Source organism: Melanotaenia boesemani, chromosome 17, assembly GCF_017639745.1.
Source record: "Melanotaenia boesemani isolate fMelBoe1 chromosome 17, fMelBoe1.pri, whole genome shotgun sequence".
Taxonomy (NCBI): domain Eukaryota; kingdom Metazoa; phylum Chordata; class Actinopteri; order Atheriniformes; family Melanotaeniidae; genus Melanotaenia; species Melanotaenia boesemani.
Window position 1 is genome coordinate 1042420 of NC_055698.1, and position 141367 is coordinate 1183786.

At 43.2% G+C, this 141367-nt stretch overlaps 8 protein-coding genes and 1 long non-coding RNA gene across 17 annotated transcripts; 5 read left to right on the forward strand and 4 right to left on the reverse strand.

Annotated features, from left to right (window-relative positions):
• Positions 1-649: 649 nt before the first annotated feature.
• On the reverse strand, positions 650-20919 carry si:ch211-152p11.4 (regulator of G-protein signaling 1). 4 transcript variants are annotated; one of them, XM_042012329.1, is made up of 7 exons: positions 20498-20919; positions 20233-20275; positions 8044-8599; positions 5372-5421; positions 5038-5171; positions 2500-2666; positions 650-1013 (listed from the first exon to the last, which is right to left on the reverse strand). In XM_042012329.1, the coding sequence occupies exons 3-7, from the start codon at positions 8542-8544 to the stop codon at positions 843-845; spliced, it is 1023 nt and encodes a 340-aa protein (XP_041868263.1). In that variant the 5' UTR covers positions 8545-8599; positions 20233-20275; positions 20498-20919; the 3' UTR covers positions 650-842. The 4 variants fall into 4 exon arrangements, with proteins under 4 accessions (XP_041868263.1, XP_041868265.1, XP_041868264.1 ...); XM_042012331.1 differs by having other exon boundaries at positions 20364-20919; XM_042012330.1 differs by lacking the exon at positions 20233-20275.
• A 762-nt stretch (positions 20920-21681) lies between these two features.
• Positions 21682-30167, reverse strand: c17h6orf136 (chromosome 17 C6orf136 homolog). 3 transcript variants are annotated; one of them, XM_042012279.1, is made up of 7 exons: positions 30086-30167; positions 28376-28579; positions 27627-28289; positions 26177-26265; positions 25902-26102; positions 24689-24758; positions 21682-22816 (listed from the first exon to the last, which is right to left on the reverse strand). In XM_042012279.1, the coding sequence occupies exons 2-7, from the start codon at positions 28472-28474 to the stop codon at positions 22673-22675; spliced, it is 1266 nt and encodes a 421-aa protein (XP_041868213.1). In that variant the 5' UTR covers positions 28475-28579; positions 30086-30167; the 3' UTR covers positions 21682-22672. The 3 variants fall into 3 exon arrangements, with proteins under 3 accessions (XP_041868213.1, XP_041868212.1, XP_041868214.1); XM_042012278.1 differs by having other exon boundaries at positions 29966-30132; XM_042012280.1 differs by lacking the exon at positions 30086-30167 and adding an exon at positions 29274-29292.
• Positions 30168-34354: 4187 nt separating this feature from the next.
• On the forward strand, positions 34355-63750 carry abcf1 (ATP-binding cassette, sub-family F (GCN20), member 1). 2 transcript variants are annotated; one of them, XM_042012259.1, is made up of 26 exons: positions 34355-34561; positions 36918-36964; positions 37041-37118; positions 42114-42237; positions 42319-42350; positions 42423-42512; positions 42736-42786; positions 42939-43031; positions 43341-43412; positions 43490-43582; positions 45867-45989; positions 46115-46215; positions 46358-46443; positions 46524-46663; positions 48774-48922; positions 49000-49083; positions 50609-50733; positions 50951-51063; positions 56859-57033; positions 58925-58999; positions 59113-59183; positions 59261-59293; positions 59411-59579; positions 61563-61627; positions 61702-61774; positions 63435-63750. In XM_042012259.1, the coding sequence occupies exons 1-26, from the start codon at positions 34501-34503 to the stop codon at positions 63599-63601; spliced, it is 2490 nt and encodes an 829-aa protein (XP_041868193.1). In that variant the 5' UTR covers positions 34355-34500; the 3' UTR covers positions 63602-63750. The 2 variants fall into 2 exon arrangements, with proteins under 2 accessions (XP_041868193.1, XP_041868194.1); XM_042012260.1 differs by lacking the exon at positions 42736-42786.
• On the reverse strand, positions 63738-68583 carry mrps18b (mitochondrial ribosomal protein S18B). The gene is made up of 7 exons (XM_042012340.1): positions 68070-68583; positions 67687-67849; positions 67513-67610; positions 67365-67433; positions 65999-66065; positions 65867-65926; positions 63738-63997 (listed from the first exon to the last, which is right to left on the reverse strand). The coding sequence occupies exons 1-7, from the start codon at positions 68145-68147 to the stop codon at positions 63801-63803; spliced, it is 732 nt and encodes a 243-aa protein (XP_041868274.1). The 5' UTR covers positions 68148-68583; the 3' UTR covers positions 63738-63800.
• Positions 68584-68919: 336 nt separating this feature from the next.
• Positions 68920-78073, forward strand: ppp1r10 (protein phosphatase 1, regulatory subunit 10). Of its 3 annotated transcripts, none has more exons than XM_042012262.1 (18): positions 68920-69206; positions 71427-71547; positions 71632-71718; positions 71800-71935; positions 72012-72063; positions 72144-72233; positions 72310-72438; positions 72517-72622; positions 72705-72811; positions 72889-73016; positions 73876-74035; positions 74261-74404; positions 74535-74784; positions 74870-74945; positions 75049-75261; positions 75363-75480; positions 75562-75930; positions 77218-78073. In XM_042012262.1, coding segments are annotated over exons 1-18 (2445 nt in total). In that variant the 5' UTR covers positions 68920-69205; the 3' UTR covers positions 77376-78073. The 3 variants fall into 3 exon arrangements, with proteins under 3 accessions (XP_041868196.1, XP_041868197.1, XP_041868198.1); XM_042012263.1 differs by having other exon boundaries at positions 72708-72811; XM_042012264.1 differs by having other exon boundaries at positions 71439-71547.
• A 442-nt stretch (positions 78074-78515) lies between these two features.
• Positions 78516-99434, forward strand: LOC121657003. The gene is made up of 3 exons (XR_006013504.1): positions 78516-78527; positions 83631-83634; positions 99361-99434. It is a non-coding gene; the product is annotated as an uncharacterized LOC121657003 (long non-coding RNA).
• Positions 83420-87312, forward strand: agr2 (anterior gradient 2). The gene is made up of 8 exons (XM_042012344.1): positions 83420-83511; positions 83805-83922; positions 83998-84061; positions 84139-84191; positions 84271-84347; positions 84849-84912; positions 86946-87029; positions 87106-87312. The coding sequence occupies exons 2-8, from the start codon at positions 83814-83816 to the stop codon at positions 87153-87155; spliced, it is 501 nt and encodes a 166-aa protein (XP_041868278.1). The 5' UTR covers positions 83420-83511; positions 83805-83813; the 3' UTR covers positions 87156-87312.
• On the reverse strand, positions 94163-104442 carry tspan13b (tetraspanin 13b). Its single transcript, XM_042012343.1, has 6 exons — positions 104250-104442; positions 102716-102883; positions 101090-101170; positions 96354-96467; positions 96139-96249; positions 94163-94805 (listed from the first exon to the last, which is right to left on the reverse strand). Exons 1-6 carry the CDS (start codon positions 104310-104312, stop codon positions 94731-94733), a joined length of 612 nt encoding a protein of 203 aa, XP_041868277.1. The 5' UTR covers positions 104313-104442; the 3' UTR covers positions 94163-94730.
• A 16533-nt stretch (positions 104443-120975) lies between these two features.
• scin (scinderin) lies at positions 120976-136965 on the forward strand. Its single transcript, XM_041967418.1, has 16 exons — positions 120976-121298; positions 125460-125614; positions 126841-127002; positions 127081-127230; positions 127636-127728; positions 130751-130883; positions 130962-131050; positions 131148-131363; positions 132635-132756; positions 133055-133145; positions 135059-135229; positions 135341-135518; positions 135761-135882; positions 136204-136281; positions 136354-136414; positions 136688-136965. The coding sequence occupies exons 1-16, from the start codon at positions 121106-121108 to the stop codon at positions 136849-136851; spliced, it is 2178 nt and encodes a 725-aa protein (XP_041823352.1). The 5' UTR covers positions 120976-121105; the 3' UTR covers positions 136852-136965.
• The last annotated feature ends 4402 nt before the right edge of the window (positions 136966-141367 follow it).

Below are 141367 nucleotides of genomic sequence, written 5' to 3' on the forward strand. Positions count from 1 at the left end.
TCTAGATCTGCTAGAGAGCAGTCGACCACCGTGTTTTGGGGCCCAGGGAGCAGTTAGGGGAGCTCAGGGGTCCACATTGGTTCACCTTCAGGGACTCAAACCTTTTGTAGAACAAAGAACGTGTTTGAAAAAAACTTCTGATGTTTTGAAACAGGAGCAGAGTTCACATGGAAAAGTTCTGTGTGATCACATCATGGTGGCTGTTGTCATGGTGATGAACTACATGGTGCAGAACTACCACAGCAAGAAGATCTCATCAGATGTTTCCAAATGACGGCGTCGCCACATTCCTGAAGTCGGAGCCGATGTGTGGGAGTCTGAACTTGGCGTCTTCGGGTTAGTCATGTGAGCAGCTCTGACCTTTACCAGGGATCGCGTGTTCCTGTTGAGCCTGTTTTTGCTCTCCGGGAGCAGAGGAGGAAACTCAGTGAACCGTGAAGACATCACAGGTTTAATGATTACAAAGAGCTGCAAAGTTTCACAGCTCATGAAGAATGAGAGGAGAAAACTGTGCAGAAAGTGATTTTTCCAAAAGAAAAACAAGAAGCCAACTTTAAGAAGAAAAAACTCACAACGGGAAGAGCAAGGAAAAAAAAAGAATTGTCATATTTTATAATAAAAAGGATTTTATATATATATATATATATATATATATATATATATATATATGTTTATATAGATCTCAAGTTTTCATAAAATTTATTAGCAGCAGTTTCTTCAGAAAACATTTTATTTTTAAACAAGACAGGTTAAAATGTTCACCACTTGATCAGGTGTCTAACAGAGTCCAACCGCCATCAGCACAGCAGCTGTTAAACTGTCTGCAGTCGCAAGGCGCTTGTCTAGTCGTCCTCCTGCAGTAAGGAGAGGTAGATGCTGGACTGCAGGAAGCGTGGGTAACAGTCAGTGTCCAACAGCGAGTAGATGCGTTTCTGAGCGTGGAGCAGAGAGTTGCGCGAGGGCGCCTGCAGCATCTGGATGGTCAAATCTCTGATCTTACTGTCCAGGTTCACCTACAACAACAGATCCCATTTTATTTATAAAGCACTTTTCATGCACAAGAGCAGCACAAAGTGCTTTACATGATGAGAACAACTGTTTAATAAAAATACAAGCACGTCTAAAGTTTATCACAAAACAAATAAAAGCACACACATTTTGTCACATCGAGTCCCACCCAACACCCCTTATCCTTTGAACTGTCTCTAACTAAAAAATAACAGTATAAAACGAACATATGTCTTGGCATTAGGTGAGGAAACGATATCCTGGGGTTCTATCCACACCAAGAGCCAACCCAACCCATGATCACAAAAGCTGTCACCATGGGAATGACCCAGATCAGGAAGACCGGGCCCACACCACAGCCATAAGGTTGCAGTGCAGGGTACCCTGACAAGTACAATCCCCACGGCAACGACCATGCAGCCAGAGCAGGCATAGCTCCCAATGCAGAGAGGAAAACACTGGAGTAGAAAAAAAAATAAAAGCTCAAGTCAAGCAAATACTACCAATAAAAGAATTAAAATAAACAAGTAAATAAATAAAATACAAATAAAATACAAAATACAAACCATGTAAAAGGTAAATAGAGTCATTTAAAAGTGAATAAATCAATTAAAACTTTGTTATAAGCTAAGCTAAAAAGATCTTTTTAACAAAAAAAAAAAAAAAAAAAACATCAATAGTCTCTGCAGAGTCCCTCAGGCTGGCTGTTCCATAGACGAGGACTGTAGTGATGGAACCAGGCTTCATCCTAAGTTTTAGTTCTTACTTTAAGAAAAACTAACAGGCCAGTACCAAAGGACCTCAGGGTCGGCAAGGGTTTATTTCCACAGTGAAGCACGGTGGTGGAAGCATCATGCCATCCTGAGCAGGGACTGAAGGGATGAAGGATGGTGAAAATACTGGAAAATTGTTTAGGAAAACCTTATTTCAGACTTTCAGAAGCCTGAGCGGAGGTGACTATATTAACTGGTAGAAACCATGCCGCACTAATATATTGATTATGATTTAAATACAGACTTTATATCCGTCCTTGATCCCCAGTCAGCTCGCTCTCTGATTGGCCACATTCCTTACCACGTGACAATCCAGTCACAACTCAGGATTCATCTTTCCCATCACACATAAAGATTTTTGGTCAAGTTTAATACTTGTGATGATCAGCCCCAACCCATTTCTGAGCCGATTGTCAGAAAAAAGTCTTAACACACCTCTGACCACAGGACAATCCTGTAGGATCATCTTATAAGACTTAACAATATCTGCCATTTCCCATCCTTGGTAGGGGGAGAATGGGGACAAAAACAGTCCGATAATCTTTTTGTGTGTACAACACTATCAATTCCTAGGATTACTTTACTAAGTCCTAGAAATGCCATATACTTAATTTATTATGAGTATGTCTTTTTCAGACAGGAGGCTGAAAAATAGGCATTTTTGTTAAAAGGTTAATAAAAAGGTTGGAAAGGAATATGCATGTGACAAGTGTGATACCTCCCGGGGGGCTCCAGGCAGGATGTAAGTAGTACAGATGTTTTTAGCCCTCCTCTGCAGGCTGAAGTTGTTAGAGGATTGTTTATACTGCTCACAGGCCAGGTAGAACTCCAGATTCTCCTCGCTGAACTCAGAACGCAGGAATGCTCCAAACACCGACACACCAGCTGGAAACAACACGACAGACATGAGACCAGGGCAGCATAAACAGCCAGATTCCTGGAAAACCTGGAAAATATTGAGCCAGTTTTCAGTCTGACACAAGACAACAAGGTGACACCGTTCTGACATGTCATCTGCAGAGGACTGGAGTTAGCATGGAGCTGAGAAGGAGGTCGAGTCACCCGGATAGATGAAGTCCTGAGGCTGGTGGCATCACCAGAACACCACCAACTCTGCCTCCTGAGTCTGGACAGAACATAAAATCCCTCAGGGCTGAAGACAAAGACTTTCAGGTGTGTTCAGGTGTGACAGGAAGAAGAAACAAAACATTAACAAACCTCATCGGGTGTTTGGTGATCAGTGATAGTTTATTTTGTTTGTCCAACAGCTGGTTCTGTCTTGTATCTGTGCCCTGTGGTGGTATCTTCAAGCATCAACCCTTTTTTAAATCTAAACTGATCTCAGCTCTTACAGTATGTCCATCACAGTTCAGGATGATGCTCAGGGTTCAGGTCGATACTGTGGTTCACTTTCCTTGACAGAGTGAATCCCCCTCCAGAGATGGAACTTCTCCATGCTTGGTCAGGATAGAGGTGATCCAGTATTTACGTCTACAAAGCATGCACAGACCTGAATATTTCAGCATGACATTCCCCTGTGGTCAGCAGATTCATTTTTTCTGATGAACGATGTGAACGCAGCTCCTCTGGAGGAAAACGACTCCTCTGCGATAGCGTTCCTGTCGCTGAAGGAGCTCTGCAGTGCTGTCAGATTGTTCTGGAAAGGGTGGAAGATGTTCTCCAACATGGACGACAGCTTAGGTATCCGCTTTTCTCCCACCACCCAGCTGAGTTCCCTCTTCTGGAAGGGAACAATTCCTCTGAAAGGATTTGACTCCTCCAAAGGAAAACAACTTCTGATAATCCAACTATTGGATGGACGAAGGACATGTAGACATCTAACCATAGCTTTTTGAATGCAACTGTAAATACTGGCACAGATCTACCTGCCACATCATTACAACCTCCCCCAACACTGCAGGACAAATTCATGGGACAGTCCAGGTGCCTGCACCTCATATTCCATCCATTAGCTGTGTCGTGTAGACTAAAGAGGACCGGGAGCGTCCAGCTTGTTGGACATGTTCAAAAGCCTGCAGTAACTTAGCATTCATACTATTGGGTCAACTAAGGACAATAGGATAAGCCAAAGGTGACTGGTACTGGTTTCATGAGTTGGCAGATAAGGTGGTCGCTAACCTGCTTGGTGGGTCTCCGGCAGCTGGAGTCCCACAGTGCTTGGCAGTCCGGTTCCGGGCCTCTTTGGCGGCGAGCCCTGTCAGCTTTGTTGCAGTTCAGGTTTTATTTAAAGGTGGGTTTCTCGAAAGCAAAATTGGTGCTGGTTTGCATAGAGTGTACTACTTTAATCCAAAACCTCTTGCGGAATTCCATCCGGCTTGTCCTCAGAAGCTGGCCTCCACATCCACCCACCAGCCATCTCACCGATGAGGTGTTCATGTCCCCAGGACACCACAATGCTGCTTCTTTTACAGAAACCCCACACATTTTCTCCTCATGAAACCAGTCCAAACCACTAGAAAAGAACTGCTACACAAAAAATACTAATACCTAACAACTGGCCTGCCTGCAGTCCAGACCTTTCACAAATAGAAAACCTTTGGAGCATCATGAAACAAAAGATCCAGCAACAAAGCTCCAGGACTGTAGAGCAGCTAGAATCCTGCATCAGACCAGAATGGGACAACATTCCTCTCCTAAAACTCCAGCAACTGGTCTCCTCACTTCCCAGACGTTTCCAGACATGTTAGAAGAAGAGGGGATGCTACTCAGCTGTAAACAGATGGTGTGTATAGACAGATAAAAGCAGGAAGAACCAGATTTGGACTTTTTTGTTGTGCAAACATTTGTCCAAGGCAGGAGTGGTCATCAGTCATATGTAGAGTTTAAACGTCACACCAGAACCTCAATGAAAGTGGCATGTGGAGCATCCATGACATGTAAATCAGATCTACTGTGGACAATCTGACTTCAGTTCTTTTTTTCTCCAAGAAAAGGGAAGCATTACTGTTTGTCTTAAATCATCTACACTGCAGAAGACTGGAACCTGTGTTTACTGAAGATCCATCTCAGCCGTCTAATAACTTATCCCACCAACCTACACAGATTCCAGCTCGGTAAATGTTTTTCTTTACTTTAACGATTCCAATCAGAATGGCTAAAACAAACATGGAAATGCTCCCAGGAATAACCCTGACGTGGAAAGGACAGCTCCCTAATGTCTGCACTGCTGTTGATTTAGAAGGAAAATAAATGTCTCAACACATTTTTCATCAGTAAAGATAAAGGCTGAACTTACTGTTGCTGGCCAGCAGAGAATTTAAGGACTCAGCCCACTTTTCCAGCTCATCCCGACCAATCTTCCTCTTCTTACTGTGGCCCACTTGACTCCACTGACGCATGAAGAGCATACGAGACCTTCTCTCTCTAGCACTGAGGTCCAGATTCAGAGGAGGACATGGAGGGAGAATATATCAGGACAAAGAGATCATGTCTACACATCACATACCAAGACACAGTGCAGGAGGCCGATAACAGGAAGATTTCAGGTCCTGGTGCTCCTTCAGAATCAAATCAATTCAAACATCTCTAGCATCTAAGAGTTAGCGACAGAAACCCAGCAAGGCTCTCACCTGTCCTTCTGATCTGCATGAAGCAGGTTGGAGTGTGAGGAGTGAGGACTCTGTAATAGAAAGCAGAGTTTACGAGGAGATCCTCCACCAGCTCCTAGAGAAATATAGTCCATCCAGCTAGGGGACTGCAAAGTTTACATCATTAGATTTAAAGTAAAGTGTGTCCAAACTTTTGACTCATAGTGCTATCATAAGTATTTATTTATTTAATAAACATGAGACTTTATTGAACCCTCAGTGGGGAAATTTGCATGCCACAGCAGCAAGAGTATGAATGACAGTTCCAGGGAAAAAGAGGACACACACACACACACACACACACACACACAAAGGGCCAATAACAATATAAATTATCTACAGCAAGTTTTATTGAAAACTATTTAAAAAAAATAATTTACTTATATTAACTCACTTTCTGTGCCATTTTGTCTAATTCAGCGTGGTGGCAGCTGGAGCCTATCCCAGCACTTAACAGGCGAGGGCAGAGTACGCCCCGGACAGGTCGGCAGTCCAATGCCGGGCCAACACAGAGACAAACAACCACTCACACTCAGTCCTCAGGAGAATTTAGAGAGGCCAGTGAACCTAACATGTCTTTGGACGATGGGAGGAAGCTGGAATACCCGGAGAGAGCCCACGCATATACGGGGAGAACATGCTCCACACAGAAAGACCACTGTTCCAACCTCTGCCCCAGCCGAGGATCGAACCAGCGACCATGCTCGAACCACCGTGAGGCCACACCACCATGCAGCTCATATTTATAATGCAATTATAGTTACATATAATTGCAGAAAAAAGTGGTGGGAAAAAGGGGTTAGATGAGGTGGCAGAAAGGGTGATGGGATTGACAGGAAGTGACACGGCAGCACATATGGGGTTATATGGAGCTGTTATACGGTCTGACGGCTGTGGGCAGGAAGACCTGCGTTATTACTCCTTCCTGCACTGCGGTGTAGCAACCTTGCACTGACGCTGCTGCTCAAAGCCACTGCAGCAGCTGGTGGAGCTGCTCATGATGGATGTTAGCTTGGCCAGCATCCGTCTGTCTGCCACCTCCTTAATGGAGTCCATCTTGTAGGAATTGTAAGCTATACCATGCTGGTGAATGTATGATTGTCTAAAACACCGTCCTCCCTTACCTGACAACAGTGATGCAATCTACCGGCATGCAAGCAAAGCAACTAAACCCTACCTACCACTCCTACACACAACTTGTCACAAATGCTTCAATCACAGCTTTTCTTACTTTATTCTCAGGTTCCTTGTGCATAGTCTTCATTGGTTCACCCTCATCTATAAAAACACTCCAAGGTCATTCCCCTCTGTATCTAAAACATCTTCTGCAGCCAGTATCTGGAGCCCGGTCCATCACATGGTCTTCACATCTTATCACGCCACACATCCCGAAACCAAGTCTAGCTTTGGACAGTTGTTAGAACAAAATGTTAAACTGGATTTTTTAAAAGGCAACCTAAACGCAATTTAGTGGCATTTGTAAATGTTTTTCCACAATCTAACACTGCTTTTATATTTCTAATGATGTACTGAAACTTAAATGTGTGTTATTGTTCTGCTTTCATTTTTTCTCCTTCCTTTACTCACAAGAGGTTTCTGCCACTTGTACTCAGTGTTTTGCCTGGTAAAATAAAAGTTCCATAAATAAAATAAACATTTTTACAATCTTTATTAACTAGGTTGGTCAGCTGTCAGTTTTCTCACAGCTGGGACTTTAGTTCAGCTGCATGAACCGGTTGAAATGAATTTCTACCATTTAAGTGGTGAAGAAGCCACCCGAGACCTCAGCTGACCAGCGTCCCACCAGAACCAGAACCAGAACCACACTGCTGCCATTGTTACATGAGTGTCAGAGGGTTTCATCGCTACCATTACTGTGAGGGGTGAAAGTCTTCAGACCCCTCCCAGCCTGGCTTCAGGAAGCAGACCCTTCAGTTATCAGGACCCTCTCAGTGGAGCCGGTTTCTAACTTGGCTTCAGGGGGCAGAGGCCTTCACTACCTTTCAGATCAGGCTTCAAACTTTTCTTTTTAATAAACCTTGTAGTAAGTCTGGCTTGGAGACCCTCATCCATCCCTTTAGTTCTGCTGCTATAGGCTGAGGGGATGTCCCATGATGCACTGGGCTCCTCCATGCTCTGACTCTCCTGGTGTGGTTGCTTTGCTGTAGCTGGTGTTTCTCCTCTCTCTGTGGGTGTAGCTCTCTGCATGTTTCTGCTCTGAGGTGACTGACCGCACCAACCCAGACTCTGTTTACTGCCTGGTGTTTCTCATTTTCCTCTCAACTTAGACAACCACCTCGACTCTGGTTCTGCTGGAAGTTTCCTCCTGTGACAGGTTTTCTTCTGTCTCCCTCGGGGTCAGTGTGGACATTTCTAACACTGTCAGGTCTTCACTACACTGGACTGCTCTCAGAACATGTTCCAATGGTTTATATAAGTTAAGTTAAAGCTCCTCTTTGTAGAAAAATATGCCTAAAACATCTACAAAAAGATAATGTACGTTTATATATGTAAATAATGTACATGTATAAAGTACTTGTACTTCATGTAAAACAAAGAAAAATGTGGAGTTTTCATTATTTATTTGTCACTATGCTCTTATTTTACTGGTAAGCTCTTAAAATGGCATAAACTCAAACTTTAAAGTTTCCCACCTGTCCAAACAGGCTCTTGAGGTGCAGCTTGGCGGTGGACAGGCGGGGTCTATCCTGGTGGCCATGCTGGAAGTTAAAGCAGGAGGAGTTGCAGGAGGATGATGGAGATGGAGGAAGAGGAAGGTCTTTTTTCGCCACACACGCAGTGCTGTTCTGGGCGGCCGGCGACAGCTGGCTGTCACTGTATGCCCTGCAGCCTTCACTGATAGCACACACTCTGAGGCGGTTCTGTTCCAGTCTCTCCAGCTTTTCCAGGTTCTCTGCACTGAAGCTCTGCTCCTTGTTCAGCTCTTTACTGCTCACCTCACTGCAACTCATGTTTGGCTCCTGAATGGTGGGGGTCAAGCCCACTGACTCTCTGTTAGAGCCATCAAACCCCAGTTGAGGTATGTAGATGGCAGACTCCGGGTTCTTCTGGTGATCTGGGTTCTTAAGTCCCATCTTTTTCCATGGAAGGAAATCCAGATCCAGGAGGGATCCCTCAGAGCTGAATCTACGCATGGTTGTTGGGTATGTGATGTATGAAAAGTGATGGAAATGGTGATAAAAGAAAACTCTGCAAAAAAGTGAAAAAGACAAGTAAAAAGTAAGAAAGGGAGCAAAGCTTCAGAAGTCCTGGTTTCTGTGTGCAGTCCTGTAGGAAGTCTAGTTTCTAGCTAAATGTTGCTGCTCAAGTCCCCACTAAAGAAAGTGGAACATAAAGTCCAGTCATCAGAACTTTACATTGGCTTGACTTAAAAACCCTGCTGATGGTGAATGGTTTAGGGCTAAAATCCATTCAGGATGCCTCAGGTCATCAGGGTCAGGTCTACTTTCTGTTCTGAGTCAGAACTAAACATGGAGCGTTCAGCTTTTATGCTCCTCACATGTGGAACAAACTCCCAGAAACCTGCAGGTCTGCTGCACCTCTCAGCTTCTTAAAATCAAGCTTAAAAACTTTTCTATTTGCTGCTTTTTTATCAGAACAACTGTTAATGTCTCACACTGTAATTTTTATTTCTTGCATTTTATTTTAGCTTTTTCTATTTCCTTTTTTAAGTTTGTTTTTTAATGCACCTTTTAATGTTTCCCACACCCCACTGTAAAGCTTTTAATGTTTTTTACAAAGTACTTTGAATTGTCTTGTACATTAAATGTACCATACAAACTAAATTGCCTTGCCTCTGATGCTTTATGTTTCTTATTAGCTGTCTATGAAGTTGTCAGCCCCTTACAAAGGCTTTGGTAGAAGTCAGGAAAATATTAATATAGTGTAAAATATTAATAAAGACATAATTCAACAACTTCCACATCTCATCAACCCACATTTTTATTCCCAGTAGAACATAAACAACATATCATACTGAAAATGTGAGCTGATACTGAATCTGATGCAGCAACACGTCTGGAAAAGTAGTTCCAGGGTGATGTTCGGCACGGTGTAAAAAGTAGTTCCAGGGTGATGTTCAGCATGGTAGAAAAAGTAGTTCCAGGGTGATGTTCAGCATGGTGTAAAAAGTAGTTCCAGGGTGGTGTTCGGCACGGTGTAAAAAGTAGTCCCAGGGTGATGTTCGGCACGGTGTAAAAAGTAGTTCCAGGGTGATGTTCAGCATGGTGGAAAAAGTAGTTCCAGGGTGATGTTCAGCACGGTCTAAAAAGTAGTTCCAGGGTGATGTTCAGCATGGTGTAAAAAGTAGTTCCAGGGTGGTGTTCAGCATGGTGGAAAAAGTAGTTCCAGGGTGATGTTCAGCACGGTCTAAAAAGTAGTTCCAGGGTGGTGTTCAGCATGGTGTAAAAAGTAGTTCCAGGGTGGTGTTCAGCATGGTGGAAAAAGTAGTTCCAGGGTGATGTTCAGCATGGTGTAAAAAGTAGTTCCAGGGTGGTGTTCAGCATGGTGTAAAAAGTAGTTCCAGGGTGGTGTTCGGCACGGTGTAAAAAGTAGTCCCAGGGTGATGTTCGGCACGGTGTAAAAAGTAGTTCCAGGGTGATGTTCAGCATGGTGGAAAAAGTAGTTCCAGGGTGATGTTCAGCACGGTGTAAAAAGTAGTTCCAGGGTGATGTTCAGCATGGTGTAAAAAGTAGTTCCAGGGTGGTGTTCAGCATGGTGGAAAAAGTAGTTCCAGGGTGGTGTTCAGCACGGTGTAAAAAGTAGTTCCAGGGTGATGTTCAGCATGGTGTAAAAAGTAGTTCCAGGGTGGTGTTCAGCACGGTGGAAAAAGTAGTTCCAGGGTGGTGTTCGGCACGGTGGAAAAAGTAGTTCCAGGGTGGTGTTCGGCACGGTGTAAAAAGTAGTCCCAGGGTGATGTTCGGCACGGTGTAAAAAGTAGTTCCAGGGTGATGTTCAGCATGGTGGAAAAAGTAGTTCCAGGGTGATGTTCAGCACGGTGTAAAAAGTAGTTCCAGGGTGATGTTCAGCATGGTGGAAAAAGTAGTTCCAGGGTGGTGTTCAGCATGGTGGAAAAAGTAGTTCCAGGGTGATGTTCAGCACGGTGTAAAAAGTAGTTCCAGGGTGATGTTCAGCACGGTGGAAAAAGTAGTTCCAGGGTGGTGTTCAGCACGGTGGAAAAAGTAGTTCCAGGGTGATGTTCGGCACGGTGTAAAAAGTAGTCCCAGGGTGATGTTCGGCACGGTGGAAAAAGTAGTTCCAGGGTGATGTTCAGCATGGTGGAAAAAGTAGTTCCAGGGTGATGTTCAGCACGGTGTAAAAAGTAGTTCCAGGGTGATGTTCAGCATGGTGTAAAAAGTAGTTCCAGGGTGGTGTTCAGCATGGTGGAAAAAGTAGTTCCAGGGTGATGTTCAGCACGGTGTAAAAAGTAGTTCCAGGGTGGTGTTCAGCATGGTGTAAAAAGTAGTTCCAGGGTGGTGTTCAGCATGGTGTAAAAAGTAGTTCCAGGGTGGTGTTCAGCATGGTGTAAAAAGTAGTTCCAGGGTGGTGTTCAGCATGGTGTAAAAAGTAGTTCCAGGGTGATGTTCAGCATGGTGGAAAAAGTAGTTCCAGGGTGATGTTCAGCACGGTGTAAAAAGTAGTTCCAGGGTGGTGTTCAGCATGGTGTAAAAAGTAGTTCCAGGGTGATGTTCAGCATGGTGTAAAAAGTAGTTCCAGGGTGGTGTTCAGCATGGTGGAAAAAGTAGTTCCAGGGTGATGTTCAGCACGGTGTAAAAAGTAGTTCGAGGGTGGTGTTCAGCATGGTGTAAAAAGTAGTTCCAGGGTGGTGTTCAGCATGGTGTAAAAAGTAGTTCCAGGGTGGTGTTCAGCATGGTGGAAAAAGTAGTTCCAGGGTGATGTTCAGCACGGTGTAAAAAGTAGTTCCAGGGTGATGTTCAGCATGGTGGAAAAAGTAGTTCCAGGGTGATGTTCAGCACGGTGTAAAAAGTAGTTCCAGGGTGATGTTCAGCATGGTGTAAAAAGTAGTTCCAGGGTGGTGTTCAGCATGGTGGAAAAAGTAGTTCCAGGGTGCTGTTCAGCATGGTGGAAAAAGTAGTTCCAGGGTGATGTTCAGCACGGTGTAAAAAGTAGTTCCAGGGTGATGTTCAGCATGGTGTAAAAAGTAGTTCCAGGGTGGTGTTCAGCACGGTGGAAAAAGTAGTTCCAGGGTGGTGTTCGGCACGGTGTAAAAAGTAGTCCCAGGGTGATGTTCGGCACGGTCTAAAAAGTAGTTCCAGGGTGATGTTCAGCATGGTGTAAAAAGTAGTTCCAGGGTGATGTTCAGCATGGTGTAAAAAGTAGTTCCAGGGTGATGTTCAGCATGGTGGAAAAAGTAGTTCCAGGGTGATGTTCAGCACGGTGTAAAAAGTAGTTCCAGGGTGGTGTTCAGCATGGTGTAAAAAGTAGTTCCAGGGTGGTGTTCAGCATGGTGTAAAAAGTAGTTCCAGGGTGGTGTTCAGCATGGTGTAAAAAGTAGGTCCAGGGTGGTGTTCAGCATGGTGTAGCATCTTCTTCTTCTAACATGTCTGGAAACGTCTGGGAAGTGAGGAGACCAGTTGCTGGAGTTTTAGGAGAGGAATGTTGTCCCATTCTGGTCTGATGCAGGATTCTAGCTGCTGAGCTTTGGTCCAGAGAAGACGGGAGAAGCTGGTTCTGGATCCTGTTCACAAGTTTTCTGAGTCCATGTACTGGTTTCCAGTAGAGAATCATTTCTGTTTTTAATGCAGTGCTGTCTGAGAACCAGCCTCCAGTTTCACCTTCAGCTTTGTCACATACACACAGAGATTCCTCCTGATTCTCTGATTCTCGTGTTAATATTTTACACTGTAGGAGGTGGGATCTTCAAAATCTTCACAATTCTATGTTGAAAAACATTTTCTTGAAATTGTTCCACAATTTTGAGACCCAGTTTGTCTCAGATTGGTGAACCTCTGTCCATCTTTCCATCTAAGAGACTCTGCCTCTCTGAAATGCTCTTTATACCGTCATGTTACTGACCTGCTGCCAATGAACCTAATTAATTCAAAATCAGCTTTTTTTCCATGAAAAGGTTGATCGATCGATCTATGCTTGGTGTGCTGTGGCTGAAACAGGTGCTCAGCAAAGGCGGCGGATCTGGGTGGTCGAATTATGTGGGTTTGGGGGCTCTGTCCATTGTGATGTTCAATCCCCGCCAGGCCTCGGGTTGAACATCATGTCTCAGTTTCAACATCTGATATGTTGTTTATGTGCGGTTGGGACAAAAATATGGGTTGATGAGGAATTTTCTTTTACAGTGTGCTGGTATGTAAGAGTAGCAGCACAGCTGACATCTAAATCCATCAGTGATCAGATCACTTAGAGAAGCCATTTTCATAGGAGTGTCATCAGTGATGCAGAACGTCTCTGGGTCACTGTGGATAGGAGAGACTCTAATGAAATCCACCACAAACATTAACTCTGTCGGATATGATCTGAAGCACGTCCATCATATCACCATCACTGGGAGGAGAGTTCTCTTCTAGAATATTTTCTACTCCCCAGACTAAAAACAGCTCCTCGTCTCAACAGTTCTAACACGACAAGACTGTGTGTGTTTTCTTTGCACGCTTTATCTTTAACTTCAAGAGAAATTTTTGCTAAAGTATCACTATTTTCATAATTTCCTCAGAGATGTGTTCCCTAGAAGTGTTATATATAAATCTTCAGCACTGCAGAAGACAGCCCGGGGAATAAGTCAGAGAGATTGGGGTTAATATGAGATGAAATTAGACAATTAAAAAAATGGGTCAACGTATGAAAGACTGTTATTATCAGCTGTATGAGTGGGAGCAGCTGCCATTAAGGAATGCATGGATGCTTTTAAATTTCTCTTCATTAACATAAATAAATCAATACACGCATTTAGTTTTTCATTGAAAAGGTTCAGGGATTTATGGGTGTAAAAAAATCATTTAAGGACTCAAAAGAAAAGTTTGTCTGATCCAAAATGCTGCAGCGAGGGCTCTGATGAGATCATATTTCTCGTTTTATCTTCTCTTCAGTTCCCTGTTAAATCGAGAATATAAAGCTACTAGTGACCAAGCTCCACCAGATCTTAAAGATCAGAGTTCCTGATTTTCCCATCAGAGCTTCACTCTCAAACGGCAGGTTTACTTGTGGTTCCTAGAGGTTCTAAAAGTAGTTTTAGAGCCCTCTCTGTGGAACCAGCTCACAGTTTGGTTTCAGGAAGCAGACTATCTATCTTTCAGACTAGACTTAAAACTTTTATAAATCTTATAGCAGGTCTGGCTTGGTGATCCTGATTCATCTCTTTAGTCCTGCTGCTAGAGGCTGAGACTCCCGGGGGACATCCCATGATGTAAATGTTTTTTATATAGGACTTTACAACAACCCACTGGTAAACCAAAGTACTTTACAACCGATTAAAACTGAAAACACACCAGAAAATAAGTACATAAGTAAAAGAAAGATGAGTAATAAAAGCACAAAAAATAAAAAGAGAAAAATTCAAATAGAAGTGTCGTCACTCAACTGGGCGTTAAACACCATCCTAACTTAATAAGTTTTAGGTTTGTTCTTCCTCTCAAATGTAAGTCGCTTTGGATAAAAGCGTCTGCTAAATGACTGTAGAATAGAATAGAATAGAATAGGTTTAGATTTAAAAAGGCCGTGATGCAGAGCTTATTCCAGAGCCTGGGTGCAGCAATTGAAAAGGCTCCGTCACCCCGGAGTTTAAATCTGGACCTGGGTAACTCCAGCAGTAGCTGGTTAGAAGACCTCAGATCATGCTTCACTCACGGTAACATCTCACATAAACAAGGCGGTGCGAGGCACCGAGCTCCTCTGCTCTTTACTCGCCATGTAGAAATATCTGACTTTCTGATGGACGTTTTCCTTTCCGGGTTCTGGTCCTGATGGAGGTTTTCCTTCCTTGTTCTGGTCATGATGGAGTGTTTTCCTTCCTTGTTCTGGTCCTGATGGAGGTTTTCCTTCCTGGTTCTGGTCCTGATGGAGGTTTTCTTTACTTGTTCTGGTCCTGATGGAGGTTTTCTTTCCTTGTTCTGGTCCTGATGGAGGTTTTCCTTCCTGGTTCTGGTCCTGTTGGAGCTTTTCCTTCTTTGTTCTGGTCCTGGTGGAGGTTTTCCTTCCTTGTTCTGGTCCTGATGGAGCTTTTCCTTCCTTGTTCTGGTCCTGATGGAGGTTTTCTTTCCTTGTTCTGGTCCTGATGGAGGTTTTCCTTCCTGGTTCTGTTGGAGCTTTTCCTTCCTTGTTCTGGTCCTGATGGAGGTTGTCTTTCCTTGTTCTGGTCCTGATGGAGGTTTTCTTTCCTTGTTCTGGTCCTGATGGAGGTTTTCCTTCCTGGTTCTGGTCCTGTTGGAGCTTTTCCTTCCTTGTTCTGGTCCTGATGGACGTTTTCCTTCCTTGTTCTGGTCCTGATGGAGCTTTTCCTTCCTTGTTCTGGTTCTGATGGAGGTTTTCTTTCCTTGTTCTGGTCCTGATGGAGGTTTTCCTTCCTGGTTCTGTTGGAGCTTTCCTTCCTTGTTCTGGTCCTGATGGAGGTTGTCTTTCCTTGTTCTGGTCCTGATGGAGGTTTTCTTTCCTTGTTCTGGTCCTGATGGAGGTTTTCCTTCCTGGTTCTGGTCCTGTTGGAGCTTTTCCTTCCTTGTTCTGGTCCTGATGGACGTTTTCCTTCCTTGTTCTGGTCCTGATGGAGCTTTTCCTTCCTGGTTCTGGTCCTGATGGAGGTTTTCCTTCCTGGTTCTGGTTCTGTTGGAGGTGTTCCTTCCTTGTTCTGGTCCTGATGGAGCTTTTCCTTCCTGGTTCTGGTCCTGGTGGACGTTTTCCTTCCAGATTCTGGTCCTGATGGACATTTTCCTTCCTGTTTCCGGTCCTGATGGAGGTTTTCCTTCCAGGTACTGGTTCTGTTGGAGGTGTTCCTTCCTGGTTCTGGTCCTGATGGAGGTTTTCCTTCCAGGTACTGGTTCTGTTGGAGGTGTTCCTTCCTGGTTCTGGTCCTGTTGGAGGTGTTCCTTCCTGGTTCTGGTCCTGATGGAGGTTTTCCTTCCTGGTTCCGGTGCTGATGGAGGTTTTATTTCCTGGTTCTGTTGGAGCTTTTCCTTCCTGGTTCTGGTCCTGATGGAGGTTTTCCTTCGAGGTTCTGATTCTGTTGGAGGTGTTCCTTCCTGGTTTTGGTCCTGATGGAGGTTTTCCTTCCTGGTTCTGGTCCTGATGGACATTTTCCTTCCTGTTTCCGGTCCTGATGGAGGTTTTCCTTCCAGGTTCCGGTCCTGATGGAGGTTTTCTTTCCTGGTTCTGATGGAGGTTTTCTTTCCTTGTTCTGGTCCTGATGGAGCTTTTCCTTCCTGGTTCTGGTCCTGGTGGAGGTTTTCCTTCCTGGTTCTGGTTCTGTTGGAGGTGTTCCGTCCTTGTTCTGGTCCTGATGGAGCTTTTCCTTCCTGGTTCTGGTCCTGATGGAGGTTTCCTTCCAGGTTCTGGTTCTGTTGGAGGTTTTCCTTCCTGGTTCTGGTCCTGATGGAGTGTTTTCCTTCCTTGTCCTGGTCCTGATGGAGTGTTTTCCTTCCTTGTTCTGGTCCTGATGGAGGTTTTCCTTCCTGGTTCTGGTCCTGGTGGAGGTTTTCTTTCCTTGTTCTGGTCCTGTTGGAGCTTTTCCTTCCTTGTTCTTGTCCTGATGGAGGTTTTCCTTCCTTGTTCTGGTCCTGTTGGAGCTTTTCCTTCCTGGTTCTGGTCCTGATGGAGGTTTTCTTTCCTGGTTCTGTTGGAGCTTTTCCTTCCACATTCTGGTCCTGATGGAGGTTTTCCTTCCTGGTTCTGGTCCTGATGGACATTTTCCTTCCTGTTTCCGGTCCTGATGGAGGTTTTCCTTCCAGGTTCCGGTCCTGATGGAGGTTTTCTTTCCTGGTTCTGATGGAGGTTTTCTTTCCTTGTTCTGGTCCTGATGGAGCTTTTCCTTCCTGGTTCTGGTCCTGGTGGAGGTTTTCCTTCCTGGTTCTGGTTCTGTTGGAGGTGTTCCGTCCTTGTTCTGGTCCTGATGGAGCTTTTCCTTCCTGGTTCTGGTCCTGATGGAGGTTTCCTTCCAGGTTCTGGTTCTGTTGGAGGTTTTCCTTCCTGGTTCTGGTCCTGATGGAGTGTTTTCCTTCCTTGTCCTGGTCCTGATGGAGTGTTTTCCTTCCTTGTTCTGGTCCTGATGGAGGTTTTCCTTCCTGGTTCTGGTCCTGGTGGAGGTTTTCTTTCCTTGTTCTGGTCCTGTTGGAGCTTTTCCTTCCTTGTTCTTGTCCTGATGGAGGTTTTCCTTCCTTGTTCTGGTCCTGTTGGAGCTTTTCCTTCCTGGTTCTGGTCCTGATGGAGGTTTTCTTTCCTGGTTCTGTTGGAGCTTTTCCTTCCACATTCTGGTCCTGATGGAGGTTTTCCTTCCTGGTTCTGGTCCTGATGGAGGTTTTTACTTCCAGGTTCCGGTCCTGATGGAGGTTTTCTTTCCTGGTTCTGATGGAGGTTTTCCTTCCTGGTTCTGGTCATGATGGAGGTTTTCCTTCCAGGTTCTGGTTCTGTTGAAGGTTTTCCTTTCTGGTTCTGGTCCTGGTGGACGTTTTCCTTCCAGATTCTGGTCCTGATGGACATTTTCCTTCCCGTTTCCGGTCCTGATGGAGGTCTTCCTTCCTGGTTCCGGTCCTGATGGAGGTTTTCTTTTCTGGTTCTGTTGGAGCTTTTCCTTACTTGTTCTGGTCCTGATGGAGGTTTTCTTTCCTTGTTCTGGTCCTGATGGAGGTTTTCCTTCCTGGTTCTGGTCATGATGGAGGTTTTCCTTCCTGGTTCTGGTTCTGTTGGAGGTTTTCCTTCCTGTTTCCGGTCCTGATGGAGGTTTTCCTTCCAGGTTCTGGTTCTGTTGGACATTTTCCTTCCTGGTTCCAGTCCTGATGGAGGTTTTCTTTCCTGGTTCTGTTGGAGCTTTTCTTTCCTGGTTCTGTCCCTGATGGAGGTTTTCCTTCCTGGATCTGGTCCTGATGGAGGTTTTTACTTCCAGGTTCCGGTCCTGATGGAGGTTTTCTTTCCTGGTTCTGTTGGAGGTTTTCCTTCCTGGTTCTGGTCCTGATGGACATTTTCCTTCCTGTTTCCGGTCCTGGTGGAGGTTTTCCTTCCTGGTTCTGGTTCTGTTGGAGGTGTTCCTTCCTGGTTCTGGTCCTGATGGAGCTTTTCCTTCCTTGTTATGGTCCAGATGGAGGTTTTCCTTCCTGGTTCTGGTCCTGATGGAGGTTTTCTTTCCTGGTTCCGGTCCTGATGGAGGTTTTCTATTCTGGTTTTGTTGGAGCTTTTCCTTCCTGGTTCTGGTCCTGATGGAGGTTTTCCTTTCTGGTTCTGGTCCTGGTGGAGGTTTTCCTTCCTGGTTATGGTCCTGTTGGAGGTTTTCCTTTCTGGTTCTAGTCCTGGTGGAGGTTTTCTTTCCTGGTTCTATTGGAGCTTTTCCTTCCTGGTTATGGTCCTGATGGAGTTTTTCCTTCCTGGTTCCGGTCCTGATGGAGGTTTTCTTTCCTGGTTCTATTGGAGCTTTTCCTTCCTGGTTCCAGTCCTGATGAAGGTTTTCCTTTCTGGTTCTGGTCCTGGTGGAGGTTTTCCTTCCTGGTTCTGGTCCTGATGAAGCTTTTCCTTCCAGGTTCTCGTCCTAGGGGAGGTTTTCCTTCCTGGTTCTGGTCCTGATGGAGGTTTTCCTTCCTGGTTCTGGTCCTGATGGAGGTTTTCCTTCCTGGTTCTGGTCCTGATGGAGGTTTTCCTTCCAGATTCTGGTTCTGTTGGAGGTGTTCCTTCCTGGTTTTGGTCCTGATGGAGGTGTTCCTTCCTGGTTCTGGTCTTGATGGACATTTTCCTTCCTGTTTCCGGTCCTGATGGAGGTTTTCCTTCCTGGTTCCGGTCCTGATGGAGGTTTTCCTTCCTGGTTCCGGTCCTGATGGAGGTTTTCTTTCCTGGTTCTATTGGAGCTTTTCCTTCCTGGTTATGGTCCTGATGGAGGTTTTCCTTCCTGGTTCCGGTCCTGATGTAGGTTTTCTTTCCTGGTTCTATTGGAGCTTTTCCTTCCTGGTTCCGGTCCTGATGGAGGTTTTCCTTTCTGGTTCTGGTGGAGGTTTTCCTTCCTGGTTATGGTCCTGTTGGAGGTTTTCCTTTCTGGTTCTGGTCCTGGTGGAGGTTTTCTTTCCTGGTTCTGGTCCTGGTGGAGCTTTTCCTTCCTGGTTCTGGTCCTGGTGGAGCTTTTCCTTCCTGGTTCTGGTCCTGGTGGAGGTTTTTCTCTCCACTGTCTCCTCATACAGCTCAGGATGGAGGATTCAATCAAGGAGAAGATTTGATCCGGTCCATCTGTTGAACCATGAACTGGTTTATATGAGTTATTATGAACTGGACCCACATGGTGGGTTTGTTCTATGTGGAATATAACTGGGCTACAGTGAACTGGATTGAGCTGAATTGTGTCTGTAAAAGTGAGTTGAGATGACCTTGTTGTAAATATGTTGGATCAGTTAATGACCAATTTATTGATCGTATTGATTAATCTGAGTTTTCTATAGAAGTCTTTCAGTTGTTAACATGATTCCAAGGAGGAAAGACATCAGCAAGAAGCAGCTGCTGCTGCCCATCAGTCTTAGAAGGGCTATAACCTGGATATTCTACAGATTAATGTTCACAGGTAGAAAACATTCAAGACAGGAGCTGATCTTCCAGGAGTGTACGCCCCAGCACAATCAGCCCAAGATCAGACCATGAACAGCCCAAGATCTACGCCTCAGATCCCTCTACGGAGGATGAAAAGTGCCACATTAAAATATATAAACAAAGAATTGGATAATTGATTAAATATGTTATTAATTTATTAACATGAATTAATTTTTAAATATATCAACAATTTAATTTCAGGTTAAAACATATTTTATAGCATTTAATAAATCATTTAATGATCTCCATGCTGCAGGGAATCAATCATTTTCCTGGTGGGCGGGGCTAAAATTGACACGTTAACCATGGATTTGATTGCTTTTCTCTGGAGGCTACAAATAAAACCACATTGTTCTTCTTCATTTTTATCACAGTGACTAGCAGGTTAGAGGATTTATAGACAACCTTTATTAGGAGATGTGACTATCTGCTGATGAGCCACAGAGACCATTTAAATCAGGAAACGTGAAAGAATTTGCCAAATAATTATGTGTTTATACATCAGTTTAATTAATTTAAAATAACTTAAAAACATTCAGCTAATTATTAATTTATAAATCAATTTCAAATATGCATTCACTAGCCAACTGACACTGAAGATAATAATTGATAGGCCCATATGTTTTTATTTACATTATTATTAATGGCACATTTAAATTTATTTCACATTTAATAAATAAATGGCATATTTAAATCATTATTCAATGCTGTATTTATGTATTTCATTATGGTACTTTTCTCCCCCTTAAACCAAACGTTAAAGTAAAGACAGTCCAAGAAAAGTTAAAGTTAAAAAAGACTGAACAGGTAGGCTTGTTTGGAAGGGCTGAAAAAAAACTTTTCATTCTTTTTAGTTTCAATCGTGACTGAATTTTAACATGTTTTTAAATCCTGATCCACAAAAACTTACAAAGTTTAGATCTGATTTCAAGTAAAAATAATATTAACAACAAATATTAACAACAACAACAACAACAACAATAATAATAATAATAATAATAATAACAATTGAACCTGATTTTAAGGAACAGGAAGGGTGTACCGTGAACCATTAAAAGTTTACGTTCCTGGAAAGAAAAATACTTTACCTGTTACTGTTTTTCCCAGAGACGTTGATCCAGGACTACACACCTGAAACCAGAACCGGATCACCTGAGAACTTGTGTCATCTGTTTTTACTTCTCAGCTGAAAAGACTCGTTAAAAAGATTGAATAGTACCGGTTTTATTGGCTTTTAAAGCCACAGAGGGTCAGATTTTAGCAGCTGCTGAGTTTATCGGACTGAATGGAAGCTGATTTTCAGTCTGAAGGCTTCACGCTGCCTGAGGTCGCAGGTCAGCTGCGCCTGTTTACCTCTTCTCCGTCCGCAGTTACTCCGCTTCCTCCGTAGCAGCCCCGCACATTCCTCCACAATCCTCCAACTGACGGCTGTGATCCACAAACACCTCAGCTCATCGACCAGGAAGCAAGTCCAGCTTTGTCTTCAGCTCTGCTCTTCCTCATTCGCCTCCTCCTCCTCCTCCTCCTGACATACAGGAGCTCCAGCCGTGACGAGGAGCTGGAAGTTTCCTCCTCAGCCTACAGCCACACCTTCAGCTCTGCCCCAACTTGTCTGACTTTCAACCAAAGACGGTCAGAATTAGACGCTTTTTATTGTCTCCATCCCCAGATGAACCAACCTCAGCCGTGACAGAAGAACACTTCATTTTCTCTCCATAATTAAATAAATGATCAACACCAACATAATCTGATCTGTTAAAAATGACCTTTATCTTAGAGCAAGTGACAGAAAACTCACGTGGAGACTCCTCCTCCTCCTCCTGACGTCTTCAAGGTGAAGCTTTCCTCATTCTGACTGCAGGCGGCAGTAACGTACCTGTTAGTGATGGAGGCTCCTACAACCTGTGTGTAGGCTGCTGTTTCACACTGATTCAACACTGTTTACGTGTTTTTAAAAATTTTTCTAAAATCTTATTTAAAAAACTGATTTATTATTTAACATTTGAATCCATACAGCAAACATCAAGCTTTGGGTGATGTTTGGATGTTATCCAGATTTCAGATATCAGGACTGGATCAGAAACCCAAAAAGTGGATAGGTGCATCTCTATTTACTAATTCCCAGGACTACTTTAATAATTCCAAGGACCACCTTACATGTTCCTTAGGACTACTTGACTACTTCCTGGATGAACTGGGCTGCTATCCGCTGGTTTTCACTGAAAGTAACGTGGTTTTCTTTTAGGAGGAGCTAATCATTTACATTTTCTAGTGTGTTCAATGTGAATTTACTCACAGTAAGAGAAAACAGGACATTTAAAGCATTTTTCCACCTTCTGATGGAAACCAGAGGCTGCTAGCTGTGGTTTCCTGCTAGCTAACAAAATGACCGGGTTTGAAACGCTTCGGACACAGAAGGAATACAGGGGGGTGGATCTAAGATCTGGCGACTAAAATTTACATGTTCTATTGTTCTGTGTCCTGGATCTACCTGCTGCGGAACCACAGATGTGTTAAGAAATCAGACCGGAAGGTTAATTTGTTAATCACATGTTTATTATGCTGGCAGGAGCAGCTGCAGCAGGACATGCAGAAGCTGACAGAGGAGTTCTGCAGAACCACAGAGGAGTTCTGGAAAACCACAGAGGAGTTCTGGAGAACCACAGAGGAGTTCTGCAGAACCACAGAGGAGTTCTGGAAAACCACAGAGGAGTTCTGGAGAACCACAGAGGAGTTCTGGAGAACCACAGAGGAGTTCTGGAAAACCACAGAGGAGTTCTGCAGAACCACAGAGGAGTTCTGGAAAACCACAGAGGAGTTCTGGAGAACCACAGAGGAGTTCTGGAGAACCACAGAGGAGTTCTGGAGAACCACAGCTACTGTTAGTTTGATGAAGCTCTACAAGCTGCTTCAGACACACTTGGAGGATGCAGCTTTAAACATGAAATAAATAAAGTCTGAGTCCACATGAACGATAACTGTGTGGGTTTCTCTCATGGTTCTGTATTCAGTCTCAGTTTCTTTCTGCTTCTCAGAACCGAGCCGGAGTCTCCATGTGGACCTTCTCCTGAATTAAACACCAAACCTTTAAATATCTGAAGATGGTTCTGAATAATCAAACTAACTGGGTCGTACCACTGAGAAAACCCCATCAGAACCAGTCAGAGCTGGTCAGCACTGTGTGGGAGGCCAGTGCGAGCCACCTTCAAGAAGTACGTCCTCCCTCAAACAGCCGCGGTGAAGCTGGGAGGCTGATCCGTCGCCCAGACGCTCTCGCATTTTTTCTTTTCTGGCTGGGAAAGACGCACATTTAAAATTGGTCAGCTTTAAAAACTAAAACGTGTCGGCTGATGACCATGTGGGACCTGGTTCTGAGTTCAGAGGAACTTATGAGCAGAGGAAACAGTTCAGGGACAACGATGACGCGTCAGAACAGAGAAGTTCAGCTTAAACTTGAGTCTGTGCTGATGGTGAGAATGATCCGTCTTTCAGGAAGTCTCCTTTATTCCACTCCCAGCTCATCTGGGGTCAGTTTCTGCTCTGCCGGAGTGAGGACAGGAAGAGGGGCAGCAGGTTCAGGGCTGGTCTGGGCTCCTGGACCCCCAGAGCCACCAGAACTCCCGTGAGGAGGGAAGTCACTCCGGGAAGGACGGGAGGCCGAGCCGGTATCACCTGAAACGGACAGCAGCAGAAACACACCACTGAGTTTAGGATGTTTAACAAGTAAAACAAAAAAAGTGAAATGAAAACTTTATTTTATAAACATTGTAAAAATCAGTCTTAGTCTCTCTGAGGAAGTTTCAATGATCTGGGTGCATTCTCTAAACTGAAACACCTCAGGTTCTGGTTCTGTTGGTGTTCATCAGTCTTTAAGTTCTGCAACAGGTTCTCGGGTGGATCGAGGTCTAGACTTAGCCTCAAGTCATTCCATTTAACCGTTTCTCCTTAAACCCCTCAGTGGTTTTTATTCCCTCATGCAGCAAAGTGCAATTACGTTTGAGGACTTAAACATTTATATCTCAGTTTTTGTCTGACAGAAAGAATTTATTTGTCATCCATATATCAAACACGTTGGTCCAAAACCAAGCTATCCAGATTTAGAACTGAACCTACCTGTGATAATGCTGCTGCTGCTCCACGATACAACACCCGTAGACCTGTTCCCTCTTACAGCCTTATTCAGTGTTCCACCACAGGACCAACGTCTGAGTGATCCTAAATTCCCATAGAAATATGCTACACCTTAGAGAAGATAAAACACACCCTCCCGGGGTCTTCCCTGAAATTCCATGCTTTTATTTCTTTTTAACAGTAGCTGTGCTCTATAATGTGAGCTGCTGGAGAACCTTGATTAATAACCTTTAGGAATTAATAAAGTATCTCTATTTTAATATATTCCCTCATTTTCGACCTGTTTCCCTGCTGGTGGAAACATCCCCACATCATGATGTGGCCACCACCATGCTTCACTATTGGTTTGTTCAGTTTTATTCTCTTTTAGAGGACCTTTTCCACATGTTTTAAGAGTCCACTTCATGTCTTCTGGCAAACTTTTCTATCAGCAGTAGCTTTTTTTTTCTATCCACGCTTCCATGAAGTCTTCTTCTACACCTCCATATCTTTTACCCTGAGCTGTTTGGAGGGCTCCTTGGTCTTCATGCTGTTTCAGACTCTGGGTCCTTCCAGAGAAGGTGGATATGGACATTTGGACCTTACTGAACTGATTATGGGACTTTTGAAGGTAAGTGCATCAAATTCACATAAAGTTTGTTTGATCTGTTTGTTTAAAGACAAAAAGGGGGTGAATACTCCTGTAAACCACAGACAGATGTTGACAGGAAGTGCTGTTAAAAGTCATCAGCAGCTGCATCAATCAGTGTTTGGACCATAGATGATGCTGAGGGGTTTCTGCTCTGGAGCTTCCACTGGGTTTATTCACACCAAGATAGTCGTAGGGGCTCAGTTCATTTGGGTGGAGAACGCAGAGAAATGTCACACATTCCTTTAATTTGCTTTGCTTTCACACTGCACTTTACTGAAGTGGACTGGAGTGTCTGGCCAACATCACGCAGTTACAACAGCTGCTCACTAGGGGGTGATATTCTCCAAAACAACCACTGACCAAGAAGATAGAAGAAGCAAATCTGGCTCATTGATTGGCCAGGACTGCACCACAAGCAAACAACAGAGCAACAATAAATTTCTGCAGTCTGGTTTCTGGTTGTGCTCTGGTTTCAAACGTGATCTGGTTTTTACCAGATTCTGTCCGGTATGAGCAGCAGGGGAGGCAGCCAGATATCCACCATGTTGATCTACGTCAACCTGTCTCTGGTCCACTGGATGGTTTCGTTTGCTTTCACACCTCCGGTTTTCAATCAGACCAGAGTCCACTTCATTGGTCCGCACCAGAATGAGTGTCCACACTGCTCTAAACGAACCGTACTATCCGGGGAAGTGGACCAAGCAGCACCAGCGTAAATGTGCCCTTAGTCTATTAAAGCAGCTCCACTGCTTCAATGTGGAAACCGAAAGTTGTCTGCTCACCTTTTCAACTTTGTGACAATGGATGAGTCCGTCCTGCCCAACGTAAAACGTGGAGAAAGCATCATACGACCTGGAAGAGATGACATCTGGATTAGAAAGATTAGACTGAGACAGTAGACTAGTTTACTTATCAAACCAGACAGTTCTGACGCAGTCATTACAACTGAGGAACAACCCTTGGGAAGGATGTGGGTAAGTTAGGGTTAGTCAGAGAGCAGGTCTGGGAAGGATGCATGGCTAATGTGGCTAATGCTATCACTGACTGATACTGTGGGAACTCTGATTTGGAACCAGTAGCCTGAACTGGTTGTCATGACTGGTTTTATTGGTGCAGTATTTTCTTAAATGATCTGTCAGTGAGCGAGTAAAGATAAGAGGTCCCTCTGCAGACAGCTGCAGATTGCACCACCTCTGAAATGTTTTATGGAGGACTTTCTCTGGTTCAAAGTACAGATGAACACCTGAGCACCACTTTAACCTCCTTTTGACAAGCATGAGGTCCTACAGCTCAGAAGATGCTTGTACACACTACGTAGCTAACATGTAGAATATCAACATGAGGGAGATAAACTCAGCAAAAAGACTTCACCAGGAGAGGGTGTGTCCTGGATCTAATCACAGAACCACAGATGTGTTAAGAAATCAGACAGGAAGGTTAATTTGTTAATCACATGTTTATCGTGCAGGCAGCAGCTGCAGCAGGACATGCAGAAGCTGACAGAGGAGTTCTGGAGAACCACAGAGGAGTTCTGCAGAACCACAGAGGAGTTCTGGAGAACCACAGAGGAGTTCTGGAGAACCACAGAGGAGTTCTGGAAAACCACAGAGGAGTTCTGGAGAACCACAGAGGAGTTCTGGAGAACCACAGAGGAGTTCTGGAAAACCACAGAGGAGTTCTGGAGAACCACAGAGGAGTTCTGCCTCTACAAGCTGCTTTAGAATGAACACTTTGAGGATGCAGCTTCATTTTAAACATGAAATAAATAAAGTTTGAGAACATGAAAAGAAGGTTAACCATGTTTTTGTATGAGCTGTAAACTAATTCTGTGAGCTAAAGGTCCTTTAGAAACAATGAACAAAAGATCCATGCACCAGAACAAACCAGCTCCACCAGAACAAACCAGCTCCACCAGAACAAACCAGCTCCACCAGAACAAACCAGCTCCACCAGAACAAACCAGCTCCAGCTGTGTGATAGAACAAACTGTGTTACCTGTACAGGTGAGACTTGTCTTTGCGGTAGAAGCGCAGCAGAACGGTGTGAAGAGGGAGTCCTCTAACCCTCCAGCGAGCCTTGATGGTCCCATCCTCCATGTGCTTGGTGAGCTTCAGAACATCCAGCCGAGCCTCGGCGTAGTAGCAGAGACAGAGGAGGCGCCACATGGACAGGGTGAGGCGGTACGCCACACGCCCTCTGCAGAGACAGAACACACTGGTTTGACTGGTAGTTCAGAGCAGAACAGCAGCCTCAGCCTGGACCTGACTCACCTGGTCTTCATGTTGACGAGGCCGTTGATGAACTCCACATCATTAGAGTACATGGTGTAGTCATGGTTGGTCAGGAAAAAACCTGGAAGCTGAAAAACACAGAAGTTATTCATCAGAAATAAACCATGATGGAGGCACAGCTGTTGATAAGTCTGCTGTGTTACTATGACGACAACTTCTCCATCATCTTTTCTCTCCATCACACACCTCTGTGATGATTCCAGTGTCATGTATTACAAGATACTGGAGAGCGATCAGGTCAGCCAGTTAACTAATCAGGAGATACCTGGACCACTGTGATCTTAAGCCTTGTTTCCACCAGCAGGTGCAGGTCAGGTCTAATGACAGGGACCAGTCAGACCAGTCATACCAGAGCTCCACACTATCTGACAGATGTAATATACTCCACCCAGTGGCTGCTGGATCCCAGTTTTGATCTGATTCACCAGTTAAATGCTCACATTGAGTTTTACAGTAAAGTCCTTGTTTTTTTAAATAAAGTTCAACTGAATTGAAACAATGATGTGGATGAACGTCAGGTCTCAGATAACTGAGATAGTTCAGCTCATTGATGAATCAAATCAAGCTTTACTGTCATTTACCTCCATAGGACAGTAGTTCAGGCAAAAAGAAACAGCGTTTCTGCAGCGACCACCTAAAACAAATACAGCTGCAGTCATTCGCCCAACACATACACACATCCTTTAAAAGTCAGGTCTACCCGTCGGCCCCAAGAGCGCGGAGCGGCAACACCGAGCGCGGAGCGGCAACGCGCCGCTTTCCGCCTGCCACCTTGTCACACCAGGAGCGTTTCAGAGCAGAGCACCTCTGCTGGATGCTGCAGTTCACACGCTCACATGAGAACTGCAACATCGCGTAACAGTTGGTGCACTTATGGGGATTTAAAGAGACCAATGAACCAGCAAAAGGTTCTTTTGCCAGTCCGACCGAGTCTCATGTGCTCGCTCTTTATTTCATTATAGTATGGACGTTGTACGAAATGGTGTAATTTTCCACTTCCAAGATAAACGTCCACGTGTCAAGTATCACTTGACGGCTTGGTGCTCGTGCCAGCGGTTATGGTGTAATGTTGACATTTCAAAATAAAACACAATCCAAAGTCTGCACATAGTGTTTTATTTTTTTAAATCGACCAGATCCACTTTGCTTTCCATCGACTGAAATCCTGCCTGAACGATCTGCTCCAGACGGACCTGGTGGAACATAAGACCCAACACACCCCAAAAAAAGACACAAACGTATCCTCCTTTTGCTCCTCTCTCCTCCATTAGCTCACCATCCTCATTAAGCTCCCCTCTCCTCCTTCTAGCTCCTCACTCCTCCATATTCCTACATCTCCTCTCTTCTCCATCCTTCTTAAGCTCCTCCACCCTCTCTCAGAGTCCAGCAGTGAACACTGTGGTGTTTTCTCCTCTCCTCTGTGTCTTACCTCTATCCTCAGCCTTTCATACATCATGGACAGTTTCTCCTCTCTCTCCCAGTCTCCATCATAGTTCTCCACCTCTGCTCCTCCTGCAGAGCTGCATAGATCCACTGATGGCAGCAGGTCTCCAGGCCACCTGTTGAGTCCACAGTCCTGGTTGGACTTTCCGTCACTGCAGGACACCAGGTGTGTTTCCGGGCAGTGGAAACAATAAAACGTAGAGCCGTACATGAAGGGAGCTGGACATCCTTCTGCTTCAAACAGGCTTCTGAAGCAGCCATGTTCCTTCTCCACAGCATCACCTCTGCTCCTCTGGGGGCTCTCCACACTGATGTCATCCTCCCGGCTGCCATCCACCGTGGTGAGAGGAAAGCAGAACTCCAAAGACCGCTGAACCAGCAGCTCTCTTGGTTTAACGTGACTCAGTGACGGCAGCTCCAGCAGGCTGTGGAGGTCATGTGACTCGCTGTGCGGCACCAGCAGGCACACGCTAAGAGACTCCTCCCAGTCTTCGTCACATCCATGTCTCTGAGGTTGGCTGGCGTGGTGCAGCGGGTGGGACAGCAGCGGCTGCCTAATGTTCTGATACCTCAGGCTGTTAGGGGGGGCCAGGGCCCAGGCAGCACCACCCAGCGAGCGGGTCGGATTCATCCACTGCCATTCAGACACCTAGAAGGAGAACCGGAACATCCACTTTCACTTACAGTAATATTAATACTCTGATTGGCGAGACGTTGGGATCATCGGCAGTTTACCTGACTGAGACTCAGGTTCAGTTTCTGGATGGGCTGCCTCCTGCTGTGGCTGCAGACACAACCCACCCAGAGGGCCATGCCTCCTCTGCACACCGCCATTCACCACAGGGGGCACCAGCAGACCATCACCCACAGCAACGCAGACAGCAAAGAGTCTCCGAGGGAACCTCAGACTACTGCAGGATTTCCTGAAGCTCGTCAGACCTGAGAGCACACAGAGAAGACAAAGATGTCCAACATGAAAAATGTCTCCTTCCATCGCTGATAATCCGGCTGCAGATATTCTGATCAAAACATTCACCTATAACTTGCTAAGCATACATACTGATCAGATTTGAAGTTGTAAATGAACAAACATGACGGTCTGCTGTTTCTTTGTCTTCAAGGCTTCAGGTGTAGGACGTCTGTATCTCTGAACATCAGTGATACAAAAGCACATCCTTATGTGTGTTGGAGCAGGGACACATTGAAAACCTGCAGGACTGCCGCCCTTGTAGGAACGAACTGAGTAGTCCTGATCTTGATGTTCACTAACCCCCTGAAGCTCCACAGAAACTCTACCAGGAAGCCATGACCCGCAGCACTCCGCAACTAGCGCTGCATTTAATGAGCCTCGGAAACTAGAACTGTCTCTTTTTCTACCATCATACCATGTAACGAGAACACAAGAAATAGCTGTCGATTTAGCTTATACAAAGAACAAATTCTCCACAGCAGTTATACAGTTCTCTGAGAAAGCTTGAAAAGGATTAGTCCGTGGTTTTATTGGAATGTAAATAATAAGAAAAAGGATAAGAATATTTACTTGGCGTGCTGCCTTTTAATGAATGTCTTAAAAGGAATAGATGGAGGTGGATCGAAGATGACGAAGTTTTAACCAAAATTTTGTCCGACTCACCGTTGAGGATCAGACCACAATCGGGGGGCTTTCCTCCCTTTCTACAGTGAAAACAGAAATTCCGAGTTCTTAGTTCTTCTCGAACGCAGCACATGACCAGGACTAGTCTGCGGTGGCAGCTGATACCAACAACTCACCTGGTGCTGTCCCTGCATGTCCAAATGTCCAGAGTCATTTTGTTTTAAATCATCTCCAGTGTCCTCATTCTGTCAGCAGGTTTTAGAAGTAAAAACTTAGAAGTCTTTCACGTTTACACTGAATTCTTATGTTATAACCCTCTCAGTGTACAGTAACAAACTCCAGCTCTGTGACAGCAGCTATCCGTATTAAACGTGCTAAAAGGCCAACACTACATATACGAAACATTTCTTGTGCATTTTGTTCAAGAAAATGCGGAGACATTAACTCTTAACTAGCCTTAAACATATTGCAAACAGCAGATTCACAACACTTAATAGCATGATGGAGCTTGTATTCAAGTTATTCAAGCTGAAATATAACACAGTTGCTTTTCATTCATATATATATATATGCCATGTTAGCCATTCCTGAGACCAAGATTATTTGGATAAATGAGCATAACATATATGCTGTTAGCTAGCGCTGCCAACGGTGACAGAATGATAGCTGCTAGCATGCTAGGCGTACTAGCAGCAGCTTAGCCGGGAAAACCTGCCCGTCACGTTTGTTACCTTTCTCTGTGGAAAATCATCTCACATTTATGTAGATATCCTCGCCCCTTAGCTTAAAGTGGGTATGACCGGGTCTGGTTACCGGAGACAATTAGCAAGTTAGTAACTCAGGTAACTTACACAAATGTCATTTAGATCTGTGTGTCCTTGCCCGGCAGAACACGCCTTACGCAGCCCGCCGTAAAGGTGCCTTCATTGTCGTCGTAAATACGGGCACCGCGGCCACACAGCGACACCCGTGAAACATGTTTTTAAAACAAATCCACAAAAAACAGTCTGTTCTTATTTGAGTAATTTATGACTTTTTCAGACTTCAGCAGAAAAAAGAAAAAAAAAAAAAAAAAAAACGCAGCAGAAAGTAGTATGATAAAATGCTGATTCACCTTTCATTCATTCTTCATTCATGTATAATCTGAAATATTAAATGCTCTGAGAATAATAAAGTATTATTTATTTGACTTGATTTGATTAATTATTATGATGATGATTATTAGTTATTATTAATCATATTTATTATGATAATTATTTCGTTTAAAAAACTATATCAACATCGTATTTTCCCTCTGGGATTAATATATATATATATATATATATATATATATATATATATATATATATATATATATATATATATATATATATATATATAATTTCCCTTTAAAACAAACTACTACAACGTTGCAATTTCCCTCTGACATTTTTAAAGTATTTTGATTTAATTTGATTCTTTATTATTTAAAAATGCTGCTACTGCATCACATTACCCCCTGGAGTGTAGTTTTCATTGAATTTGATTTAATTTGATTAACTTTAGTTAGTAGAATCACATATTAACGTTCAGCACTGTGATAGGAAGTCAAGTAAAATCCGTTTGATTAATGAACTGTATTATTCATGTTTGAGGTAATCAATTGCTTCCTCGTACAGCACTTTTCTTGTGCTTTTGCACATTTGCTCTGTTTATTTATTTTATTATAATGTGGACTTTTTATTTTTAAACCTGTCTTGTTGCTGCTGTTTTGTTCAGACATTGTTCGTTCATTTATTCGTGAATGGGTGAGCTGTGCGAGTACTCTTATGCCCCTGTTACCTACATGTGTTCTCGAGCAAATGGCAGCCTAGCTATATAAAGTCTTGAGTCTTGTTAGTAAATCAGACCCATGCAATGACGGAGGAAACAATCTGATATCAGAAAACTCACATGAGATGGTCTACTGAACCCTGCAGCAGATCTGTTTGGTTATTCAGCCACGATGCTACGGAGTCAAATGATTAACAGCATCTCAGGAACGTTGACCTCAGAGATAATAAATCTGCTGTGACCTTAGCAGGTCACTTGTTCAGATTACTCATTTTTCACAGCAGAAATCAGCTTAACATGAGCAGAAATAAACATAATGATGCCTCCAATCTATTAGCATCTGCTCAGTCTGGTCCAGGTACATCTGTGGAAAACACCTCAACAGTCCATGAGACTTCAGACCTCTGTACATTTTTAAACCAGTTTCACCAGCAGAAGACTCATGCCAGAGCCCCAAAACAACACAAATACAGACACACAACCATGATAAAATGTTTGGTGGTCGGTTGGTCAAATCTGAACTTTTGATTCAGACACAAAATGTGAAGCAGAAACCTAAATATTTCTGTTGGCAGATAAAGTGCTTACAGGGATTAAATTATTGCTTCACAACTCTTTAAACAACATGCAGGAACCCACGAGCACATTCTGCAGCAGAGATCCTCAATCCTGGTCCCTGAGGGCCGGTGTCCTGCAAGTTTTAGAAGTTTCCCTACTGCAACACACCTGATTCAGACTCAGTTTATGATTGATGTCAAGCTCTGCACAAGTCTCCTAATTACCCATTAAATTGAGTCTAGTGTGTTCCAACCAGAAACTTCTAAAGCCTGCAGGACACACTCAAAAACTTCTAAAGCCTGCAGGACACACTCAAAAACTTCTAAAGCCTGCAGGACACACTCAAAAACTTCTAAAGCCTGCAGGACACACTCAAAAACTTCTAAAACCTGCAGGACACACTCAAAAACTTCTAAAACCTGCAGGACACACTCAAAAACTTCTAAAACCTGCAGAACACACTCAAAAACTTCTAAAGCCTGCAGGACACACTCAAAAACTTCTAAAGCCTGCAGGACACACTCAAAAACTTCTAAAGCCTGCAGGACACACTCAGAACCAGGATTCAGGATCCCTGTTCTGCAGCATCCAGGAAAAACAGATCTACACCTAACTAAAATCTAGATTCCTGACATTTGACTCCTATGTTCTGTGTTTGCATCCTGACAAAGCTTTGATTTGACTACAGCAATGTGACTTTTTAGTGGAAGGAAACCCTCAACATATGCTGTGCACGATTACTGGGAGGCAGATAAAAAGACTGAAACGGGTCAATGATGAGGATTTCCTCATGTGGTCTGACATTCTTAAAATATGGAGATCTCTGGAGTTACATAAATCCATCAGGTGACAGTAATTTAAAAACAAGAAGAAGCTTAAATTCATGCCTATTGCTGATTTTATTTTAACACGCTTCCTGCAGCATTATCTGACTTCCATTAACAAAATTCATTACATTGGAAATTTCATATGGACATAATTTCTTCTACTCTGTTACTTTTAACCTTTTTTACATTTCGAGTGCAGTCAGCACCATCAGGCCAACCCTCCTGGTGAGAAGCTGACAGCGATGCAGGTGGAGGATACTCTGGTGTCCCGGACCGTGGACTACCTGACTGGAAGACCACAGTATGTGCGCCTGCAGCGCTGTGTGTCGGACACAGTGGTCAGCAACACTGGAGCACCACAAGGGAGCGTCCTCTCCCCCTTTCTGTTCCCCCTCCACACATCTGGCTGCAGCTCCTGCAGAGACCTGCCACCTTCAGAAGATTCTGATGACTCTGCTGTAGCTGAATCATTCAGGGAGGAGATGAGGTGGGACATCCAGCTGCTGTGGACTCCTTTGTCAAATGGTGTGAGCAGAATCATCTGTAGCTGAATGCGACAAAGACTCAGGAACTGATGGTGGATTTAGGAGATTGAGGGGCGGTAGTGGATCAGGCGGTAGAGCAGGTTGTCCAATGACCAGAAGGTTGGCGGTTCGATTCCCACTCCCACCGTCATCTGTCATTAACCCTCCCTGCCTGTAGTGTTGACATCACTGGTGAATAAATGTGGATGAATGTTCAGTGATGGTCGGAGAGGCCGTAGGTGCGGACTGGCAGCCACGTTTCCGTCAGCCTGCCCCAGGGCAGCTGTGGCTACACACGTAGCTTAGCATCACCAGGTATGAGAGAGGAGTGGATGAATAATGGATACACAATGTAACGCGCTTTGGGTGCCTTGAAAAGCGCTATATAAATCTAATCCATTATTGTTATTATCCAGAACACCAGCGACACATGTTTCATTACAGATACCTTGGAGTGCATATTGACAATAAACTGGACTGGGTTAAGAACACTGCTGCACTTTACAAGAAGGGCCAGAGCGTCTCTATTTGTTGAGGTGGCTAAGGTGGTTTAACATCTGCCAAACGCTGCTCAGCATGTTTTATGAGTCTGTGGTGGCCAGTGCTATCCTCTGTGCTGCTGCATGCTGCAGCAGACTGAGGGTTGCAGACACAAACAAACTGATCCACAAAGCCAGTAACGTGGTGGGATGGAGCTGGACTCTCTGACAGTGGTGTCGGAGAGGAGAATGTTGTCCATAATTAAGACAATACTGAAAAATGCCTCCCACCCGCTTCACAACCTGCTGATGAGCCACAGGAGGACTTTTAGAGACGGACTGATACCACCTCAATGCTCCACTGAACCACACAGGAAATCATTCCTACCTGTGGCCATCACACTGTACAACTCCTCCATATAGCAGCAACATCCACTGTCATACATTTACACTCTGCACTACATTCTACTGTCTATCATACTGATGTACATAGTACTCTCTGGCAGGATTGATCCTGGATCTGTTTATATAGATATTGTTACTAATCTGTCATTTTTCTTATTGTGATTTTTATCTTTATCTTATCTTTTCTTATTTGGCATGAAGCGACTGTGTGCACACAATTTCCTACATCATTAATAAAGTATTCTGATTTTGATTACAATTTGAAACAATAAATAAATATGAAATACTTTTTTACAGTGGTTTGAGAGAAATGTATTGTTTTACTAAATAAATTATTTATTTATTTATTTGATACTGTTCATTAATATTTATTTGATATGATCTGATTTATTTTTCCTGTTTATTTGTTACAATATGGACAAAAAGAAGCCGGAACCTGCCAATCCTCCAGCCAAATGGGGGCAGTAGAGGGCAGCAGAGCGCCTTCTGCGCCTGTCGGCCGAAGAAGAAGAAGACAGTTTGGCGAGTCGACCGGCATCTGCATCATCACGTTATTGGGCCGCATGACAGACGTGCGCCTATCACAGCATACAGGAAAATAAAAACAGCCTGGATTATATAGAAGTTATTTATTTAAGAAAGTCACAGTGGACGTAAAAACATGCCGAAGAAACAGAAAGAGGAAGCGGAGTGGGTGGACGATGGTGACACTCCGGCAGCAGGTGAGATAACGTTACTGTCAGAAGCTAGGAAGCTAAGCTAAAGCTACAGTAACCAACGAGACAACAGTTAAACCAAACTCGGGATTTTTCTCGTTCCTTATCCCAACTCTTCACGTAGCTTCAATAATCTGTGACCTGATTGGATCATTGATTAATCTCTCTGAGTTATTCATTTTGGGCCAAATTAAAGTTACCGAGCAGCTTAATCGTAAATAATCACTGATAGAGTTTTTATGTATGAAGTTGAGGATCTGCTAGCATATGGTGGTCTTAGGGACATATCACTCTCACGTGTTTAAAAACGACCTGGTTTATAAAACATGAACACGGATTAAATATGGGATCGTGACGAGATGATTTCAGATTTATATGTACACGTTGACACGTGTTTGACATCATTATTAAATATATCTTTATAGATGACCGTTACACGTACAGCTCCAGAAACCGCTGAGTGAAGCACAGTAAACACTGGACACATGCTTCCAGCAAATTCTACAGTCAGCACTTCACTTTGAGTAGCTGGCTTCATTCAGATGCTGGCATGTTAACTATACAGTTTAGATTTTTACCTGCAGGAGTAGCGACAGGTGTGTGAGGAAGACTGCAGTCAGATGAACGAGGACAGGATTTAACACCAAACTGGGACGATGCTGGGTCTGCATCATTAACCCTCTAAAATCTATGTTTATATGTCTGGAAACAACAAACACAACCAACGAGCAGTGTGTTTTTCCATAAAATATATTTTATTTACAAAACTTAAAGGGACTTAAGAGAATATGAGAAATCAAAGAAATGAGGACAAAAAGTAAAGAAACTACCGTACCACAGAAGGCACAATATTTAGGAATGCCATGATTACAGCTTTTCTTGACACCATTATTAATTGTGATGGGTGAAGGAGGCACTGTTTGAGGTGTGGCAGGCAGAGATGCCAAGCAGATAGACCACCATCTGTATTCTATGTTAATTCATTTCCCAAATGTTTACAACTTCATAAACACTCCAGATAGGTGTATCACCCCAAACTTAGCTTTGGTCCTTCATTTCAGCCGTTCCAAATGAGCTCTGCTGAGAACGGGAACCTGTCATTAGTGGTGAGGTCAGTGGCTGGATCCGCTACCGGTGGCCGTGGTTATTCCCTTCATGAGGTCAGAAAGGGAAAGATCCCAGACTCGCCCGTTCGAGCACACATTTGCTAAAAAGTAGAACCAGCAAGTGAGAAGGAGACAGACTTTTCTCATTTTTGAGCCTCATACACAGGCTATGAGGACACACATGACTGTTAGAAAACCTTTAGAAAGTGAGTTTTGCATAATATGGGACCTTTAATGTTTATTTATTTATATATTTTAAAGCCAATAAAATCTAGAACAAGGTAAAGTAACCAAAAAGTCTTGTTTCAACTACATCTCTGCTGTAAAAAAAGAAATCCTACATTTTAAGTCTGGATTTCTCTCAGAGAAAACAGATGGAAAAGGAAAAGGACTGTTACCTGGCCATGGAAGGCTTCTTTCTCGAAACGACATTATAAAAATTATTTAGAACATTTCTTTTCAACCTGAGTAGAGAATTTAGAAATTCAGGAAAAACATCTAGCTAGTTTTAACTTCCAGCTATCCTTGGTACATAAATAGTACGGGAACAGTGGAAATAAAGAAACAAGACTTATCTGGGTATCTGGAATTAAATATGGTCTCCTCTACAGGCCATTAAACACTGATGACTGAAAGGTGTCACACTCGTACCAAACAAAGCATCCACTGAAAGAGTTGGAGAATTTTCAGTTATTTTCCATCCATATAATAATAAAACGTTAAGTACATGAAGCCGTCACGTAGCTTTAAGTCCAACCAGAGTGACACAGAATTATAAAAATGACCTAACATTTCACCTCCATGTTACATTAGTTAATATTAACATCATTTAACACAGTTTCTGAACCTTTACCTTTGGTTTGCACTACAAAGCTGCCGGTTATCCTGCAGGTGGAGAAACATGTTGGATGTATTTCCTTTTTTATGTGATGCTGTACAGGCTGGTGAGCCGTCCTCCACAATCACAGCTGTCTCATTTTTTTCTAGAACCAAAGAAATTTGACTTTAATTCATTAGTTTGGAGGATTAACTCTTCCTCTGCTGTACTTTCCCACGAAAACACGGAAGGAAAACAAAGCAACACAAGCGGTAAAACGGAGGTTTAACTTTGTTTTCCTTCCTGATCTCATGCTGCGGTTCAGACGTGGAAAATGATTAATGAATCACTTAGTCACTATAACACTGTGATTAATTGTGAAGTTGAGTAATCGTTATGCTCCTAACCCTAAAATGAACTAAATATTTTCTTTTAACAGAAAAAACAGTGAAAAAGGGGAAGAAAAACAAAAAGGAGAAAAAGAGTGTAAGTACACACTTCTTATTAAACGTTTGATCCCAGTAACATGACGCGTCTCACTGCGTGTGTTGATGTTCTGCAGTTCTTCGAGGAACTTGCGACCGACAGCAAACCTGAGAAGGTGGATGAGACGACGCTTAAAGATACTCCAGCAAAACAGGTAAGTCGCCAGATCTCAGATCCACCCCCCTGTATTCCTTCTGTGTCCGAAGCGTTTCAAACCCGGTCATTTTGTTAGCTAGCAGGAAACCACAGCTAGCAGCCTCTGGTTTCCATCAGAAGGTGGAAAAATGCTTTAAATGTCCTGTTTTCTCTTACTGTGAGTAAATTCACATTGAACACACTAGAAAATGTAAATGATTAGCTCCTCCTAAAAGAAAACCACGTTACTTTCAGTGAAAACCAGCGGATAGCAGCCCAGTTCATCCAGGAAGTAGTCAAGTAGTCCTAAGGAACATGTAAGGTGGTCCTTGGAATTATTAAAGTAGTCCTGGGAATTAGTAAATAGAGATGCACCTATCCACTTTTTGGGTTTCTGATCCAATCCTGATATCTGAAATCTGGATAACAGCTGATATTGATATTTTCCAAAACCAAATGTATGGTATAATAAAAACAAAGGTATTTCATTTATAATTTAGCTTCTTTTTATCTTTTTGCTCCAAGAGAGTGTGTTGATATGGACGCAGGATGTATATGAATAAACTGGGAACACTAGATAGTCTGGCAGCGTAGCAGCAGACTGTGGTCTGCAGATCAGCTCAGAGGGCTCGTTTCTGCTGATCATAGAGGCCACTGTTCAATCTGGCCGGAACGTCTTCATAGAGCCGATTAGCAACAACTTTTAGTTCAGTTTGAAGAGCCTACAAACAGGGCTGTGCTAGTTTAAACTGCTCCAGAAGTTTATGTGCAATAATGAAAGCATCGCTAACGCTGCACTGTGAAATTAGCCCGTCATGACCAACAAACTGTAGCTACGAGCAAAACAGCCCAGGCTGGAGATTCCCACGTCTTCCTTCACCTTCTTCACGTGAGTCTCATTGTCACGCAAGATTACAGCATTTCACCTAGCAGACTTTTCCAGAATGATTCTTGACGGATAGACTGACTGGTCAGAATGATGAACTGGAGCAGCTTTCTGTGGGCTAGTCTCTTTTCACCTTGTCTGCTGGACGCTTCGAGAGCTCTACGGCACTATTTTCTTCTTAGCTGAACAACATTCTACCCTAGAAACCTGGAACCCTTGGCTGTACGCATATTTCAAGTTGCTGTCTTGCTTTTTTATGTTTCCAGACTAAAATATATGAAATTTGTGACATTCTAAAGTAGCAAAGGCAGCTCATTCCCCATCAGTGCAGTTATAGACAACGCTACATCTAAACTAGAAACTTGGCAAAAAACTAAATCATAAATAATTATTTATATAACCGAGTTCTAATTGAATTATTTCATGAATTGATTCTGCTTGAACATATTATGTTTAGCTTAAACCTGCTTAATACTTTTAATTTGTCAACACGAGACCATGAAAGGCTCCCTCCGTGTAGGGGAAAGGTGGATCTGGGAACTCAGCCTGATATCCGATCAGTGAATCACGTCAACATTGAGCCCAATACTGCCCAATAATCCTAGGAATGAGTAAAGTAATCCTAGGAATGAGTAAAGTAATCCTAGGATTGAGTAAAGTAGTCCTAGGAATGAGTAAAGTAATCTTAGGAATGAGTAAAGTAGTCCTAGGAGTGAGTAAAGAAGTCCTAGTAATAAGTAAAGTAATCCTAGTAATGAGTAAAGTAGTCCTAGGAATGTGTAAAGTAATCCTAGGAATGAGTAAAGTAATCCTAGGAATAAGTAAAGTAATCCTAGGAATGAGTAAAGTAGTCCTAGGAATGAGTAAAGTAGTCGTAGGAATGAGTAAAGTAATCCAAGGAATGAGTAAAGTAATCCTAGGAATGAGTAAAGTAATTTTAGGAATGAGTAAAGTAGTCCTTGGAATGAGTAAAGTAATCCTAGGAATGAGTAAAGTAATCCTAGGAATGAGTAAAGTAATCATAGGAATGAGTAAAGTAATCCATGGAATGAGTAAAGTAATCCTAGGAATGAGTAAAGTAATCCTAGGAATGAGTAAAGTAGTCCTAGGAATGAGTAAAGTAGTCCTAGTAATGAGTAAAGTAGTCCTAGGAATGAGTAAAGTAATCCTAGGAATGAGTAAAGTAATCCTTGGAATGAGTAATTTTAGGAATGAGTAAAGTAATCCTAGGAATGAGTAAAGTAATCCTAGGAATGAGTAAAGTAATCTTAGGAATGAGTAAAGTAATCCTAGGAATGTGTAAAGTAATCCTAGTAATAAGTAGTCCTAGGAATAAGTAAAGTAATCCTAGGAATGAGTAAAGTAATTTTAGGAATGAGTAAAGTAATCCTAGGAATGAGTAAAGTAATCCTAGGAATGAGTAAAGTAATCTTAGGAATGAGTAAAGTGGTCCTAGGAATGAGTAAAGTAATTTTAGGAATGAGTAAAGTAATCTTAGGAATGAGTAAGGTAATCTTAGGAATGAGTAAAGTAATCTTAGGAATGAGTAAAGTAGTCCTAGGAATGAGTAAAGTGATCCTAGGAATGAGTAAAGGAGTCCTGGGAATGAGTAAAGTAGTCCTAGGAATGAGTAAAGTAATCCTAGGAATGAGTAAAGTAATCCTAGGAATGAGTAAAGTAATCTTAGGAATGAGTAAAGTGGTCCTAGGAATGAGTAAAGTAATTTTAGGAATGAGTAAAGTAATCTTAGGAATGAGTAAGGTAATCTTAGGAATGAGTAAAGTAATCCTAGTAATAAGTAGTCCTAGGAATAAGTAAAGTAATCCTAGGAATGAGTAAAGTAATTTTAGGAATGAGTAAAGTAATCCTAGGAATGAGTAAAGTAATCCTAGGAATGAGTAAAGTAATCTTAGGAATGAGTAAAGTGGTCCTAGGAATGAGTAAAGTAATTTTAGGAATGAGTAAAGTAATCTTAGGAATGAGTAAGGTAATCTTAGGAATGAGTAAAGTAATCTTAGGAATGAGTAAAGTAGTCCTAGGAATGAGTAAAGTGATCCTAGGAATGAGTAAAGGAGTCCTGGGAATGAGTAAAGTAGTCCTAGGAATGAGTAAAGTAATCCTAGGAATGAGTAAAGTAATCCTAGGAATGAGTCAAGTAATCTTAGGAATGAGTAAAGTGGTCCTAGGAATGAGTAAAGTAATTTTAGGAATGAGTAAAGTAATCTTAGGAATGAGTAAGGTAATCTTAGGAATGAGTAAAGTAATCATAGGAATGAGTAAAGTAGTCCTAGGAATGAGTAAAGTAATCCTAGGAATGAGTAAAGTAATCCTAGGAATGAGTAAAGTAATCCTAGGAATGAGTAAAGTAATTTTAGGAATGAGTAAAGTAACCCTAGGAATGAGTAAAGTGATCATAGGAATGAGTAAAGTAATCCAAGGAATGAGTAAAGTAACCCTAGGAATGAGTAAAGTAATCGTAGGAATGAGTAAAGTAGTCCTAGGAATGAGTAAAGTAATCCTAGTAATGAGTAAAGTAGTCCTAGGAATGAGTAAAGTAATCCTAGGAATGAGTAAAGTAATCCTAGGAATGAGTAAAGTCATTTTAGGAATGAGTAAAGTAATCTTAGGAATGAGTAAAGTAGCCCTAGGAATGAGTAAAGTAATCCTAGGAATGAGTAAAGTAATCCTAGGAATGAGTAAAGTAATCCTAGGAATGAGTAAAGTAATCATAGGAATGAGTAAAGTAATCCTAGGAATGAGTAAAGTAGTCCTAGCAATGAGTAAAGTAATCCTAGGAATGAGTAAAGTAATCTTAGGAATGAGTAAAGTAGTCCTAGGAATGAGTAAAGTAATCCTAGGAATGAGTCAAGTAATCCTAGGAATGAGTAAAGTAGTCCTAGGAATGAGTAAAGTAATCCTAGGAATGAGTAAAGTAATCCTAGGAATGAGTAAAGTAATCCTAGGAATGAATCTGGTATCCCATGAGGAACTGTGTTACACTAGAAGGTAAAAAGTGAACCTGAGCAGGTTTCCAGGTGTTTAATGGAGGTGTAACGCAGGTAAATATGTCAGGAAGCCATCAGCCGATGATGATGATGGACACCTCTATCGATGGTCAGAGTCAGGAGGATCCAGGGCCCCACATTCACCTTAGAACCACCATGAGGGTCCAGAAAGACGTGAAGCCCAAGATAGTCTCTGATAGGAAGAGAATCCTTCACTATAAACCTCCTTCATCTCCATGGAAACCAGCAGGACCTTCATGGTTCATGTCAATCAAAGGCAGAGTCATAGGGGAACACGTTAGCAGAGTTTTTAGAGCTGGAATAAAACTTTTCACCACAAACAGCAATAGTAAGACCTGGTTTCTGGTTCTGGCTGCTCGCTCCACCGTGATGAGACGGACGTCTCTGGAACCAGCAGAGTCTCTGCTGTCATGTGACTCCTGGTTCGTTTTGTTAGCTTGTTTGAAGCAGAGAGATTAGTAGAAGCTCTAACTTTTTGGTCATATACTTGCTTGAACTGTTTGGATTAGATGCCACTGGTTACTAGAGTCTTTCAGCTGAGTTTCTCATTTTCATCTTGCTATGCTACTTGTTAGGATTGCTGCTTTCTGGTGTCTGCAAACATCTTCCGGACTGTAGTATCTCATCCCTGGTCTGTTGCTAGTAAAAATCTCTTCTGATGGATACTGATTATAAAAGAAAACCTGTCCAGTATATGAGGAGAAATGGCTTGAGAGAAAATCCTGCAGACCAGAGAAACAGTCCTGTGGGAAGAGGGAAGGTGGTTCCTGCTGTGTGACATGCTGGGACAGGATAACAGGCCTACAGATCCTCTGCCCTCACTTAGTTTTTGAAAATATTTTATCCACAGATCAGCTAAAGGGTAAGCGATTGATCACAATTTACCCCAAAGAGTTACACACTACCATCCTCTCTATCTCAGGAGCGCCGTGATCTAGAGGACTTTCAGCTTTAAATCAGCCCTGACTTCATCCGTCTCCAGTAAAGATAAAGCCGTAGTTGTTGTTTATACATTTAAACCTTTTTTCAGTCTGATTTGGTTTTGCTTCTCCCCCGTTAGATCAGACGGTGTCTGTCTGTGACATGTCCGTCTGCTTTTTAGCCCCAGAAAAAGAAGAAAGACCGGCGGAAAGACAAAAGGATGGATGCAGATGAGGAGGATGAGGATGTCATGCTGACACTGAAGAAGCTGTCGGTCCAAGCCAGTGATGAGGAAGAGGAGCCAGGTATGCTGTTTGATGATGTGCTGCTTTTCCTCAGGTGTTTGGTCATGATCTCAATGACTACTTCTTCTTTTGCCTCCACAGTTGTCCCCTCGGCTAAAGGAAACAAGAAGAAGGTTGGTCATCAGACGTTCTTCTTCTCTCTTCCTCTCATGTCGACATGTTAACACATCTCTGTTGTCCTTCAGGGTGGAAACATTTTTGCTGCTCTCAGCCAGGGTCAGAGTGATGAGGATGAGGAAGAGGAAGAGGATGAAGAAGACAAGCCTGTAAAAAAGGTGGGTTGCTGGAGGTCATATGAAAGTTTGACCATCATGGAGAGTGGTTCTGTCACATGACCTCTCTTGTCCCAGTCAAACTGAACCAGCAGATGTTGATCGGGAAGGCGGATCAGGAACGTTGAAGCGGATGATGTTTGGGAAGTGTCTGAGGAGCAGCAGCTCATAAACAAACAGATCTACTTTATCTTAAAGTTCTGGCCTCTCTCTGTCTTTAAAACAGGAGGTGGAGAAAGGCAATAAAAAAGAGAAATCCAAATCCAGGAAGGTGAAGGTGGGTGCTGCTGGGAGAGCTCCTCCATCTTTTCCCAGAACAGAATCAGACATCAGGACTCAAGTTCCTGTCAGATCCTGGTCTGACACTTTACAGAGCTGAGCCTCAGAGCCGGCAGATGTTGATGAAATGATTTGTTTCTCACTCGTCAGGGAGCGTCCGATGAAGAGGAGGAGGAGGCAGACATGGATGACCCTGAAGAGAAACCTGCGATGAAGACCAAGAAGCCTGAGGCCAAGTCCAAGGTGTGTACTGATATAAACCCACATCCAGGTTTTCCCTCTAAGCTCGATGTGACTGGACTGTTCCCAGTTTTCTGCAGTAACTGGAGCCTGCATGTGGATTCTGGTCCATCAGTGAGATGGTTGATATTTGCAGAACATCAGGTTTTTCTTCCTCATATGAGTTTCACCTGCTAGTCTGACTAATACCCCCACATGGAAACACTGATCCAAACCTCCATCTTTCTGCATCTTTTTGTTAGAAAAATATAAAAATCTTTTAAAATCAGTGACGTTGTGACTTCACCTGTCCAAACGTCTCTGCTCTGTTAGAAAGGAAAACCAGCCCAGCGCCCACACAGCGTGGACGATGATGAAGAGGAGGCTGAAGGTGACATGATGATGGTATGTTTTCCCTCTGACGGATCCTCTCTGCTCATGCTCAGTGTGTGATGATGTCATGCTGTGGTTGTGACCTTCAGAGTGCTGAAGATGTCATCGCAGAGCAGGCCAAAGAGAAGGAGGACCCGTACGCCAACCTCAGCAAGAAGGAGAAGAAGAAAGAAAAGAAAAAGGTGATTATCACGTAGGAATGTTCCCAGTTCTCCAGCTTCCCGACACCACGTCCTTAAAGTCCATTTGGATATAGGTTGTTCCAGAAAGATCAGAACTGAGACACTGTCCTCTGTGGATCTGGATCTGATCCTCTGTGGATGTGCTGTGGATCTGGTCCTCTGTGGATCTGGTCCTCTGTGGATCTGATCCTCTGTCGATCCGCTGTGGATCTGGTCCTCTGTGGATCTGGTCCTCTGTGGATCTGGTCCTCTGTGGATCTGCTGTGGATCTGATCCTCTGTGGATGTGCTGTGGATCTGGTCCTCTGTGGATCTGCTGTGGATCTGGTCCTCTGTGGATCTGATCCTCTGTGAATCCTCTGTGGATCTGGTCCTCTGTGGATCCGCTGTGGATCTGGTCCGCTTTCGATCTGGTCCTGATGTGGATCTGATCCTCTGTGGATCCGCTGTGGATCTGGTCCTCTGTGGATCTGCTGTGGATCTGGTCCTCTGTGGATCTGGTCCTCTGTGGATCTGATCCTCTGTGGATCCGCTGTGGATCTGGTCCTCTGTGGATCTGCTGTGGATCTGGTCCTCTGTGGATCTGGTCCTCTGTGGATCTGCTGTAGATCTGGTCCTCTGTGGATCTGCTGTGGATCTGATCCTCTGTGGATCCGCTGTGGATCTGGTCCGCTGTGGATCTGGTCCTGATGTGGATCTGATCCTCTGTGGATCCGCTGTGGATCTGGTCCTCTGTGGATCTGCTGTGGATCTGGTCCTCTGTGGATCCGCTGTGGATCTGGTCCGCTGTCGATCTGGTCCTGATGTGGATCTGATCCTCTGTGGATCCGCTGTGGATCTGGTCCTCTGTGGATCTGCTGTGGATCTGGTCCTCTGTGGATCTGGTCCTCTGTGGATCTGCTGTGGATCTGATCCTCTGTGGATCCTCTGTGGATCTGGTCCTCTGTGGATCTGCTGTGGATCTGGTCCTCTGTGGATCCGCTGTGGATCTGATCCGCTGTGGATCTGGTCCTATGTGGATCTGGTCCTATGTGGATCTGCTGTGGATCTGGTCCTCTGTGGATCTGCTGTGGATCTGGTCCTCTGTGGATCTGCTGTGGATCTGGTCCCCTGTGGATCTGCTGTGGATCTGCTGTGGATCTGGTCCGCTGTGGATCTGGTTCTCTGTGGATCTGGTCCTCTGTGGATCTGCTGCTGTGGTCCTCTGTGGATCTGCTGTGGATCTGGTCCGCTGTGGATCTGCTGTGGATCTGGTCCGCTGTGGATCTGCTGTGGATCTGGTCCTCTGTGGATCTGCTGTGGATCTGATCCTCTGTGGATCCGCTGTGGATCTGGTCCGCTGTGGATCTGCTGTGGATCTGGTCCGCTGTGGATCTGCTGTGGATCTGGTCCTCTGTGGATCTGCTGTGGATCTGATCCTCTGTGGATCCGCTGTGGATCTGGTCCGCTGTGGATCTGGTCCTGATGTGGATCTGATCCTCTGTGGATCCGCTGTGGATCTGGTCCTCTGTGGATCTGCTGTGGATCTGGTCCTCTGTGGATCCGCTGTGGATCTGGTCCGCTGTGGATCTGGTCCTGATGTGGATCTGATCCTCTGTGGATCCGCTGTGGATCTGGTCCTCTGTGGATCTGCTGTGGATCTGGTCCTCTGTGGATCAGCTGTGGATCTGGTCCTCTGTGGATCCGCTGTGGATCTGGTCCTGATGTGGATCTGATCCTCTGTGGATCCGCTGTGGATCTGGTCCTCTGTGGATCTGCTGTGGATCTGGTCCTCTGTGGATCAGCTGTGGATCTGGTCCTCTGTGGATCCGCTGTGGATCTGGTCCTCTGTGGATCCGCTGTGGATCTGGTCCTCTGTGGATCTGGTCCTATGTGGATCTGCTGTGGATCTGGTCCTCTGTGGATCCGCTGTGGATCTGGTCCTCTGTGGATCCGCTGTGGATCTGGTCCTCTGTGGATCTGGTCCTATGTGGATCTGCTGTGGATCTGGTCCTCTGTGGATCCGCTGTGGATCTGGTCCTCTGTGGATCCGCTGTGGATCTGGTCCTCTGTGGATCTGCTGTGGATCCGCTGTGGATCTGGTCCTCTGTGGATCTGGTCCTCTGTGGATCTGCTGTGGATCTGCTGTGGATCCGCTGTGGATCTGGTCCTATGTGGATCTGGTCCTCTGTGGATCCGCTGTGGATCTGGTCCTCTGTGGATCCGCTGTGGATCTGGTCCTCTGTGGATCCGCTGTGGATCTGGTCCTCTGTGTGGTGACGTGTTTCTGTGGGCATGTTCTTCAGAAGGAGTACGAGCGTCAGGTGGCCAGCGTCCGGGCCCAGAGCGCTCTGGAGGGAGATTTTTCCGTGTCTCAGGCTGAGATGTCGTCCAGACAGGCCATGCTGGAGAACGCCTCCGATATTAAGGTTACCACTTTTTATTCACCTTTGAAGTATTTTCTGTTTGTCCTTCAACGTATTTCTTTCATATGTGAAACCGTAATTCTGCAGGAGTGTTTTCATTCAGCCGTGGTGATCTGTGTGTTTTCTAGTTGGAGAGGTTCAGCATTTCTGCTCACGGCAAAGAGCTGTTTGTCAACGCCGACCTGCTGATCGTTGCAGGGAGAAGATACGGTTTGGTTGGACCAAATGGGTGAATATCGCTTTCTTATTTGCTGCTGTGAACATAGAACGTTTTGGTCCTGAAATTAGACCGAACCTGTCAAAGATGAGTAGAATATTAAGAAAATATAATCTTTATTGTATTTTATTCCACTGTGTGTGTTTCCTTTCAGTAAAGGAAAGACCACGTTACTGAAGCACATCGCTAACAGAGCTCTGAGTATTCCCCCCAACATCGATGTGCTGCTGTGTGAACAGGGTACGAGCTCTGCATCACCTCTCCGACTGCGGCCCTGCTGTGTTTACTTACTGACCGCTTCCTCCGTGTGTTTCCATCAGAGGTGGTGGCTGACGACACTCCGGCGGTGCAGGCGGTGCTGAAGGCCGACACGCGCCGGCTGAAGCTGCTGGAGGAGGAGAAGCAGCTGCAGGCTCGCTTGGAGAGGGGAGAGGACAGCGTGGCCGAGAGGCTGGAGAAGGTACGGCTCCCTTCGCTCGCATTGCTCTGTGCAGGTAAAGAGGCGGCATCGAGTGTTCATCTCAATGATTAATCAAGTTATTAAATACTAAGTACTTGAATCTAATTAAAGAGCATCAACTGTTGAACAGGGAGATAAAATGTCTGTTGTCATGATGAAATTACTGGTGTGGTTTTCTGAAAGTAAAACAAACTATTAATCTGGATGTAAAAAGAGAACAGAGCCAGTCTGAGTTTAATTTAAACAGGTTTTAAAGAAAATATCAATTCTTTAAATGAAGAACATCTATTAAAATGTTCGGTAACTTAGATATGACTTAATTTTGTGGAATATGAATAAGTTTTTGCTGGAAATTCTTTCATCTGTAGGATTTTTTTTACATGCAGCTGCAGTTGAGACTAATTATGTGAATAAAAACCACATTTTCTATAAATATTAACTATCAGGATGTTGATAACCATCGTTTCTACCTGATGTCCAGCAGTTTAACATCTGGTAGTTTCTTTACTCTGCTTCACATCCTGGATATAAAAGAACTGAACTGCTAATAAATAAATAATAATAAATTACAGACTGTTTTCTCAGCAGTGAAACAGAAATATAAATATTAGTTTACGATATTAGACAGACTGAAGCTGCTCTGATGAGCAGACAGCGATCAGAAGCAAAACAGCTGGAAACAGCTTTGACTACGCCAGATTTGGAGTATTTTGTGCACATCACACACTTTAAGATCAGAAGAGAGAGATCTTGTGTGATCTGGTCACGTGTGTGGTCTCTAAACCTGTGAAGGTTGGGGGAATCCTGTAATGTGTGCCAGCCTTAACATACGATCTTAGCTAGCATCCGTCACAGCTAACAGTCATACTGATTTACATTAGAGGTGTTACGCAGGTAAATATGTCAGGAAGCCATCGGCCAATGATGATGATGGACGCCTCTATCAATGTTCAGAGTCAGGAGGATCCAGGGACATCTCCATGGAAACCAGCAGGACCTTCAAGGTTAATTTCAACAAAGGCAGAGTCAAAGAAGAACACATTAGCAGAGTTTTTAGAGCTGGAATCAAACTTTTAACCACAAACAGCAGCTGTAAGACCTGGTTTCTGGTTCTGGTTCTGGCCCACCGTGATGAGACGGACGTCTCTGGAACCAGCAGAGTCTCTGCTGTCATGTGACTCCTGGTTTGTGTGGTTTGCTTGAAGTGGAGAAATTAGCAGAAGCTGTAAAGTTGACAGGGTTTTGTTATGCTAAATGTTAATGTAACATACCAAAGCCCTGCCTTACTGCTGCTTCGTAGCGTGTACAGACATCTTCTGTTCTCTAGTATCTCATGCTGCCTCCTGTACAACAGGGTCTAGTCAAGAAAAGGTTAAAAAGCAACTGAACAAACTGATCCAGAAGTTCTGGTTCTGTGCTGGGGACTGATCCGGATCTCCTGGAGCTGATTGTCCAGAGAAGAATGGTGGACAAGCTGCTGAACATGATGGACCAGTCCTCACACCCTCTACACCAGTGTTTCTTAGTCCTGGTCCTCAGGACCCACCACCCTGCATGTTTTACTTTACTTTAATTCAGCAGAATGAAATGAATGGCTCGTTAACAGGCTGCAAAGAACTTGATGAGGAAGTTCATTAGTCTGAAGTGTGCTGGAGTAGGAACATGTCGAAGACATGCAGGGCTGTGGTACCTGAGGACCTGGACTGAGAAACACTGCTCTAAACAATACAGTGAAGAAACAACAGTGTGTTCGGTCAGAGGCTTCTTCAGAGGTTATCCCTGCCAGCAGAACCACACCAGGTGGTGAAGGAATTTAGCGAGTATAGAAAACAGATGGATGAAATATTTGATTTTAGTTCCATGAAAAGGAAGAAAGAAAACCCTTGTATACAAGCATGATCATTTCCTCTGGGATTAATACATTGTTTTTATTTCAACATCAGTTTCTGTGACTCATAAATGAAGAACTGATCTGCTCAGACTCTTAAGTGGTCTCAGTTTAGCTGCAGATATTCAGGACTTGACCCAGCTGAAAACCAGGTCTGCTGCTCAGTGGTTGGACCTGTCAGTTGGAGTTTATCTGATGATTGGATGTTTCTCCTGGTGTCAGGTCTATGAAGAGCTGAGGGCCATTGGAGCTGCAGCAGCTGAAGCTAAGGCCAGGAGGATCCTGGCTGGTCTGTCTTTCACCCCTGAGATGCAGAACAGACCCACCAAAAGGTTCTCTGGAGGATGGAGAATGAGAGTTTCTCTGGCCAGGTATTGCACAGTCTAACCAGTCCAGCAGGAATGTGTTGGAAGATGTTTTTCATTCAGTGTGTCCTTTGTTCCCCCAGAGCCCTGTTCATGGAGCCCACTCTGCTGATGCTGGACGAGCCCACTAACCACCTGGACCTGAACGCCGTCATCTGGCTCAACAAGTATGGAGAAGCTTTCTTGTTAGACTAGGGTTGTGGTGGGATCCAGAGGAAGAAGGAATGTAATCCAATCAATTCAGCTTTAATTCTATAGTGTCCCTTCACAACGACGTCATCTCAGGTCTTTACAGACAAATCCGTTTGAGCCAGTTCCTAATAAATAATAGCCTAGTTAAGGAAAACCAACAGATTGCATTGAATCTTGACTTCGATTCAATCCCCCATCCTGAGAATGCAAGAGACGACAGTGGAAAGAAAATACATCCTTTTAGCAGGAAGGAAAGACCTCCGGCAGAACCAGAACCCGGCTCAGGGAGGATGACCATCTGCCTCGACCAGCTGAGGACAGGAAACAGAGTCCAAACATCACAGCTTCAGCCTGGAACACCTGCTGAGAGACCTGCTGTAGTTTGAAGACGATCAAAAAAACATGAATAAGTGTGCAGGCTGGATTCTGGTCAGAGCTTTACCTCTGGACTGATCAGATATATAAACTCACATCTCAGTGGTTACTGACATTTTAGTCTATTTTCCCTCTAAACCCAGTTATGAATGATTCAGCCAGGAAAGCGGTCGTCCCCCAGTCTGTCACCGGTTCGATCACCTCCATGTCCCTACAATACACTCATGAACGCAGACTGCTCCATCACGTACCAAACATTACATCTGAAGAACTGATTCAGATCCCTTTAAACTGGACCTTATAACTGTTAGAAATCTGTTGCTGCCCTCCGAGTGCTATCTCTTCTGTGTGTGTTATTCTGGAGAAGTAGTGATGGACAGCTTACCCTTTACATGACCTGCAGAAGTTTTCCTGCTGTTTATTTCCCGTTCAGGAGGTTTACAATCCAGCCACAAAATGTGGTTTTTATTCAGAGGCTCTAAGATGGGATCAGGGTATTTACAGAAGTCTCTTCTGTTCAGGCTCGACTTCAGGAGGACTAATGTTTTCCTAATGGGCTGCTTCACTGTGGATGTTTGAAGAATGTCAGGTTTAACGTCAGTCCCCAGGTCCACACAACGAAAATAAAAAAACAACAATAAAAGAAGATGTGGGCATTGTTTTTCAGTTACAACCTCTAATGGCAAAATTATTCCCATCTCCCCACAGTAAAGCATCATTTAAAAATTCCTGGGTCCAGATGGTGATCCAGGTCACCCCCAAAATCTAATCACTTGTTCCTTTTTCCATTTCTGAGATTTCCTGAAAATTTAATCAAATCTGTCCATAACTCTTTGAGTGATGTTGCTAACAGACAGACCAGTGCGGCTGAATACAAGACCTCCGCCTGGTAACAAAATCAAGCTGAAATCTGTCCTCAGTCTGAGCAGCATTTATAGAGGAATATAAACGGTGTGGGTCAGAGGATCTCCATCACCTCAGGGTGAAGAGGATCTGCACACTCTTTTTAAACTTAAAAAGTAAAGAATAAAACTTAAAATGAGTTCAGAAAGATGGAGACGGTGAACAGACCGGTGTTCGTCTGTATGTCTGATGGTTTGATGCGTCATTTCTTTTTACTTGCAGCTACCTTCAGGGCTGGAAGAAGACTCTCCTCATAGTGTCCCATGACCAGAGCTTCCTTGATGATGTGTGTACAGATATCATCCACCTGGACAACCAGAAACTCTACTACTACAGAGGAAACTACCGTAAGTATTCGATCCTGAGAGCTGTTTATCTGAGGTCGGTTTCCTGACGTTGGAACTGGGTCAGCTTGGATTGAAGTTTAATAGGTTTCAGCAGCTCTGATGGTAAATAACGTGGGGGTATCTGTAGGAAAGCAGCATTCCTGGGTTGGTGTTGGTTGACAAGATAGAGACAAGAATTCTCCTTCATAGAGTCTTCTCTGCTCTTTTTTTTTTTTAGTAACCTTCAAAAAGATGTACGTGCAGAAGCAAAAGGAGCTTCAGAAACAGTATGATAAGCAGGAGAAGAAGCTCAAAGACCTGAAGGCTGGTGGCAAGTCCACCAAACAGGCTGTAAGTACATCCTAACTGCTCACTGAAGTTCAACAAAACTAGAATGTTGCTGAAGAAACTTTGATGGAGCTACTTCCCCAGCAGAAATGATCACTTCCATGGTAGAAGTTCTACAGGTGCTCGTCATAAAATGAGAATATCATGAAAAAGTTGATTTATTTCAGTAATTCCATTCAAAAATTGAAACTTGTATAATGTAGACATTCATTCCTCACAGACTGACAGATATCAAAAGTTTATTTCTTTTCATTTTGATGATTTTAACTGACAACTAATGAAAACCCCAAATTGAGTATCTCAAAAAATTAGAGCCAATTCCCTTCAAAATTGATCTAAAGTTTGTGTTTTTACACAGAGCACATCCTCATGGCGATAGTCTACATGACATCAGATTTGATTTCATTTTAAAGCTCTATGATTTCATCTAAACAAAAACATTTCCCCCTGTGTTAGGATCCAAACAGGATGGTTAATGGGAGGGTTTTATGCTGTTCGCAAACTCTCATTGGCTCATACAATGTCAGTGATTGGTCACATGACACGCTCACACGAATTCCTGTTTGGCTTTTCATGAGACTTCAGCTTTCATGTACAAGACAATTCAAAGTGCTTTACATAAATCATTATAGCAGGGTGCAGAAAGCATAAAAAATAAATAAAGATTAAAAGAAATGCAATTAATGAAATAAAAGCAGAAGGAATATGCTAAAATAAAATAGATAAATGCAAGAAATAAAGTTAAAGACACAATTAAAACATGATTCCAGCTTAAAAGAACCAGATGTAGATTTTGACTTCTAAATAAAAACTAGTCCATGCAGCAGAGAACAGGTGGGTCTTTAACCTGGATCTAAATAAACTGAGTGTTTCAGCTGATTTGAGGCTTTCTGGGAGTTTGTTCCAGACATGTGGAGCATGGAAGCTGAACGCAGCTTCTCCATGTCTGGTTCTGACTCTGGGAACTAGTAAAAAACTGGATCCAGATGACCTGTGGGTTCTGGTAGGTTCATACTGGGTCAAGAGGTCACTGATGTATGTATGATGTAAAGTTACCTACTGACACAAAGTACTTTCTATTCTCTAAATAAGAGGAAAGGAAAAGTTCAGCTGATGTACGATGTCGCCCAGATCTTTGCTGTTAATGGTGCTTAAACTGGTTTTCAATGGACACAGTATATTTCCTGAACCTGTTGCTGCTGATGAACCAACTGTTTGTCTGATATTCTGGATTTTGTCTTTGAAGCATTTGGCAAACTCATTGCAGTCTTGGTGGAATAAAGTTCAGGTGTACTGAAACAGGAGAGTTTGTTAACCTGTCAACAATGGCGAATAAGACCCAAGCTTTATGATAGTTTTTGCTAATAATGTCAGAGAAATAGGACTTTCTTGCATTCCTTATTTGTAAATTGTAAATTGTAAGAGTGAAGTTTCTCTTTATACATGTCATAATGAACCTGTAGATTTGTTTTTCTCCATCTACTCTTGGCTTTCCGACACTCTATTTTTCCGTGCTTCACCAGTCTGGAATATCTCCATGGAGACCTTTTCTTTTAAATCACCCCTATGATGATGAGAAAGCAAAGACCAAGGTTTCCCTTGCCCGGACGAGGGTCACCGGGGCCCCACTCTGGAGCCAGGCCTGGAGGTGGGGCACTGAGGCGAGTGCCCGGCCACCAGACACCCGGTTGGGCCTCTCCTCCCGTGGGCTCACCACCTGCAGGAGTGGCCATAGGGGTGCAGTGTGAGCTGGGCGGCTGCCACACACGGCCCCCCCCTAATCTAAATTCGAGTGGTGCTTTGTTGTTGGACTTCTGTGCTCGTCATGGACTGTCCATAACGAACACCTTGTTCGACATAAGAGTGTCCACATGTGCTCTTGGCACCAGGACACTATAGGCCGCAGTTCGGTGATCGACTTTATAGTTGTGTCATCGGACTTGCAGCTGCATGTCCTGGACACTCGGGTAAAGAGAGGGGCGGAGCTGTCAACTGATCACCACCTGGTGGTGAGTTGGCTCAGATGGTGGGGAAGGATTCCGGTCAGGCCTGGCAGACCCAAGCGTGTTGTGAGGGTCTGCTGGGAACATCTGGCAGAGTCCCCTGTCAGAAGGAGTTTCAACTCCCATCTCCGGCAGCTTCAACCATGTCCCAGGTGAGGCGGGGGACATTGAGTCCGAATGGGCTGTGTTCCGTGCCTCTATTGTGGAGGCGGCCAGCCGCAGCTGTGGCCGTTAGGTCAGGTAAGGTAAGGTTGTCGGTGCCTGTCATGGCGGTAACCCCCCGAACTCGTTGGTGGACACCGGCAGTAAGGGATGCCATCAAGCTGAAGAAGGAGTCCTATTGGGCTTTTTTAGCTTGTGGGACTCCAGAGGCAGCTGATGGGTATCGGCGGCTAAGCGGAGCCCAGCTTCGGCGGTCGCTAAGGCAAAAACTTGGGCATGGGAGGAGTTTGGAGAGGCCATGGAGAATGACTTCCGGACGGCTTCGAGAAGATTCTGGTCCACCATCCGGCGGCTCAGGAGGGGAAAGCAGTGCTCCGTCAACACTGTGTACAGTGGGGATGGGGGGCTGCTGACCTCGACTCAGGACGTTGTGAGGCGGTGGAGGGAATACTTCGAAGACCTTCTCCATCCCACCAACACGTCTTCCGATGAGAAAGCAGAGTCTGGGGTAGCTGGTGCTGGCTCATCTATCTCTGGTGCTGAGGTGGTTAAAAAGCTCCTCGGTGGCAGGGCCCCGGGGATGGATGAGGTCCGCCTAGAGTTCCTTAAGGCTCTGGATGCTGTAGCGCTGTCTTGGTTGACACGCCTCTGCAGCATCGCGTGGACATCGTGGACAGTTCCCCTGGACTGACAGACTGGTCCCCCTCTTCACAAAGGGGGACCGGAGGGTGTGCTCCAACTACAGGGGGGGTCACACTCCTCAGCCTCCCTGGCAAGGTCTATTCAGGGTTGCTTGAGAGGAGGGTCCGTCAGATAGTCAAACCTCGGATTGAGGAGGAGCAGTGTGGTTTTCGTCCCGGTCTTGGAACAGCGGACCAGCTCTACACCCTCTTCGGGGTCTTTGAGGGGGCATGGGAGTTTGCCCAACCAGTCTACATGTGTTTTGTGGACTTGGAGAAGGCATTCGACCGTGTCCCCTGGGGACTCCTGTGGGGGGTACTCCGGGAGTATGGAATGCCGAACTTGCTTGTAAGAGCTGTCCGATCCCTGTACGACCGGTGTTAGAGCTTGGTCCGCATTGCCGGCAGTAAATCAGAATTGTTTCCAGTGCGGGTTGGACTCCGCCAAGGCTGCCCTTTGTCACCAATTCTGTTCAAAACCTTTATGGACAGAATTTCTAGGTGCAGTCGAGGTGTTGACGGGATCCGGTTTGGTAGCCTCAGGAATGGGTCTCTGCTCTTGGCGGCTGATGTGGTTCTGTTGGCTTTATCGGGCGGTGATCTTCAGCTCTCACTAGGGCGATTCGCAGCCGAGTGTGAGACCATGGTCCTCAGTCGGAAAAGGGTGGAGTGCTCTCTCCGGGTCTGCAATATGGTCCTGCCCCAAGTGGAGGAGTTCACGTATCTCGGGGTCTTGTTCACGAGTGAGGGAAGGATGGAGTGGGAGATGGACAGGCGGATCGGTGCGGCGTCTGCAGTGATGCAGACTCTGCATCAGTCTGTCGTGGCGAAAAGGGAGCTGAGCCAAAAGGCAAAGCTCTCGATTTACCGGTCGATCTACGTTCCTACCCTCACCTATGGTCACGAGCTGTGGGTAGTGACCGAAAGAATGAGGTTGCACATACAAGAGGCCGAAATGAGTTTCCTCCGCAGGGTGGCCGGGCTCTCCTTTAGAGATAGGGTGAGAAGCTCGGTGATCCAGGAGGGGCTCAGAGTAGAGTCGCTGCTCCTCCACATCGAGAGGAGCCAGATGAGGTGGCTCGGGCATCTGGTTAGGATGCCTCCTGGACGCCTCCCTGGTGAGGTGTTCTGGGCACATCCCACCAGAAAGAGGCCCTGGGGAAGACCTAGGACACGCTGGACGGACTACATCTCTCGGCTGGCCTGGGAACGCCTCGGGATCCCTCTGGATGAGCTGGTGAATGAGGCCGGTGAGAGGGAAGTCTGGGTTTCCCTGCTTAGGCAGCTGCTCCCGCAACCCAACTCCGGATAAGCGGCAGAAAATGGATGGATGGATGGACCTTTTCTTTCCAGAAACAACCTTCACCTTAATAGGAGCAACAGCATCTATACTACATACTACACAACATTTTAGCATTAAAACTAGTGACAAGCTCATTGGCTGAACCGCCTGACAGGGCAGGTGTTAAAGAGAAGACCTGGTTAAACATCCCAGTCGTGTTTTTAGTTATACACATTTTGTGATCACCTCTACTGAGACATTTGTGTGAACAGAAACTGTACACTCAAAGAAAACACAGTAATGATCAGACAGGCCCACATCACACACAGTAACCTTGGAAACATCCAAACCCTTAGAAATCACCAAGTTTAGAGTGTGTCCTTTAATGTGTGTGGGCTCTGTTATATGCTGAGTCAGCCCAAAGTTCTCCAGACTGTTACCCAGATCTTTAGTCGCTTTGTCCCGAGGATTGTCTACATGGATGTTAAAATCACCAACAATAATTACTGTCAGAATCTAAACAGATTGTAGTAGCAGGTCACTAAACTCTTCATAAAATTCTGTGCAGTGCCCTGGTGGTGCATAGAAATTTAGATATATTATTTTATAATAAGCAACCCCCCCCTCCTCTCCTGTTCAGTCTGACCTCACTGATAAAAACTAAAGTTAGGAGGGGTTGACTCTTTGTTGTTATCTTGGTTTAACTAAGTTTCTGTTAAAAACATAAAATCAAGGTTGTGCTCAGTTATAAAATTATTAATTAAAAATGTTTTCCCTGCTAATGACCTAACATTTAATAAAGCTAACTTGATGGGTTTGGAATTGTTTACCCTATGTTTGTGGGCACGCTGTGGCTCACAGGGTATGTTAACTCTACTTAAACCTTTTAGAAAGCAGCTCTCTGTGTTCTGACCGAGCTACTTTTCTCCTTCTGTTACCAAACAGTACAGATATTTTTAACCTTCTAATAAACAGAGGTCCAGCTGGACCTGGGAAAAATCACGACTGTCGTTATCTACACAGCCTGGACCCTCCACACATCATACATCCGAAACATGAAGCTGGCATGGTGGTACAGGAGGGGCTGTTTACAGGAGGAAAATAATAAAACACTTTAAAACAAAATACTACAAGCCCGAGGGCATTTTAAATCAACAAGTCTTAAGTTTGTCCTGGAACAGGTGGATCAGTGTGGGTGCAGTGCTTCAAAATGTTGCACCTGCCACTGAAAAGGACCCATCTCCTCCCTTTGACTCTAATATGTCAGTAAAATGCAAGAAGAACCTTTAACCTGGCTTAATCCCAGGCCCCGATTCGAAAACATTTTCAACTATGTAATTCCTAATTTATTTAACGTAAAATTTCAGAAAACTTGTAATACAAATAATAATAGTCCGGATGTAAGGAACACACCAGTAAAGTCTGATGGTGATTTACTTTGTTCACCTGTAGGGCCTCACCTTAAAGATGAAAACCCACCTGTTTAAGGTGGAGAGTTATAGTGCTTCAAGGATAGGTGGAGTCGCCCGTTAACATTGTTTTGTAGAGCAGGTGTTGGTAGATGAGGTCCAGGCCCAGATCTGTGTGTAGTGGTGTAGGAGTGGTCAGCAGGACTGTAACAGTTGTGGTTCGTGCAGCTGGACCAGTTTCGGTGAAAATGTTTCTTCTCAGGAAAAGCAGACCAAGGAGGCTCTGACCCGGAAGCAGCAGAAAGGAAAGAAGAAGGGAGGTCAGGAGGAGGAGAGCCACGAGGCCCCCGAGCTGCTGAAGAGGCCCAAGGAGTACACCGTCAAGTTCACCTTTCCCAACCCACCTCCTCTGTCTCCGCCCATACTGGGACTGCACAGTAAGAGGCTCCACCCACCTACAAAACATCCAGCTGTCGCACACATGAAGGCAGCACCAGTGCTGTGCATCTCCATCACACATTTAAACACAACTCCCAGATCTTCCTGTTACTGTTTCTTCTTTGACAATGTACTGGTACACCTCCAGTTCCAAAACAAAGCCAGGTCTCTGTAAATAAAAAGTAAATAAAGACACCATTCTGGTGTATTGAAGGATTTACAGCTGCTCTACAGATGTTGCTCTAAAACCTCCATGTACTTTTCAGCATTGATGGAGCTTCACAGATGTGGAAGCTGCCCACGCCATAGGCACTAATGCAGCCCCATCCCATCAGAGATGCAGCTTTTCACCTGTCCACTGATAACAAGCTGGATGCTCCCTCTCCTCTTTAGTCTGCAGGACACGCCGTCCATGCTTTCCACAAACTAGTTCACATCTTCATCCAGGTTTCCACTTTGCCTCAGACCATTTTAAATGAACTTTGGTCCAGAGAAGACGGAAGAAGCTGGTTCTGGATCCTGTTCACATCTGGCTTCTTCTCTGCATGATGGAGCTTTAACCTGCATTAGTGGGTTTCAGGGTGAACTGTGTTCACAGACAGTGGTTTCTGGAAGTCTTCCTGAGTCCATGCAGTGGTTTCCAGTAGAGGATCATGTCTGCTTTTAATGCAGAAGATCACCAGCATCCAGCCTTGTCCCATGCATACAGAGATCCCTCCTGATTCTCTGAATCTTCTGATGATATTCTACACTGTAGATGGAGGATCTTTACCATTGTATGTTGAGAAACTTTTTTTTCTGAAATTGTTCCACAGTTTTAGATCCAGTTTGCCTCAGATTGATGAACCTTTGTTAATCTGTCCATCTGAGAGACTCTGCCTCTCTGAAATGCTCCTTTTATACCCAGTCATGTTCCTGACCTGTTTCTAGTTAATCTATTTTATTTTCAAATACTCCTCCAATTGTTTTTTGGTTTGTACCAGTTACTTTTCTGGCTTTTTGTTGTTCCAACTTCCAGAGATGTTGCTGCCATCAGATTCACAATCAGCTTATGTTTTCCATTAAAAGGTAAAATGTCTGTTTCAATGTCTGATATGTTGTTTTTTTTAATCTTCTATTGAGAATAAAAATGGGCTGTTTTTATTTACGTTTTATACAGAGACCCAACTTTTTTGGAACAAAGGTTGTACCAATGTGTGTGTGTGTGTGTAAAGCTGCATTTACACTGTAGTACACTACCTGTTTTTATGTGACTCATCAGATTTTTTTAAGAACCGTCTGAATGACACAAGTCTTTTTTTTTTATTTATTAAATCTGACCCAGGACAAGTTCATATGTGGTCCTAAATCAGATACAAATCCACCTGGTGTCGAAACGACCCTGGTTTCAACGTTCATGTCACATTTTACCCAACTTTGTGAGACAAATGTTAATAATAATATTAATAATAATAATAATAATGGATTAGATTTATACAGCGCTTTTCAAGGCTTTACATTGTATCCATTACTCATTCATACACACATTCACACACTGATGGCGGAAGCTGCCATGCGAGGCGCTCAACGACAGGAGCAGTTAGGGGTTGGGTGTCTTGCTCAGGGACACCTCGAGCTCTCTGGGCTGGGATCGAACCAGCAACCCTTTGGTTGCAGGACGACCACTGAGCCATGCCAGAGGAACAATGTCGAATCGATCAACATTTCCTTCTTTGACTCATCATTTGGGCATAATTTAGTCATTTCTGACGAAGTTCTTTCAAACTGATCCACGAACAGGTGACGCATCTAAATTCACTTCTGGAAACACGGCACCTGCAAGTACACACTGCCTTCATACAGATTAAACACCAATAACTCCCTGATTTTATCACATTGTGTCTCATTCAGGTGTTGACTTTGGCTACGACGGTCCGAAGCCTCTCTTCAGAAATGTGGACTTTGGTATTGACATGGAATCCAGGAGTGAGTGTCTTCATCAGAACATTTATCAGACATCATGAATGTTGGAGGCAGCAGCGCTGCAGAGCAGTTTCTCTGCTGGCTTTCAGTCTGTCTTCTCTTTCCTCTTCCTCCAGTTTGTATAGTTGGTCCTAACGGTGTTGGGAAGAGTACGCTGCTGCTGCTGCTGACGGGGAAGTTAACTCCTGTAAGTGATCCTCACACAGTCTGAAACCACTCTGCCATGTCCACTGCTCACTTAACTGGAGGCTTGTCGGTTTTCAGGTTAAAGGAGAGATGAGGAAGAATCATCGCCTGGTGAGTAGCTCAGTCGGTGGATCATCTATGTTGTGGGTGGTAAACATGGCTCCTTCATGGAGAGCAGACGTCTGGTCTCCGATCATGCTACCTGACCTCTGACCGTTGTTACTGCAGAAAGTGGGCTTCTTCAACCAGCAGTATGCTGACCAGCTGAACATGGAGGAGACGGCGACAGAATACCTGATGAGGAACTTCAACCTTCCCTACCAGGACGGCAGGAAGTGTCTGGGACGCTTCGGCCTGGAGAGCCACGCCCACACCATCCAGATCTCCAAACTGTCAGGTACAAAGCAGCTGCACACAACTTCCCCCTGTAGGGGGCGGAGCCTGGTTTGTTCACACACACAGAAACCAGCACATAGAGTGAACAGTTACAAAGACAGGAGTGTGTAAGGGTCATCCCAAGCTTATGACAGGACACCCAGTTTCTACAAATACACTAGTATTACAGAGAATATGGACCAGTTAGTGTTTAGTTACAACAACGTAGAAATAATCCCAGAATTCTGACTACATTAGATACGGGGAAGATTAGAGATGTCAGGATTCCTGCCATTATCAGAGAAATCACCATTACTCTGCATTTAATCATTTCCCAGTGCTATAAATGTGTAAAATCACACGAGCCCTCCTTCTAGGTCTATAAGTTTGATTTATTTCTATATTTCGATGCCAAAATAACAAAATAATTTAACAACAAACCCACCAAACTAACAAAAAATCCCCTCTGCTGTGTAAAGAATAAATAAATCCTACATGTTTAATGTGGATTTCTCTCAGAGAAAACAGAGGAAAAGGAGAAGGACTGCTACCTGGACTTAGTAGGCTTCTTTCTGGAAACATTTCTTTTCAACCAGAGTAGAGAATTTAGAGCCCAGGATCTATCTAGCTTTGACTCCCAGCTGTCCTTCAGCAGAATAAATAACATAAATAACAACTCTTAAATATGCTTTCTTGGTGTTTATTAAATTTACCATTTAAAATTAACAACTCGTCTGAATCGGTGATGCTGCAAACATTAGTTCTTTAAAATCTATCAATATCAAATCAAAGGCTGGAGTCAAAACGCTTGAAGCCAGCGAGGTAAGCAGGTTGTGTTTATAGAACCAGCATAGAAAACAAAGCCAGGACCCGGGCTCCAGGCTTCTGGGCTCCCTAATTTTCATTATGTACACCTTGTTTTTCACCATTACTTGCAGTCTGTGTCTTACAACCATCACTCAGCCTTTTTTACAGAGGTCACCACCACATGTGACCACTCCCAATGGGACTGCCCAAGCTTTACTGTCACTCTCTCACTAGGCATCATGTGGCGTTACAACAGGTGGTTGTTTACACAATACCAAGTAAATGCATTTAAAACGATCATCCAGAGTATATGTGTCGCTGATTATAGGCTTATTATTTAGATACAGGGCACATAGCTGTAACACAACCACACACACACTGAGTACATAGTAAAATAATAGAATAAAACAAGCAGCAAACAGTAGTGCAGTAGTAGGATGATGTAACTCTGTCTCTTATCCCCAAGACGCTCTGTTACTCAAGGTCACCAGACTTCCCTAATGGCTCCTGGATCCTTGAAGCCTTGGAGTCAAAAGCTCCACTTAGCAACACATAGTACAGCTCAGATTTACACACACAAAGTAGGATAACAAGTGTTAAGAGTGCAGAAATTAGAGCTTTCCTTTCAGGGTTTTCCAAAATACTACATTCTACACTAAAAGACATCGACCGCACATCGAGTCGGTTATGTTTGAAGAGCAAAACTATCCATCAAAATGATTTAATATTCAGAAAATGAACTTGTCACGTTGATGTAAACCAACCACAGTGGTACAGAATGATAGAACTAACACGACAACATTCAGTGTTATGTTAGGAAGCTCAGAGAAACAACCGTGCAGAAGATATGCATGTTAAAACTTAAAAAAGCCCATAAAACTTTCCTCTGGAGGATTTCCAGCTTCTTTAGGTGTGTTGGAAATGTGTTAAATCATATTATATTTAATTATGTAAATGAGGCTCAGATAAAGTTTCATACAGGGCGAGAAGCTCAGAGTGGAGCAAGATATCTCAACTTATAAAAAACAGCATTTAAAATGATTAAATTCATCCATCCACAGGAACTTCGTAGAGCTGTACAATTTCTGTTGTAGGATTAGTTTATGTGGCATGTGGTTTTTATTAGACCAGAAAACAGAAACCTGGTGTTGCTGTTTACCAGCTCGCTGTTTGATTCCTTCCTGTTCTTGTGTGACAGGAGGTCAGAAGGCCAGGGTGGTGTTTGCAGAGTTGGCCTGCCGTCAGCCAGACGTACTGATTTTGGTGAGAGCCATTCAGCCTCTGATCCTCTGAGCATCACTGGTTTCCATGGTTACTCATGTGTTGTTCATTCTCAGGATGAGCCCACCAACAACCTGGACATTGAGTCAATAGATGCTTTATCAGAAGCCATCAATGAGTACAAAGGAGGTAAGTTGACCTGGTTCAGACTGAAGGAGCAGGAGGTGTTTTATTTTAAACCTGATCTTTGGTACGACTGATAATCGAAGACTGACGTCTCTTTAGTCCTTAAAACACCAAGCCTGTTGTTTAGGTCCGTCAGTTTTTTAAATATTAAACTGGCTATAGAAGCTCAACCATAGCACCATAAAGGCCAGCCGCAGCAACAAAATTAACTTTACTAATAACAGAAATAACACACAGATCAACAGTGACCAAACCTTTTCTCATCTCATCGTTCTCTCAAGTCTTGGCTTTCAGGAGAAAAAATATTGTTATTGAAACAAACACACAACAGAAACTATTTCCATGTTTCCACTTTTTCCTCATTTCCAGTTATTCCTGCTACTATTTACCTGCTATGCTCACTAAACCAACTCCAGCTCAGCTGCTTTGTGGCGCCACCGTGCATCAGAAACGTCTTCTTGGCTTTATTCCAGCCATAGAGGAGCATTATTTTTCTTCTTTTCACACACACATAGAACTTTCTGCTCACTGGTTGATCTTTGGCTGCTCCTGATTGGACGTTACCGTCAATCTAAGCTCTCTGATTGGTGGAAAGTCTGACAGGAAGTGGCTTCATCATCATGTCCAGGTCTAAATAGAGGTCTCTTAGCAACATAGTAGTGATGGTGATGTTTTTATGGTGAAATGTGATAAATAATGTTATCATGGATCATTGTGGATTTAAAATGCATCAGGAGTATCTTCGGTTCCGTTTCCACCAACGGGTGCAGATGTGGGCTGTAAACTGTAATCTTGTTGCATTTCCACAACCAACCGTAACCTCAGCTACACAACATGACGCCATCGTCTTCCTTCAAGTAGAACCAAAACATGACTCGGAAACAAAGGAGGAGGATGGCGGCCATGCAGCAGTTGGTTCGTTCTTCTTGGCGGTGCCTCATGACGCCTTTTTAAACAGATTCCATTTAAAAAATCTGTTGCTCTAAACAAGTCGTCCCTGCTTTGTTTTTTTTGCCAGGTCACACGGGAAGTGACTTTTCTTTCCCTCAACCAATCAACGGATTGCAGTATGTCAAACGCCACCCTTTTGGGTCTGGTTCGTCAGACTGGTACTCCAACGGAAGGGTCCTAACAAAGTATGAGGAGCCGTGGCGGGTATTTGGGTACCCTTCCCAGTTTTCACTTGTGGAAACAAAAAAAAAACATCCCGACCTGCTCTGCTCCCATCGGTGGAAACGGGGCTAAACTTATTTTAGTTCAGGTTCCACATTTATCACAACCTGATCTCCAGTGGGTTGGAGCAGTAAAATAACAGCATAACCTACAAATAACCAAAACTCCATTTTTTAGAACAAAGAAGCACATCATCAAGATGGCTGCAGTTCATTCACTAAACTTTTAAAACACACGGAGAAGCTGAAATTTCTGAAGAAAAATCTGAAGTTTCAACAGTCTCACGTCTGTTTACCATTTCCGTGTTTATCTGACTTCATTATAGGAAAAGTACAATTTTATAAATGACATTTTCTTCATTTATACAATTTTTTCAAATAGATTTTTAGAAATGAAATTGATGCATTTTCTAATAATTGAAAAAGTATAAAATATTTTAACTTGGTTGTTTTACATATTTTATTTGACCTCCATGATGCTGTGTGACCAGCTGTGATCATCGTGAGCCACGACGCTCGCCTCATCACGGAGACTCAGTGCCAGCTGTGGGTGGTGGAGGACTACAGCATCAACCAGATCGACGGAGACTTCGATGACTACAAGCGGGAGGTGCTGGAAGCTCTGGGAGAGACCATGGTCAACAAGGTCAACCCCTGATGCGACTAGATCCCGTCTGGATCCTGCTCTCCTCATGGACTCAAATCAAATCCATCCACTCCGGTCCTTTTGGACCCGGCTGTTAAATCATTTATGACTTTATTTCCAGGAATAACCTGCAAAGCTCAATAAAAGGTGTTTTCCTCATATTTATTGTACAGTTGTGTCCTTACAGTCAAAACAGGTTTAACATCCAGCATCACTTTAAATAAGCTTTATAAGTCTTCTTGACCTTCGCCACGTCCCTGCTGTCAGGTGTGATTTCACCGTACCAGCTGTACCAGATGCTGCCTGACAGCAGACATGGTGGCGGCGGCGTGGACCCAACGGCATGGTGGGAATTGGAGTAGTCCTCTCCTGAAAATTCCACATGGGGAATTTGAAAGGGAAGTAAGCCTGAAAGGAGAAGACGAGTCATTTCACCACAGAATGTCTGCAGGTCAAGGTTCTAACATTTAAACCCCAACTAAAGGATCAGGTCGCTGTATAGAAGGTCGGTGAACAGAAATCAATGATTTCTCAACCCATATTTTATCCGCAATAAAACACAATCTGGAAAAAGTTGGAACAGGAGCAACAGCTGGAGGAGCATTTAACAACTAGTCAGGTTAGTTGGCAACAGCTCAGTAACATGACTGGGTATGAAAAGCATTTCAGAGAGGCAGAGTCTCTCAGGCCAAGCTGGACAGATGTTCACCAATCAGACAAACTGGGTCTAGAACCTGTGAAACAATTTCAACATAAAATTATGAAGACTTTGAAGATCCCACCATCTACAATGTGTAATATCAAATGATTCAGAGAATCAGGAGGAATCTCTGTGTGCATGGGACAAGGCTGGATGCTGGTGATCTTCTGCATTAAAAGCAGACATGATTCTCTACTGGAAACCACTGCATGGACTCAGGAAGACGTCCAGAAACCACTGTCTGTGAACACAGTTCACCCTGAAACCCACAAATGCAGGTTAAAACTCCATCATGCAGAGAAGAAGCCAGATGTGAACAGGATCCAGAACCAGCTTCTTCCGTCTTCTCTGGACCAAAGCTCAGCAGCTAGAATCCCGCATCAGACCAGAATGAGAACATTCCTCTCATAAAACTCCAACTGGTACTTTTTACACCGTGCCGAACACCACCCAGGAACTACTTTTTACACCGTGCCGAACATCACCCTGGAACTACTTTTTACACCGTGCCGAACATCACCCTGGAACTACTTTTTACACCGTGCCGAACATCACCCTGGAACTACTTTTTACACCGTGCCGAACATCACCCTGGAACTACTTTTTACACCGTGCCGAACATCACCCTGGAACTACTTTTTACACCGTGCCGAACATCACCCTGGAACTACTTTTTACACCGTGCCGAACATCACCCTGGAACTACTTTTTACACCATGCCGAACATCACCCTGGAACTACTTTTTACACCATGCCGAACATCACCCTGGAACTACTTTTTACACCGTGCCGAACATCACCCTGGAACTACTTTTTACACCATGCCGAACATCACCCTGGAACTACTTTTTACACCATGCCGAACATCACCCTGGAACTACTTTTTACACCGTGCCGAACATCACCCTGGAACTACTTTTTACACCGTGCCGAACATCACCCTGGAACTACTTTTTACACCATGCCGAACATCACCCTGGAACTACTTTTTACACCATGCCGAACATCACCCTGGAACTACTTTTTACACCGTGCCGAACATCACCCTGGAACTACTTTTTACACCGTGCCGAACATCACCCTGGAACTACTTTTTACACCGTGCCGAACATCACCCTGGAACTACTTTTTACACCATGCCGAACATCACCCTGGAACTACTTTTTACAGACGTGTTGCTGCATCAGATTCACCATCAGCTCATATTTTCCATTAAATGGTAAAATGTCTCAGCGTTTTGCTACATATGGTTTCAACACCTGATATGTTGTTTATGTTCTATTGGGAATAAAATGTGAGTTGATGAGAATCATTTGAGGCCTGACTTTTCTGGAGTTAAAGTTCAACTTCATCCAAAAACGTGGGCTTCAGGAGACGAGTCTGGAACTTTACTGATTTTTAACAACCGTTAGTAACTTGGACCTCCAACCTGCTGAGGAAAGTCATGATGTTGACTTCAGAATATGCCCTCGGGGTCAATTTGAGGCTTTCTGTGTCACACAGTTTGATCTATGACAGAAACCTGCAGTGAATGAGGTCAAACTACCGCCCTCCTGTAGTTGCTGCCCATTTCGTACCGTGATCTCGAGCCATCACGACGGCCTTGTCCAAATTCTTCTGCTGCTTCATACACACACCTGTAGGGAACATCAGAGGATCAGCAGCTGGCTCCTCACCTGTGTGCAGTAACAGGTAATGTGGGGACTCACCTGTTCTAATGGGGTCATACACCATCCCAGTGTGGGGGCTGATAAACTGCTGCAGCAGCTTCACGTTCTGCAAAACAACAAGCACCTCTTCAATTCCCCAACCATCATCAGTCAATGGTTCGTAACCATAGCAACACAAACATTTCATCACAGACAGACTGAAGTCTGAGGAGCAGAAACCTGAAGTTCAAACTGGACTTGAGCCACCCAACCAGATCAGGGTCGTCAAGGAAACCTCAGGTTAATGAAGCTGCTTCTCTTAACAGTTTTTATCACCATGGCAACAGATGCTGTAAACCCCACCTGCTTCAGAGCAGGATAAACAGGTGAAATCTCTGCTTCCTGACCAATTACATCTTTTAGAAAATGGAAGAAAAATTAACTAAATCTAAAAGATGTGTGTGGAGGTTGGAGTCTGACTGTAAGGTCAGTTTAATCTGAGGGAGCTTTTAAAACGAACTCAAACCTCTGGAAAACTAAACCCCCGTCAGCGGGTGAAAGCTGGATAAATCCGCTTCCCATCACCGATACGTTGCTGCTGTTCAGCATTTAAAGACGAAACTTTCTGAGATACTTTGAAAACACACCTGAGCCGGTCCTAAACTTTTAAACAGCTAATGAATGTTTGAGTTTAAATGAAGTTTTCAATAAATTATGATGCACCAGACTGAAATGTGAACACTTGTACTTTTTGCTTTACTTTTACCGCTTTGATTACTGCAACTCCCTTTTTTACGGCCTTGATCCGTCCTCTGTGCACCAACTGCAGCTCGCTCACGGTGCAGCTGCTCGCTTGCTTACAGGGAGGAGGAGGTGTTTCGGGGTTTTTCTCAGCTAGATGATCCTGCTGGTTGTTTCTCAGAGATTCATGATACTGTCAGTAGTCACTGCTGGTTCTTACCAGAAATGATCAGAAGACTGAACTGCAGCCTGCAGCGTGACAGACAGGTCCACTTAGACCACCTCAGAGTGGAACTGAAGCTGACATGATGTAAACGTGTAAATCTGAGACCAGAAATGAACTGACCGTCTGTCCAGCTGAGATCGGACCAGAAAAGGACACACGTCAATTCACCATGAATGAATAATAAATACAAGCATCCATTGGCTCTGACAAGCGATACGAACGTCTGACTTGGTCCAGCAGGTAAAGACAACATGATGTTAGCCTCACTTAACAGCAGACTGGAAGCAATGGGAGGGTTCACTCAGCTGTCTGGAACAGCTGGATGAAATCTGCTGCTCAGATCTTTGCTTCTCTCTGAAATAACGTCATCCATGTGTATATATATATATATATATATATATATATATATATATATATATATATATATGTTATACATGCAGAGGGGAGAAGATGACTTACCTGATGGTGGATAATGATGTTGGGATCTCGACAGATTGGACAGGGGTTCCCACAGATCTGGTCTCCTCTCTACAGAAACAGTGTAAGTTTATACACAATTAAGACACTACAGAACCAATCCATGTGGTTTCTATGGGTGTAGACTTACAATGCAGGTCTTGCGTGTCTTCTGTGGGGGAATGCCTCCTTTGTGGTTCCTCCTGTAGCTTGCCCACACCGGACTGCTTCCATACTTCTCGGCATACTCTGTCAGAGGACAGAAAACATGGCGGATCTGTATCTGTGCGGGCTTGACAATAATTACCTGTTCCTTCCCACCTACCTTCGCTCTCGAGGTAATCCCAGGGTCGGTCCTTGTATCGGGTCTGAGCCTCGGAGGTCTGAGAAGCAGCTTCATCGTGTAGAGACGCAGCTTTGCAGAAACACTGGCTTTGACGTGCAGACAGAGAGGGTCCAGTCCTCACAGGTGCTCTCTGCAGATAGGACTGAAGAGAACAGAAACACACCTGACACGTGAACACAAACTGTACCACAAACCCCAGGAGATCCACGCGCACCGATGTGTTTCGTTCTCCATCACACCAGGCTAACGCTAACAACACATCATCACAAAGTTTTTATCAGAATTCAGGAAGCCAAATCATTGCTGCAAACTAAACGCTGTCAACTTAATATACATATTGTAATAACACACTCGTATAATACCTGGTAGTGACGAAATGGTTGTGAAATTAAAGTTGATTTGCAGCACAAACTCCGGATGATCCGTATAGAGGCGGCCATTTTTCCTCCAAGTGGGGTTGAAGGTGAAAGTTGAAAGATGAAGCGATTTGCAGGTGTTTTAAACCTCAATATTTGAATTAGCTTAATTCCAAATTAAATGATCGTAATTATTATCATGATAATTTATACATTTTAAAACTTTATTCTGGCATTTAGTCATTTATTCTATGGCTAGAGAGACGTAAGCAATCTTCAATCCATCAATTCTCTCTCTCTCCCTCCCTCGCTCTCTCTTTCTCTCTGGCTCTCATGTGACAGCCAACCCGGTCGCCATTTTGAAGAAATATTAACTTTTTTTTTTTTATTACATGGCTAATTAAATGTAGCTAAATCATCAAAGTCTACTGGTATTTTTTTATAATGTCATCAGATATCCAGAAATATAACTCTTTAAAAGGAACTACTCAAAAGATTTTATGATATAATTTCCCCCTCGCTGAGATTCACCATTATGTCCTTGACTGGAAAGGCAAGGTCGGCAATCGGCCATTTTGTTTCAGTGAAAATGCAGAAAAAACATTGGTCATGACGTCAAAAACGTCACGCAGTATAAAAGCTAAGTCCCTCCTTTTCGAGCTCATTCCTGGATTTGGTCAAAGGTAAGTGAAGTCAGCAAAAACTAGACAAACTGTGAACGCGTCATTCCTCTTTAAATGCGAAATTACTGATGAATGAATTACAAAAGAGATTAAAAATTTCTTTATTATTTAAGAACGATATGAAGATATAAGACGTTCAACAGTAAATGTTTGTTTTTTGTGTGTTTCCACAGGTATGAATTTGTTTTGCCGAAGACTGATCCGTCGAGGACTTTGAACAACTCTTCCCAATTTCATATTTTTTCTTCAAGTAATGGACATTTGATTACTATTTTTGCCTCCAGTTTGTTCCCGAAGGAAAGGCTAGCATTTAGCTATCACAGCCCCACCCATAAGAAGTCTTTCAGTTAAAATTAAAACCATGAAGGTTGACGACATAAACTTGATGAAATGAGAGCAATAAGTGCCTGAAAAGCACATCATAATAGACCTGAGACGCTGAGGATCTATAGTATCAATAGTAAGTTGATTTTGAAGTTGAATTGACTCGATATTCATCAAATGAAAATTGTCGTAGATAATAGGCTAGCTAGCGGTAGCTGGCTAGCAGGCACCGCGAGTTAGCTTGTTTCTTGGCAACCAGTATTCTAGTATGAGCTCACACGGAAAAGTGGACGGACGCGCAGTGCGCTGTCCTTTTCTTGTGTGAGACGGATGGTCGAAATGATAAAATAAAATATAAACGAAATTCGTTCTATAAGCAATCTGTTCATAAAGATTGCCTTAGGCATAGATGGAAACCTCACAATATGAAGTCGGACTTCTTGCCTGCCAAATATGCTTTGTAGGGGCTGCTCCAAGGAACGAACACCCACCGCAATCTGCACATAAAGATTGCGTTAGGTTTGAGGAGGTATTTGCTGAAGCAGTGTGTGTGTCGATAATTAAAGCACAGGGACACTGGGCATCATTTACACGGCAATCTGCGGATAAAGATTGCGGGATGAAGATGTGGTGGATATGGCGGCTGTCTGCTTCCCAGCGGGCTCGTGATGTTTTTCCTCGGAGCAGCGTTTGGACGTTTTTGTTTTTGTCTAAACTTGGGGGGAACAGCCGTAGATTCTTTCCCCAGCGCTGCGGCTGGTTAGAGCGTGTTTCCGCGGTGTCTGGCGCCGCCTGCTCTGTTTACCGTGGTGGCCATTGTTTGAAGAGGTTGTTCCGTCGCGGAAGCGGTTAACGGAGGGAGGGCTGTCACAGAGCTGCGCGCGCCCTCCCCTTTGTTAAGGTCGCAGTGTGGAGAGAGCCTCGCTTTCAGCCACTCAGAGCTGGCCTTATGTAACCCAGCCTGTTTTTACTCCTGTGTCTTCTTGTAGTCCAAACTTGTTGTGTAACCACCATCAACAGTCCAGTAAACAACCTTGTTTATTGAACTCTCAGCTGCTGAGTGGTCATATGGTTTACTGGTGATATGTAGGACCACCACAGTGATGCTTCCCCACCTAAACCAGGGTCATGTTTAACAATGACTGTGCGTGTGTGTATGATATGTCTGTAACACTTGTGATATTTCCAGGATTTTGGGTTATTTGCAGTGTTTTGGAGGTCTGAGACTATATAAAACTTCTACTACATTTACACGGGTAAGACTTAACTGATTCCTCACACCCGGCATTTCCAACCAAACCAATTCTAATGGAAAATTCATACGCAGTTTGGCACAAAAACAACTTCATTCAGCATAAATGTGGAAAAATAAATGCATGCTTTTAAAGCTCCGTACACCCCGTGGAGATGGTTGTGAAGGGCTACTTTATTGTGATTGGATTAATTCCAGCATATCCCCTCTGGGTTTATTTACGGTTTAATTTGTGGAGGTCAGAGCCATTTCCACAACTGTACACGGTAGCAGTGTGTTTGTGTCCCAGATGGTGTGGAGACGTGAATGAACCAGTAGGTGGGAGTAAGTGGCCTCAGGTGTTCTCTGACGGGATGGCTGAGAAGTAAGACAGGACAGATCAGTCTCCTGAAGGCTTCGGGTGAAGATGATTAATGATCCAATTTCCAAGCATTTCAGCCTTCATCCAGTTAGCTTCCGTCTCAGGGAAATCTGAATCCCTCATCTTCTCATCAGATACCGTGGTGATAAGTGGGAGCAGGATCACGTTATGTCTGAGTTAACAATTAAAAGAGAAATTATTACTGATATATGTATGTTTTTAAATGATATTTATACCTTCACTGTGTTTTGTATCTTTTTATACTCAGTAGCAGTTAAAAGTGTGGACACCCTTCAGATGAACTGACTTCAGACTTGTGGTGTAAACGTTATGTTCAAGAGTTTCTCCATCATCAGAGAAACATTTAAATAAAAAATAAAAAGTGGGTTTAAGGGAAATTTGATGATGTGTGTATCAGTTTTATAAACGTGCAGCATTGCTCCTCTCTGAATGAAACATGGTGGTTTCTGACTCCTAACATGAAGCTGGTACCAGAACCAGAGACGCCGTCTGCTTCTGAGCAACGTTGACCAGGTTCAGATGGACTCGTGGTTCCACATGGATCAGATGGAGACCTGGAGGTTTAGATTTGTGTAAACATGAGTTTGGACGTAAACGGGGTAATGACATCATGCTTTGTGTATTTGGCAGGCAAACAGTCTTCATGTAAACATCAGATAAAGTTTCTCCTATTTGCTGAAAATGTGATCCCGCCTTTTCATGTGTATATTCATTGTGTGAAGTGTGTGTTTCAGACATGGCGGGAGGACCAGTAGACCCCAGGGAGATTCTGAAAGGTGTGGAGGCTCTGCTCGGAAAGGATGGAGAACTTCGCAGCCTGGAGGGGGTCCCAGAGGTGTTCAGGTGAGGATCTTGCCCGTCCCATGATGGACCTCTGTGTCTTCACGTTAACACCTGACTGATGATCTGCTTTGTTTCTACTTGCAGTCTGATGAAATCTTCCACTAAGATGGTCAGCAGATGTATGTACCTGAACATCCTGCTGCAGACAAAGTCCCACGATGTTCTTAACAGGTATGGATCTGGTCTTTTGCTGTTTTCAGCTGGAAAAATTAGAATAAAACATGATTTAAATCTGCTGCTCCTGTCATGCAGGTTTATCAGAGTCGGTGGTTACAGGCTGCTCAACTCCTGGCTCACCTACTCCAAAACCACCAACAATACCCCTCTGCTGCAACTTATCCTGCTCACACTGCAGAAGCTGCCTCTGAAGGTCGACCACCTCAAACAGGTACAGCCTCAGCCCGCCGTTCAGAGCTGGATCCTGCCATCTTTGCCTGTCTAACCCTCTTTTTATCTTGTCCCAGAACAACACAGCCAAACTGGTAAAGCAGCTGAGTAAAAGCGCAGAAACTGAAGGTGGGTTTGTCTTGGTCTGCAGTCTGAACTGCTGTTAACCAGGCAGCAGTGAGATCTAACCCCGTCTCTTGTGTTTTCAGACCTCAGGAAGCTGGCGGCCATACTCGTAGATGGTTGGATGGCTACGATTCGTTCCCAGAGTGTGTCAAGCAGCAGCAGCTCTCCTGCTGGTAAGCACACCCAGATCACCAGGACTTTCAGGCTCCTCCTCCTGACACCGTGTAACCGGCTCCATTTCTGTTTCAGATAAAAAGAAGAAGAAGGAGGAGAGCAAGGTGCCAGTGAGGGATGTGAAGGAAAAGAGTGGAGATGAGGAGAAGAAGAAGGAGAAACCCAAAGCTCACGCTCCGAGCCACACTAAGATCCGCTCCATAGGTACGCCTGAGCTGAGCCGATGAAGAGGCTTCAGATGGTTCTGATCTGCTGTATAATCATCATTGTATCTGTGTTCAGGACTAGAGATGGACGCTCCCAACCCCGTCCCAGCAAAAAAGACCCCCTCTGCCCCCCAGCTGGGTGACAAGTACAATATAAAGCCCCCCGTTTTGAAGAGGCCCAGGTAAATCACCCTCCCTCTGTTCATGTTGTTGCTACTCAGCAGTGCCCCCTGGTGGCCAACTGACTCCTCTGCTCTGTTCCAGCAGCGCCGGACCTTCAGACGCTCCTCCTCTGGAGAAGAAATACAAACCTCTGAACACGCCGTCAAATTCTGCCAAAGAAATCAAAGTCAAACTCATTCCAGCACCACGTAAGTCCACGTACGTCGTCATGACAATGAACTGTGTCAGAGCAGACACTCATGGTGTGTGTGTGTGTTTACTGCAGCCATGGAGGCCACCGGGTTCCTTGATGCCCTGAATTCTGCTCCAGTTCCTGGGATCAAGATCAAGAAGAAGAAAGCAAGTGCTGCTGCTCCTGCCAACACCAAGGCTGTTTCACCCACATCTAACAAGGTTCTGACCCAGTCTAAGCATCTTCTACCAGCACATCCTCAACTTTCCTCCACACTTTATCTTCATAGAGTCCGTTCCCTCCTAGAAAAGCTCCAGATCCATCTGAACTCTAGAAACTGTTTTCCTTAAGACCAAGTTCTAGTTCAGGGCTGCTGCTAGACCTGCTTCTGAGCTGGTTCTAGATAGGAACTGAATTAGTTCTTCACCACTTTTACCACGTTTGACCCTCTGACAACCTTCTCCAAACCCTGACCCCAGAAATGAAACCATAAACACCAGCTGACCGTGTTAAATCCAGTTTAAACCCAGGTTAATCTGGATCATAAACCCAGGTTAATCTGGATCTGGATCATAAACCCAGGTTAATCTGGATCATAAACCCAGGTTAATCTGGATCTGGATCATAAACCCAGGTTAATCTGGATCATAAACCCAGGTTAATCTGGATCTGGATCATAAACCCAGGTTAATCTGGATCTGGATCATAAATCCAGATTAATCTGGATCTGGATCACAAACTTAGGTTTAGCTGGATCTGGATCACAAACTCAGGTTTAGCTGGATCTGGATCACAAACTTAGGTTTAGCTGGATCTGGATCACAAACTCAGGTTTAGCTGGATCTGGATCATAAACTCAGGTTAATCTGGATCTGGATCATAAACCCAGGTTAATCTGGATCTGGATCATAAATCCAGATTAATCTGGATCTGGATCACAAACTCAGGTTTAGCTGGATCTAGTATTTAAACCCACATTAAACTGGATTTTAAACTGGTTCTAAGTCGGGTCTTGGCTCTGAGCCAGCATGAGAGCCAGCTTTGTGGAACCCTGTTCATCATCCATTTTCCTGTTTTCAGGCGAGTCCGTTTGACACCAAACCTGCTTCGTACTCTTCATCCTCTGCTAAACCATCATCACCAGAAAGTGCTGCTTCCTCGGCTCCTGCAGATGAAAACCAGGAGCCGGAGCAGCCTGGGACCCCGGTTCCCTCTGAAGACCCAGAAGCTGCTGACAGTGGTGAGGGCCAGACGTTTTTCCTTTCAGATTATTGCTGTTTTTGTTTTTAAGATTCAGTTCTCTAGTTTCCACTTTCATTCTGTCCTCTGAAACCTTCCATCTGTCAGTCGACATGAAGCCACCTGGAAGGTTCAGCTTTAGCTTGTTTTATTACCTCCACTCTGAAGGTTACACTCTGAATGAATCAACATCGGCTTCATTATCGGTTGTTCATGACCTCTTCAGGTGAGAAGCCCAACGCCCTGGCAGAACCTCGAGGAGAAGAAGAGAACCTCACCAAGAAGGGCAAGAAAAAGAAAACTGTTCACTGGGCGGAGGAGGAGCAGCTCAAACACTACTTCTACTTTGATCTAGATGAGACAGAGAGAGGTAAGGACTGGATCTGTAATCGTGGGTCTGGGATGAGTAAGAGGTTGGAAAATTACAAAAAAACACCGATTAAAAAAATGATTTGGAAATCATCTGCAGCTGTTTTTTTAACTGCATCGTTCTTCTTCAGTCAACGTCAACAAGATCAAAGACTTTGGTGAAGCTGCCAAACGAGAGCTGATGATGGACAGACACACGTTTGAGATGGCTCGCCGGCTGTCACATGACACCATGGAAGAACGGGTGCCCTGGACCCCCCCGAGACCGCTGACCCTGCCCGGCGGTCTCGGGGTCACCCCTGGAACTAACAGCACAGAGAAGCTGACCCAGAGAGACCGAGAGAAGGGCATCCTGCAGGAGATCTTCCTCAACAAGGAAAGGTGTGACGCTGCACCACAGCTGCTGTTCATCTTCCAGCTGCATGTTTCTTTAACATTAGAATACTGATTACTCTTTGTTTTTTAGTGTTCCCGATAGTCCACATGAACCAGATCCAGAACCATATGAGCCCATGCCCCCACGTCTCATCCCTCTGGACGAAGTATGTATACATAACCCCCCCCCCCCCCCCCCCCCCCCCCCCCCCCCTCCAGACATATGGCTATTCTCTCTGGTTCCTTTAACCTGTCTGGTTGTCACTGCAGGAATTCTCTAATCTGGATGATGACTACCCTGAGCCCATGGACACCACATCGCAGCAGGACCCGACCCAGACAGAGAGCTCCAAGCTGCCCCCCGTCCTGGCCAATCTCATGGGGAACCTCAGCAACACCTCACGTAGCCCACAAGCCCCCAGCAATGTGAGCAATCCGGTTCCTCCACCAGTCAACGTCCAAGAGCTGCTTTCATCCATCATGGTAAACATCTGAAGCTCATTCTGTGTAGAAAGGCACATGTAGGGAAACACACACCTGTAGAGAAACTCATCTGTATTGACTCTTACTCTGTCTGTCTTCAGGGGGCCTCTGGGAACCAGTCTACGGAGGACCTGATCAAGCAGCCCAACTTCTCAGACAAGATAAAGCAGCTCCTGGGCTCCCTCCAGCAATCCCCGAACCAGACCGGACCCCCACCAGGTATGTCAACCCCCACTTCTGCTGTCCCAGCTGGACTTTGTCCTGGACTTTGTCCTCACTGTGTGATCCATCTCTGTCCAGTCAACCAGGGACTTCTGGGACACAACCCCGCCATGAATGCCATGAACACCATGAACAACATGCACATGCAGATGCCCATGAACGGCGGCTACCCACCCAATGGTGCACCTGGCGGTCCCCGCTTCAACCACCCCCCACCCCCCCACGGCCATGGTCCACCTTCAAACCCCGGTGGAGGTCCCCGCATGATGAGCCCACCGCCGGGTCAGGGCAGAGGAGAAAACGGCAACTACTGGGGAGATGACTCAATGAGGGGGGGACCACACAGAGGGGGGCATTTCCACCGAGGAGGGCGGGGTCGAGGAGGAGAACCGGGCTTTAGGGGCCGAGGACGAGGAGGACCAAGAGGAGGGCACAACAACGTGAACGGTAGGTTGAGGTGTCGTCCTAGTGGACGAGTCATTACAGGACTGCTCCATTATGGAAACATCTAAACCAGGATCAGCTAAACTGACTAAAACGGCTGCGAATAGCTGTGAGACCGCTAATGGTTTATTGTTTCTGACTGGAAATGAGCTACAACCACAAACTCTTAACACTTAATGATCATGTTCTGAGTGTACTCTCACATATATATGACCTACTCTCAGAAGTAAATTATGCTGGGACCAACAGGGACTCAACTTTCTGGCTTGTAGGTGCTTTTTATTGAAAGGGGTGCCTACAAAGACACAACAGCGAGTCCCACTTGGTGAAGGGAAGGGTCGTATAGCAGCTCTGCTGCTCACTGATCATAATAGTAGTGATTCATGCTTTCACCTCAGTCCCCAAAAGTCTCCAAAAGCAGCCGAAAAGGCTCTAACTTGTGTCTAGAGGGGTCTGAATACTTGATAAATATAGCAAAACATTCACTAATGGTGACCGCTCCGATGGCAGAAGGCCTACTTCTGGTATTTGTCCTGTTTTGCCTTTGAAAGAGGGAGAAGTGCGCTCGTCATTCTGAACACATGACCGTATCATAGACTGTATGTAAAAGATGGACGGAGCCTCCATGTCACCCGTAGGTTTCTGAAGAACAAAAGTGAAGCTCGTTGGGCCGAAAACAGGCAAAGAGGTAGCTGAGAGGGGGACTGTGAAGGTGGGGGTGGATGATTTACAACCATCAAACTCCGAGCTGCCTGTAGCTAAGAGCTAACCGGGCTAACCCCGAGCAACAGTAGCTAACCGGTTAACGGAGGAAGGCAGGCTAAAGCTAAGCCTCGCTGTTAGCCGGCTAAAAACCGCGGTCGTGCTGCACTCTCCCTTCTTTCCGTGGATATTGGATCTCTGTCAATCATAAAGACACGCCCCTAATTATGCCGTATTTCAAGATGAAATAACATCCCAACGGATGAGTTAGAAAAAAAATTCACCCCCCTCACAGTTGTCTTGAAGGTAAACTTGACCTGTTAATCCTAAAATGGATTTTTGTACCAGGCTTTAAACATGTTTATTTCTTTTTAACATGGGAGTCTATGGGGATTTGCTCTGTTTTGGAGCCCCTAGTGGACGAGGGGGGACCTGCACTTCTTTTGAACTTCCGCACAGGCTTCACATTTTACCGGTGTAGGTTGCTGCTTGGGACAGTCTAGAGTGTAACACGGCGATTCATTATTTTGATATTGTGAAATCTAAATGAAAATTTCCCAGACTGACTCCATGTTGTTTCTCCTGCAGACATGTCCAAGAGGCCGGTGTGTCGACACTTCATGATGAAGGGAAGCTGCCGGTACGAGAGCAAATGTGCTTTCTACCACCCTGGCGTTAACGGACCACCGCTGCCCCCCAACTTCCCTGCTAACCAATACAACCAGCACCCCCAGTATGGACACTAGGTGGCGAGCTACCACCTTCTTGAACAGATTCTGGTCCGATCGGATCCGAGGGTTCAGAGTTCCTCTGAGACAACAGGACTTTTTATGCGGATTAGTTTTAACAGTGAGACAGAAACAAGCCGCCCGTCACTGATGTCCTCAGAACCCAGACTCCTCTAAGCCAGATGTGATGCTGCTGTCCGACCCGGATGGAGACCCCACCCCCTCACACCATGACTGATGGGATACAGTCCTGTCCCGGTTCTGAAACAACAGCATCATCTTTGTGCCGTGTAATTTTCCACCATGACGAACTCTGAGCTGACCAGGAAGCTCTGACGGGTTTTTCTTCAGCAGCATGAAGTGGATGTGAGGAGCTGATGAAGCTCAGACTTCAGCTGAGAGGGAGACAATCATGATGTGATCAGCTGATCTCAGAGCTGCTGCCTGTCACTCTTATGTGAACCCAGGAAGGGTTTGTGTTGTCAGTGTTTGATGATGATGAGTGTTTTCTGTGAAAACATTTTTCTGTCTCCTGTGGGACTGTAAGAATGTAATGTTTCTTGTTGTTCCCTCCACCTTTTCGTTTCTTATTTAATACATTCTTTGAGTTTGGACCAGTTTAAACTGGTTTGTATAAATCTAGAACAACATTCATGTAAATTCATTTTCAGTTCAGTTATTTTCTACACAGCGTATTGAATAAATGTCTAAATACACACGTGGCTGCGTTTTCTCACACATTACAGATAACATCTAAAAATACATCAGTGATCTATGGAAGGAAACCAAGATGTCTCCTTTCTAGTAAAAGCAGAGCTGTTTACCTAAAAGCACTTCAGCTCCAGAAAAGGTTGGCAGGATTTGTAAATTTCAGTAAAAACATGATCTTCAACCCTTATTTAATTCCCAGTAGAACATGAACTACACATCACGTTGAATCTGAGACATTTTTACCGCTTCATGAATAAACCTTGTTTTTAATGTGATGGCAGCAACACTTGGAACAAGGGCAACTGAAGCCTGGAAAAGTAATCAGTACAAATAAAAACAGCTGGGGAGCATTCAACAACTAATCAGCAACATGGTATAAAAGGAGTTCTTCAGAGAGGCTGTCGCTGATGGACAGAGGTTCACCAATCTGAGACGATAATCTGAGAGTATAAAAATTGTGTAAAAATTTCAGAAAAATGTCCCTCAGTGTAAAATTAGAACAATTTTGAGGATCCCACCATCTACAGTGTATAGTAAAATCAAGAGATTCAGAAAATTGGGAGGAATCTCTGTGCGCATGGGACAAGAGAAGGCTAAAGGTTAAATGCTAGTGATCTTGAGGCTGTAGTTTTTTTTCTTTCATATTTTTCTTAACATTTTATATTTATCCAGCATTTCCATGAATGGCAAAGTAAGAATTTCACTGTACATGGATATGATGAGGTCTTGATGTGGTCTGATCATGTGTGTGGTGGTTCCCAACCTGGGGTCTGGGACCCCTCAAGGGGATCCCTTAAAGAGCACAGGGGGTCCCAGACACTTTTCATATTCAGAGCCATCGTGATCATGTCCACATTTGTCCCTATTTTGAGAACAAAAAGTATGGCTGAATGTTGTTAATTTAACTTTGGCATTATTGAAGCACAGGACTCAGAATACATTATTTATAGTGAGAATCTCACTTTTGAAAGCATAAAACCAAGCATGGGTTCAGCATGGGATGGTCCATCTCTTTTTGTATTGGCATGAAAAGGAAAATATGTGTTCTGTGGGAGGTCGTCTGCTCTCTGATTGGATAGTTTGATTGGTCACCATCCAATCAGAAATGTAAAGATATGGACAAAATTTGCAACTTCAGAGGCTCACACGCAGTTTTGTGCTTTGCATCTGTGAACAAGGTGTTTAGCAAAAGAACTTTATTCTTATTTCCACAAATACAAATCTACCGCCGTGCAAACACTTTCACACGTGTGCAAACTTGAATTTTTCTGGCTGATTGTTTTCACAGGGTGACAAGTTAACTGCAAAATCTTTATGACTTCATATTGAGCCCATATAATTAATTTATTCACGGAAATAGTTTTTGAAGAAATTGTAAATATCCTCACCTCTTGTTCTCTGGAGAATGGAGAAGGCTGTGGCTGTGTGTCCATCACATCCAGCAGTGAAAGAATGGATGGATGCCAGAGTTAGTGGTTACAGTGTGTAGGCAGTAGTGAACAGATGAGTTTTAATGGGGCACAGGAGGAAAATCTAAGGGAACCAGGGTGGTGACGTTTTTTACAGTAAAACAGTGGCAGCCAGCGAGCTGCTGTTGGATTGGTGATATGGTGATGCGTTTTGGTATAACTTTCAGTATAACTTTGCTGGTGTTTAGATCTGCTGATTGAGTGGCCGCCAGCTCTTTGATAAGCCTGGCCGCAGGTTTGAGTCCCGGCCGGCGTCTCACCCAGATTCTCTATCAGACCACCAGAGTGAGCTGCTGCTTTTCACCGCTGGAGATACAAGTGAAGACAGAAACACACAGCAGCTGCATACGGCCTCCACCAGTCCATACCAGGAGGCCTTAAAACAGGTTTTACTGCTAAGTGGGAGAGAAAGAGTGTGTCTCAAACAGGGTCTCATGGATATTAAAAGGTTTTAAAAGGTAAAAGGCATCATTAATAAACGTCCACATTCTGCTCTTGTCTGGTCTACCGCTCGCTAAACAAGACACAACAGATGTTACTGCTGAATATAAGATTGTAAGACTTGGTCAGGGAGTTTTTGCAGTGAACTTGAAACAGATAAATAATAAAGTCAGCGTTCAAAGATGTCGAACGAACGTTGCGTGTCACACGCATCAGATCCGTGTTGTCAGGGCGGGACTGAGTGCAGCTGGTGAACGGGAAGCGTTGATGGGAGAGGTTCTAACCAAGCCCAGAAGAGCAAATATTGAACTGTTCCTACACACAGGGATGGAGCAGCAAAGAGCCAATCAGCACCAAGATCCACATCCTGGTTCCAACAGCAAGTCTGGCTTCTGTTTATTCAGTCCGTTACCACAGAACAGGCAGCATATCTGCAGAGGAACCAAATCAGATCGATTTATCAATCTAACACAAAACAGGAAGATCCAATTAATACACACCTGTATCAGTGTGTGTTGTTTACACACATACCAGTGTGTGTTATTTAAACACACTGTCAGAGACTAAGCAACAGAATTAAACCACCAGGAAACAACTCCAGGAAATAATCAGTTCCCCTATTAGGTCTTAGTCTGACCCAGTCCATGTCTGGTTATACGTCCTGACCCAGAACCATCACAGGAACCTGGTTTCAGACCAGGTTCAACAATCGTCATAGCAACAGGCAGCATACTCATTTGTGATTAGTTTGTTTTATAGTTGGTCATTGTCCTCCATTTTATCTGTCCTTTCTTGTGCACCAGGATGCTTCAGATCGTGTTTACACAGAAAAACACACACACACACACACATATGAAGCTAATATTTAACAAAGAAATATTGTATAACTTCTTCATGACTAAACAGAAGAGTTTCCATCAGCGTGATGGAATCTAGTTAGCATAGTTCCTGCACCTGCTACAGTGCTGTACCTCCGATGTTTGTTTCACAATTTACTACGAGAACAATAAAATATACCAACCAACCCGAGTCTGACGGCAGCTCCAGCCTAATGACAATATTCATGGTGGTGTTCAAAACAGCCACTGTGTTGATATCCAGTTGCTGGTGTGTGACATGGTGCTGTGGAAAGTTATTAAGTGTGGTTTCTGAGCCTCGGGACGCTGCAGGACAAAGACGGCTCCATGAATGGACATAATAAATGTTATGTTGTGCTGACTGAAGCTAAAGAAAAACCTTTGGGTTATTCAGCAGCACAACGATCTGAAACACACCAGGAAGCTGGGTTTGGAGCGACCTGGTCAAAGTACAGATTTAAATCTTAAACTAGCTGTTCATGCTGGAAAGCCCTCCAATGGGTTCTGTAAAGAAGAGAGGACCAAAGCTCCTCCACAGATTACGTTATCACAGACATTTGATAAGTGGAACAACCAGTTTTCAGGTTTCATGTTTAACACACAACCAGGCAGGTTTGGATCCATTTTCTGCCTTGTGAATGAAATCATTTCAAAGTGATTTTTAAATTTACTCAGGTTAAATTTGTCTGATATTAGATTTTATTTGATGATCTGAAACATTGAACCGGGACAAACATGGAAAAGAAGAATTTGTAAGGGAATAAATACCGAATATATATGTCTGTATATGTGTGTAATTATTAATGTGTGTTTTCATGTCTACACGTATGTTCAGACATGTAACAAAACATTTTGACAGGAAGTAACTGAAGCCCAGAAAATGTAGGAAGGGGCGGGGCTTATCCACCACTGACTGCTTCCACTGCTTTTCAGACACGTCAGAGTTCATTTTATTGATTTTTCATTATATTTGTTCCACAGTTGAGATTAAAGATTAATTTCTTATGTTAGCTCATGGATGACCTATTAGCATGAAAAGATCAGGTCCAGCTGTGAAGTCTCACTGAAGCTGAAACATTTCTCTCAAATCTGATTTCTGAACTGATTCAGAAATCTGAGCTGTTTTTGTTTCCAGTGAAGCTGCAGAGGAGACGTGGGTGAGGGGCAGATCTGGACCTGAACAAAGCGGCCATTCACACCCCGAACACGGCCGGGTTGGATTAACTCTTCCTGCGGAGAGAAGCTGAACCTCTTTGTTCTCCAGCTGGGTGTTTGCAGCCGTCTCCTTCAGAGCTGCACCTTTGTGAGCTGAGCCAATCACGTAACGACCAGTCAGCATCCAGGAGTCTGAGCCAAGCTGCTAGACGTTCAAACTGGAAGATGAGGATTGTTCTGGCTATCAAAAAAACATTAAAAATAAAAAAATAAATATCAGTAAATGAAGCTCAAACTAAATCATTTATGAAAACGTTTTAACCATAAACAAGTTTTACAATCTTATATTCAGCCAAAAGTTTCTTTCTGAGCTTGATTAGATATACTAGTGTGGAAGATGATTAATCATATTTCATGTCTTAGGAAATAAACCATAAACCTCTTTCTTTTTTTCCACACAATATAAAGTGAAAACAAGATAAACTTAACGAGAAGTTTGGACAAGAGAGTTTTGAGGTCTTTTTACTTCATAAAGGACTTGAAATGAACTTTTCACCACTTGTTTACTCACACGTTTAAAGTCTAGAATTTTTTCTAATTTCAGAAAATCTTCAATGTTTTTTCCGTATAATAAGACGGCTGGTTGTTGCAGGGTGGTGCGTCCAGGGTGGTGCGTCCAGGGTGGTGCATCGCTTACCACCAACAGATTACCAATACAGATTAATTATTAATGACTTCAGTGAAAAGTGATGACAACCTTCCTGCTGAACGGAGTGAGTTCAGCAAACAAGATTTAATAAAATAAGAATACAACAGAATAATTAAATATATGTTTTTATTCTGTTGGTTTTTCTATTCCTTCACTTGTTTTACTGTTTTATGATTTAACACTAAGTATTTTCTTCCTTTAACATATTTATATTTCTGTTTGTTAGTATAATTGTTTTTATGTGGCATGTTTTAGGGATGTTTTATCTTTTGTAAGAGCCCTTTGGTCACTGCAGAGTTGTTATAAAGGGCTGTATGAATAAAATATTATTTTATAATTATAAAAAAGGCAAGCAGTTTATACACCCGTATACACGCTGAAACATTCAAATGTTGGTGGTCATTTTGTTCAGACTTCCTACAACCAAAGGAAAGAAATAGTTCTTAGACTGTTTGTCCCACATTCTTCTGATTTCAGGAAATCTTACCAAGTGTAATTATCTTCATGCACTGGAAAATGATTTCTCTGGATTATAGTCGGAATGTTAAATGTTGTCTTAGTTTTTCTTTGGATGAAGAGTTTCGAGCAGGATGTCTCAGAGAAAGCACACGGAAATCTCAGATTACCCACGTTCCCCTGGGAGTTTGGTCTGCAAACGAAACGTCACAGAGGAATTCCAGCACAGAGCGGGCGGGGCGAGGGGGAGGGAGGAGGAGGGAACAGGTGTTTAAAACTGGGACAGGTGAGGTCTGAGTCACAGTAAATCCTGGAGCTGTGGTCCACCTGGTCTCAACCTGAGCAGTCAGGAACAGGTAAGCTGCAGACCTGCAGGAACTTTATGCCGGATTCAGTTTCTCATGTTGACCCGAAGGCTCCGGTAGGTCAGGTAGGTCAGGTAGGTCAGGGAGCAGCTGCTGCGCTGCTGTTACAGACTGGTTTTCCTTCGTTGAGTGTTTGTTGTCAGGAGTTCAGGTTTGGGTCAGGCTTTGGTTTCTCATCTTTATGTGTTCACGCAGATCCAGAGAAGTTTCCAGTCTGCTCTAACCTGCAGGATGTTTGGTGATGTCACTTCCTCTCACTTCTCACCTGTCTGTGTTTCCATCAGCCCTCAAACATGATCAAAGCCGTGCTTGCTGTCCTCCTGGTCCTGGTGACCGTGTCCTCCACTTTCGCCAAATACATCCCAAAGACCGGGAAGAGGATCCCACAGACCCTGTCCCGAGGTCGGTGAGGGCCAGCTGCACTCCCAAGCTGCAGAAACTGAGATGAAGGTCTGATTTTAATCTGTGTCTCTGCAGGGTGGGGGGATCAGCTGATCTGGGCTCAGACATATGAGGAGGGTCTGTACTGGTCCCGGTCCAGGTGAGAAGCAGTAAAATGTGGGTTTGAGGCAGTCTCAGGCTGAGGTGATGATTAAATGAAGCCGGTTTGTGTTCCAGGAACAAGCCGCTGATGGTCCTGTTTCACTTGGAGGACTGCCCACACAGCCAAGGTGAGTTACTCATGAAAAAACCGGCTGGACCTGTTTGGAGAGTCGTTATTTGCTCACACATCCCACGTTTGTCCTGCAGCGCTGAAGAAAATTTTCTCTGAGGACGACCAGCTACAGAAAACTCTGGATGAGGACTTCATCCTCCTCAACCTGATGGTAGGTAAAACAACACACCTGGATTTTACACTGCGGCAGAACCGGGACAGTTCTGATCATAACGTAATAATTGGTTATGTTCTTAACTATTTTAGCTCTAATGTGAATTTACTTGTGTTTTTAGTAGAACTCCTCCAGTACAGAGCATAACTGATAGACAGGAACTAGATTAACTAGGAGATGTCAGATGGGGGATGGGTCTATCACAACAGATTCATGCCCAAGTGTGACACACAACATCCCAATCTATGACATGAGCAGTGGTTGGCTGCTCATCAGTCCAACCAATCTCAGCAGGGGCCTCACAGCCCCAGAAGATAAATGTGAACAACATCCAAAGATGGTAGTCAGACTGACACAGACCCTGCATCTGCAAAGCTTCACCTGTGGCCTGAACTGAGAAGAAATTTCTACTGTGTTTAAGTGAATCCTCTTCTGTTTGTTCGCTGTGTTCCAATAAAAGAATCGGGTTAACGACATGTTCTGGTTTGTCTCCTGCAGTATGAAACCACAGACAAACATCTGTCTCCGGATGGACAGTACGTCCCTCGGATCCTGTTTGTTGGTGAGTCCTCCTCCTCAGCTTCAAGTATAAAATACTACAAAACTATTTTAGATTCCTGCTAGGAGACTTATCTATCTTAATGAAAAGAAAAATACTTGAGAAGATTGAGACTACAAAATAATCTGCCAGTGCATGGAGATAATTACACTTTCCTGAAATAAGAAACATTTCTAAAACATATCCTAAAACAAGTGGTGAAACTCTCATTCCAAGTCCTTTATTAAGAAAAAAACAAACAACAAAAAACAAAACAAACTGCTTATGCTTCTTTCAGCGTTTCTCACTTTGAGAGAAAAGAGCTGAAAACAAGAGAAACTAAAGAAGAAGATTCCTCTGAATGAAATAATTATTGTTGACCTCTACTGTACACAACATGAAAATTATTCATCGTTTACTGATTCATTTTGGGCCATTTTAATGCCAAAACGTTTTATTTATATATATTTCAGACTCCCCTACTCTAAGACATACTGTTTTTGTTGCTAGGGGCAATGTTGTGCAACAATGGTACCAAACAACAGAGAAAATGATTATTGGTGATTGTCAGAGAGCAGTAAAAAGAACAGAAAAAGACAGGGACATATTTCCACGACTGGACACGTGCTCAGGACCAGTGACGTGCGGTGAAGTTTATGGTTGGTGAGGCTCTGATTTACAATTGTAAGAACTGAAAAGAGCATCTTACTTCAATATTCATTCAACAGCATGCAGCTGGTAATGCTTCATATCAGCATTCCTCTTTCACTCACACTCACACACCCTCTGTTTCTAACTCTTCAGTGAGAAAAGTAGCTGCTGGTGTCCTGAAAGTGGCTAAAGCGCTAAATGACATCATCTAATGTGCATAATAAGCTGGTACATGGAGCTGCTGTGGATGTTCATGTAGACGTGCACACGCAGGCACGACACAAGAAAGTTGAAAAACAGGGAGGCGTTCACTGACCGACCAATGAGAACAACGGAGAAGGAGCCGACTCAGCAGCAGATTTCTGCCAGTTAGAGCAAAATCTTCTGACTCTTCATCCTTGATGCCTTTTCTGTCAGACAGCGTTGAACGTGTCGAATTTCCCTCCAATATCATAACCATTTTTTTAAGACAAGCGATGCGCGACGCGGCCGCAGGTGTGTCGCGCCCCGCGTGTTGAAGTTCCTGCGCACCCAGAAACTCTGCATGTCCCACAATTGTTTTAAGATCTTTTCTCTCAAACAGCAGTAACTAAATTCTTCTTAATTCAGGGCGTATAAAAAGTCTTATAGAAATCTAATCTATTATTATTTATCTCATTAACAAAAAACAACATATTAACAGCAACATTTTCATTCAGAATAAGAATCTGGTTATTTTCTCTTGTTTCTCTTTCCTCTCAAAGTGAGTGAAAAACACTAAAAGCATTGACAGGATAGTTGGGTCACCTTTTTCAACAAGCTTTATTTGAATTTCTTCTCCAAACAGCAACAGTTACCGTTTGCAGCAGAGAAAAACCAAACAAAACAAAACAATAAGAAAAGATTTATTTGCAATTTCTTTTCCTTGGGACAGTAATAATAATAATAATAATATATTTTTTAAAGAAATGGTTGAGATTATAGTTGATAATAAAATAAAAATAGTGAAATGGTCAAAACTTACTTTGGGTATTACATAACCAAACTAAGTAGAGATATAGTGGTACAGACTGAGGCAGGATTATTTAGACTTAAGACTTCATAAAAAGTTTGCAGCCGGTTAAACGGTTAAAGCATTGCAAACCAAGTCTGAAAGATACAAAATGACCTCAAGCAGAGACTCTGGGATATGATTCGACTCAATATGTGTGTAAAATAATCCATTTCAGGTTTAGAAAGTAAGAACTAAAACAGTCACACACCATCTCCATCTGTAAAAGAGATCAGAAGCAGGTTTGCTGGATGTAAGATAATAAAACTTGGTTAGATCCTGAACTTCATTCTCCATAAATGATCCTCCCGGGCTGGCCCAGGTCTGGCTCTGTTCTGGTGTTGGTTGGATGTTTGACCTTCCCGTCTCTCCACAGACCCTTCCATGACAGTGAGGGCTGACATCAATGGTCGCTATGCCAACCGCATGTACGCGTACGAACCGAGCGACCTCAGCCTGTGTGAGTGCTGCAGACCTGCTGCGTTTATGTTGATGTTTGTGTGAAGTGGATTTAAAGATTTCCATCTCTCCCTCAGTGATCAACAACATGAAGAAGGCAAAGAAGCTCCTGAAGTCCGAGCTGTGAGCTGCAGGACCGAGCCGGAAGACCAACCACATGTATGGATGTTTACATGGAAAACTGAGCACTGGAAGTTTCCCCCGTCTTCACCTGAAAGTTTCCTCCTGACTTCTGATCCTCTGTTGGTTGTTTATCTGTCTGAATAAATACACACCTGGTGAAAGGTCTGCTCTCATGGTTTGCATTACTAAACATGAAACACACAGCTGGTGTGTGTCAAAGCCCGTAACTCTGAAGTCACTTATCAGTCTGGTAAACCAGGTATAAGTCTGTTACCATGGTAACATCAGCTCTAAGATCAGGTTAGCCACACTGAGTGTGTTAACAGAAACGTTCCCTAAATACACAGAACTTTTAAAGATGTTTCCTCCCCACACCGGACTCTGGACTCTGGTGTAAATCATCTACAGAGATCACTGAGCGCGGTCAGAGGAAGGTCTCCTTCATCTGCGAGCATCTCGGTCTGAGACGACTGATGACAGCATCATCTGATCAACACTGGGTCCACACACAGCTTGTTATACTGGACAGCTGAACTGGTTCCTCAGCTCTTCATCAGTTCGTTCACACAGCACCAGCTGCTGGTCCATCAACTTCATTGTAGTCCAGTTATAATCCCAATAAAACAAGTCCATTATGTGTCCCACAACAGTCCAATTTATAACAACCAATTCATAAAAATAATGACATAGTTAAGAAAACCAACAGATTGCATCTTCTCTTTGATTCAAGAACTAGAACCTGGAAGGAAAACCTCCACCAGAACCTGACCTAAGAAGGACGGGCATCTATCTAGACCAGAAAGGACAGGAAGATGAGAAGGGTCAGTTACCAGAACACAAAAACCAGGGGCCTGTTCCAGAAAGGAGGTTCTCTCCTCTGATTGGTTCTTGCTCTGTGGGCAGACTGCAATCAGCAGAAAGTTTCCCGTCTCACCACAGTTCTCCTGTTGAACCTACAAACAGGACAGGGTGTGTTGATGGAGAAGGAACAGCCTGATCCAGAGTCTGGTTCTTAATGAGCCCTGTGGCCAAAACATTCCTGTTACCACCACTGAAATGTGGGAAAGTTCAGTGTTTTTGTTTCAAACTACAAACATCCTTAATTCCCCCAAACTGGGATACTGTGTAAACATACAGTACCAGTCAAACATTTCGACACACTTTCCCATTAAGTTGTGCAATTTTTGTTTGTTTTGATTGTTAAAAAACAAAACAAACAACAACAACAACAACATAAAAAATGTGTTACAAAAGAAAACATTTGTTCTGCTTCTTTCTTGGACAGTTATGTATAATAGGAAATTCTGTTAGATGTGGTCATAAAAGTGTATCATTATTATTTACTCACTCACTCATTCTCAGTACCGCTTGGTCCATGACGGGTCGCGGTGAGCTGGAGCCTATCCAGCATTAACAGGTGAGAGGCAGGTACACCTGGACAGGTCACCAGTCCATCGCAGGGCCCATTATTATTTAATATTATTTAATATTAAGCTTTATGTACACACGCAGTCTCATTTACAAGAGAGACCTGTTTACCTAACCTAACACGCATGTCTATAGACGCCACCTTCCACTTAATACGTTGTTGATATTGCTGGATGAAAAACCTCAAAACAGAATATAGAATATGGACTAATACAGAAAGATGCTAAATCTACTATCAGTAGTTTTAATATTATTTAACATGCTGAAGGTTCAAGGCAAGCTGCAAATGAGAAGAAGAGCGGGAGATTAGTTTTTACACGTCCCCTCCAGGAATTACTCTCTGAAATTTTACTGTTTATTGCCTTTATTTACCTGCATTAGTGGATTTCAGGGTGAACTGTGTTCACAGACAGTGGTTTCTGGAAGTTTCCTGAGTCCATGCAGTGGTTTCCAGTAGAGAATCATGTCTGCTTTTAATGCAGTGCTGTCTGAAGACCCAGAGATCATCCAGTCTTGTCCCATGCACACAGAGATTCCTCCTGATTCCCTGAATCTTTGATGATATTATACACTGTAGATGGTGGATCTTCAAAGTTTTACAATTTTACATTGAGGAACATTTTTGTGAAATTGTTCCACAGTTTTTAAACCCAGTTTGTCTTAGACTGGTGAACATCTGAGAGACTCTGCCTCTCTGAAATGCTCATTTTATAGCCAGCCGAGTTACTGACCTGTGGTCAGTTTCTCCTCTAGTTGTTTTTGATTGAACCAGTAACGTTTCCAGCCTTTTGTTTCCCTTGTTTCAACTTTTTAGAGATGTGTTGCTGCCACCAGGTTCAAAATGAGCTCATATTTTCCATGAAACGGTAAAATGTCTCAGCTGCCACGTTGCTCGTTCTGGACTAAAATATGGGTTGGTGAGATTTGGAAATTATTGTGTAAAATGTGAAATACCAAACTTTTTAGAACTAGGTTGTACTATTATTAATCTTTTAAATCAAGTTTAGTAATGATTAATGTAGGAGGAATTCAGCCACACACAGAGGTCGAGGTTTTAACAGCGAAGGCGAGGAAGCCACTCTGTGGTGGAGGACGATGGCAGAGTCCAGAAAGACTTAGGTCAGGCAGAGTGGTTTCCAAAATCAACGCTTAAAGAATAAGGCAGAGATCGGTGGTCAGTCCAAACAGGGGTCGTTATCCAGGTAGGCAGAGAGCAGGAAAATCCGATAGGGAATCAGGCAGCAGGGAGTCCAGGAAACGTAGCAGGGTCAAACAGGACTCTAAAGACAAGAGGCTGGCTATCAAACAATGATTACTGCTGACCATCTGGCAGGGAAGCAGAGACTGAGGGGAGGTTAAATAGAGTGACGAACAGGTGAGGAGTGTGAGCGCTCATGAGGCCCAGGTGGATCAGATGAGCTGCAGGTGAGGCAGATCGGCCCTCATGACAAAAAGGAACAGATTTGAACCCTTTCATGTCCCGGCAGATTTTTGTCCCTCCTGGTTCTGGTTCTGCTGGAGGTTTCTTCCTGTTGAAAGAAGTTTTTTATCTTTCCACTCTCAGATTGTCTGCTACACTGAATGAACTCCTCCAGCTTCTTCTTCTTTCTTTAAACTCTTGATGGGATGTTCTGCTGTAACCCTGAGCTGCAGACAGGAGCATCAGTCTGTGTCCATCTACTGAGGAGCAAAGGTTTCCTCAAATGCAAAGCATCCTGGGAAATCTGCCAAAAACACTCACAATGAGGTCCTTGTTCACCTGTTAAACGATCTGTTCAGAAAACACCTGAAGTGAGCTTTTTCACATCGTTTCGGTAAAAAGTCACAGTGTTTGTGGGCGAATCTGTTCTGGAGAGGAAGAAATTACAGGAAGTTTGATGCTGTGACTCCGAGTCTTCATCTCTTTCTAGAATCTACATGCCTGGTTCTCCACCCGACCTCCACATTAAGGGGTTTTCCTTCCTCAACTGCTGGAGTTTGAGTCGATGGCTTTAGGGCTTTGCAGCCCTCCTGCTCTGTTCTAGTAGTTAATACAGACACATTTAATTCGAGGTTCAAATAATCTGTATTATCCCGTGAGGGTAATTTGCTGTGCAGCAAGCAGTAAAAACAGTCAGTGCACACAAATAACAATAAATATAGAAAATGACTAAAATATAAACATTAAAAAACAAAACTTAGAGCTACTTTTCAACTTGTTCAAAGGGGAAATGACTGCTGTAGTAGGACTCTGGTGTGATCCAGGCCTAAGAGGCCATTCAGGGACATCTTACAATCCAATCTGTTCTTATTTTTGAGGGAAAGGGAGCCGAACCAACAGATAAAAGAGAAAGTTAAACGAGAGTAAAAAATTTGCACAAAAGTACAGTCAACATTAAAACTACGAAGCTAACGATCACATGTGCTGCTCCTGTGCTTCCTGTGCACGGGTCGACATGAAGATCAGACAGCCTGTCATCCAAGATGGAGCCCAGGTATTTACAACCAGATAACTGATCTTCTCAGTGGGCTCCTTCTTCCATCTGCAACACCTGAAGGAAGTCTTTCAGTAACTTCCTCTGGTTCCTGCATCAGGGGACATTTCTTGGACATGTTGAGTAGACTGGACCAAGACCAGACCCAGAAGACCTTGCTGGCTGTTAAGAGGCAACAGTGACAGTCCAGAGGTCCCCAGAACGTTGAATTTTTCATTACCAGTGGTAGTCTAAGGCCGTATTTAACCCTAATTTAACAATACTGGTCTTTATAAGGTACAAAGTGCAAGGATAAAAATAAGTACTCACTGTTGGAGGTACAACAACGGTATCTATGAGGGTAACACTCCTTCGCATCCCTAAAAGTACAATTAGGTACTATATTTTCTCTGTGCTTTGTTTCAGAACAGTCTTCTATGAACAAGAATGACCTGCTAAGTCTTGTATTGAAGCTCACTTTGTTGTTTGAACACCGTGTTGTGTAGAGGGTGTATAGTCCGTTATGCAAACTGTAACAGGTCCTGAAGGACTTTTTGAAGTGAGCCAATCACAGTCCCTGCAGGACTTTCATGATGTGAAATGTTAGGGCAACTGGTCTGTGGTCATCTGGTTCAGATTGCTGGGATTGTTTAGGTACTGGAACAAGGAGGATGTTTTCCAGAGCACAGGAACTCTTCTGACTCAGGCTGGTGTTGAAAATGTGCCGAAGAATCCAACATGGTTGTTCTGAGCAAGATTTTAAAAGCCAGGGCCTGACACCATCTGGACCTGCAGCCTTGTTCCAGTTCATTCTCTCCAGTTGTTCACCTGACTGCAGGAGACAGACAGGCTGGAGGCGGAGGAGGTCTCAGGAGACAGACAGGCTAGAGGCGGAGGAGGTCTCAGGAGACAGACAGGCTGGAGACGGAGGAGGTCTCAGGAGACAGACAGGCTAGAGGCGGAGGAGGTCTCAGGAGACAGACAGGCTGGAGGCAGAGGCGGAGGAGGTCTCAGGAGACAGACAGGCTGGAGGCGGAGGAGGTCTCAGGAGACAGACAGGCTGGAGGCGGAGGAGGTTTCAGGAGACAGACAGGCTGGAGGCAGAGGCGGAGGAGGTCTCAGGAGACAGACAGGCTGGAGGCGGAGGAGGTCTCAGGAGACAGACAGGCTGGAGGCAGAGGAGGTCTCAGGAGACAGACAGGCTGGAGGCGAAGGAGGTCTCAGGAGACAGACAGGCTGGAGGCAGAGGCGGAGGAGGTCTCAGGAGACAGACAGGCTGGAGGCGGAGGAGGTCTCAGGAGACAGACAGGCTGGAGGCAGAGGAGGTCTCAGGAGACAGACAGGCTGGAGGAGGAGGCGGTCTCAGGAGACAGACAGGCTGGAGGCGGAGGCGGAGGAGGTCCCAGGAGACAGACAGGCTGGAGGCGGAGGAGGTCTCAGAAGACAGACAGGCTGGAGGCGGAGGCGGAGGAGGTCTCAGGAGACAGACAGGCTGGAGGCGGAGGAGGTCTCAGGAGACAGACAGGCTGGACGCGGAGGAGGTCTCAGGAGACAGACAGGCTGGAGGCGGAGGAGGTCTCAGAAGACAGACAGGCTGGAGGCGGAGGAGGTCTCAGGAGACAGACAGGCTGGACGCGGAGGAGGTCTCAGGAGACAGACAGGCTAGAGGCGGAGGAGGTCTCAGGAGACAGACAGGCTGGAGGCAGAGGCGGAGGAGGTCTCAGGAGACAGACAGGCTGGAGGCGGAGGAGGTCTCAGGAGACAGACAGGCTGGATGCGGAGGAGGTCTCAGGAGACAGACAGGCTGGAGGCGGAGGAGGTCTCAGGAGACAGACAGGCTGGAGGCAGAGGCGAAGGAGGTCTCAGGAGACAGACAGGCTGGAGGTGGAGGAGGTCTCAGGAGACAGACAGGCTGGAGGCAGACGAGGTCTCAGGAGACAGACAGGCTAGAGGCGGAGGAGGTCTCAGGAGACAGACAGGCTAGAGGCGGAGGAGGTCTCAGGAGACAGACAGGCTGGAGGCGGAGGAGGTCTCAGGAGACAGACAGGCTGGAGGCGGAGGAGGTCTCAGGAGACAGACAGGCTGGAGGCAGACGAGGTCTCAGGAGACAGACAGGCTAGAGGCGGAGGAGGTCTCAGGAGACAGACAGGCTGGAGGCGGAGGAGGTCTCAGGAGACAGACAGGCTGGAGGCGGACGAGGTCTCAGGAGACAGACAGGCTGGAGGCGGAGGAGGTCTCAGGAGACAGACAGGCTGGAGGCGGAGGAGGTCTCAGGAGACAGACAGGCTGGAGGCAGACGAGGTCTCAGGAGACAGACAGGCTAGAGGCGGAGGAGGTCTCAGGAGACAGACAGGCTGGAGGCAGACGAGGTCTCAGGAGACAGACAGGCTAGAGGCGGAGGAGGTCTCAGGAGACAGACAGGCTGGAGGCGGAGGAGGTCTCAGGAGACAGACAGGCTGGAGGCGGAGGAGGTCTCAGGAGACAGACAGGCTGGAGGCGGACGAGGTCTCAGGAGACAGACAGGCTGGAGGCGGAGGAGGTCTCAGGAGACAGACAGGCTGGAGGCGGAGGAGGTCTCAGGAGACAGACAGGCTGGAGGCGGACGAGGTCTCAGGAGACAGACAGGCTGGAGGCGGAGGAGGTCTCAGGAGACAGACAGGCTGGAGGCGGAGGAGGTCTCAGGAGACAGACAGGCTGGAGGCAGACGAGGTCTCAGGAGACAGACAGGCTAGAGGCGGAGGAGGTCTCAGGAGACAGACAGGCTGGAGGCAGACGAGGTCTCAGGAGACAGACAGGCTAGAGGCGGAGGAGGTCTCAGGAGACAGACAGGCTGGAGGCGGAGGAGGTCTCAGGAGACAGACAGGCTGGAGGCGGAGGAGGTCTCAGGAGACAGACAGGCTGGAGGCAGACGAGGTCTCAGGAGACAGACAGGCTAGAGGCGGAGGAGGTCTCAGTATGTTCTCATGTGAGGGAGATGAGGCTAGGGTCCAACAGAGGCTGTGTTGGCTCATTTAAGTTGTGTTCTCACTAACTCTGAAACTTTGTCTGCACAGACCCTGAAATTAAATGAATTGAACTGAATTAATTCAGTTAATCTTAAATATAAAAATGCACTGAATCTGATGCACTTCTTCTTCCATTAGGTTTTTTATTTAAGTTTACAGTAAAAATGTTCAGGCAGGAATTTCATTCAGTCACCACTGCAGCTCTGAAACAGAAGCTTCAATCTGAACAAGTTACACAAATACACAAGAAGACACACACGCACACACACTTATTCTCACATGAGATCATTCCAAACACCTCTTCTCTGCACAGAGAACTGGGTGAAACCGGGTTTTGTCATGACAGAGATGTGGTTGGTGTTACTGCGTTCAGCACAGAATGATTAACAGGAAAGGACATAAATTCCAGTGTCTTCGACTGTGTTAATATGTTTATATAAATATGTTTATAATGGACAACAAACTGGCTGCAGTCAGCGTTCCTTCTTCTTACACCTACAGGTTGTCAGTAAAACCCTTGGACAGCTCCTGATGCTGACGGCAGCATGTTCATCATTTCTTTACACCCAGTGAACTGTTTCAGAGCAGATTTCTCTGGAAAAACCAAATGCATCACAGTATTATAGAGTGGCTGCAGTAGAAACATACAGGTCAGTTCAGAGAAGTGCTGAGGAGACCAGAGATGGTCTTGTTTCACAGGAAAGCACTCGGGTTGGCTCGGGGGTCCTTCTGGTTCCTGTAGCGATATGTGAGCCACACTCCCAGGATCTGAAACAGAGAGAACAGATGGAGCACGGAGGGAATAAAACAGACCAATACCCAAACACAGTTACAATAATTAAGCTTGAAGTGTACACGGTGTACCAGTACCATTGTACATTAAAGACCGCATAGTTCCAGATATTCCAACAGAGCAACAGTCTCACTTCGTTCACACTGCAGCTCATTTCCGATTTTTTTGCCCATATGTGACTCATATCAGATTTTTTAATGACAGTCTGAATGGCACAAATCCGATTATATATATATATATATATATATATATATACATATATAGTATGCAAGTACTTCCAAATTGATAAGCATTACATCTATAAATACTATAAACTATGTGACGTCGTGTTATCTTCTTGTCACTTCAGGGCCACATACCGTTCACACTTCAGCATTGAAATGATAATATGAACGACCACTCAAAAAAATTGGATTTGAGCATTAAGACCTGCAGTGTGAACACAAAGAGTACAATGGGAGGCGGAGCCTTCGACGATCAGAACCTCTCCTACAGAACCAGCTCCCAGTTTGGGCTTGGGAGGCAGACACCCTCTCTACCTTTAAGATCAGGCTTAAAACCTTCATTTCTGATAAATCTTAAAGTTAGGGCTGGTCTAGCCATCTCTTAGTGACGCTGCCATAGGCTTAGACTGCTGAGGGACGTTCTGTGATGCACTGAACACTTTGTATCTCTGCTCATTATCTTTAAACGTATGACAGTATTAGCATCATTAACCTGTGTCTCCTCTCTCAGCTGGTCTTCCTGGCTAAAAGTCCTAGTATCTGTTGGACTCTCTGTCCTGTCCTCTCCACCCCGGTCGAGGCAGGTGGCTGCCCTCCCTGAGCAGGGCTTTGTGGGAGGTTTTTCCTTCCTGTTAAAAGAGAGTTTTTCCTTTCCACCGTCGCCCCTAGCATGCTCAGGATGGGGGACTGAATCGAAGTTTATTTTTGATGCAATCTGTTGGTTTTCCTTAACTATTTATTATGGTTTGGTTTGTATGGATACTGACTGGATGACAATGAATTGGCTCGAATTGATTGTATGTAAGATGCCCGGAGATGACGTTGTAGTGAATTTGGGCTATACAAATAGAGCTCAATTGAATAAATAATCAAGCATTTCTTATATTTTCATAACCACACGTAGCAGAAAAATGCAGACTGATTCTGTGTTTTGTGTGAACATGTGATTTTCCTTCCTGTTTTGTTTTGTCACACTCCTCTGAACCATGGAGCTGTTTACATCAAACAGGTGAAGCACACCTGGGAGAGGACTGCTTATTACCATGGTTGCACACAGCAGCAGTCGTGTGGCTCTGGTGCTCACCTCAGTGAAGCTAAAGAAGATGCCGACTCCTCCTACAAAGTGGAGGACCTCTCCGACGTGCTCCTGAATCTTATCTGCGCATGGCAGACAGGAGTTGTTGTGGAAACAGGCCTGAAGAAGAAGATGAGATGGCAAATTGTGACTGAAGTGACTGATGATTGAAATGTTTCTGAGGTCAAAAGAAGGTCTGATGATGAGCAGAGGTCTGAACTCACAGCATCACAGGAGCTGTTGGGGTCCACATGTCTGAAGCCACAGCAGTTGAGGCTCTTCTCCACATCCCTCCGAGTGCTCTCAGAGTTATTCCAGCCCACCTCCAGCAGGTGGTCCTGCAGCACAGCATCATAGGATACAAGGCTTTACTTTATGGTATGCTCTCAGTGACCTGCAGCCTTTTGGTGGCTTGCATTTATCTGCTGTTTCCTGGTTGTGTTGCATTGATTTCTGACATGAAACTAACCATTTTATTACATTTAGGTGGCAAAAAATAGAAAAGAAAAAATAGAAAGAAAGATAAAAAAAAAGCGTAAAAAAATTTATTAATGGATTAACAGGCTAAAGGTTTGGCTTGTTTTTATGTTTGTGTGATAGTGTAATCATTGTGGGTGTCTATACCTAAACTCATTAAAATGGATGCAGACTTCTGAGCTCATTCTTCTAACTTTATCAGCATAAAAGCTGAACTGCTGAGCCAAAACAGCCCCATGTCTGTCTCTCTCTAACTTCCGCTCACCTGCACTCCAAATTAAAAGTGGCTAGTACATACTGTCAGCATCAGCAACACCATGTCAAAATAAAATGTCTTCGGATCAGCTGAATGATTGATGAAAAAATTAAACGCCTCCTCATCTTCAATCTAATAATTGTCTGCCTCGTTTTGTGGAGTGGGTTCAATTATGATCATTTTATCAACCTTCTCTTCTACATATTTTTATTATCAGGTGTCATAAGCATGGGAATAAGATCTGTGGAATTTGAGGTTATCAGGTTCAGACAGGACTGTCCTCTGCATTTATATTCACAGTTGAGTCCTTAGCTGAGAGAAGCCGGCTTGACCCAACAACGTTAATCTGTTACCAAACTGTTAGTTGTTATCTCACAAAATCACTCCATAGACTAATCCAGGCAAACACCAGAAGTAGACCCTCTGCCATCGCTGAGGTGGCATTTCTGTGCATGTCAGAGCCGAACAGATGAGAATCGGACTATTTTCTTAACAATGCTGAAGAACTCTGGAAGGACTTGCACATTTCTTGGCTGTTTGAACAGCAGTGGAAACCTTTAATTGTAGTAAAAACAAAACAAACAAACAAAAAAAGTCAATGCGAAGAACACAGAGCTTTACTTCATTAAGATTGTAGCTGCCTGTGTTTGTGGAGAGGAACACCTGTGAATCAGAGAGTGGAGTACAAATGACATGCTGTCATGGCCGAGGGAAGACAGGATTTTATTCCCAACAACTCTAAATCTGGCCCAAAAAACGATTCTAAAAATTTCTCAAACAAACCTGTCTCCAGCCCAGAGTTTTCCCTCTTCATACACAAATTATATATCAAAACAGAGGAAATTAAGTTGGTGTTCAAATAAACCAGGCTCTGAAAGATCTGGGACAGAATTTGAGCTACAGAGCACCAAGCATCACAGAGTCTACCTTTTTCTCCCATGAACCTCCATTCTACAGAAACTCTGATCCTCGGACATACACGCAGTTCTCATGTATATTTAACTTGCCAACGTTTAAATTCTGTTCTCATTAGGGTAAAATACATTACATCCATGCACTCCTCCAACCCTTCTGGCACTCACGGTTAGATAATTTTTTTTGATACAAGGTTTTGTTTGAGAACATCACCTGGTTGTTCAAGGGGTTATTTCAGCCCTTACCTATCTGTGAGCTCTGAGTCTGTTTCAGAATGACTTTAACAAAATATCCCTGCTGTCATAGCAACACTAACTAGCTGGCCAGGCGCAGTTGTGTGTGTAAGATTAGAATCAAGCACTCACCTCCCCAGATGAAGTACCATATTTTTTGGACTATAAGGTGCACCAGATTATAAAGCGCTTTACACGAAATAAAACAGATAAGTCAATTTTTATTTACCTTATTCCCAAAAACTCTCAACATTGTTCAGTTGTAACACATAAAATACAAAACAACTCACTTCTTTTACACTTTACTTTTTTTACACTTACTGTTTTTTTACACTTACTTTTTCAGTTCATTCCTCTTCCACAAATCCATCAAATTCTTTATCTTCAGTGTCTGAGTTTAACAGTTAGGCGATTTCAGCATGCCCAGATCCCTTTTTTCATTATCCGAGTCAGTCTCGTTGCTGTTACTAGCTGTTCAGTGATGATTCCGGCCTCCATGAAAGCTCGGACGACATTTGAGACTGATACCTTAGCCAAGGCATCCACAATCTATTGGCAGATAGTGGCGTCACGTGCCGGCGTTGCCTCCCTGTCTTGGTGAATGTCTTTTCGCCTTCTGTCATCCAATGCTCCCATGCAGTTCGCAATTTAACTTTGTACGACCTGTTGACACCAATATCTAGCAGTTGGAGTTCTTCGGTTAATCCACTCGGAATGATGGCAAGGTCCGAATTAGTTTGCTTCACTTGGGTTTTGACAGTACTGGTGAGATGGGCGCACATGGAGTCGCATTTCAATAGGGACAGAGATTTGTGGAAAAACCATCCGGTCTCTTGACGTAAACTTCTCTCAGCCACTCACTCATCTTCTTCTCGTCCATCCAGCCCTTTGGGTTCGCCCTAATTATGACGCCAGCCGGAAACTTTTCTTTTGGCAAAGTCTTCCTCTTGAAAATGACCATAGGTGATAGTTTCTGGCCATTAGCCTGGCAACCGAGAACTACAGTGAAGGATGACTTCTCGTACCCTGTGGTGTGTATAGATACCGTAGTGGTCCCTGTTTTCTCAACAGTACTGTTCATAGGGATGTCAAAGGTGAGGGGGACCTCGTCCATGTTGTGGATGTGTTCTGGCCAGATCTTCTTTTCGGTGATCATGTTCTTGCAGTAGGAAAATGGCCAACATTTCTTTGTAATCCTTTGGCAGTTGCTGTGAGACGGTAGTTCTTGTGTGGATGGAGAGATTATGCCTTTTCATAAAACGCAAGCACCAAGAAGGACCTCCTCGAAAGTCGTTGATCTTCATGTCACGTGCTACCGCTGTTGCCTTGAGTCGAATAGAAACTGTAGAGACGCTTCTACCTTCTGTTCTCCATTCAATAACCCACTCTTCAATTTTGTCCTCTAACTGTGGCCATCTTTCTTTATTCAAACTCTGTTTGGTCTTCTTTATTTGGCGCAGGTCATCTTCTTGCTTCCTCCACTTCCGTATGATTGATTCATTAATGTTGAATTCTTTCGCAGCTGCTCTACTCCCATGTTCTACTGTGTGACTGATAGCCTTGAGTTTGAAACCAGCTTCGTGCCATTTTGGGGTCCTTATACACACACCATAATATTATGTTACAGCACAGTACATATTACTTTGTGATGCTCCCGACTACGGTAGCCGTAACTCTTTGACAATCCATCAAGCTCTGCGGCTTCATAGCTTATCAAAGTTGTACTAAAACATTTTGAAAATCGGTTCAACGTCAGTAAGCACAACCAGAATTAATACATAAAGTGTACCGGATTATAAGGCGCACTGTCGATTTTTGACATACACACACTCACTTTTTACCAGCTGAGGTTGTCGCTTGATAGCAAAGCAGACTACAGGGGGCTTATGTAGGGGAAAAAGGAAATGTGACCCACAAAAACTTTAAGATTTATGAAAGTGTGGAAGTGCAAAAAATTACAGTTCCCCCCTCATCCACTAGGGGCTCCAAAACAGAGTCAATCCCCATAGACTCCCATGTTAAAAAGACCAACTTCACAGCAGAAATAAACATGTTTAAAGCCTGGTACAAAAACCCATTTTAGGATTAACAGGTCAAGTTTACCTTCATGACAACTGTGAGGGGGGGTGAATTTGTTTCTAACTCATCTGAAATTTGGCATAATTTTGGGCGTGTCCCTTTGATTGACATGTATCCAATATCCGCGGCAAGAAGACAGAGGGTAGCACAACTGCCGTTTTTAGCCGGCTAACAGTGCGCCTTAGCTTTAGCCCACCTACCTTCATTAACCGCTTAGCTCACGTTAGATCTGAATTGGCTCAGTTAGCGCTTAGCTACAGGCAGCTTGGAGTTTGATAGACGTCAATCATCCACCCCCACGCTCACAGTCCCCCTCTCAGCTCCACCTCTTTGCCCATTTTTGTATTTTCCGGTAGCGACGGTGGGAACGCCCAACGAGATTCACTTTTTCTCTTCAGAAACCTATGGGTGACGTCATGGAGGCTCCGCCCATCTTTTATACAGTCTATGGTCAGCACACCTCTTCTCTCATTCTCTCTCTGTCACACACACACACACTCTATGCATCATACTGTAGATGTGTCTACATGTCAGCATCTGTCTGCAGTGCAGCCCCTTCCTCACACTCATTAGAACCTTTGATGTCACCACAGCCACACAGCTGCCTCGTCTTGTAAAATGGCTGCCACTCTGGGGCGGGCAGTAGCTGCATTGGCATCCTTTAAAATTTCTTCAGAAATTTTCTAGTTATAACAAAACTATGCCATTTTTTCTTTTTTTTAAAATGGACTGTTATGAATTGTTCTGAGAAAATTAGACCGACTTAGAGAAACAACTAGATTTCAGAGTAAAATTTAGAAAGATACTTGTGATTACTGTAAGCATAATTTCTAATTGCTCCATTGAAAAAAACATATTTAGACAGAATGTGTCTGTTAGCTGATCTTCACTCCAGATTAAAACCTGCATTGTCTTCATTGTGTGTTCAATGTAAAATAAATCATGGTAGCCTCAAACACTGCTGATGGTTCTGCTGCGTATTACAGAAAATTGGTCTCACCTGTTGTTCTCTGTTGATGGTCAAACAGGCGCTGGAAACCGAGAACTGGACAATAAACACCATGAATAAGATGATCATGTACTGAGCCTCTCTGTCAAGGAAAAAACAACACAATTCTGACAAGTCAGCCGCCCAAGAAGCCTACCCATGACCACAAAGGGAGTCACCACAGGAACCACCCAGATCAAGGCAGGCCGGGGTCCACGCCCAGCCACAGGGCTGCAGTGCAGGACCCCCAGCCACCCAGACAAGGGCCGTCACCATGGCAACAACTCCGCAGACAGAGCAGGCAGAGCCATCGGTGTGGAGTTAAAACAGTAAAAAAAAAACTGTAAGATCTGATAAGAGCAACAAGAATAAAAATACAGATAAAGGAGTTCTGGAAAATGCTTAAATAAAATAAAATAAAATAAAATAAAATAAAATAAAATAAAAAAGTTCATAAAAACTGTGTACGTGGGTAAAACAAAACAATAAAAAGGAGCCACATAAATAAGTGATATTTAAAATGAGTAGAAAAATATATAATTAGATTAGTGAAAATCTAAACAAAATCAAAAAAAGCTAAAAAGGTGGTTCTTGACCCGGTTTTTCAAACAGCAACAGTCTCTGCAGCCCTGAGGTTCCCTGGCAGGCTGTTCCCAGTCGAGGCCTGTAGTGGTGGACGAGGCCTCACCATAAGTTTTGGTTCTGACTTTGGGAACAGCTAAGAGGCTGGTACCAGTGGATCTCGGGGTCCGCAGATTAGATAAATTAGAGGGCCCAAGACTATTACGACATTTATAAACAACTAAAAGAACCTAAAATCATTCCTGAAACACACGGGGAGCCAGTGCAGCGATTTTAAAACTGGTGTTTTGTGTTCCCGCCCTGTGGTCCTCGTCAAAACTCGTGCTGCTGAGTTCTGGAGTAGCTGTAGGTTAGATATGGACATTTTGGGAAGACCAGAGAACAGGGCGTTACAGTAATGTATTCTACTAGAAATAAAAGCATCAGCACCTAAATGCTGGCAAGCGAGAGGAATGGGCGAACACTGGCGATGTTTTTAAGACGGTAAAATCCTGTTTTTGTAAGATTTCTAATGTGTGGAATAAAATCCAGCTCAGAGTGAAAAAGGACACCCAGATTTCTCCCACAATGAGAATATTTAAAGTTTTGTAAGTTTGGTAAAATGATCTCTTTCTTGTCTTCAAGACCGATAATTTCAACTTCAGTTTTGTCCTGATTGAGCTGTAGGAAATTTTCTGCATTCATGAAATATATCTAAAATACTGTTTAAAATAGAATTAACTGGCTCCAGGAGACACGGCGATGTAAAGCTGTGTATCATCAGCGTAGCTGTGAAAATCAATGGCATGCATCCTGATGACACCCCCAAGAGGCAACATGTACAGATTAGGAAGAAGTGGGCCTAAAATTGATCCTTGGGGAACCCCAACACTAGATTTTATAGGTCTTTGAGGAGGATGTGGCCATACTTACATAAAATTATCGATCTGTGACATAGGACTAAAACCAATTAAGAACAGTACCTTAACAGATCCAGGCTGAGCTTCTGTTCTGATATATGATCTATATGATATCTAGGAAACCACCCAGCCTTCTCCAGAAGCGCGTGAAGGATACAAAGAAGAGGAGGACCTGGTGATGCTTCATGGCGCCAATGAGGCCGGCCAGTGCCACGAAGAAGAGGAAGACACCTACACCGATGATAGCTCCCACCACCTGGAAACTGGACACCAGACCAAACCACTTTCCCCATGCTGCGATGCCGATCATCAGCAGACTCACCATCTGCAGAACACACACACACACTCAGAGGAAGAATCTGGGATTAGGTTGCATATGAACTGTAATGTAAACCTGAAATCATTGAAAAGTATGTGTGTATTCTCATTTGTCAGGACCCGCACCACAAGACACCGTCAGCAGTTTATACAGAACCACGATGGTTCCACTGTTTCCATCCACAGACACAACAGCCACCGATGCAGGCGACTTAAAGCTAAATAAAAGTTTAAATACTCTGTTATAGGAAAAGCCAGACAGTTACGAGAAGAGAAATATTCCAGATACAGCTCACACATCCTTCACAGGAAGTCATCTGGAATAAAACTATGTGTCTGATTACTTGCATGTCAAATGTAAAGCAACCATCAGATACATTTGTACGTCCTTTAGTATGAAAATCTAAGATAAAATGTGATACTTCACAATTATAAACAACTCTTCAAGCAACTCTTCAGAAGAATGTTCTGCAGCAAAGATGAGCAGCAGCTGGGAGCTCTGCACACTCAGGAACATCAGCTCAGAGGCAAACAGTTTCTTAAAGACAAGGTTAGCATGTACATTACTGCTGGTCCTGGTCCAGAGACCTGCAGACTACATGAAACCTCCTAAACAACTCCTGGACACTCCCTAAAAACATCCCAGAAAATCTCCTCAAAGATCCCAAAAACCTCACTAAACCTCCTGAAACATACCTCCTAAAAACCTGAAGAAACCGCATAAAAACATCCTGATAACACTAAAACCTTCCTGAAAACCTGGAAGTATCCTGAAACCAAGACATACTAAAACCTGCTAAACGCTCTTGAAACAACATCCTTCGTAAAAAAGTGTTTTTGTATGAGACTTCCTGTTTCCTCTCCTGAGGCAGACTCCAGTCTACTCTGCAGTCTTAGGATGAAGAGGAGTCATGAGGAAGACCTCGGTAGGGTTTCTCCTCTGACTCTCAGGTCATTTCTGGAGCTTCCAGAGTGAAGATGAGCAGATTCTTCATCTCTGTCTGAACGGATGAAGTTCAGTAGAAGATAATATCTACGACAATGATAATAACTTATAACGTGTTAAGTTATGACGCGCGCTGTCTGAGATGACGTCATCACAGCTTCGTCATTATTGTGTCTTCCTCACGCAGAGATCCACATCCAGTCCCGGCTTCATGTGAAACGAGCCGCAGAGACATCTTCCTCTGCAGTGCCTCCTCCTCCTCCTCCTCCACCTTCTCATGTATGCAGCGTCACGTGACCCTCCTTCATCAGCCAATAATTTATCATTAGATGTGTGTAAACATTCCCGATTCTGATCACAACCCTGCATATCAGTCATCCATATGGTCCATCAATGATCCATATGGATGACTGATCCGAAAACTCACCACATAGAGGATGTTGAGCGCGCACAGCGCGTGCTTGGAGCAGGTGAACCCGGCGCAGCTCATTGTGAACCGAACAGAACCGACCGACCCCAAATCCGAAAAACAATTCAGATGATGGATCCAGAAACTCAGACCCCGCTCAGAGAAGCAGCTGGAACAACCTGCACGAAGCCGATCGACGCGTCCGATCAGCAGCGCGAGACCACAGGAAGTTACCCTCACACTTTCAAAATAAAGCTGCCAGATTCAGAGTTAGTTTCACAGCTGTTTATTTTGTAGACGACATACTGTGAAATAAACATCTGACTTCCGGTTGAACATCCTCCAGGCCGAGGTCAGCAACTTCCGGCGCGCTGAGAACACACCTGTAACAGGTGGATCAGTTCTTCTCATGTTTTATTCACCAGTGACCCAGTTAGACAAACAGGACTGGATCAGACATGCAACATTAAAATAGGACAGGGATGTACGGGTGGAACAAAGAAAAGCCTACATATTCACTTCAACGTTAAAAATATAAAAGTAAAAACATAAATTAAATAGAATGTGGAAAACTAGTGAAGAAAAATTCAATCTTTTTTTTAAGAAGTCAAGGGAAAAGGAATAATGAAATGAAAAAGTAATAGTAAAACAAATATGAACACCTTAGGTGAAAATTGAAAACAAAACAAAATGAAATAAATAATTAATAAGAAATTGAACAAAAATGAAAAACAAATAAATAAAGATGTAGAGCTTTAGTCAAAACAAAAAGACTAATAAATATGGGGAACCTGAGGAAATAAACATTTAAAGTAAAAAAATGTAGAGCGCGTCAGTGAAAATTTACAGAAGAGTATTAGGGACAATGGAAAAAACAAAACAAACAAACAAACAAACAAACAAACAAACTATAATAAAGTTCTGAGAAAAATGTCAGAATGTCTCATTAATAAAACAAGTTGTTTCTAATAGTTTTCTACATTGTGCAGTGTAATAATAAAACTATTAGAAACAACTTGTTTCATTAATGAGACGCTGTTTATACAAAACATAAAATGATAATTAGTCACTACTAAAAAGTTTATGTTCAAACAAAATCTGGGCTAAGAGTGTGGAGTCACTGTGTGAAGTAAAACAAGCGCACCCTGAAGAAGGTGAGGACGATTTGCTCGAATTAGCTCGTATTCTATTGGCTGGAGGAGGTTTGACAGACAGCTCTTTCAGCAACCCAAGAGAGAGGAAAAAACATCCAAGAGAAGAAGTTTTGAGAGCAGAGAAAGTGTCTGAGTGTGAGGGAAAGAGACCAAGTCTGAGAGCAGAGTTTTGAGAGAGAGCAGGATGATATTTGAGCGTGAAAACCAGAAATCTTGCTCTCAAAGCAAACAATTACACTCTAGATTAAAGATAGAAAAATACCCCCATACTTCTGCCACCTAAAGGTTTGGTATGTGTATGAATGTGCTTAACAGTGTGGTCATGATTTAAAAACAAAAAACAAAAAGAACAAAGGTGGTGTGGACTAATTAGAGGAGCAAAAGAGGAGTAAAACATTTACTGGTTCATTTGTGGTTTTTGTACATTAAAAAGTGTCAAGCGACGTCTCTGATTAGGCTAGCTTGGATGCTATCATAAGCTAAAAATGAGCGAATGTAATGTTAACCCAGTGAGCGGACGGCTGACCCGTTTGTTAGCTAATAGCAATACAACCACAATGTTATCCCTTCACTGTTTACCTTCATACAGACTTCGCTGGTGACTGGTTAACTGTTTATATCTGCTTATAGCAATCGTACATGGTTGCAGCTCACTGTTCACATCCATTACACACATCAGCCAACCTCAAGTGCATGATGTAACGGTAGTGGTCTGTGGTTCAGGGCCTGAGAGAAATCCTGGTGAATCGGCTGGTGTTCCGTTTTTGTTTATTGAATAGGATTAGGGATTTTCTGGGAGTAACACCGATTATATTTTTTATGCCTCCACATGTGTTTAGTGATTAGTTTATTTAAGACCCGTTACTTTAATTTGAGTCTATATAACAAATAAGTGCTTTACTTTAAAACCATGTCTTTGTTCTGTTTTTGTGCAGATTGATAGCAGTGATGATATGTTTCATCATCAGTCATCAGTCTAACAGGTAAAGTGTATTTTTATGTCCAGAACATGTTGTCTGCACACCGAAACTCTGGTGAAAGGTGGATTATTGCTGATCTGAGGTATGGAGACCAGAAGAAAACTGCTTTCCTCCCAGCAGGACATCTGGAGGTAGAGATCAAGGTGACAACATTAATTTTATTATTTCTAATTTCTAAATAACTTATTATTATTATTCATCATAAGAGAGAAAAACAAGAAGATAAAAAAATTAAAGCAGAAAATCTTTAAGACATTTAGTTTGTATGATTGGAAAATGGACATGATGTTAGAGTTTATTTGTCTTTTTTTTTTTTTTTACCTTTTATTGAAATCATTAGAAGCCATTTTGTGTCATTTGATTGATGATTGATTAACCAAATAAATAACATAAATCAAAGTACTCTAAAAAGTACTGGGTAATTTCAACTATTATTGAGCTCCCAGAGTAAAAGTAAACACGCATGCAAAGAATTATTGTACATAAAGAATGAACTCATTTTAATTACACTGAGTCAACTTTAGTACATTAACCCTTTAGGCACCTGATTTACAGAGAAAATATCAAGAAATCAAAATGCTGTACCTTGGAAGTGGTTTGAGATATGAATGCAGTAAATGAGAAAAATGTTGAAAAGAAAGCAGAGTTTATGATGAGAATAAATGTGCTCATCTCTACTGCATATTGAACGAGAACGGGCAAATAGCAGAAAAAAAAACAGTGAAAAGCTTTTTCTGTAATCTGCTGTGTATCACTGAGCTCCTCACCGTGCCCTCCATGTCTCTGACATCTTGTGGTATGAAGTGGTAACAGGTTTTTTTTATCAGTTATGTTGCTTGGTGTGACACTTAGGTGATTTGGGGGTTCATTTATTCAACCTTTTGGACTCCAACATTCATCTGACTTATTTAAGTTCAGTATTAATAACAGCTAGATCATTTTCTCTTACAATGACCTGAACCAGCTGCTGATAAAATGATCCACTGGACAGATTCCTTCAGCTTCCCGCTGGGACACATAATGACTGTCCATATTCCATATTCTGTTTAGAGGTTTTTAAACCAGCAATATCAACAACGTATTAAGTGGAAGGTGGCGTCTATAGACATGCGTGTTAGGTTAGGTAAACAGGTCTCTCTTGTAAATGAGACTGTCTCAGTGGGACTACCTCTGTACATAAAGCTTAATATTAAATAATATTAAATAATAATGATACACTTTTATGACCACACCTAACAGAATTTCTTTGCACCCTGCTCTAATTTCCACCATAGTCTAACAAAGTAGCTTTACAAGAAACTGAAGCTCAAGATAAGGAAATACCTTCTAGAATAATCCAGTGACATCAAACTACTCTTCAAAAATGTACAAGTATTGTAGTATCTACAACAAAAATACAAGATATTACAACTATGCCACAAAATATAGTTAGTAAAGTATATAGTAAAGTATAATTATAAATTGTAACTTCAGGTCTATAAATTACTCAGCAGTGCATCCCCACAGCTGGGTAAAGTGAAGGGAGCTGACCCTGAAGCTAGCTGCAGCTTCAGCCAGGAGGAATCACCTCTCCTCTGCCTCCCGAGCTCGGTTTGGAGGTGGAAGCAGGACTTTAGCAGCTGTTTCTGTCTGGGTTTTCACTAATATTGGAGGCAACAGACCAGAACAGCACAGTTACTGAACCCTCAGAAATGTTGTTTCCGGAGCAAAAAGACCAGACGGAAAGATGAGGAAAATAACTTTTGTTGTTGCTGTGGCGCGGTGTTTAGCTAATCTGAAGCCGCCTTAAAAGCACAAACAGACTAGGTTTGATACCGATGTGTCCTTGACCCACTTTCTCATCTACTGCTGAACAATAAAGGACACTACAGCCCACACCATGTTAACAACATTGCTGTGGTTTTCTCGTGAAAGTTTCGCTCGCGGTAACGAGGAGCGGCCGGTAGCCCTGCCCGCTGGAAAACAGCGAGTGAACCAAACCATCTTTGTCAGACATGTGACCTAACTAGCCATGTTTAAGCCATGTACAAAAACAAAAAATGTACACACTTTTGCTGCACAAATAATATAAAAATAATATACAAAAAACTCCCAACTGTCTAACTGTACACATACATCATCGTCATCATGTGTCTTATCCTCTGTGATCAGCTGATCACCTTCCTCTCCAGCCTTATCTGTCTCCTCTCTGGTCTGTATCTGACTGCTTTCCTCTCCAGCATCAGGTGTCCCTCCTCACTCAGTTGCTGACTGTTTTTTTCTCCAGCATCAGGTGTTCTCTTTATGGTCTGTAGCTCTCCAGTGTCTGCATCCTGGTGGACTCCATCTCTGCTGCTTGCAGCGTCTCTTTCCTTAGATCCTTCTTCTTCGTCTTGCAGAGCGTGCAGCATTTGTGGGTGTAACTGATGTGTGTCCTTGAAGCATCACTTCTTAAGCTGGTTGACCTGAAATCACTCGATTGCAGCGCTTTACATTTACGTCACATTCACTCACACACACATTCACACACTGATGGCAGAAGGCGCTAACCACGACCCATCAGGGTGTCGTTCGGTGTCTTGCTCAGGGACACCTCGACATGAGCTCGACCAGGCCGGGATTGAATCGGCAACCCTTGGGCTACAGGACGGCCACTCTACCCACTGAACCATGCCGCCCCATAAAAAACTAGTTAACACTGGATGCTTCCATTACGTTTCACAATCTTAACCACTTAATCCAACCAGTTAACATCCCATCAGATCTCACAGAGCACTCTTGGTATTTAGCTGTATCTTTAAAATCATTCACTCTGTGACGTTTTGATATAAGATGATTAAATAATGTAGTCAAGTCAAGTTAGCCAATGTGAATATAGTGACTTTATAGAAAGCCAAAAAACAAACAAACAAACAAACAAAAACACATTCATTAACATTAATTAAACAGTCTAATTGCATCCCCTTAATTTTAAATCATGAAATTAAAACTTCTTTTTTCAATTTGTTGACCTTAAATCATATAAAACTCGTCCCTCTTTTCTAAACTGGACTGTCCAGGTGTCTCTCACCTGAAGCTGGGATCCCCACAACCCTGAACAGGATAAAACGGTTCTAGAAAATAAATTAGCTAAACTCATCAGAGTGAAGTTTTGTACACATCTTGGTGGGAGGAACTGATGAAGTTCATCTTTAATCCACATGGTGGAGAGAGAAAACCAGAATAAACAGAGGAGGCAACAACATGTAAAAACCTCCCAGAGTCAAACAGAGCAGATTTATCTTTGTTACTTACTTTTATTCATTTATCTATTTAACTTTTATTTACATAATTATTTTTATGTTATTTATCTATTATTTACATTTTAAATCTATTGTTATGAAATTCTTAAACATTACAACTTATTTTATTTTATTCCAATCCTTTTGTTATCTTTTTACTGTATTTATTGGGGCTGCACTGCGGCCTTGCAGCAAGAAGGTCGCTGGTTCGAGCCTCGTACCTGCCTCTCACCTGCTAATTGCTGGGATAGACTCCAGCTTCACCATGACCCGTAGCGGTACAGAGAATAAATGAATGAATGAATTAATGTAAAACAATTCAGGTATTAAAGGGTTCAAATATCTGGTGATTGGTTTATATTTCATTGAAAAATGTTAATATACACTTTTTTCCTTAAAATTATCTTAATATTAATCAGTTAAATTCAGCTTTTAATTTCAATACAACACCAATTTACAACAAAGTTGTCTTTTACAAACACAGTACAGTTCATCCCAGTTCACTGTAGTCCAGCTATAATCCAACAAATCCATCATATGAGCCACATCAGTCCAATTTATAATAAGTGTGTTCATATTAAACAATTATTCAAAATAATGACCTGGCTAAGGACTCCAACTGGATCAAATTTGGATCAAATCACAAAGAAACAGTGGAGAGCAAAACACCCATCAGAAAAAGAACCAGTGCTGAAAACTTCCATCTGAACCAGAACCAGGAAGAAAAACCTCCACCAGAACCAGAAACAGGGCTGAAAACCTCCATTAGAACCAGAAACAGAAATGAAAACCTCCATCAGAACCAGGAAGGAAAACCTCCATCAGGACCAGAAACAGGGCTGAAAACCTCCATTAGAACCAGAACCAGGAAGAAAAACCTCCATCAGAACCAGAAACAGAAATGAAAACCTCCATCAGAACCAGGAAGGAAAACCTCCATCAGAACATGAACAGGGACTGAAAACCTCCATCGGAACCAGAACCAGGAAGAAAAACCTCCACCAGAACCAGAAACAGAAATGAAAACCTCCATCAGAACCAGGAAGGAAAACCTCCATCAGAACATGAACAGGGACTGAAAACCTCCATCGGAACCAGAACCAGGAAGAAAAACCTCCACCAGAACCAGAAACAGAAATGAAAACCTCCATCAGAACCAGGAAGGAAAACCTCCATCAGAACATGAACAGGGACTGAAAACCTCCATCGGAACCAGAACCAGGAAGGAAAATCTCCATTAGAACCAGGAAGGAAAACCTCCATCAGAACCAGGACCAGGAAGGAAAACCTCCATCAGAACCAGAACCAGGAAGGAGAACCTCCATCAGAACCAGAACAAGTACTGAAAACCTCCATCAGAACCATCAGAACCATTAAATGTGTATAGTTAACTTGATATTATTTAAGCAAAAAGCATGAGTATAATAAGCATGTGTTATGCTAGCAGCCGTTCAGCGGCTGCTAATTGTTCGTGTTCCAACATCCTTTCTCTGAAATCTAAAGTTTACATCTGACAGAAAACACTCAAGTTTAACCAGGATTTTTCTCTCAGCCAGTGCCATTTCATGTGAGTTAATGAATTAAATGTATTTGGTTTTTCTGACATTACTACAGAAATAGGTGTGGAAAGATAATATATAAAACAAATATATATGATGCTAGCAGCTGTTAAGCTGTAGCTAGCTTTTATGCTCAGTTAAGTTAGCTTAATGTAGCACCTTTTTCTTAATCTCTTAAACATTAATTGAAATGAAAACCCTTGCATTTTAAAAATATTTGGCTTTCCTTTGAAATTCTTGTTAAATGAAAACCTCCATCAGAACCAGGAAGGAAACCCTCCATCAGAAGAGCTATTTACCTTAAGTCAGGTGTGTTTAGCGGGGAACCATCTAAAACCTTCAGGACTCAAGGACCAGAGCTGGAAACCCATGTTGACTTGGAGAAGATGCAGCGTTCTGTAGGACTCTGTCTTTCCAGAAGATCGACCCATATATACATAAAACAATAAAATAAAATAAGAGGAAGAAGAAGAAAAGAAAGAACCCAACTGTAATGTCATTGTAACCCTGTGTTTAGATACTTCACTTGTGTTTCTCAGACTTTTCAGCATTACACCAGTTCAGTGGAATAATTTTTCAGTCAAGTTTTCCCTAAAACTAGAAGTTCCAAAGCCCAGTCATTTGGCTTTTCTACATTCCATAACCCAAAGGGCAGCCAAATGGCTGGATTAGTTTTGAGCTAATATTCCAACTAAGGTGTGAACAGCCACCATTGTTCTGTAAATGAGGCAGTTACTCATACAAACCTGAAAGGGAACTAATGTTGCTGTGCCTTTACCTGAATGAATGGTGTGTTATAATGTAACAAGAGAGGTGGAGGTTTAGAACTTGTATACAATATTTTGTCATGTCATTGTTTTTCTGACGGATTGCAAGCAAAACTTTGTGGGTAATGGGTTGTAGTGGACTCTTAACTACATAATTCACCTTGCAATAATATAGACTTGTGTTTCATGTTATAGCAAAGTGGTTCACTGTTGCCTGGCAACCCCAAGCACAGTATCTGGTGTCTGTTCTCCATGGGCGCCTCTATGTTGTTGCTCTCTCTATATTCTCTGGTTGAATAAAACGACACGCAGTTGTGTAGTCGAAGTGAGAAATCGACTCTTCGCTTTCTTTCTACAATTTCCACACTTGTGACCCCGACATGGACGTTTTCCACTAACTCCCTGACCGACGATGACTACGAATGCGGTGTCTCTGAAGCTGCCAGAATTCTGGGAGTCATCTGCCTCGGCATGGTTTGCCCAGGCTGAATCACAGTTCGCCTTGCGTGACATTACTGTGGACGCCACCAAGTACTACTATGTCGTAGCGGCACTCAGCAGTTCTACAGCCACGAGATTGGTCAGTCTCTTAAAGAACCCACCGGCTGACAATAAGTATGCTGCAATCAAAGCTCACTTGCTCAAGGCTTTTGAACTCTCCAATGCTGAGAGGGCCAGTCGTCTATTCTCCTTGCAAGGTCTGGGTAAAGGTAAACCATCCGAGCTCATGGATGACCTGCCCTTTCTTCTCGTCTACCTGGACGACATTTTGGTGGCCAGTACATCAACCGCCGAACACCTGTCCCACCTGCAAACTGACTTTGACCATCTCGGCCAGCACGGACTGATCGTCAACCCAGCCAAATATCAGTTTGGGTTAACAGCAATTGACTTCCTAGGTCATCGGATCACCAAGGATGGGGCTGTCCCGCTCCCATCTTAGGTACAGGCGGTGCTGGATTTCCCACGCCCGGCTGCGGTGCGGTCCCTTCAGGAATTCCTGGGTATGGTGAACTTTTATCACCGTTTCATTCCCAAAGCAGCAGCTCTCATGCGGCCACTACATGAGGCTTTGAAGGGCAGGTCCCCTAAGCAGTTGGTGGACTGGACCACTGAGAGGATGGCCACTTTCACGGATGCCAAAACCGCTTTGGCCAATGCTACAATGCTCACCCACCCATCACCCGAGGCCCCCATCGCATTCACTACGGATGCCTCGGACTATGCTGTGGGTGCTGTACATGAGCAGTGGGTGACTGGCGCTTGGCAATCCTTCGCTTTCTTCAGCCGGCAGCTCTGCCCCAATGAAGGCAAATACAGCACCTTTGACCGGGAGCTGCTTCTGCACGTCGTCATCCGACATTTCTGTTCGTTGCTGGAGGGCTGGCGGTTTACAGCTTTTGTCGACCACAAACCTCTCACTTTTGCTATGGCTAAAATGTCTCAACCTTGGTCTGCCCGACAGCAATGGCAGCTGTCCTACATCTCAGAGTTCACCTATGTCACATATAACATGTTTCGGGCAAGACCAACGTTGTCGCAGACTGCCTCTCCCGTGCTTTGGTTGGGGCCGTCCATGTGGGGCTTCAGCTGCAGGATGTCTCCTTTGGTGAGGGCAGCTTCACGCTGTTATGCGATGTTTCAACCGGTTGTCCAAGGCTCATTGTACCGACCACCTAGAGACGGTGGGTGTTTGATGTGGTACATGGTCTTTCTCACCCTGGTAGGAAACCGTACCAGCGTTTGGTAGTGTCCAAGTTTGTCTGGCGTGGTCTAAAGAGGGACGTGCGGGACTGGACGGACACCTGCATGGACTGTCAGTGTTCCAAGGTTCACCGCCACACTAAAGCTCCCCTGGTGCTTTTTCTGGAGGAGGTTCGACCATGTGAATGTGGACCTGGTTGGCCCCCTTCCCCCCTCTCTTGGTTTCACTTACCTCCTTACCATGGTGGATAGGACCACTCAGTGGCCTGAGGTTGCTCTGTTTACATCGGCAACGGCTGCGCAGATGGCAAGGGCATTCACTGGTGTTTGGGTCGCCCGATTTGGCACCCCATCTGATCTCTCCTCGGACCGGGTCTCACAGTTCACCTCTGGAACGCAGTAGCAAACAGCTTGGGGGTGAAGCTCCACCATACCACGTCCTATCACCCACAAGCTAATGGCTTGTGTGAACGTTTTCATCGTTCCATGAAGGCCTCTCTCTGGGCCGGCCTCAGGGACAGCAGCTGAGTCGATAAGCTCCCAATGGTTCATGCTGGGCCTTAGGACTGCCCCTAAAGAGGACCCCCAGGCTTCGTCTGCGGAGCTGGTGTATGGCCAGCCTCTGAGGGTCACTGGGGATTTTCTTCCTGATGTTACAACCCCGTGGTCGGTGATCCACCAGCGCATGGTCCTTGCAGATAAAGTGCAGCTATTCTCTCCTGTTCCAACCTCCCAGCATGGCCTGCCGCAGTCCTAGACTTCCCATCGTCTGCAGTCAGCAGATTTCATCTTCAGTCGCCATGATGCTCATTGAGGGCCGCTGCAACGTCCTTATGATGGTCCTTGCTGGGTATTGGAGGCGGGGGATAAACACTTCGTAGTGGACATGGGTTGTAAGGCAGAGCACATTTCAGTGGACCGCCTCAAGCTGGCCCACCTCAATTTGAATGGACATGTCGGGCTTGCCCAACCTCAGCGACGGGGGCGTCCTCCGACCGGTTCTGTGTCCCCAGGTTTTCGGTTTTCGCTTTCTTTCTACAATTTCACATGCATTCAGTGCTGCCATGTCAATCATGTTGTAAAACACAGCAACTGGCCATCGGCGTGTTCCTTAGCGCACAGTGTACTCTTGCACCATCTAGTCCAGGGGTATTCAACTAAAATTTAATGAGGTCCAGTTGGAGAAAATTTCTTGAAGCAAAGGTCCGGAAGATCATAATGTCTAACTATTTAGTGTGATATATATTTAAGTAGCCTAGTAGTTGTATCAACATCTGCATGTAATCAATACCTGACTGTCAAATCAAATGAATTCAGTACAATTCAAAAACTTTTTGACAATATTTATTGTCACGTAACATAGAACTGAACATATATGTATGACTGCATATATGTATAATTTTCTCTCATTAAGTAAATAATAGTAGGGCTGCATTTCAAAATAAGAGAAAATAAATAAAATGTGAAAATTGTGCTTGTTCAAATAAAGTGCTTAACTTCAGAAAAATAAAATAAAGGGAGCAAAAGCTTGAATTTCCCTTTTTCTGTTTCACATCTTGACTCAACAGTCTCAACCAATTTTACAGATAATAAATCTCAACACATCTTAACAACTGAACAGTATCACTTTCTTCCCCTCTTATATCCCACTCCCCCACTTTTTTGCTCAGTGAGAGAATTGAGCTCTAGCTTGTCCTGCCAGGATTTTAAATCTGGGCTTGAATGGAGTCAGGGCCATTCTGATACACATGTGGAGGTGCTCATTGGTGAGCCTGGAACGATATTTAGTTTTGATTATGTTCATCGTGGAGAAAGCTGCCTCGCAGTTGTATGTGGAGCCAAACATGGTCAAAATGTACAGGGCTACTTTCCTCAGACCTGGGAAAGCTGTCTCAGAGACCATTTGGAGCCAGAAAGTGGAAGGGTCAGTTCTTACAAACTGCTCTTTCAGGGCCACATCTGCTTGGAGATCAACCAATTGCATCTGGAGAGGCACAGCATTTACCCATTTAAAGTGCTGTGTGACTTCCTTTGAGAACCCCCTGACATCTGTGATGAGAAATGGGTTCTGAATGAACATGGTGAGCTGCTGTCCAAAGCTGAAGCTGTCAAAACGGTTGCTGAAGTTTACAATCAGCTTATCAATAAAGCCAACAAAAGAAGACACATCTCTCTGTCCCTGAACCTGTTCCTGCACTGCTGGGAAGTGTGCACAGTCTTCCAGCAGGTCTTCCTTGAACACCTGAAGTTTCCTCTGAAAGGAGCGGACAGCTGTCATCAGTTCACAAATTGAATTGTCCTTGCCCTGTAGCCTCAAATTCAGTTCATTCAGATGTGAAGTGATATCAACCAAAAAGGCCACATTATCCATCTGTTTTTCATTTTCTAAAAAGAGAGAAAACTGTGTTGCCTTCTGACTTCTTAGCTCTGCCAAGAAAGCTGCTACTTCCCTCCTGATGGACCAAAAGCGCTCTAACACCCTGCCTTTGCTGAGCCATCTCACATTGTTGTGCAGCAAAAGATCATCAGCATTGGCATAAACTTCTCTGAGGAATTCCTTAAGCATGCGATGCTGGTAGGAAGAAGATGCCCTGAGAAAATTGATCATTTTCATCATTGTATTCATCACTTCAGCATGCTCATCTGACAGGGAGGCGCAGAGGACAGCTTGATGAATGATGCAATGGTAAGCTATGAGCTCAGGATTGTCCTCTTTCAGTCTTGCTACAGCTCCTTTCTCTCTCCCTATCATAGCAGGGGCTCCATCTGTGGTTATTGAAACCACTTGTTTTGGCTCTATTCCTCTCTTTGTTAACATCTCCTTAATGGCCAGGTAGATGTCTTCTCCTCTTGTACTTGTCTGAAGGGGAGTGACACCTAACAGGTCTTCACAGAACGCTTTCTGGTCTGTGTTGAAAAACCTGACGTACACTAACAGCTGAGCATTGTCACACACATCAGTGGACTCATCCACAGCTAAGCCTACACATGGTGCCTTATGCATGGCTTCATCTAGCTGGGTTAGCACATCCTGAGTTAATATTTCAGTTTTCTTTGTGGCAGATGATGCTGACATGGGTATTTGCTTTATTTTATCACAAAGCTCTTGTTTTTGTTTTCCCTCAAGTAGCGTTTCAGCTACTGCACTCATGCATTCTTTGACAACCCCTCCATCAGTAAATGGCTTTTTGTGTTGACCCAAAATCCAAGCAACTCTGAGGGAACACTCATGAGCACGTTGTTGGGCAGTGAACGTGTGGCTCAGGATCCTGGTGGACTGGTCATATTGGGCTCTGAGACCACTTATTTTCTGTGATCTCACTTCAGATTTAAGTGGGTATGTTTGTTCAAAACCTTTATGTTTTGTTTCATAATGGCGTTTCACATTGGCACTTTTAATAAGTGCCACGGTTTCGGAACATATGAGACACACTGGTTTAGTGCTCCCAGTGGGAAGTACGAACAGAAATGAGTCCGTCCATTCCGGATTAAATGCTCTATTTTCGCTGTCCACTTTTCTTTTTTTGGAGAGCGCCATTTGATCCTTATTTTTCTCACCCTTTCTCCGTCTCACTCCTGTTTCAACTTTCTCCGGCGCTGTCGCCTGTATCTCTCCTTTTCTCCGTCTCACTCCTGTTTCAACTTTCTCCGGTCGCTATCTTTCTTTGTCTTTCTACCGTCTTCTCATGTGTTACTTGCCTCTAACTCTCTCATCTATCTGCACTGTAGAGTCGCAATGTTTACCGCCTGGAATGCACAAACTTGATTGGCTGAGTAGTATCACGTGGGATGGCTTAACTCGCATGCAATTGGTCTGTGCGTTTCCTCATTCGTTAAAACCACTACCGTAAAGACTACAAACGTTACGCCAGTTAAAATAGAAGCGCCCTGTCAGGTTTTAAATCATAACCTTCTGTTTTGGCTGTTGGTCCGGGTCCGTATGGGACGGCGTCGGGGTCCGGACTCGGACCGCGGTCCGCCAGTTGGTGACCTATGATCTAGTCCATCATATCCACAACGCACTTCATGTTGTTGTAGTCAGTGACTGTGTTTGGCTTTTTTTTCCGGGAATCCCCTGTCTCAGCCATGCTGTGCATGCTGCTGAGGATGCAGACGGTCTTCCTCCGTTTGGGCGCATAAACTGTCAGTGTGGCACCAGAGGTTGAAAATGCCTAAAGAGTTAGATGAGATAAAACGTTATTATTGTAGCACGTTTACACACACCGTGATGACACTTGAGCCCTTAATGCAAAAGAAGAAAAGAAAATCCTAGCAGTACATAAAACAAAATATCTGCAACATACTTGAGTGCTGAATTCGTTACAGTCTGAAGTCTGTTTGGCTGATTCTGGAATCTCCTGGCAAATCTTATTGACTGTGCCGAGGATGGTGGTCTTCCAGCAGAGCAGTTGTCACACAAGTGACAATGATGTGAAGAAGTTGTCAGTGGTAACAGTTCTTCCTTTGTCCATGAACAGTTTCATTAGCTTCATCACCACATTTTCAGATAGTCTCTCCACTGTGGGATGACTGGGGTCCTTGCCAAGATATGGGATGACATTGCAAACATACCTGGATTTCAAGTCACATGCCACCCAGAACTTGATGCCAAACTTGTCGGATTTCATTGCAATGTAGTGCAGGAAACAGCAGCGAGTCTTGGTTGGGAAAAGTTGCTTGTCAATGGTGATGTACCTGCCTGGGCTGGAGGATGTGATGCAGTTCGCAACAAAAGACTCCCAAACATCAGAGATCGCAGCAAACCTGTCAGTTCCAACTCGTTCACTGCGTGTGTCCATGTCACCAAAACGTAGGTGCCACATGATGTCTTGGAAGTGGTTTCGGGCTGTAATGCTGATGATGTCCCAGTTTTGTCGACCATGCATCATGCAGTGATGGAAGTTTGATTACCCCCCGCAAGAGGAAGATGGCAATGAACGCCATTAGTTCAGGGAGGGCCATGAACCAACTGTCATACTGCGTCCGGCGTCCATGCTGAACAGTCCATTCCTGAATAGTTCAGAGCATGTCAAGAGTGACAAAACAGAGAAGCTCTGTAAGCGACTCGACACTGTTCTTCTGACCAAAAAAATGTAACTGCCATAATCAGTAAATGAAAATAGGATTTGGGAAATCTTACCAGAAGAAATTTCAGAGTCTGAACTCGGCTGATGGTCTATGTCTTCTCCTTTTCCATCTGAGTCGCAAGGGTTGACTTGGTTCAGGATCATATCCAAAGCCTGTTGAATGCTGTAGTATTTTGGCATCTTCCTTTCTTAGTTGATGGTCTTACAGCATAAAGTTCTTGAAGTTGTTTTCACCAGGATTGTCGGTGTTTCTCAGCAATAAGTCAAAAATGGGTAGATAAAGGTAAACTTTATTTAGGCTACTCAAAAAATATGATAGAGAAAAAGAAGAAAAAAAAACACAGAATTTTGGTCGTGTCATATCACATGTCTTCAAAATGAGGTTTTTAGGCGGCACCAGGAATAGGTGCACACTTGTGATATGTGGACTAACAGTTATGAAAGCAGGCACAAGAAAAATAGCAGCCATTTAAACAGTGGACCTGACAAGAGCTTGTGACAGAGGCAGTCAGTTCAGTTAAGTTTTCATATCATATAGCATATGTAGTGTTCACAGTCACACAAAGTGCTGCGTGTATCATATCACAGCTATTTACAGTTACAATTGCCCTACAGTACATGAAAAAGGCAGTCTATCTGCATGGCTGCATTTACAAATGAAAGGTGGCTAATTGTAGGCCGTTGAATTAAATTCCAAAGCACACAGCCTTTTGGCTTAACTCTGGGCATTGTAGCAGGAGTAAGAAAACTCTGGGTTTTCCAGAAAAGCTTTTTTGTTTGGAAACTGAAGTAAACAACACTATCATCAGGACTTGATATGTTAAATTAAAATTGATAAATTTAAAAACTGATCTACATATACAATACATATATGTCTGACATGATTAATGATAATAATCATGACTAAACTCATGTCAAACCGTTTCTCATCAGTAAAATCTCAGACTATTTTCATGTAAAAATGTGTTAACATTAAAGACGTCCTCTCCTGTTTCCTGTTATCTTCCCTCCAAACTTTTCCAGAACAGGACATGTCAGTAAATATTGTCTCTATTAACATTAAGCACAAAACGTTTTGGATTTCCACTCACATCTGTGGATTCATCCAGCTGGAGTGGAAAGTTTTCCCACAACGAGTTCAACAAGGGCTGTTCCCATTTCATCTGTCCTGCTGTCATCAGACCCAGATTTTAGTTTTTCTGCTGGGTTTGTGTTCATCGTCTCTGCCAGAACATCAGCAGCAGCAGCAGGAGGTCTTCACATCATCAAGGTTTTTTAAGCTACCAGCAAAGACACCACAGAGGAAGACTCCAGGGCTTTAGATGATGTGGTGGAGGATTTTAGCATGGAGTCTGTGAGGAGCTGAATTCAGTAAATTTCCAGGTGTCTTACCAACATGACAGGTGATGTTTGTGGTAAGATGGAGATGTTCTGGTTTCATGCTGCTGTTAGCTACTTTCTGAAACATCACGTCTCGGGTCAGGCTGCAGTTCATGGACGGATTTTACCGGCTCTACTTTCTCCTTCTGTGTCTGGACTCTGTTTTCAGCATCGATGCTTCAATTCAACTTTCTGATCAGTGATGGACAGGTGATGCTATCTGGTATGAGCCAGAACGTCTCAAACATGGAGGTGATCTGGGTTTGTTATGATGAATTAAACTGAATATAAATATAAATAATAAATTAAGGGTTTTGGGGGCTCTAGTGGCCTTGATTTGATAGCAGGTTGACAGGAAAGAGAGTAAGCGAGAGATGACATGCAGCAAAGTGCTCCAGGTTGGGACTTGAACTTGAGCTGGTTGCACTGAACAGCTGTAGTCTCTGCAAATGGACGGCCACCCAACCAGTTGCGCATGCTTCCTCATAAATACTACTCTTATAATTTTTCTGTTTTCTCAAGTACTTCCTGAAGTGTTGTCGTATAAACTGAGAGAGAGTGGTTTAAAAAGAGTAGTTGGTAAACATGAGCAGTTTGTCCATAAACTGTAAAAGTACATAAATAAATCCTTAAAATCTACTTGTTTAGTTTTAATGTTGCATTGTGATCTTTTATATCTGAAACAGAAATTAAAATGGATGGATGTGTTTATAAAGTAAACAGATTGATTGGTGTGTGTTTCAGATCCTGGTGTGTTAGCAGCATTTGGACACACCCCTTGCATGTGTGTGTGTTTAAAGGCTTAAAAAAGCAGAAGTAGAAAGACTGATAGTGTTCAGTCAGTCCACAGAGAGAGTTGCTTCTCCCATCCTCAGTCTCAGTCTGCAGGGTTCTCCAACCTCGGTCCTCCACCCTTGTCCTCAGTCCTCCAGCCTCGATCCTTCAGCCTGAGTTTCGAAGCTTCTCAGCAGCATCAGCTGGCCATGGCACTCTCACATAAAGAATTCAACAATGCAGGGAAGATGACTGGCCTGCAGATTTGGAGGATTGAGAATCTGGAACTGGTCCCTGTGCCTCAGAACCTGCATGGAAACTTTTACACTGGAGATGCTTATGTGGTTCTCTACACTCTGAAACAAAGAGAAAACTACTTTTACCACCTGCACTACTGGCTGGGTAAGTAAGCGAAGCTAGAGAAAACCTGCAGAATGAGGAGTGATGAGGCAGTCGTGATGGAAACTATGACTGCTGTAATGTGATTAAGATGCATATCAAGTCTGATTCCAGGGAAACATTTCAGTGTTTCCTGATTCTGAGGAATCACTGAGTTTCATCAGGAATTCTTCAGAGAAAAGAAAATCAGTTTCTAAGAAGTTGTTGTTTATTTATTTGCTGTCATGTTGGAATCAGATTAAAAACAATAAAATGTTATTTTACTAATCTGTGAAATACAGATGCCAAAACATAGGACATTTTTTATTCATCACTGCATCATTTATCCAACAAAACACTGCCTGACACATTTTAAAGTTAAAACACTCACACACTTTTATAGTTGATAGGTTTTATTTTCACTGTGATACTGATCAATAACAAAACTACATGATGTGAGACTTCACACCAAATTACTTCAATAAATACATGTTTTAGTTTTATTTATTTATTTTTGGCAGGTACATTCATTATATTCATTATTTTAGAAAAAAGGAAATGCATCTGTAAGATGAAGGTGGTTAAAATAAAATATATAAAAAAATCAATAATAATAATAATAATAATAATAAAATCTCCATACCAACCAGTGCTTCCTTTTACAGATGTGCATTTGCCTCTAAAACCTGAATTTATTTATGGTTGAAAATTAATTGTAGCATTTATACTGGGGCACCTTCCCCCGTAAATGGGGTCTGGCGACGCCCTCGGAAGTCAGCAAATTAAGAGTGCTAGGGGATCAGTCTTCTTAGCGATGATGATGGGGATGAAGACTGGGGTACAGATACAGATGAGAGAGACAGTGAAAGTTCAGATGACGATAAAGAAAAGAGCAAATACCTGGCCACAGTCTTCCTGACAGAAGTCTAGTCCTGACAGACCCAGTGACAAGAAGGACGCAAACAAAAAGAAGCTGAAAAAGAAGGAGCAGGCTGGAAATGAGCTTGAGGGCGAGGGAAAAGAGGAGGGAGGCAGCTAGAAGAAAGTCAGAAGTGGAATCCCTATGGTCAAGGAGAGGCCTAAGATGTTTGCTAAAGGAACAGAGATCAACATGGCGGTGTTGGTGGGAAGCTGAAAGAGATTTTGCAAGGAAGAGGCTACAAAAAGCCCCAACAGGGAGCAAAACCGGCTCTGGTTCGCTGGGTGAACACCCACCCCAGCTGTGTGAACCTGGTCTGTGCCACAACACTGGCCACATGTTGTTTTTTTTAATTCATTCATAATTAATAATTAAGTATTCTCTTTCGCGTTTATATGAAAATAGTAATATGTGTATACACACACACACACACACACACACACACACACATATATATATATATATTCATTCATTCATTCTTAGTACCGCTTGGTCCATTACGGGTCGCAGGTAAGCTGGAGCCTATCCCAGCATTAACAGGTGAGAGGCAGGTACACCCTGACAGGTCACCAGTCCATATATATATATATATTTATGTGTGTGTGTGTGTGTGTGTGTGTGTGTGTTGTACTGACAGATGTTTACCAGAGATAACCCAACATGTAAATCATTAACCAGTTTCCATCTCACATGTTCTGTTTCTGTCACACTGACAGCAACGCCTTCACACCAATGTGAAGCTGCAAGTTTCTTCACCCATCAAACACTGTTGAGCGTACTGCAGAGACATTCTCAGAAAGAAGAAGTCAGAGTTGATGATGATGCATTTTAAGTTTTATTTTTTTATTCTTTTTATTGTGTCCGTTTTTTAAAGGTTCAAAATGAAAAAGCAGAAACAAAATATCAGATGTTGAAACAGGCATTTGACCCTTTTGTTGAAAGTATTAACTCATTTTAATCTGTAAAAAGCTGAAACAACGGTAACAAAAGACTGTTGGTGCAAATAAAGAAAATTAAAGAAGAAATAAAGAAATTATGTTAACTGGCAACAGGTCAGACATGGCTGTGTATAAAAGGAGTATTTCCGAGAGGAGGTCTCTTAGATGGACAGAGGTTCACCAATCTGAGACAAACTTGGTCTAAAAATTGTTGATACTGTTGTTGATTGATATATATATATATATATATATATATATAACGATTTTTATAAAAAAATAGAAAGCAGTTTGAATTCCCAGCATGGGAACGTTTGTCAGGGAACGGTTTCCGGTGCATCAGTTAAACTGAGACACACGTCAGAGCTCTGCTGTTGTCAGCTTAGCTTCTGTGGCGTTAGATTTTGCGAGTTTTCAGACCCATTGGGACTCTATTTTAAAGACGCTACTAGCAACAAGTCTAGAGACTTTTTCTGGTGTTATTGGAGACTTTTCGAAAGTGATGTGAAAACACATTTACTTTTTCTCAATGAGCAGCGCTTCTGCAGGCCCCTCCCCCATCCACAGGCCCCTCCCCCATCCACAGGCCCCTCCCTCGTCCTTTAGCCCTCACAGCTGCAGTCTGAGCAGGAGACGGCCATCTCTGCTCCAGGACCAGCCTGAACTCTGCTGCTGGCTGATTCCACTCTGGCTTGCCGTCAGATATTAATGGCTATTAATGAAGCATGTGGAGGAAACCCCGAATCGGAAAACAGCTGGAGATGTTAAAGTACTTAAAATGACACTTTAGGTCTGTTCATTTTCGCCAGGTATGTTTTTTATTTCTTTTTCTACTGTTTGGAATTGAAATGCAATTAAATGCATTTTCCAGACATTACTAAAGCTTGAGTTTACAATATTAATCTCTGTGTCTTTTATTTGGTTAAGTTGTGTACTGCAGTCCATTTAAATAAAAAAATGTAATGCAAATAAAATGTGATAAATTACACAGCCTGTAATTAATTAGATACATTTTTAATTGAGTCGTCCACCCCCCCCCCCCACACATATATATATATATATATATATATATATATATGTATATATATATATTTTTTAAAAATTTTTTCCATAGATGTGGGAATTACATTTTTACAGATCCTATAATCTATCAGAAAAGGAATCTGTTGGAGTCCATCCTTGAAAGGAAGTTGTTGGACTCAAGATGCATTCCAAAGCAAACAATAAACAACATTTAGCTAAATGGTGTTCCCCTTAAGAGATTTAAGTTTCAAAACTCCTGTGTTTTACAGATTAGATTCAACATAAAAACACCATTCCACAATTCCCCAACAAACCAGCATCCTGGATTCCATTCCCCAGCAGATATGGGAATAACAGATCCCCACACGGAGAGGCTCCCCCATTTCATAAAGCCCTCCAGACCAAAACTAAAAATGATTCTTGATCTGGAATCCTGACCCAGGTCCGGTCTTTTTCTGACCCACATGCTTTGCTTCAGGTTAAAGTGGTTCAGCATCAGTTTACTGACTGTGGCTCGGCCCGAGCTTGGAGGAGTGTATATACTGTATTTGATATAAAATATGAAATATTTGAGGTACAATTAAATGTCTTAATGGATAAAGGTGTGAAGCTACCTAGCAGGCGGCCGTGAAGCTACCTAGCAGGCAGGTGTGAAGCTACCTAGCAGGCGGCCGTGAAGCTACCTAGCAGGCAGACGTGAAGCTACCTAGCAGGCAGACGTGAAGCTACCTAGCAGGCAGGCGTGAAGCTACCTAGCAGGCAGGCGTGAAGCTACCTAGCAGGCAGACGTGAAGCTACCTAGCAGGCAGGCGTGAAGCTACCTAGCAGGCAGACGTGAAGCTACCTAGCAGGCAGGCGTGAAGCTACCTAGCAGGCAGGCGTGAAGCTACCTAGCAGGCAGGCGTGAAGCTACCTAGCAGGCAGGTGTGAAGCTACCTAGCAGGCGGCCGTGAAGCTACCTAGCAGGCAGGCGTGAAGCTACCTAGCAGGCAGACGTGAAGCTACCTAGCAGGCAGGCGTGAAGCTACCTGCTAGCAGCAGGTGTTGAGATGGATGGAGGCTGCTCCACAATCACGGTCTGGATAAAAGATTTACCTTGTGAGGATTTTCAGGGAGGCCTATCCAAATATAAAAATGATGAGAGTTTATCTTGTTGGACCTTTGATCGGCTGCTGGATGACTTGTCCAGGTTCAGGTGTATCCGTGTTTTTATAACGGTCCAGGTTCACTGGTGAACCAGTTTCTTCTTCCATTTAGAATCTACCCGGTCATATCGGCATACATTAACACCATATGTTGTCTTTAAAGGAGAGGAGTGCAGCCAGGATGAGAGCACAGCCGCCGCCATCTTTACTGTGCAGCTGGACGACCACCTGGGTGGAAAACCGGTCCAGTACAGAGAACTGCAGGGCTCCGAGTCCACAGACTTCACCAGATACTTCAAGGATGGACTCACTTACAAAGTAGGGCTCACATTTATCACTGACCTTTCATTTCTGTCATTCTGAAGCCCTACAGGACCAAGACCAGGACCAGGACCAGGAACAGTTTCAATATGACTCACTTCAATTTTTCTAGAAATTGTTTTGAAGTAGTTGTAGTGTAAAAATGATGGGAATGGTAAATGATCAGCATCTCTCTGGTCCTGTTGACCACCACTGACTCTTGTTGATCACTGACCACACATTCAGCCATCACACACACACACACACACACACACACACACACACACACACACACACACACACACACACACACACACACACCACCGACCTCCTGACAGATACTAAGCTTTAGATTCTCCTTTTAACAGATTATTTTTTAGTTTAACCTGAACAAAGTTACCAAAACATACCTGATCAGGACTGAAGTTGAGGTTAACTGAGGACAGTTTCCTGCAGGACGAGGAGGATTTCTGGTTTTTTTTATTTAAATTTTTATTGTCTGTGGAAATGTTTTTCCAACATGAAGTCATTTTACTGTTTCTCACATATTTCACCAACCAAGTCCCTGATAGGGAGATGATTGATTATGATTTGGCCACGCCCACATCCATCAAACAATATCATACAACAGATTTAGGCCCAGATTAAGTTCACTAAGTTTGATCAAATTTAATTCACATAATCATGTCCGTGAGAAGACAGATTACCTGAACAGGTAAGTGAGTTTCCCTTCATGTGAAGCCACCTCCTTGCTCGCCACGTTTCTTTCTTTTTTCTTTTGTCTTGTTTGATCAACTCGTTGAATTTCTAACTAAATCTTGTAGCTCTTTTCCACAAAGCTGCTCATCAAATTTGAGTTTGATGAAGTTCAAATCCCAAGCTAGATCAAGCTAAAATCATAAAGTTGAACTTGTTTGTTCATGAGAACTTTTTGAAGAAAACGTTGAGGTGGATCTAAATGTAAAACCCAAAGTGGATGTACAGAGTGAGGGATGTGGACTGGATCCACCAGGCAGCTGCCCTGGATCCTGTCAGGTTTTTGTTTTTGGACCGTTTGACTTTAACATTCAGGTCTCTGGAGTTGTACAGGCGGTTTCAGGAAGTTTGAAATGTGACAGTTTTAAAGTTGCTGATCTGAAGAAGCTGAAGTAAGATCCTCATCCTGGCTGCAGTTTTTACTGATGGTACAGAAAACTGAGTCCAGGGACTGAGGAGGACTGACCAGATCTTTTCTCTGCCTTCAGACTGGTGGTGTGGCCTCGGGTTTTCATCATGTGGTCATCAACGACCTGTCGGCCCAGAGGCTGCTCCACATCAAGGGTCGGCGTGTTGTCAGAGGCACCCAGGTCCCTCTGAGCTGGTCCAGCTTCAACAGTGGAGACTGCTTCATCGTCGACCTCGGAGACGTAAGGCCAGAACACATGTGACTCAGAACATGTGATCGCAGACGTCTGAAGTGAAGCTCTGCGTTTGTCTGTTTGTAGAAGATCTACATGTGGTGCGGGTCCAAGTGTAACAAATTTGAACAACTGAAAGCAACACAAATGGCCAAAGGTATCCGTGACAATGAGAGGAATGGCCGTGCCGAGCTGGTGGTGGTAGAAGAAGGACGAGAGCCAACCAGGCTGATTGAAGTAAGTCGGATTCTGTCTGGATGTGAAACAGGTTTATGTTTATTAATCATCCTCAGACTTAATCACATCTGGAACTAACACAGTTATAATCTGACTGAACTGGAAATCGTTTATTGAATGCATTATGCATCATGAAAAGATGATGCGAGCAGTGTATGAAGCCAGAATGCGGCTCCTCCAGCATCGCCAGGTTTCCTGTTAGATCTGCCTGAAATGTTCATCAGCTGAACTCAGTGAAACTAAAAGTTCAGACTCAAAAATGATGTAATTAAACAGCTTTTACTTCAGTTCCTTTTACCTCAGCATTTCTTTCTCTTTTCATTTTCGTTCCTTGTTCCTGGTAAACTGGTTAGTCTGGATGTGCCAGATGGTTTAATAAGTTTTAGTTTTCTTTCCCAATGACAGGTCCTTGGAGAGAAGCCAGAGCTGTCAGAAGGAGACGATGATGATGACACCCAGGCCGACATCCTCAACAGGAAAAGTGCGAGGCTATACATGGTACAGTGAACACACACACCTGCACACAGATCAGAATCAAGATAGACTTTATTCTCCCCTGATGGCCAAATTGTTTCACAGCATTCACACAAACAAAGTTAAAACATCACACATATACCTGATCATGAAGCAGAGGGACAAGTTATCTGCAAACGTAATCATCCAACCCAACTTTATTTACAAAGCAGTTTAAACAACCACACAGTGCTGAAGAGAAAATGAAAATTACAAATTACAGACATAAGATCAGACACGTGACAAGAAATACAAACAAAATAAAAAAGATCGAACACTCTTAAAACAATCATACATTATCTGAGTTTAATAGATTATATTTAATGGATATAACTTATTTAATCTTGTTCTTAATATTACTCTTAAAGAAATGACCAACTCTGATGTGCAAAAAGTTGAATAAATTAATTTAAACAAGTTAAATTGCTGACCCAGAATGACTCAACATGATGAGTGATTTTGTTTTTGATGCCAGTTCGCCAGATATATAACATGCTAACATCAATATTCGCTGCAACAAAAACAAAAAGCAAAAAGTGGTCAACAGCAGTCACGTTTAACTGCACAATGTCTGCCCAAAAAAGCAACAGTTTTTTAATTTAAACGTATTTTAGTGGACAGCTGAATCAAATAACAGACTCAGAGATTAATATTGTAAACTCAAGCTCTAGTGATGTCTGGAAAAATGCATTTAATTGCAAGAAATAGAAAATGTCTGTCTGTCTGTCTGGATAATGCTAGACGAGGTGTCCATTATCATCACGCAAAGGTGTGAACCGTCCGACTCAAAGTGCTTATACCAAAGTCACGTATGAAAGAAAAAAATTAATATAATAATAATAATAAATTATTATTACTTTAATGTTGTTTTTACAGTTAAAATCGTAAGTTTTTCTCAAGAAGCGACTGCGTGGACTATTTTGTTGTGACGTGTTGCCACGGTAACCAGCTCTGACACAGAACCTGCAGCTCGGTCGGTCAGCTCTTGTATTAGACCTGATCAGTGGAGAGAAGGGAGATGATTGATTAACGTTATGTTACGTAACACACATATTTCAGAGGGCGGGTGCAGCTCTTACAGCTGGTGTGTGTCCAGAGGATGATGCAACATTTTGGTTCAGTCAAAGTTCACAGATCGTTTCCTACATCGTTTTTATTATAGAAATAGTATCCACCATTCACTCTGATCATTAAAGGTGTATCAAGCACGTAAGTCTATCCTAAATCATTTTTATATTATCCCCAATTCACTCTGTAAGTAAGGTAATCACGACAATAAGACCGGAGACGACCTTTTTAAAATTAAATGTATCATTGCTGTTGATCATGACATTTCATAAAGATACTGGCTACCGTTTAGTCAGCACAATAATTTACAGCAATAAGTCTATTTGACTGGAACTTCTTTTATAGGTGTCCATTATCACTTTTTAATGGACACCCTCCAGCTAATCAGAATCAATTATTCACCCAGACCATGGTATAAATTGCCTATAATTAACACATTAATCGCAGTTTGCATTCCTTTTTTTTTTTTTTAACTTGTCCTGTCCAGCATCATAGCAGCAAAATGATAACCTGGTATCGTGCTGAACACATTTGCTCTGCCAAGGGGAGGCCTATGGGTAAGGCTCCTCTTGATAATGTGATTAATTTATTTATTTATTTACTTTGAATCACGGAATCTATGTAATCTTGTTGGACCTGACCGGAGGGGACAGAAAAAGATGGAAAATAGCAAAAAGAGCAAATGGGAAAGAAGAAAGGAGACAAAAAGATCACAGACAGAAGGAAACGACCCTTCAATCCACACCATCACCAGACAACAAACTGTTACACCTGTACATGAACACACCAGAAAATTTCCTACAACTTTTACAAAAGCAGAAACACACACACAGAAAAAAACTAGTCATTACGAGTTTTTAAATAATAACCAAATCAAAAAGACATAACAGCGACCAGATACTAACTCACAGGAAAAATACAAAAAAAAAAAAAAAAAAAATGTAATAATTATCGCTTAGTATTAAAACCCACTGACTGACTCAGTGACTGTGTCAGCATGCAGAGCATGAGGAAGAGGAGTGATCAGTGATGAAGAGTGGTGAGTGAGATCATGAAAATGCGATCTGGCCTCCACGGAGGCCAGAGGAAGGCCAGGGCCGGGCCCTCAGCAGCAGACCAGGAGCACCAACCCAAGCCACCCCACCACAAAGACGACTCCAGCCCCACCCGGAGAGCCCCAGCAAGAGCCCCCCACGGTCTTGGGGTACAGGTCCCAGTGGACCAAGATCAGCAGCCGCCGGCCCCGCCAGGGACCGGCCACCCAGGGCAGCCCAAGCGAAGGGCCCAGGGCCCCAGGAGCCCAGAGACGGCCGCCCCACCCCCCAAAGGCAGAGGGCCCGCAACATGCCTAGGAGGACCAGGCCCCCCCAGACAGCCACCCGGCGTAGGCCATCACACACCCCGATGTTCCAGCCACACACCCCGGGAACCGCAGTTTGCATTTCAAACAATGCGTTTGTCAGTGCTCGGTTTCTGGTGTGTGTGTGTGTGTGTGTGTGTGTGTGTGTGTGTGTGTGTGTGTGTATGTGTGTGTAGAAATAAAATAGCTATTATAAAATATAATCATTCATTGTGTAATGTTAGGGTTACATTTTCTACATATTTGTAAAATTTCACATTTTCACTGATCAGCCTCATTACAGGCCTGAGCATAAAAATCTGTTCAGAAAATTAAAACTTTCATTCTAAAACTAGTGACAAGATATTCTTATGAAAAAATTGTGTCACATGGACTAACAGACAAACTGACGGCCAGATTTAGAGAAATCACTGTAAGAGTGCCGGAGCTACATGGTTCTTCATCAGAGTCCCGATGCAGTTATTAGATGATATTTGTGTTTAATTACCAACTTTAACCTTCAGGTCACAGGCTGTGATATTTTAGAGGTATGTAATGACAACATGTTCATAGTACAGCCCTGCCTCCTTCCTTCACCAGGTATCTGATGCATCAGGAACGATGGCCGTGACTGTTGTGAAGGAGGAAAACCCGTTCCTACAGAGCGAGCTTCTGTCCGATGAGTGCTTCATCCTCGATCATGGCAAAAACAAGATAATATTTGTTTGGAAAGGTGACTGAACATGAACATCTGATGGTGCAGTGTGTGTGGATGTTTTCTGTTAACATTTGTCTCACTTATCTCCTGCAGGCCAAAACGCTAATTCCAGGGAAAGAAAGGAAGCAATGAAAACAGCCGAGGGCTTCATCAAGCAGATGGGCTACCCAGCAAACACACAGGTTTGGCAGCAGAGGAAGATCATGAATTCAAAATGTCTCTTCTTCATGGAGGAATTTGGTTTTGTTGCTGATAGTTTTTTTACGGATGGGCCTGCAGATACAGGTGCTGCCACAGGGAGGAGAAACCCCCATGTTCAAGCAGTTCTTCCTGGACTGGAAAGACAAAGACCAGAGCCTGGGTTTTGGGAAGGTTTGTGTGACTGGGAGGATTGCCAAGATTGAGCAAGTGGACTTCGATGCCTCCAAACTCCACGAGTCCTGTCACATGGCAGCTCAGTACAACATGGCGGATGATGGGAGCGGAGACACTCAGGTGAATGAAGCAGGAAGTGTTTCATGTAGAAACATGCTAATGTTCTCCTGTTCACACACCGGAGCCTTCAGTTTATTAACAAGCCCAAAAAACTGCTATAAAAACATTACAGATTAATATTTCATAATATGTATTAGGGAGTTGTTTTTCAATCAGTCTTTAAACAAAAATTTACAACAAGGTTGAAGTTCCTGCATTGATGGTGTTTTTTTGCAGTGTTAGATTTAAAATGTACTGTTAGAGGAGCCCCTCTTCGCCGCTTAAAAACCATAAAAACACTACACAATCACCTTTTCACAGCCTCTTGTTTTGGTAGGGCAAATTTTTATTAAATGAATTTGATAAAAAATCTGTGGAAATAACCCTGCCTGAGCCATCTGTAACGCTTGGTTTGGGTATGTAATGATAAAATGTTTGTTTTCCTGTTGCTGTTTCAGGTTTTACTATTTTAGTATTGTTACAACATAATTAACTGTTATCTGAACAATCTGTTAAAAAAAATAAAAACATTGATTCTTCTTCTTTTTTTTTACCATCTGATTCCAGCATTCAAGATGTTTTTCTGACCGTATTTCTTCCTGGAAGAAGATGGTTAAACCCACAAGCCTTCCAGTGTGCGTTGACGAGTTCTGAACCCAGTTTTAGTTTTAGCCTTAGATATTTACTTTGCTTGGTGACAATAATTGGACCCTTGATGAACATCTTTTCCTTGACAGCAGAATGTTTCTTCCCACATGGTAGTTTAAGAGATGAGAAGCTGCATCAGTTGAATAACTTGTTGCAGTGAAACATTCATGCAGGAATTATCCCGTAGGAGGCTAACCCTAACCCTTACCTGTTTGCTTAGTTAAATCCAGGTGTTGACTTTTATGTATTTATTTACTTTTGGACAGGCAGTGTTTATGGAACATAAACTACTGGGTTACAGTTCAGGTGTCATAACGTACCTCATACAACCCGTCTTTAATAATGAAAAATACCGAAATGAACGAGAATTTACAGACCTCTAAACGAAAGTGCTAACAGAAGTTTCATATTTCTGTTTTCGGTTTCAACTTGAGTCCAGTCATTAACAGGAATAATCAACATTTATGGAGTCACATGATGCACTGGATGGTGTCATAGAAACTTGGTCTTGTTGTGCAGGATAGTCAGGTCTGTCCTGAATTTTGCTGTAACCTGCTGTTTCCCTGCAACAGCTCCATGTTTTTTCTTTTCTTTTAATTCGTAGCCTCCCAACCTGTAACACGAAGCTGTTTTTCCTGTTATAGATCTGGAGGGTGGAGAGCAGTGGCAGAGTCCCTGTGGACCAGAAGAGTTATGGTCAGTTCTACGGTGGAGACTGTTACATCATCCTGTACACCTACGGGTCGAGACAGATCATCTACACCTGGTATGATGGTGTTAACATGTTGCACCAGCTGCTTTTCACAGCTTTGGTTCATTTTAATTTTGTTCTGGTATTTGAATTTGAAACGGATGTGAAAGTGGTTGAGATAAAAAGTCTGTGATACATGTTGATCTGTCTTTCTCTACAAGTTTCACCAATCATAAAATAACTTTATTAAACAAGATGGATGTTAAACAGCAGAATATCATCACCAACTACTCTGAATAAAATGACATTTTAAAAGGTGTACGATCACAGAGATTCTGGTTCCTTCTGATCCTGTTCTCACTGGATCCTGCAGGCAGGGATCCAGCTGCACCATGGATGAACTGACAGCTTCAGCATTCCTGACGGTAGAACTGGACCGGTCGCTGGGTGGGAGTGCTGTACAGGTACATTATGAACCATCTACCAGATCAAAGCGAGGTTCCGTGTTTGGTAAGGGGTCTAACATTTAAATGACTTCAGCTGTATGAGAACTTCAGCATAATTATAGCAGCTCCTGTTTAGTCAAAGTTAGCGCTACGCATCAACAAAAGTGTTGGTCATAACTTCCCTAATAGAATTTAAATGAAGCAAAAGAGGTTTTATTAATTTATAAATTGTATTGTTTTAGTATAAAATAAGCAAATAATCTTTAAAAAAAAAAAGTCTTTTCTTTGAATGAACATCTCTCCACACAGAAGACTTAGACTTAACGTTATTAAGCCCTTGTGGTGCTTCCAGCAGCACATGAGAAGAAGAAGAAAAAAAGCAGGTAAATAAGGACACAGGCAAAAAAGAGCAACACAGATAAATAAGAATATGTGTTAAAAAATTATTACACTGCAGAGGAAATTGAGGTTATTGCACCACCTCTGTGTGTGCATGTGTTGCACAAGTAGATGAAAGTGGCTACTTCCTTTTTTTAAATGTTCTCTATGTTCAGTGTCCTCCTCTCTGTCCTCTCTGTCCTCCTCCCCCAAGTGAGGAGTTGTAGAGTGTGATGGCCTGATAGACAAGAGTTCTTAAGCCTGTTGGTCCTACGTTTGGGACGGAGCAGTCTTTCACTGAACAGGCTCCTCTGGTTACTGATGGCGGTGTGCAGAGGGTAGCAGGCATTGTCCACAATATCCAGCAGTTTGTCCAGAATCCTCAACTCTGCCACGGTCACCAGAGAGTCCAGCTTCATGCCGACCACAGAGCCAGCCCACCCGATCAGTTTATCCAGTCTGGATGTGTTTTTCTCGGATAAGCTGCCCCCCAGCACACCACAGAAGCTGATGTAATCTGTTATTCCTGCCATCATCTGCTGGTAGGACTGATCCTGTCCTGCTCTTTATTACAGCTGAAGAAGCTTCTGACTGGACACAAATGCTGTTTCCTCACCATGTTGTGTAGGAGATGTGGCCCGTCATGTTCATCAGCTTGTGCTGCGAACTTCTCGATCAGTTTGTTCAGATTCTATAAGTTTCTTGTTCTGGTTCTGCTGAGATTTTCATATGTATTTCCAGGAGCTTCTCACATAACAGGGCAGCTGAATTGTATTAAAATCAAAGAACATGACTGGTCCAGATGAGAGTGGGCTCTCTGAAGCCAGTAGATCATAGCATCTTCAACCCCAAAAACATAAGAAATCAAACTGTAATGGGTTTACTTGCTTATTGAGGTGAGTAAATGCAGGACTTTCATGCTGTGAAATGTTAGGAAAACTGGCCTGTAGTCATTTAGGACAGATGGTTGGTATTTGTGCAGAGAGGTGTCTTCTGATTCTCTGAGTCCAGTCCTCGAGAGACGCACTTCTGCAGGTTTTAGAGTTTCCCTCCTCTAACACACCTGATTCAAATGAAATGGCTCCAACAGCTTATCCACTTCTGCTCAGTGACTCATTATTTTGATTCAGGTGTGTTGGAGCAGGGAAACATCTAAAACTTGCAGGACTGCTGCTGCTCTCAAAGATCAGCTGTGTACCCCTGCTCTAGGTGGTATTATGTTCTGTAGATGATGGTTCACAGCTTTTTGGAAATTGCTGCATGTTTTATGCAGATTGTCTTCTGTCTGTCCTGCGGAGAGACTCTGCCGCTCTAAGCTGCTCTTTTTACACCCAAATCTTGTTACTGACCCGTTAATAACTAACCTGATTAGCAGCAACATGCTTCTCCAGATGTTTCTCTTTAAAACTGCTTATTTTCCAGTCTTTTGCTGTGTCCCAGCTTTATGAGATGTGTTGCTACTATTAGATTCAAAATGAGCTAATATTTTTATGAAATGGTAAAAAAAGGAGCTAACATGGAGTCCTGTTTCAGCTTTTCCCTTGTGCTTTCAGGTTAGAGTGAGTCAAGGAAAAGAGCCCCTACATCTGCTCAGCCTCTTCAAATCTAAACCCCTCATTATTTTTAAAAGTGGGACATCTAATCTTGGAGGCCAAGCCCCAACACCTCCAACTCAACTCTTTCAGGTTCGACGGAACCTGGGGACTATCACCAGGATCGCTGAGGTGAGACGTTCACAGAGTTTCACAGACCTGTGTTTGCTCCCGATTAACTCAGGGAATTGAACAGTGATGACTGGTTTTCATGTAAAGACGTCGATCATGCGTATGTTTCAGGTCGATGCCAACGCAGCCAGTCTAAACTCTAACGATGCCTTCCTCCTGAAGATGGCTGATGAGCAGGGCTTTCTATGGGTGGGCAAAGGCGCAAGTGAGGAAGAGGAAAAAGGCGCGGAGTACATCAGTAAAGTGCTAAACTGTGCTGCCAACCGCATAGTGGAAGGCCAAGAGCCAGGTCATTGTCTATGTTCAATACAAACACTGCCAAACAGAATTATACAGCTCCGTAAAGACTGCACGTTATTTAGTACTTTCTTCTCATTTCTGGCTCAGGGCAGAATTTCCATCAAGCAGTTTAAAGTTATGTTAGTCACTACACTGGTGAACCTCATCAGCTTGTAAACTTACTTTTCAGGTTGCAGCTATTTTATTTTCTTGAGATAAATGGTTGAAATGTGTGTGTGTTTCGTGTTGCAGCTAATTTCTGGACTGCGTTAGGAGGAAAGACGGAGTACCAGACATCAGGAAGGCTGGAAAGTCAAACTTTAACACACCCCCCTCGATTGTTTGGATGCTCCAACAAAACTGGCAGGTTTATTGTAAGCATTTGCCTGATCTTTTTACTAAATCATGTTGTTTTGTCTGTTTGGCTTGGGTCATTTGGAAAGTGCCAGTTTAGAACAAAATCATCTCAGAGCATTTCAGACATAATCAGTTCAGGCTGTTCACTGTTATCCAGTTAAAACAAATCTACAAGGTCCCGTTTATACAATGTTCATATTAACTCATTTATGACAGTAAGATTTGACCACTGATCATTTCAGCTTCATGAAATATCAAAGTTGTGTAGCTCAGCAGACCAATGCATCACATGAAGTCCTCAATGTTTCTCTGCTGAATTCAGTTGTTATTGTGTGCAGATTGAAGAGGTTCCAGGCGAGTTCACCCAGGATGACCTGGCTGAAGACGACGTTATGCTCCTGGATGTGTGGGATCAGGTAAACTCAGCTGTAGGACTAATCTACCTTTGCTTAGCTGAACGGCCGCTCATGTGTGGTCCTCTGTGTCAGGTGTTTGTCTGGATGGGAAAGGATGCCAACGAGGTGGAGAAGACCGAATCTATAAAATCTGGTGAGTTAGATTTTAAACGGTGTGTTTGAGTCGGGAAACATCACATTTCAGAGTACTTTAATACTAAAAAACATTTCTTTCATCCCCTTTAAAGCAAATCACGCACTCTCAACATTCACACACATCAGAAGATGAGATTTTTAAAAACATATTTAGCTTTTCTGAGGTGGGATTGTATGAAGCCAGATAATCAGCACTAAGTAAAGGTTAAAAACGAGGCTCTCACATCACATTTCCCTTCTGACACGTTTACCGTTCTGTGTGTGTCTGCAGCCAAACAGTACATAGAGACCGACCCCGGTGGGCGGGACCAGCGGACCCCTCTGGTGGTGGTGAAACAAGGTCATGAGCCCCCCACCTTCACCGGCTGGTTCCTGGCCTGGGACCCCTCCCACTGGGACTCCATCAGCAGGGGGATCCAGTCTCTGACTGTTTAAACCACACATTTTCAAATAACACACACATTTTCAAATAACACACACATTTTCAAATAACACGCACATTTTCAAATAACACACACATTTTCAAATAACACACACATTTTCAAATAACACGCACATTTTCAAATAACACACACATTTTCAAATAACACGCACATTTTCAAATAACACACTCATTTTCAAATAACACACACATTTTCAAAAAACACGCACATTTTCAAATAACACACTCATTTTCAAATAACACACACATTTTCAAATAACACACATTTTCAAAAAACACGCACATTTTCAAAAAACACGCACATTTTCAAATAACACGCACATTTTCAAATAACACACACATTTTCAAATAACACGCACATTTTCAAATAACACACACATTTTCAAATAACACGCACATTTTCAAATAACACACTCATTTTCAAATAACACACACATTTTCAAAAAACACGCACATTTTCAAATAACACACTCATTTTCAAATAACACACACATTTTCAAAAAACACGCACATTTTCAAATAACACACTCATTTTCAAATAACACACACATTTTCAAATAACACGCACATTTTCAAATAACACACACATTTTCAAATAACACGCACATTTTCAAATAACACGCACATTTTCAAATAACACGCACATTTTCAAATAACACACATTTTCAAATAACACGCACATTTTCAAATAACACACACATTTTCAAATAACACGCACATTTTCAAATAACACGCTCATTTTCAAATAACACACACATTTTCAAATAACACTCATTTTCAAATAACACACACATTTTCAAATAACACACACATTTTCAAAAAACACGCACATTTTCAAAAAACACGCACATTTTCAAATAACACGCACATTTTCAAATAACACACACATTTTCAAATAACACGCACATTTTCAAATAACACACACATTTTCAAATAACACGCACATTTTCAAATAACACACTCATTTTCAAATAACACACACATTTTCAAATAACACACACATTTTCAAATAACACGCACATTTTCAAATAACACACTCATTTTCAAATAACACACACATTTTCAAAAAACACGCACATTTTCAAATAACACACACATTTTCAAATAACACACTCATTTTCAAATAACACACACATTTTCAAAAAACACGCACATTTTCAAATAACACACACATTTTCAAATAACACGCACATTTTCAGATAACACGCACATTTTCAAATAACACACTCATTTTAAAAAAACACGCACATTTTCAAATAACACACACATTTTTAAATAACACACACATTTTCAAATAACACGCACATTTTCAAATAACACGCACATTTTCAAATAACACACACATTTTCAAATAACACACACATTTTCAAATAACACACACATTTTCAAAAAACACGCACATTTTCAAATAACACGCACATTTTCAAATAACACGCACATTTTCAAAAAACACGCACATTTTCAAATAACACACACATTTTCAAATAACACACTCATTTTCAAATAACACACACATTTTCAAAAAACACGCACATTTTCAAATAACACACTCATTTTCAAATAACACGCACATTTTCAAATAACACGCACATTTTCAAATAACACACTCATTTTAAAAAAACACGCACATTTTTAAATAACACACACATTTTTAAATAACACACACATTTTCAAATAACACGCACATTTTCAAATAACACGCACATTTTCAAATAACACACACATTTTCAAATAACACACACATTTTCAAATAACACACACATTTTCAAAAAACACGCACATTTTCAAATAACACGCACATTTTCAAATAACACGCACATTTTCAAATAACACACACATTTTCAAATAACACACACATTTTCAAATAACACACACATTTTAAAAAAACACGCACATTTTCAAATAACACACACATTTTCAAATAACACGCTCATTTTCAAAAAACACGCACATTTTCAAAAAACACGCACATTTTCAAATAACACACACATTTTCAAATAACACACTCATTTTCAAAAAACACGCACATTTTCAAAAAACACACACATTTTCAAATAACACACACATTTTCAAATAACACACACATTTTCAAAAAACACACACATTTTCAAATAACACACACATTTTCAAATAACACACACATTTTCAAATAACACGCACATTTTCAAATAACACACACATTTTCAAATAACACACACATTTTCAAATAACACGCACATTTTCAAATAACACACACATTTTCAAATAACACACACATTTTCAAAAAACACGCACATTTTCAAATAACACACACATTTTCTAATAACACACACATTTTCAAATAACACACACATTTTCAAAAAACACACACATTTTCAAATAACACACACATTTTCAAAAAACACGCACATTTTCAAATAACACACACATTTTCAAATAACACACATTTTCAAAAAACACGCACATTTTCAAATAACACACACATTTTCAAAAAACACGCACATTTTCAAAAAACACGCACATTTTCAAAAAACACGCACATTTTCTAATAACACACACATTTTCAAATAACACGCACATTTTCTACACACATGCAAACTACACTTTTAAACTACACACATACAATTTATACACATAAACTGCACACATACACAAACAACACACATACAAATTTCACAGACACACAAACTAAAAACAAACTACACACACACAAAGTAGAGTCACAAACTTCTTAAAAACTACACACAAAAACACACGAACTAGATACATACAAACTACACACATAAACCACACACACTGCATGTACTCTCATTACAGTTTTTATAATCAACAAAACTTCGTTCTTAACATTTTGACCCGTCAGTAATTTATACCAGAACCAGAACAGAAGCAGTTTGGAGCTTGAAACGGTTTTTTTTTCTGACAGTTTTGCTCCAAACTGGTTCTATTCTGGATTACTGGATCCAGAATGGAAGAATTTCAGGTTTACAGGTGAGATGTAGAAAGAAATGGCATGAGATCTGTGTTTCAGTAGGTACACAGAAACAGAGAAGAGTGTGTTTGTAAATGATGGCAGAGTATGTTAAAAGAGGACGTGGAGCTCAGAAATGACCCAACTAGTTTTAAATATCCACCCTGAAAATGAAAATACGTTTCCAAGCTTTGATTTTTTTTTTACTTATTCTCCATCTTGTTTTTCGTGTGTCTTTCTGTTCTGTTATTTTTACGTTTTTTAAAACATTTAACCAGGTTTAACAGCTGCAACATGAATAAAGACATTATTCCTGCCATGTCTCTGATTTTTGTTTCATGCATTGCTAAAGGGACGGTGTCCTCCTCCTCTGAGGGTCGTTCTGCAGGTCGGGCTCTGTGGGCGTGGTTTGGTGGTATCACCTTGCAATGAACAGCTGACCCTGTAATTTCATATTTAACGTGAAACTTTGTCGTGGCAGGCCGGGGTTGTGCACGAGGAAGTGTTGTGTCTTTAAATGTGATGTAAACATTTTCGCACTTTCTCAGCACCTCAGCTGTTGAATAAGGAGACCAGTTCTTCTTCACAGTTTAAAAATCCTGGAGGAAATCCTGGTGTTACGTTAACTTACCAGACACATTTTCAGCCTGTTGTTCGTGTGCTGTTGTGTAGTTGAATAACTTGCCTTTCCAATTTGCACTTGGTCTTGGATTTTGTTAAGTTAATTTCTAAATAAATGCGACTTATAGTCCAGTGCGACTTATATTTTTCCCTCCTCGTGGTCCATTTACTCCACAGCGACTTATAGTCCAGGTGGTCATCATTTAAAATATTGACATTCGGCAGACAGATTTTGTCTCTGTCTCTGTACTTACTGTTGTACAAGTACAACTACTACACTCACACTTCAATGATAAAAGGAAAAAGCTGTTTTTATCCAGATCATCGGTTTTACATTTACCCAAGGGAAGGTCAGTTAACAGTAAATATTTGTAGCATTGGCTCGTTCTGTTGACGTAAAAACGGGCAAATTTCAGCCATAGACTCGAATGGTAATCATGATTAATTAATTTGAAAGCTGTGATTGATCTGATTAAATTTTTAATCATTTGACAGGCTTAATATATATGTAGATCTATATTAGTGCTGGGAAATGATTCAAATTTGAAATCGTGATTAATCGCATAAAATGTTGTGATTAATCGCCAATGATCACATCGTTATGCCCAAAATGTCTCTTTCCTTTGAAAGAAGAAAATCCAGGAAATTTTGGTTCACAAACACTAAATCAGGGGTCTGAATTTCCGCAACATGATGACAGTAAAAATACCAGTAATATTTTTTATTATGTCATTAACTGGAAACTATGGGCTTTTTTTTCTTTTTTCACAAATATCTACATCACATAGAGGAAAGTCTGTCTACTGCAGAGGTTTTATGTTTCGCTTTATTTTAAAAATGGTAATAAAATGTTGCTGGGATAGGCTCCAGCTCACCCGCGACCCGTAATGGAATAAGCGGTCAAGATAATGAATGAATGAATGACTAATAAAAATGTG

Bases quoted from the DNA above. Each gene is read 5' to 3' on its own strand.
- si:ch211-152p11.4 (XM_042012330.1), bottom strand. From the start codon at position 8,544: ATGCGTAGATTCAGCTCTGAGGGATCCCTCCTGGATCTGGATTTCCTT. The intron at 5,422-8,043 runs GTGGGAAACTTT...TTTCTATTACAG, and splicing joins TCAAGAGCCTGTTTGGACAG to AGTCCTCACTCCTCACACTC. The intron at 2,667-5,037 runs GTAAGTTCAGCC...TGTTGTTTCCAG, and splicing joins TTCTCTGCTGGCCAGCAACA to CTGGTGTGTCGGTGTTTGGA.
- c17h6orf136 (XM_042012279.1), bottom strand. From the start codon at position 28,474: ATGGCGGTGTGCAGAGGAGGCATGGCCCTCTGGGTGGGTTGTGTCTGC. The intron at 26,266-27,626 runs GTAAGACACAGA...TGTGTTTTTCAG, and splicing joins ATGAAAGGCTGAGGATAGAG to CTTCCAGGTTTTTTCCTGAC. The intron at 26,103-26,176 runs GTGAGTCAGGTC...CTGTCTCTGCAG, and splicing joins CTCGTCAACATGAAGACCAG to AGGGCGTGTGGCGTACCGCC.
- abcf1 (XM_042012259.1), top strand. From the start codon at position 34,501: ATGCCGAAGAAACAGAAAGAGGAAGCGGAGTGGGTGGACGATGGTGAC. The intron at 36,965-37,040 runs GTAAGTACACAC...GATGTTCTGCAG, and splicing joins ACAAAAAGGAGAAAAAGAGT to TTCTTCGAGGAACTTGCGAC. The intron at 46,216-46,357 runs GTGAATATCGCT...GTTTCCTTTCAG, and splicing joins GGTTTGGTTGGACCAAATGG to TAAAGGAAAGACCACGTTAC.
- mrps18b (XM_042012340.1), bottom strand. From the start codon at position 68,147: ATGGCCGCCTCTATACGGATCATCCGGAGTTTGTGCTGCAAATCAACT. The intron at 67,850-68,069 runs GTATTATACGAG...TGTTCTCTTCAG, and splicing joins AACCATTTCGTCACTACCAG to TCCTATCTGCAGAGAGCACC. The intron at 66,066-67,364 runs GTAAGTCATCTT...GTTGTTTTGCAG, and splicing joins ACATCATTATCCACCATCAG to AACGTGAAGCTGCTGCAGCA.
- ppp1r10 (XM_042012262.1), top strand. The intron at 71,936-72,011 runs GTACAGCCTCAG...ATCTTGTCCCAG, and splicing joins AGGTCGACCACCTCAAACAG to AACAACACAGCCAAACTGGT. The intron at 72,623-72,704 runs GTAAATCACCCT...GCTCTGTTCCAG, and splicing joins CCCGTTTTGAAGAGGCCCAG to CAGCGCCGGACCTTCAGACG.
- agr2 (XM_042012344.1), top strand. From the start codon at position 83,814: ATGATCAAAGCCGTGCTTGCTGTCCTCCTGGTCCTGGTGACCGTGTCC. The intron at 83,923-83,997 runs GTCGGTGAGGGC...GTGTCTCTGCAG, and splicing joins CCCACAGACCCTGTCCCGAG to GGTGGGGGGATCAGCTGATC. The intron at 84,062-84,138 runs GTGAGAAGCAGT...TTTGTGTTCCAG, and splicing joins CTGTACTGGTCCCGGTCCAG to GAACAAGCCGCTGATGGTCC.
- tspan13b (XM_042012343.1), bottom strand. From the start codon at position 104,312: ATGAGCTGCGCCGGGTTCACCTGCTCCAAGCACGCGCTGTGCGCGCTC. The intron at 96,250-96,353 runs GTGAGTTCAGAC...CTTCTTCTTCAG, and splicing joins CCAACAGCTCCTGTGATGCT to GCCTGTTTCCACAACAACTC. The intron at 94,806-96,138 runs GTGAGCACCAGA...TCTCTGTTTCAG, and splicing joins TCTTCTTTAGCTTCACTGAG to ATCCTGGGAGTGTGGCTCAC.
- scin (XM_041967418.1), top strand. From the start codon at position 121,106: ATGGCACTCTCACATAAAGAATTCAACAATGCAGGGAAGATGACTGGC. The intron at 125,615-126,840 runs GTAGGGCTCACA...CTCTGCCTTCAG, and splicing joins AGGATGGACTCACTTACAAA to ACTGGTGGTGTGGCCTCGGG. The intron at 132,757-133,054 runs GTATGATGGTGT...TGGATCCTGCAG, and splicing joins AGACAGATCATCTACACCTG to GCAGGGATCCAGCTGCACCA.